Source organism: Sorex araneus, chromosome 6, assembly GCF_027595985.1.
Source record: "Sorex araneus isolate mSorAra2 chromosome 6, mSorAra2.pri, whole genome shotgun sequence".
NCBI classification, from domain to species: domain Eukaryota; kingdom Metazoa; phylum Chordata; class Mammalia; order Eulipotyphla; family Soricidae; genus Sorex; species Sorex araneus.
Window position 1 is genome coordinate 96,756,330 of NC_073307.1, and position 137,107 is coordinate 96,893,436.

At 48.4% G+C, this 137,107-nt stretch overlaps 4 protein-coding genes across 9 annotated transcripts; all 4 read left to right on the forward strand.

The window, feature by feature from the left end:
- Positions 1 to 24,043: 24,043 nt before the first annotated feature.
- Positions 24,044 to 93,448, forward strand: EP300 (E1A binding protein p300). Its single transcript, XM_004610535.2, has 31 exons — positions 24,044 to 24,264; positions 41,165 to 41,802; positions 47,713 to 47,889; positions 49,151 to 49,412; positions 52,960 to 53,073; positions 54,193 to 54,429; positions 58,117 to 58,210; positions 58,723 to 58,860; positions 60,707 to 60,824; positions 61,931 to 62,099; positions 63,513 to 63,590; positions 64,073 to 64,182; positions 65,773 to 65,910; positions 67,260 to 67,697; positions 69,157 to 69,336; positions 69,728 to 69,872; positions 72,606 to 72,724; positions 74,987 to 75,226; positions 75,586 to 75,674; positions 77,590 to 77,670; positions 80,049 to 80,105; positions 80,659 to 80,736; positions 82,267 to 82,334; positions 83,205 to 83,355; positions 83,460 to 83,606; positions 84,360 to 84,473; positions 85,407 to 85,572; positions 86,351 to 86,515; positions 87,649 to 87,810; positions 89,699 to 89,980; positions 90,148 to 93,448. Exons 1-31 carry the CDS (start codon positions 24,171 to 24,173, stop codon positions 92,338 to 92,340), a joined length of 7,242 nt encoding a protein of 2,413 aa, XP_004610592.2. The 5' UTR covers positions 24,044 to 24,170; the 3' UTR covers positions 92,341 to 93,448.
- An 8,317-nt stretch (positions 93,449 to 101,765) lies between these two features.
- Positions 101,766 to 109,259, forward strand: LOC129405517 (histone acetyltransferase p300-like). 2 transcript variants are annotated; one of them, XM_055141090.1, is made up of 3 exons: positions 101,766 to 101,860; positions 103,712 to 103,836; positions 106,228 to 109,259. In XM_055141090.1, exon 3 carries the CDS (start codon positions 106,278 to 106,280, stop codon positions 107,412 to 107,414), a length of 1,137 nt encoding a protein of 378 aa, XP_054997065.1. In that variant the 5' UTR covers positions 101,766 to 101,860; positions 103,712 to 103,836; positions 106,228 to 106,277; the 3' UTR covers positions 107,415 to 109,259. The 2 variants fall into 2 exon arrangements, with proteins under 2 accessions (XP_054997065.1, XP_054997066.1); XM_055141091.1 differs by lacking the exon at positions 101,766 to 101,860 and adding an exon at positions 101,972 to 101,991.
- Positions 109,260 to 110,709: 1,450 nt separating this feature from the next.
- LOC129405516 (histone acetyltransferase p300-like) lies at positions 110,710 to 118,559 on the forward strand. The gene is made up of 2 exons (XM_055141089.1): positions 110,710 to 111,003; positions 114,625 to 118,559. Exon 2 carries the CDS (start codon positions 114,676 to 114,678, stop codon positions 115,888 to 115,890), a length of 1,215 nt encoding a protein of 404 aa, XP_054997064.1. The 5' UTR covers positions 110,710 to 111,003; positions 114,625 to 114,675; the 3' UTR covers positions 115,891 to 118,559.
- Positions 118,560 to 124,579: 6,020 nt separating this feature from the next.
- Positions 124,580 to 135,359, forward strand: LOC129405518 (histone acetyltransferase p300-like). 5 transcript variants are annotated; one of them, XM_055141097.1, is made up of 2 exons: positions 124,580 to 124,820; positions 132,107 to 135,359. In XM_055141097.1, the coding sequence occupies exon 2, from the start codon at positions 132,157 to 132,159 to the stop codon at positions 133,291 to 133,293; it is 1,137 nt and encodes a 378-aa protein (XP_054997072.1). In that variant the 5' UTR covers positions 124,580 to 124,820; positions 132,107 to 132,156; the 3' UTR covers positions 133,294 to 135,359. The 5 variants fall into 5 exon arrangements, with proteins under 5 accessions (XP_054997072.1, XP_054997070.1, XP_054997068.1 ...); XM_055141095.1 differs by lacking the exon at positions 124,580 to 124,820 and adding an exon at positions 126,350 to 126,646; XM_055141093.1 differs by lacking the exon at positions 124,580 to 124,820 and adding an exon at positions 126,350 to 126,642.
- The last annotated feature ends 1,748 nt before the right edge of the window (positions 135,360 to 137,107 follow it).

Consider the following 137,107-nt stretch of genomic DNA (forward strand, 5'->3'; position numbering starts at 1 on the left):
AAGTGCCCTCCCTTGGCGATGATTGGACAGATTTGTGTCATCAACCTGATCTTGAACCAGTCACGTGTTTAGGAACACAGACTTTTCCTATTGGCCGAGGAAAAGGTCACAAACCCGCCTCTGGAAAGTGAGTGGAAGAAGTTTCACCCAACGTCTATGAGTTGTAAGTAGGGGCTCCTAAAAGCAAAACCAGAGTATAATATCCCAAGAAAGTTGATTTGAGACTGGGGATGGAGAGATCAACAAATATCTATGAAAAAGTTCTTCCTGGATCTCCTCCCTCCTTCCGTCCCTCCCTCCGTCCCTTCCTCATCCCTTCCTCCTTCCATCCTTCCTATTCCTATCTTCCTTCTTTCTCCTTCCTTCCTTCCTTCCTTCCTTCCTTCCTTCCTTCCTTCCTTCCTTCCTTCCTTCCTTCCTTCCTTCCTCCAATCTTTTTTGGCCACACCCTCAGGAATCGTTCCTAGTGGACTCAAGAGTCCATACAGGATGCTGGGGATCTAACTGGGATCAGCCTCATACAAGGCAAGATCCCTCCCCACTGTACTGTTGCTCCAGCTCCTCTTACCTGCTTAATTTTATCTTTCCCGTCTTTCTTTTAGTTCTTTCTTTTCTTTCTCTCTTTCTTCCTTTACGTTCCCCTTTCTCCCTCCCTCCTTCCTTTCTTCTCTCTCTTCTTTCTTTCCTGACAAGTACCTCGGCCCTGTACCATCTCTCTGCTCCCAAGGTTGTTTGTACTCAGCACAACTCAGACAAAGCTGAGAGCCACCGTCATTTGAATCCTTTCACTCATTTATTTTCATTTTTGTTTTGTTTGGGGCCCACACCTGTCGATGCCCAGAGCTTACTCGTGGCTCTGTGCTCAGGAATTCGTCTTGGTGGTACTTGGTGGGCCATACAGGGTGCCAGGGAACGAAGCCAGGTTGTCTGAGTTCAAGGCAAGGGACCGCCCTCCTGCCGTGCTAGCTCTCTGGGGCTTCTGCTCATTTCTCCCCAGATGACTGTGACTACACTCCCCCCCACCCCCGCCACCATGGTGATGTTCTTCCTGCTGTCCCTGCCTGTCACCCAGACTCAGCCCAGTCTCTACATTGCAGGGTGAGGCTCCTTCTAAAGAGCAAGTCATGGGCTGGTCAATCATAAAGCTGGTAATGTGCTGCCTTGCACACAGATGACCTGGGTTCGATCCCCGGCATCCCATAGGGACCCCCAAGCACTGCCAGGAGTGATTCCTGAATGCAGAGCTAGGAGTCAGCCCAGAGCATCATGGCGTGTGACCCCTCCCTCCCTCAGGCAGCACCATCAGGTGTGGCCTCCAAATAAAAATAAAAATCCAAACTAATTTTTATTTTTCTTTATTTATTTGGGCTAGAGCGATAGCACAAGCAGGTAGGGCATTTGCTTTGCACGCCCCCCCCCATAAACACTCGCGAACACACACACACACACACACACACACACACACACACACACACATCATTGCATGTGTAGCTAATACTTGCTTGTCACAATCTATGGACAGGGTCAGAAAGACAATGCAGGGGTTAAGGCACTAACTTCGCACACAGCCAACCCTGATTCAGTCCCCCGCACCACTGTGGAGTGTGGCCCAAATACCCACCCTCAACAAAGAGCCTGCTCCAGCCACATGTGTGGATCCCCACTCTGGTAGCACCTGGCTCACTGGCCCTGGCTCCGTGAAATCGAGGCTGAAGATGCTTTGCCTGCATCCGGATCTGGTGGGCCTAGGAAGCTCTCACTGATACTAAAAGAGGCCGCGGAGAAATTGAGTGAGTGAATTCAGTCACCTCCCTGGCTGAAGAGGATGGAAGTTGTGTTAGTGTCAGTGATTCTCACCTTGACTTCAAAGGAAAAAACTAGGAATGGCAAAACCATGTATCCTCGAGAAGACTTCAAATAAACTTTCAAGAGGCTCAGGTGGATGCAGGCCTTGCACTTGGCCAACCTGGTTTCTGTCCCTGGTGTCCCATATTGTCCCCTGAGCACTTGGCAGGAGTCATTCCTGAGCACAGAGCCAGGAGTAACCCCTGCACATCTCCCCGTTCCTCCAAGCCAGCCTGTCTTCCAAGCTGCCTCCCGCTGGCTTCCTACAAACTGGCACCACTCGGGCACGCCCTACTCTGGCTCCTCTTTGCTTTTCTACGTGTTTGTCAGGCTAGTTCATGGACTCCCTTCACCCCGGGCGCTACTAACATCGGAATGACGCCCACATTTCCAGCCCGGAGCTCTCCTGGCTGTGTATCTAAACTACCGGCAGCTGCCGAGTGCTGCTCTTACCTGCTTGGGAGTCTTCCAGGGACCTTAAGCTCAAGGTTTCAGAGGCTGTTTTCTTCTTCGTTCCTGACTTTGTGTTTTTTATCTCCACAAATAGCATCAACAGCTTCCCAGTGCCCACACCGACCACAGGAGTCCCTCGTAAGAGGGTCACGCTCGCTCTTCAAGCCCGTGTTCCCCCTCGCTTGTTCTATGTTTCTTCACTTGCCCATTTCCCCTCTGGAGAAGCCTTGGACACATATTTCCTCTCTTCCTCTCCTTTCACATCTTTCTAAGCAAGTTTCATTCAATAAAGGCTATCTTGCTACACACACACGCACACACACACACACACACACACATAAACTGTGTGTTGTGTGGGAGGGTGTGTGTAAGAACTTGGCAGTAGAGCATTTGCCTTGCCTTACATGTGTGAGGACCTGGGTTTGATCTCTCGCAGAAAGAAAAGGGAAATGGGAAAAAAGGAAAGGAAGAAAGAAAGAAAGAAAGAAAGAAAGAAAGAAAGAAAGAAAGAAAGAAAGAAAGAAAGAAAGAAAGAAAGAAAGAAAGAAAGAAAGAAAGAAAGAAAGAAAGAGAGAGAAAGAGAGAGAGAAAGAGAGAGAGAAAGGAAGGAAGGAAGGAAGGAAGAGAAAGAAAGAAAGAAAGAAAGAAAGAAAGAAAGAAAGAAAGAAAGAAAGAAAGAAAGAAAGAAAGAAAGAAAGAAAGAGAGAGAAAGAGAGAGAGAAGGAGAGAAAGAGGGGCTGGAGTGATAGCACAGTGGGTAGGGCATTTGCCTTGCACGCAGCCGACCCGGGTTCGAATCCCAGTATCCCATATGGTCCCTTGAGCATCGCCAGGAGTAATTTTTTTTTTTTTCTTTTTGGGTCACACCCGGCGATGCACAGGGGTTGCTCCTGGCTCTGCACTCAGGAATTACCCCTGGCGGTGCTCAGGGGACCATATTGGATTAAGAGCCAGATAAATGGTTTTGAATATTTGCTCTGCCCCACAGGCATTAGAAGATGTCAAGCAAGTTTCTTAGCCTCTGAAGGCTTAAGTCCTGAGACCTCCTTCCATCAGCACCTCCTTACCTCCCTCCCCACGCCGCCCCCGCCCTGCTCAGTCTGTGTAAGGCTCAAATAATTCAAGTCAAATATGAAGTGGGTGCCGGTTTCCTTCTCCTAGGCCAGCTCCCACTGCCGTCTGGGACCAGCGAGGCTCCACCTCGGGGCTCCTCCACTGGTCCCTGCCATCTCCACGTTCTTCTCTCTGTTTTATGTTTCTCTTTTCCTCTTTTTCTCTTGGCAGCCCTGGGAACCGAACCCAGGGCCTCATATGTGCTAGCCAAGCACTTTCTTGCTAAGCTACGCCCCCAGTGCCTCCTACCTTAAAAAAACAAGCAAAGGAAAAAATGGTGATTTCAAAATTTTTACCAAATATTGGCCTTTGTTCTTCTGCTAATTTTTTCTCTGCTTTTCCCTGACTCGAGCACTTCAGGGCAGATTCTCCATCTCCATAGCCCTTGGTGCCTCTGTCCCAGTCTTTCTGTCCCCTTGTTGTCTGATGACGTCAGAAGCGTCCTACCCAATCTTCTTAAGGCTGCTCTGAGTCCCTTTCAATTACTTTTTTTTTTTTTTTTTTTTTGCTTTTTTGGTCACACCCAGCAATGCACAGGGGTTACTCCTGGCTCATGTACTCAGTAATCACCCCTGGCGGTGCTCAGGGGACCCTATGGGATGCTGGGATTTGAACCCGGGTCGGCCGCATGCAAGGCAAACGCCCTTACTCGCTGTGCTATCACTCCAGCCCCTCAATTACTTTTTTTTTTTTTTTTTTGCTTTTTGGGTCACACCCGGTGATGCACAGGGGTTCCTCCTGGCTCTGCACTCAGGAATTACTCCTGGCGGTGCTCAGGGGACCACATGGGATTCTGGGAATTGAACCCGGGTTGGCTGCGTGCAAACGCCCTCCCCGCTGTGCTATTGCTCCAGCCCCACCCCCATATTTCTAAGTGTGACTTTTTCTTTTTTTCTTAAACCAACCAGGTTCACGTCAGCTTCCGGCTGAACTTCTTTCAGTTCCTCAAATGCCCAGGGTTGCGTTCTCCCTCCACAAACACTGTTTCCTCTGCCGGGGCCTCTGGCCTCTGCCAGCCCCCACCTCAGGCTGGCTGGGCTTCCTGCCCCCCCCCTGGAAAACTCAGCTGCTGCCACCTTCAAGACTCTGTGTCACTTGCCTCCAGTGTGTCTCGGTATCCCTGAGAGAACATGTGTCGACGATGTCCCAAAGCAGTGATTGGCTCCCTGGCTAGAACAGGGGCTCCAGAAGACAGCAACGTTTTCTGTTCAGGGTAGGAGCTCTAGATATTTTATTTTTTTTGGGGGGTCACACCTGGCGGCGATGCACAGGGGTTACTCCTGGCTCTTCACTCAGGAATTACCCCTGGCGGTGCTCAGGGGACCATATGGGATGTTGGGATTAGAACCCGGGTCGGCCGAGTGCAAGGCAAACGCCCTACCCGCTGTGCTATCACTCCAGCCCCCGGAGCTCTAGATTTTTTATTTGTGTATTTAATTTGCTTTTGGGGGTCACACCCAGCGATGCTCAGGAGTATACTCCTGGCTCTGCACTCAGGAATTACTTTACTCCTGGCCGGTGCTGGGGGGACCCTATGGGACACCGGGGAGGAAACCTGGGTCAGTTGTGTGCAAGGCAAACGCCCTCCCCGCTGTGCTACCGTTCTAGCCCCTGGAGCTCTAGACTTGAGCATAGTCCTGGTCCATAAGAGGTACCCAATACATTGAAAAATTACTTAATATACAAGAGCCAAAAAATGGAAACAATTCAAGTTTCCAAGAACAGATGACTGGATAAAAAAAACTGGGGCTGGAACCATAGCACAGCAGATAGAGCATTTGTCTTGCACGTGGCCGACTCGAGTTCAATTCCCAGCATCCCATATGGTCCCCTGAGCACCGCCAGGAGTAATTCCGGAGTGCAGAGCCAGGAGTAACCCCTGTACATTGCCAGGTGTGACCCAAAAAGCAAAAAAAAAAAAAAAAAAAAGAAAGAAACTGTGGTTCATATGTACGTATTGGAATACTACTTGGCTATAAGAAAAGTAAAAAATCTGGAGCCAGAGAATTAGCACAGCACTTAGAGTGCTTACTTTGCACGTGGCTGAGCTGAGTTCAGTCCCTGACATCCCATATGGTCCAAGACCTGCCAGGAGTGATTCCTGAGTATAGAGCCAGGAGTAAGCCCTGAGCACTGCTGGATGTGGCCTAAAAATTTAAAAATTAAAAATAATTTAAAAAATAAAAAAAGACAAAGTCATGCAATTTGATGCAACATGGAAAAATCTGAAGAAGACCGTTCTGGTTGGAGCGCATGCTGGCTGAAGGAGAGGAACAGATGCAGAATAATCTCTCTCGTATGAGGGTGAGAAAGAAACGTAGAATGAGCCAGAATGATGGTCCCTTGGGAGGGCACTTGCCTTGCACACAGCTGGCCTGGGTTCAATCCCTGACATCTCATATATTCTCTGGAGCCCTGCCAGGAGAGACCCCTGAGCACAAAGCCAGGAGTCAGCCCTGGATACCACCGGGTATGACACCCAAAGCAAAACAAAACAAAACAAAACAAAGGAACATCGGAAGAGACTAATAATTGGCCAGAGACAATGGAGGCTGAGAATTTGTCCTCAGAACTGAGCTAACCGTGGCGGGGACAAACTTCGAGCCGCAGTATTTTGGGGGCAGGACCCTGGGGGAGGGCGTGGTGTTGGGACACGGTGTTTATGAAGTCATATCAACAGTGGTGGAAATCACTCTGCCTAAAATTAAACAAGCAATGCATTAATAATAATTACTGATTTACTTTTTTATTTTATTTCCCTTTTATTTTCTATTTGCTTTTAGGCCACACCTGGCAATGCTTTGGGCTTCTTCCGGGCTCTGAACTCAGGAATCACTGCTGGACCAATCCCAGGACAACCGAGTACAAGGCAAACACTGGGCCCACTCGACTATCTCTCTGGCCCCTTAATTTACTTTGTTTTTATTTATCTATTTATTTATTTATTTATTTTTCTTTTTGGGTCACACCCGGCGATGCACAGGGATTACTCCTGGCTCTGCACTCAGGAAATTACCCCTGGCGGTGCTCAAGGGACCATATGGGATGCTGGGAATTGAACCCAGGTCAGCCGCATTCGAGGCAAACGCACTACCCGCTGTGCTATTGTTTCAGCCCCCCCCCCTTAATTTACTTTAAGGGGCTTAAACTTAATTTACTTTATGGGTAACGCACACCCATAGTAGAAAATCCATAAGGTACGGGGAAAATACACTATAAAATCAGTTTCTCTCCCTTTTGATTCCCCAACAATTTGCCTAGGATCCTTCTAAAGTATTTTCTGTGGCTTCAAGTCCAGGTGCACAAACTGTGAATCTGGTAGTGACTCCCGGCGCTCTGGGCTGGCCCCCTGCCACTTCCCAGGGCACCCCAGGGGCTGGCGAGACAGTTCAGGGGTTAAGGTGTTTTACTGGCATTGTGGCCAGTTCTAGTTCTATCGACAGCAAGGCTTGGTCCCCAGACACTGCTGGGAGTGACGCTGAGCGCACGGTGGGCTGGGGTGGGGGGGTGGGGGAAGCAGAATCCAAAAAGCATATATTGGAAAATACTCTTTTTTTTTTTTTTTTTTTTTTTTTTTTTTTTTTTTTGCTTTTTGGGTCACACCTGGCGATGCACAAGGGTCACTCCTGGCTCTGCACTCAGGAATTACCCCTGGCGGTGCTCAGGGGACCATATGGGATGCTGGGAATCGAACCCGGGTCGGCCGCGTGCAAGGCAAACGCCCTACCCGCTGTGCTATCACTCCAGCCCCTGGAAAATACTCTTAAAAACAATTTTGTGGGGGCTGGAGCGATAGCACAGTGGGTAGGGCGTTTGCCTTGCACGCGGCCGACCCGGGTTCGAATCCCAGCATCCCATATGGTCCCCTGAGCACCGCCAGGGGTGGTTCCTGAGTGCATGAGCCAGGAGTCACCCCTGTGCATTGCCGGGTGTGACCCAAAAAGCAAAAAAAAAAAAAAAAAAAAAACCAATTTTGTGGCGGGGGGGGGGGGCTGGAGCGATAGTACAGTGGGGAGGGCGTTTGCCTTGCACGCGGCCGACCCGGGTTTTAATCCCAGCATTCCATATGGTCCCCTGAGCACTGCCAGGGGTGATTCCTGAGTGCATGAGCCAGGAGTGACCCCTGTGCATCGCCGGGTGTGACCCAAAAAGCAAAAAAAACAAACAAACAAACAAACAAAAAACAATTTTGTGGCGGGGGGGGGGGGGGCGGCTGGAGCGATAGCACAGTGGGTAGGGCGTTTGCCTTGCACGCGGCCAACCCCCGGTTTTCATCCCAGCATCCCATATGGCCATATGGTCCCCTGAGCACTGCCAGGGGTGATTCCTGAGTGAAGGGCCAGGAGTAACCCCTGTGCATCCCCGGGTGTGACCCCAAAACCAAAAAAAAAATAAACAATTTTGTGGGGCTGCAGCAACAGCACAGCGGGGAGGCTGTTTGCCTTGACGCGGCCAACCAGGTTTGATTTCCAGCATCCCCTGATGCCAGGGGTAGTTCCTGAGTGCAGAGCCAGGAGTGACCCCTGTGCATCGCTGGTGTGATCCAAAAAGCAAAAAATAAAACAAAAAAAGCACAATTTTGTTCATTTTGGGGCCATGTCCAGGTGGTGCTTAGGGCTTAATTCCTGGCTCTGCCTTCAGAGATCACTCCCAGATTTGGGGAACATACGGGGTGCCAGGGGTAGAACCTAGATGGGTTGCAAGCACCCTACTTTCTGTGCTATCTCTCCAGCTCCCACTGCCTTGACGTCTATGGAAAGCAGGTCTTTTTTTTTTTTTTATGCTTTTTGGGTCACACCCGACGATGCTCAGGGGTCACTCCTGGCTCTGCACTCAGAAATCACCCCTGGCGGTGCTCAGGGGACCATATGGGATGCTTGGAATCGAACCCAGGTCGGCCTTGTGCAAGGCAAACGCCCTACCCGCTGTGCTATCGCTCCAGCCCCAGAAAGCAGGTCTTTTATCTTATATTCTATTTATTTTGGAATGGGGGTTGAGCCATCCTGGCTGTGCTCACGGGTCATCCGTGGCAGTGGTCAGGGGACCATATGGGATGCCGGGGGCCAGCCGTGTGCAAGGCAAATACCCTACCCCTACTATTGCTCCAGCTCCTCAATCTTCTGCTCTTTTATTTTACTTTGTTTTTTGCTTTTTGGGTCACACCCGGACATGCACAGGGGTTACTCCTGGCTCATCCACTCAGGAATTACTCCTGGCAGTGCTCGGGGGACTATATATGGAATGCTGGGAATTGAACCCAGGTCTGCCACATGCAAGGCAAATGCCCTACCCACTGTGCTATCACTCCAGCCCCTCTTCTGCTCTTTTTTTTTTAATTAAATTTTTAAAAATTTTATAAGTTAGTTCACAGTATTTGATTACATTTAATATTCAAACACCAATCTCACCACCATATTCTGCTCTTTTAACTTTTTTTTTTTTTGCTTTTTGGGTCACACCCAGCAATGCTCAGGGGTCACTCCTGGCTCTGCACTCAGGAATTACCCCTGGCCGTGCTCAGGGGACCGTATGGGATGCTGGGAATCGAACCCAGGTTGGCTGAGTGCAAGGCAAACGCCCTACCCACTGTGCTATCACTCCAGCCCCATATTCTGCTCTTTTAAACCACATCACCTTGACTGTCCTTGAGCGCGTCACGTCCCACACCGGTGCACCTAACTGTAGGATCAATTCCTCGCAATAGAACATCAGCAGCCGTGGTGCATTCAACATGCCAACCACTGTCAGGACCTGTTCTCCCCTCCACACCCCTCCGCGCTATCCTCCTGCACCAACTCGGTAGGCTGGCAGCCCAGTGCCATCCGCTCTTTGATCTGTGGCCAATCTGATAGTGCCACAAGAGTGCCATCTTAGCTTTTCATCTCTTTCTCGAATTGAGAATAAGCATCTTATCACAGACTTACAATGCAGCTGCAGATTAGAGGACGCGTGACGGGGACCGGAGGACCGGAGTGATATCGCAGCGGGGAAGGCTTTTACCTTCAAGGCAGACAACCCTGGTTTGACCCCTGGCATCCCCTGTGGTTCTCTGAGCCCCGCCAGGAGAGATCCCTGAGCACAGAGTCAGGAGAAAGCCCTAAACACAGCAGGCTTTAGGCCCCAAACCAACCAACCACCAGCCCCAGGTCCCTGCTTGGACTGGCCCTTCGTAATAGAAGACCTTCAAGTGTGCATCCAGGGAGATGCCGTTAAAATCTCATGACACCATCGCATGCGCAATGAGTGCTGAAAGTGAAGCTGATGCATGAGACCGAATACTGCACATGCGTGGAGCACTGGCACCTGCTCTCTGCGGGCTCCGTGTACACCAGTGAACTGCCTGCAAAACACGGAGGTTTGAACACTCGCAGCCCAAAACGCCACTCCTCGCCTCTTCCCTTCGCAGGAACGCCTTGCCCTGTGCACCAGGAGTTACCAAACAGAGTGATCAGAGCAGAACTGTTTTTGGTAGAACAAAAAAGGAAAAATTTTAAAAGCCCATCCCAGAGTGAATACGTACAGCAAGAGAAGGGACAAAACCAGGCGTGATGCAGCGACATAGCTGGGTTGCAAAACAAGGCTCAGTTAAGTCAGCAAGTCACAAAGGGTGGGATTTTCTTATTTATCTATCTATTTATTTATTTATTTAAAATATTTTGTAATGCGGCCCCCCTGCTTTTTTTTTTTTTTTTTTTTGCTTTTTGGGTTATAACCAGCAATACTCAGGGGATCCTTCTGGCTCTGGACTCAGGAATTACTTCTGGGGGTGCTCAGGAGACCATATGAGATGCTGGAAATTGAACCTGGGTCAGCCATGTGCAAGGCAAACACCCTACCCACTGTGCAATTGCTCCACTCCCTTATTTATTTATATTTGAAATGTACCATTTTTATTTGAAAGTCTTGAGAAAAGAGAGAGAGAGAGAGAGAGAGAGAGAGAGAGAGATAAGAGAGTACATGAGCTTCTCCAAAGGCAAAGAGAGACCATTATTATTATTATTATTATTTGTTGTTGTTGTTGTTGTTGTTGTTAGGACTGGTTTTAGCATAAATCTCAGGGCTAGGATGAATGGAGATGTTACTAAGACCGCTTGAGAAAATCGACGATCAATGAGATGATGATGATGATGATGATGATGATGATGATGATGATGATGATGATGATGATGATGTTAGGACTGAAGCCATAACTCAGCGGGTAGGGCATTTGCCTCATTTGCCTTGCATGTGGCTGACCTGGGTTCGATTCCTCTGTCCCTCTCGGAGAGCCCGGCAAGCTATCGAGAATATCTAGCCCGCATGGCAGAACCTGGCAAGCTACCAGTGGTGTATTCGGTATGCCAAAAACAGTAACAAGTCTCACAATGGAGACGTTACTGGTGCCCGCTCGAGCAAATCGATGAACAATGGGATGACCGTGCCCCAGTGCTATAGTTGTTGTTGTTGTTGTTGCTTGGAATACACCTGCAGGTGCTCAGCCTGACTCCAGGCTCTGCTCTCAGGGTACCTACCATAAGAGGTGCCGGGGGTTGATGCCAGGTTGGCTGTGTGCAAGGCAATCGCCCTACCTACTCCCACTCCTGATTGTCTTTAGAGAAATTCCACAGCAGGTGAAGCAGAACTACTGGACCATGTCCGAAGATGCAGGCGTATGAGAGACAGAAGGCTGGGGCATCTGGAGAGATGCACAGCAGGGAAAGTGCTCTCTTTGCACACAGCCAACCCAGGTTGCATCCCTGGCACCCTAGGTGGTCCATTGAGTCCCACCAGGAGTGATCCCTGAGCACAGAACCAGGAGTAAACCCTGGGCACTACTGGGTGTGCCACGAAAACAGAAACAAAAAGGAGAAAAAAAAGCTGGTAAGTCACTAAGGCAGGGCACTGGGTGGGACAGGGAGGAGCAGAGGGAAAAGAAACTTAAAGTGTTAAGGGGAAGAATGAGAGTGATAGTATAGAGTTTGCCTCGAATGCAGCTGACCCGGATTTGACTCTGTGGGTTCCCCTAGAGCACCACCAGGAGGGATTCTTGAGTGCAGAGCCCAGAGTGACCCCTGAGTATCCTGGGTGTGGCGCAGAAAGCAAAATAAATAAATAAATAAATAAATAAATAAATAAATAAAGTGTGAGGGTGGAGAGCTGAAGATAGCAAATCAGATGCACAATTTGCGGTTTGCAGGCCTGGATTTTATCCCCAACAAAGAATAGAGTATACATAGGGAGTAACCCAGAGCAGCCCTCCCCCCCCCATAAAAACAAGCTAAGCAGGCCAAAACCTTTGAAAGTGAGGAGCTGGAGCAATAGCACAGCAGGTAGGGCATTTGCCTTGCACGCGGCTCACCTGGGTTCGATTCCCAGCATCCCATATGGTCCCCTGAGCACCGCCAGGAGTAATTCCTGAGTGCAGAGCCAGGAGGAACCCCTGAGCTTTGCCAGGTGTGACCTCAAAAGAAAAAAAAGGAAAGAAAAAAAAAAGAATTAAAAAAAAAAACTTCTCAGGAATTTATGGGGATCAAAGCAGGGAGCGTGCAAGGCTGGTACCCATCACCTGGCCTCATGTTTACTTTTTTGGTTTGGGGGCCACACCTGGCTCTTTGCTCTGGGGGCTTTCGTGCTGGGGAATCATTGTTCTGGAGGATTCAAACCAGGTTTGGGGCCGCAGACACGGGAGGCAAGTGCCTTCACCGTTGTGCTATCTCCCCAGCTCACATCTGCATTATTTTTTAGTAATAGAATCATTTTCATTTTATTTATTTATCTATTTATTGGTTTGGTGGCCACACCTGGCAATGCTCAGGGGTTCCTCCTGGCTCTGCACTCAGGAATTACTCCTGGCGGTGCTCAGGGGATCCTATGCAATGCCAGGGATCAAACTTGAGTAGGCCACATACAAGATAAGGCCCTACCCACTGTACTATCACTCCAGCCCCTAATATTTATTTGTTTGTTTGTTTGTTTGTTTGTTTTTGGGTTACAACCGGCTATGCACAGGGGTTACTCCTGGCTTTTCACTCAGGAATTATCCCCGGTGCTCAGGGGACCATATGGGATGCTGGGAATCGAACCGGGTCGGCCGTGTGTAAGGCAAATGCCCTACCCGTTGTGCTATTGCCCCAGCCCCTTATTATTTTTTTAATATTCATTTTGCAAGAGCTCTAAGAGTTAAAGAAATGAACCATTTACTTGCCACATGGGCTGTATACTATTCAACACATGCTGGGTCAATTAAAAAATGACTTCGTGAGTCTCTCACCAGTTGTCCACCCTTCTGACTGTAGTGACAGGAACTCCGTTGAGCCCATGTGGTGTCTCTTTTCCCTTCCCTGGGAAGCTGAACTGAGCCAACGCACAAAACTGAATGGGGATTCAAGGTGAGACTATTAGAGTGGAGTTGTCTTGAGATGCTTTCACTGTGTCTTACACAAGAAGAGTGGAAGAAATGGTGCCAAGACTAGGCCTGCAGGGAGTCTGCAGGTCAGCGGGCAGACAGGTAACCCACCCATATCTCAAGAAGTTTGTGGAAAAAGGCTTTTGACTATTGATTGGTTTGTTTTGGGGCCATAGCTGCTATTATTCAGGTCTTAATGCTGGCTCTGAGCTCAGTATCCTGGCTTTTCTTAGTTTGTTTTAGTTTTGTTTGTTTGTTTTCATGCCACACCCAGAAAAGCTCAGGGATTACTCCCGGCTCTGCACTCAGGAATCACTGCTGGAGGTGTTCAAAGCACCCTGAGGGATGCAGAGGCTCAACCTAGATCTGCCACGTGTAAGACAAACGCCTCTCCTGCTATGTTATTGCTCCAGTACCCTGGCGGTGCTTGGGGGCCATGTGGTGCCAGGATCAGACCCAAGTCACCTTCATGTAAGGCACAGTCTTACCCCTGGCCCCAGGAATGCCATTTTTTTGGTGATTAGCTGGGTATGGAAAGATGGGTTTGCTGGCTCACATGCCTATGGCAACCCTGATATCCCAAAACATTTGCAGTCATTACGTGAGGTCAGACCCTCAACTCCCCAGGGAGCTTTGGGGTGTCTGAAGACTGGGGTGCGATCTGCTCCCCCACTTACCTGTACCAGGATGATAGTCCACTTGACTAGCTGTTTCAAGGAGGAATCCCTTCTTTCCCTTTCCCTTTTCTTTCTTCTTTTTTTTTTTTTTTTTTGCTTTTTGGGTCATACCCAGCAATGCACAGGGGTTCTTCCTGGCTCTGCATTCAAGAATCACTCCTGGTGGTGCTCAGGGGACCCTATGGGATGCCGGGGATCAAACCCAGGTTGGCTGCATGCAAGGCAAATGCCTTACCCGCTGTACCATCACTCCAGCTCCTACCTTTTTTTCCTTTGAACTAGGATAACCATCCCAAATCATTCAAGACCCAGCTTCCACACTCTGCTAGAGGGACCCCCAAACTTCCCAGCCTCAGTGCTAGTACTCATTAGAAGCAACCTCGGGGCAGGGCCATAGTTCAGCGGGTGGGGTGTTTGCCTCGCATGCCCCAGCCCAGATCCCGGACCTCAGATGATCCCCTGGGCACCTCCCAGGAGTAATTCCTGAATGCAGAGCCAGGAGGAAGCCCTGAGCATCTGAGTATGGCCCCCGAACAAAAAAATAAGCAAACAAAAGAGCCATTTCTTTTTTTTATTATTTGTTTTTGGGTCACCCTCTGGGGTTACTCCAGGCTCTGCACTCAGAAATCACTCCTCAGGGTGCTAGGGGTGGGGTGGGGCGGGGAGGAGCCTTATGGGGTGCGAGGGATGTAATCCTGTTGGTTTTCTGCAAGGCAAGTGCCTTAGCCACTACCCAGTGTTGACTCACTTGGCCCCCAAAGAACCATCTCTCGTGTTCAGGCCTCTAACTCATTTAAAGCACGATGACTGAGTCCCTGATTTCCTCTAGAGACTTGTGTGTCCTGCTCTCCGAGGGACAGCCTCACCAGGGTTCCCACGGACCAGTGGCCTGGCCCAAAGTTGTGTTCCTCTGACCCCCACCGCCCCGCTCTTGCACCCTCACACCCGGTACCTGCAAGGGCCTTTTGATGACAGGACCATGCCTCAGGAGTCAGAGCTGAAGGCAGAAATCCTGTGAACTGTCTTACTGTCTTTATCTGGGGGAGGGCTGCTTTCCCAGGGGATACTCATCGGAGGTTGTTTTTTTGGTTTTTTGGTTTTTTTTTGCTTTTTTTGGGGGGGTCACACCCAGCAGTGCACAGGGGTTACCCTGGCTCTGCACTCAGGAATTACTCCTGACAGTGCTGGGGGACCATATGGGTTGCTGGGAATCGAACCTGGGTCGGCCGCGTGCAAGGCAAACGCCCTACCCGCTGTGCTATCGCTCCAGCCCCTCATCGGAGGTTTAATGCAAGAGTCCTAGGGTGTGTTGTTGCTCTGGCCCTGCGGTGTTGAGGATTCCCGCCACCCCCATCTGGGGCACTGGGGTCCTCGCAGGCTGCTGGTGAGGGAGGAGCTCCAGGGATGCACCCAGCAACACTTGAGCGACCAGGTGGTGTCAGGAATCAAACCCTGGTGTCTAACTCACTGCTGTCCCCTCGCCCGGCCGGGTCAAGCTTCCTGCTTTGCATCTTGGGAGCCCCACACAGAGGGGCTGAGTCAGGTCTCTGGTCTCTGGCTGTCTGCATCTTCACGGTGCAGGCATCCCGAGGGGTCCTAGGAGATGCTCCTCTTGTTGTCACAGCCATTCTGGGGACAGTGTTGCTCGCAAAGCCCTCTGCCCACCCTCCTCGGACAGGCTTGGATTAACAGGCAGAGCCAATAGTCTGTCACATAGCAACAGCAGCAAAGAATGAGCGAGGGCAGAGGACGGCTGGCCCTTGCCAGCCGCTGAGGAGAGCAGAGAACAGCGCTACTCTGAGGCCCCTCAGGTAGAGCCCAGGAAGGCCAGACCCCACACTCGGGGCACTAATAGTTGCCACAGGCACTAGCGTGGAGATACACGGCATTGAAAACATTTGCTCTGCGTATCTTATCCCCCTCTTGGGGCACCCTGTTAGAATACAATGGACTGGATGTTTAGGTCCTGGTGTTATTATTTTGAAGCCCATCAGATTTTTAAAAAAATTTATTTATTTTTTAATTAGTGAATCACCGTGAGGGTACAGTTACAGATTTATACATTTTTGTGCTCATGTTTCCCTCATACAATGTTCGAGAACCCATCCCTTCACCAGTGCCCATTCTCCACCACAAATAAACCCAGCATCCCTCCCCCACCCCCGAATCCCATCAGATTTTTATTTATGACACGCCCGGCTGATTTTCGTTGTTTTTTTTTTTTTGCTTTTTTGGTCACACCCAGCAAAGCTCAGGGGTTACTCCTGGCTTTGCACTCAGGAATTACTCCTGGCAGTGCTTGGGGGACCATATGGGATGCCGGGGATCGAACCCGGGTTGGCCGCGTGCAAGGCAAACGCCCTACCCACTGTGCTATCGCTCCAGCCCCGACGCCCGGCTGATTTTCATCTCCAGCCGAACTCCTGGGCTGTGTGCTCGTTGACAGAGCAGAGGACTGTATCTTCCAACCAAAAACCAGAAGGGCCAGATCTCAGCCCAAACCTTCCTGCAGGGCACACACGCCCCCATGCTCTCGGCCCACCTGTCTCCTCTGTCTCTGGCCACTCACATTAGCATCAGGAGCTCCTTGGGGAGCGGCAGCTGGCGGTGCCACCTGTGCAGGAGCCCGACAGGCATGGGGTCGCCTTCCTTGAAGCCACAGATCCACTGCCCACAGAGGAAGCCGCCCTTCTTGCTTGCTTGGTAGTTGCAGTTTGGGTCTGGGGAGTCGGCGCGGGGGCTGGAGCATGTGCAAGGCAGGTGTTAAGGCCCTGGGTTTGATCCCTGGCACCACCTGGCCTCTGAGCACTGCCAGTGTGGCATGAGTAGCCCCCAGCACCCCCGGGCCTGAGCAGCGCCATATTCCTGGGCCAAGCACTGATCTCTAGGGAGTGCCCCCCTAGGGCCTGATGCAGACCACCCCCATCCAACCTGATGGCAGGAGCACTTGCCTGTGGATGCGGCCGATGAGACATTCTGTGACTGCTTTTGTGGCCGCAGCCCTCTGTGCACTATTTCTTGTTTGTTCAAATAAATAAATAAATGCCCCCTTGAAGATACGGATAGTGTCAGTGGGGGAGCCACGTCCGGCAGGGCCCGGGGGTTCCTCCTGGCTCTGTGCTGGGGGATCATATGTGGTGCCAGAGACTGAACCTGGGCTCCGCGATATAAATACATACACAACTCACTGAGTGCTCTCTCCAGCTTGCTGCTCATCCTCTCAAGCTGAAACTTTGGGACATTAAACGCCTCTCTATTCCTCTCAGACTCTGGCACCAACCATTTTACTTACATTTTTCTGTTTGTGGTGCCAGGGATCAAACCCAGGGCCTCACGTATTTGACCCAGGTGCTCTATCCTACATTCCTTTTTTTTTTTTCTTTTTGGGTCACACCCAGTGATGCACAGGGGTTACTCCTGGCTCATGCACTCAGGAATTACTCCTGGCAGTGCTCGGGGGACCATATGGGATGCTGGGAAAAGAACCCAGGTCAGCCACGTGCAAGGCAAACGCCCTCCTCGCTGTGTTATCGATCCAGCCCCTGACCTACGTTCCTGAACACCTTTTTAGGTTTTACTTTTCTTCTTTTCTTTTCTTTTTTTTTTTGGGGGGGGGAGAGAGCCACATCCAGCATTGCTCAGGGCTTACTCCTGACTCTGTGCTCAGCGATCACTCATGTGGTACCCAGGAGACCATATGTGGTTCTGGGGATAAAGTGGGGTCAACTGTGTGCAAGGCAAGTGACATAACCTCTGCTATCTCTCCCCCCCATGCAGTTTTTAAAATTTGTTTTGTTTGGGGGGTCATACTTGGTGGTGCTCAAAGTATGTTCTTGGCTCAGTGCTCAAGGGTGCCTGCTGGTGCTCAGGGACCCACGCAATGTCAGGATTGAAACCCAGGAATTCCACATATAAAGTATGTGCTCCAACTATTGGATAGCATTGGTTTGTCCTTGCTTCTCCCAAAGGGAGCTTAGGTTTACTGAGTTACTCCCGCCACAGTGCTCCCGAGGCACACCAAATTTCATCAGGCACTCCTACTCCTATACTGCTTTTCTCTTTCCTTTATATCTTTTGCATGGTTTAGCAATGTTCTTTTTGTATAGATACAGAAAGACAGTTGACACTATGCTTTTATAACACAGGAGTTAATTGACTCCAAATAATGTTTATCCTGGGCACTGGAGCAATAGCACAGCAGGTAGAGCGTTTGCTTTGCATGCGGACAACCCGGGTTTGATTCCCAGCATCCCATATGGTCCCCTGAGCGCCACCAGGGGTGATTCCTGAGTGCATGAGCCAGGAGTAACCCCTGTGCATCGCTGGGTGTGACCCCCCAAAAAAATAGTAAAAAAATAAAAAATTTAAAAAAATAACGTTTATCCTGGGCTGTATTCCCACCCTTCAGATTTCTCTCTAACTAACGCCGTGAGACTAGAATAAACGGAGACTGATTCCCAACCAGCCTGTAGCCCCATTCCTTTGTCCATCATTTATTGGATGGCTCTAGTCCTCCAAACGTACCCACACTCACCCACACTTTGTTTTTTTTTTTTTCTTTTTGGGTCACACCCAGCGATGCTCAGGGGTTACTCCTGGCTTTGCACTCAGGAATTACTCCTGGCGGTGCTTGGGGGACCATATGGGATGCCGGGGATCGAACCTGGGTCGGCCACGTGCAAGGTAAACGCCCTACCCGCTGTGCTATCGCTCCGGCCCCTCACCCACACTTTGAACTCACACAAATCCTTGAGCTCATTGTCCCTCTCTGGCCTGAATTTGGGAAGTTTCCATTTTTTTCTTTTTTTCAATTTTGGGCAACAGCTGGCTGTGCCCAGGGCTTACTCCTGGCTCTGCACTCAGAGCTTATTCTTACCAGTGCTCAGGAAATCTTATGAGGTGTTGAGATTGAACCCAGGTCAGCGGCATGCAAGAAAAGCTCCTTGCTTACTGTACTCTCTCTCCAGCCGCTGAGTCTTGACTTTAAAGCTTATAAACAGTGCTGGAGCGACAGTACAGTGGGGAGGGCATTTGCCTTGTATGCAGCCGACCAGGGTTCAATCCCCAGCATTTCATAAGGTCCCCTGAGCACTGCCAGGAGTAATTCCTGAGTACAAAGCCAGGAGCAACCCCTGTGTATGGCATGGTGTGACCTAAAAAGCCTAAATAGGGGCTGGAGCGATAGCACAGCAGGTAGGGCGTTTTCCTTGCCTGCAGCCGACCCAGGTTCGATCCCCAGCATCTCATAAGGTCCCCCGAGCACCGCCAGGAGTGATTCCTGAGTGCAGAGCCAGGAGTGACCCCTGAGCATTGCCAGGTGTGACCCCAAAAAAGAAAAAAAAAACCTATATAAATAAATAAAATTAAAAAAAAACCTTATAAACATTTACTATGGACCTAAAAGCTTGAACCATCTATATTCCCATTCATAGCGCAACAGAAGCACTTTCTTCACCTCCCTGTCTATATTGTTATTGATTTTATTTTTCAGGAGTAGATTTTAGCAAATGTGTGACGTAAATAAAAACATGTGCTAGTGTACTCTTGACATTTTAGAAGTGTATAAATTAGTATATTTCGTGGAACAGACGTGTAACCCGTTTCACAACCCAGTCTTATATTAACGTTTGCAGGAATGCTTTGAGTTTGTAAAAGATGGTTGGTGCCATGCTTCCAAGAGCTCTTTCTGATTTAATTTATGTTAATGCATATATATGGCTCAATATCCAGTTGATTTGGAAGATAATTCAATCCAGGAAGTAGAAACCATCCGAATTGACTGGGGGTGTGGGGGAGGGCATGCAGTGGACTATATGAATTTGTGGGTCGTGCCCAGGTGTCCAGCTGGACAGGAGAGGGGTTGTTCAGAGGGTTAAGGAGGAGGTAGGGGTCCCGAGGCCAGAGGGATGTCCTAAGGCCACGGTGCTGTGAAGCCAATGGGCTGTCTCTGGTCAGGTGCCACTGATGAATTCACCCTGGGATAACCGTTTCTCCTCCTGTCCTTTTCCTCTCGGGCGGATGAGATCATGCTCGCTGGTGTGGACAGACCGTGTGGTTCCTCTTTGAGTTTGCATGAGCTCCTGCCTTTGAGTTCTTTTCCCAGCCCTCACCCCTAGCAAGAGGCTTCCTCTGTGGCAATCAGTGCCCATGCAAAACTGGGTAAGTCATCAGGAAGACTTCAAGGTCATCAAGGAACCCCTTAAAGGGAGTTGGGAGACTCCCGAGGGGTCACCCCAAGAGCCTCCAGCCTCCAGGCACTTTCTCAACACCTTCATTGTGAAGTCTCCCTGCCCTTCCCTGAGCAGCTCTGGCTAGCGAAAGGCCTTTTCCTGTTGGAAGGAAAGATAGAAGAAGCCCCGGTGCAAGAAGTGTTTGCCACAGGCAGCCCTGAAATAAGCTCTATTCAGAAACATGTCTTACCTCGTGACAGGTAAGCCGCTCTAATCAAGAAGCCAGGGTTGCTCATGATGATTCTGTGCAAGTTCACAGCTGCCAAGGGCCTCACGGAACTGAAACCCAGGTCCTGGTCACTTCAGAGCTTTTGCTTTCCGTTTCTTTCTCTCCTCCTTCCTTCCTTTCTTTCTGTTCTTTCGTTTCTTTTTCTTTCTTTTCTTTCTCTTTCTTTCTTTCCTTCCTTCCTTTTCTTTCTTTCATTTAAAATTTTCTTTCTTTTCTTTCCTTTTCCTGAAGATGGCAGGGATCAAACCTGGAGCCTCATAAATCCAAGGGAAGTGTTCTGCCACTCAGCCTTATCTCAGGCATGGACACGCTTGCTCTCTTACCTGAACAATCTATTTTAGTGTGTGTGTGTGTGTGTGTGTGTGTGTGTGTGTGTGTGTGTGTGTGTTGGGGGTGGCTAGGGGAGCCTTTTGGGTCACCCTGCGGAGCTCTGGGTTCCCTCACAGCTGTGCTCAGGGGACCAAGCAGTGATGGTGATCAAACAGGGGTAGAAGGAGGCAAAGCAGACACCTTCACCCCTGGAGTGTCTCTCCGACCCCTCGACCCCTCTGCTTTTGTGTCTATTCCGCCCCCCTCCCAACCGTTTCCCTAGCCCCAGCTCCTGGCAAGTGATTTCTTCTGAGGATGCCAGCCTTTTATAATTCAAATCACAGCAGGCTGTACTCGGGGGTACTCCTGGTTATGTACTCAGGGATCACTCCTGGCGAGTCTGAGAGAGACCATTAGGGAGGCCAGGGGGTCAAACGCGGGCCAGTTACACGCAAGGCAAGTGTCTTCACTGCTGTGCTACGTTTCCAGCCCTGCCCATGCCACTCTGAATTGGAAAGCAGCACAGCTGACGAGGTTACACGCAGTCCAAGCTGATTCTGCTGTTTTCCGGAACGCTCCGCCATCTCATCTTGATTGCATTTGTGTGAGGTAGACTTGTGCAGTTACTTCCAAGGTCTCCAGGTAGCCGACACCTTACCAGCGAGGATCCTGGGGGATGAGCTGGAGGAGTGACTCTGTGGGCAGTGCTCTTCCCGTCAGGCAGGCACTGATTCCTGATTTCTCTTTGCAGTTTTCTGAAGATGTTCCTCAGGTCTTCTGCTATAGGCTTCTCGAACCCTTCTTCCATGATATTTTCGTCTGGAAGGTTCAGGTATATTCAACACGGCATATTAAAGCTGGATACCCTGCCAAATTAGACATTCCTTCCCCCAAACTCAGAAACTCGTTTAAAACTCAGGTGGGCAGGCACCATGCAAGTTTCCAGTTGTTGTCCATGTTAATTTCCTCTTTTCTGTGAATATGGGTATCAACCATCAGAAAAAAAATCGCTGAATCAGGAATGACTGAAGGCTTATTTATTTTTTGGGGGGAGCAAGGTGGCACCCTGAGGTGCTCAAGGGCTTACTCCTGGCTCTGTGCTCAGGGATCACTCCTGGCTGGCTCAGAGGACCATCTGGGGCACTGAGGAATAAACCCAGGTAGGCTGTGCAAAGCAAATGCCTCCCTGCTGTACTATCATTAGGGCCCAAGAAGCAGATTTTGATTTTTCAGGGCTGCGTGTTGAATAAATTCTGTAACACTGTAACGGTTTTGATATAAGAAAGTACTGTTCTTCTTAATTTACCTGCTTTTCTGCCCCAGTTGGGCGAATTCCTCCTCCTTAGCCTCTTGAGTTTATTTATTGCGATTTTGCACGCCTAGGTTATTATTTGTTCTCATCTCTCAAGAAAACTAACAACAGTTACAGTAACAAAGTAAACTCCACAATAAGCAAACACAGAGGAAGGAGTCTGAGGTTTGAAAAGTGTTTTGTTTAATCATTTTGCTATCTTCATAGATACTGGTTTGGAGATTTCCTTGGGGAGTGCTTCCAACCTTGCCACCCCCAGAAGCCCGTTACCCGAGGCCAAACAGCAGGAGTCCTATACTGTGAAGGCACGTGAAAGCTTGCTCGCCAGTCCTCTGCTGCAATTCTCTCTCTCCCTCCCTCTCTCTCTCTCTCTCTCTCTCTCTCTCTCACACACACACACACACACAACACACCCTGTGTGTATCCTCAAGCTATATTTTGCCTCTCCATCCTTTCATCTTTTCCTTACCTTTCTTTAACACATTTCCCCAATACTTTTTTTTTTTTTTCATACCTACATCTTGGAGGTACAGCCCAAGACCAAAAGGTGGCCTTTTATTAAGTGACTCTGCTAGGGGTGGGTGAAAAAAAAAAAAATACTCTCCAGTGTCCTTGGGTCCCAGACCAGTTCAGAACATTCAGTGAAGGTTCTTCTGAACAGGAAGACCCTCTTCCTGTTACGGATGCGTGGACACGGGGTGGGCATGAAACGAATTTAGGCCTGTCGTAAAATGTCTTTTTCCACGGTGGTAATTTGTTTTCTGATGGTCAAAATAATAAGATATTCATTGTCCAACACTGTAGAAGTCAGAGAAGATGGAAACAACTCGTAAACTGAGAGATTTGGGGATGTGAACCTTTCGGTGGAGAGAGACGCTCTAGGGCTCCGGCCCAGAACACTGGGCGGCGGGGTACCCCCTGCCTGGTGGATTCAACCGGGGTCGGGGTGGGGGGGGGACCGTCATCCCGAGGGCCGGCTGGGTAGGGGGCCTCCCCACCGCACGGCGCTCCTCCGCGGCCACCTCGCGCGGGGACTTGCGCCTTTCCCCGCCGTAGTCCCGGGGCTCCGTCACCCCGGTTCCCACCGGCTCCCTACGCAGCGAGAGACCCAGCCCAGGCACCTTCCCCCGTAAGTGTCCACCGACCGAAAATAGATCCCGAGCCCGCCCCCTCGCCCCGAAATCCTCCCCTTTAAAGGGAGCCACCGGGTGACGCCGGGGGAGTTTGCGGAAGCGCCAACCGCGTTGAGGCATTGGGCGGATCCCGTGATCGGGGCTGGCCCCGCCCCCGGCCCCGCTTCCCCCATTGTGTGAGCCGCTCGGCCCCAGGCCCCGCCCCCTCGCCGCCTCCCTCCGGAGGCCCAACCCCTCCCCTTTTTTTCACCCCCCCCCCCTTGGCTCATTTCCGGCCGCCGCTGCTACCGCTAGCCTGTAAGGAGGATTCGGCAGAGGGAAGAAACAACAGCCGCCATCTTGTTTGTGTGCTAGGCTTGGGGGGGAGAGAGGGCGAGAGGGAGCAGGCGAGAGTGGGCGAGCGGGACGCCGGGCTTGAGTGCGAACTGCGGGAGCGAGCGTGCGGCGGGGAGCCAGGCCGGAGAGCGGCGGCCGGGGCCGAGACAGTGACAGGGGGCCGGGGGCGCACGGGCTCAGGCGACCCCCAGCCCCCCTTCTCGCCCGCACACACCCCCACCGCTGCTCGGCAGCCGGGCCGGCGTCGACGCCTAGAGGGGACCATTACATAACCCCGCGTCCCGCGGCGCCTTCGCCCGCCGTCGAGGGCGGCCCCGAGCGGAGCCCCGGGGGGCGGGCGCTCCCGGCACCTGGCGGCCGGGGGTGGGGGGCCCCGGCGGCGGCCCGTATTTATTTCTTTTCCGCGGGAGACGCGGGCGGAGGAGGAGCGCGCGGCGCGAGCAGCGGAGGCCGCCTGCGCCGCCCGTCGGAGCGGGGCCTCCTCGGTGGGGTCGGCGCGGGCGGCGCGGCTCGGCCCGGCCCCCTCGGCCCTGCGAGCTCGGCGCCCGGCGCGCGATGTGAGGCGGCGGCGCCCGCCTGGCTCTGGGCTCCGGCGAGCTGTGCGCGGCCATTAGGGGGCCGGTGCGGCGGCGGGAGGAGGGTTCGCAGGGTGGGGGCGCAGGTCCGGGAGGGGGCACCGGGGAGGAGGTGAGTGTCTCTCGTCGCCTCCTCCTCTCCCCCCTTTTCGCCCCCGCCTCCTGGTGGCGATGAGAAGGAGGAGGACAGCGCCGAGGAGGAAGAGGCTGATGGCGGCGGCGGAGCTCCGGGCGACCTCGGCTGGGCCGGCGCCGGCCGCGGCGGGCCGGGGACCGCGCCTCTAGAGCCGCGAGATCTCGGCGAGCCGCCGCAGCGGACGCGCTCGGCCTCCCGCGGGCCGCGGCCCAGGCCCGGCCCCTCGCTCTCGCCCCGACCCGGGCTGTCGCGCCCGCATCCCTCTCCGGCCCCGCGGAGCCGGCGCCCCGAAAAGGGAACTTGCCCCCCCCCACAGCCCCCGGCCCCGCCGCGGGCGCCGCCGCAGCCCCCCCGGCCCGCCGCGGGGCGCCCGGGCCCGACGAGCGACCTGCCGACGACTCGCCGCTCCCTCGCCCGGATCTCCGAAAGAATTAAAAATGGCCGAGAATGTGGTGGAACCCGGGCCGCCGTCGGCCAAGCGGCCCAAACTCTCTTCTCCGGCCCTCTCGGCGTCGGCCAGCGACGGCACAGGTCAGTGTCGGGGCCCCCCGGCTCCCCCGCGGGCGGCGCTGCCCGCGCACCCCGCTCCCCGGCCCCGCTCCCCGGCCCCCCTCGGCCCCCCTCGGCCCGCGCCCCGGCCCGGGCCGCGGCTCCCAGGTGTTTGAATGAGCGGCCACCGGCCCGACCATTTTTTTTTCCTCTTTCCCTCTCTCCCTCCCTCTCTCGCCTCCCCGGGTACATTTCGTTGCAACACGATGTCATATCGCGGTGTGTTCTGGAATTAGAGCTCTCGAGTTGAGTGCTCGGGAAACGGGCTGTATTGTGGGGGCCCCCCCCACCCCCATGCAGTTTGATTTTTTTTGGGGGGGTGGGTGGGAGTGGGGTTTGGTGGGGGGGGCTGAATGCCGGTGCCCGAGTGCGGACGGGTCTGCTCCGCAATTTGCCTCGGGAATTTTTCGGTTGAGACTGGTGGGGGGGGGGGGGAATGGCGAGTCCATTTTCCTTGATGGCACATAGTTCGCTTTTCACTCATTTCGACACCCTTTGACAAGCCTTTCTCTCTAAGGCAAAGGGGTGATAAGTCTAGGCGTATATTTATGTTCAGTCTGTGTGTGGGGGGGGGTGTGAGATTCAGGATTTCGGATTTTAATATCAAACCTGGAATTGGGTTTGAATTAATTTACCCACCATTACTAGGGGCTTTCTCCCCCCCCCCGTATTTCACTTATTTTTTTCCCCCTTTTTTCACTTATTTGCTTTAAGAATCAATATGGAGCGCAGTTCATTTCGCATCTGCATCGCTTTGGTATGGAGACCGAAATGTCTGAAAACTAGAGGTTTTTAGAGAGCAGAGGCTTTCTGCCGTCGCCCCCCGCCCCCCGTTTGCAGTCATTTTCCCTTAAGCGGGGTAGAGAAGAAGGTAAAGCGATTTTTGTGGGGCTCTGTACCTGAAAATCAAGATTAGAGGTTCAGAGAGTTCCAGTCATGAACAGCAGACATGGACAGATCATACGAAAGTTTAAAATGCGCATTAGGTTTTGTATTAGGGATTTGTTTTGTTTTTTTTTTTTTTTCCCTTTTATGCTTTAAGTTCAAGACTGCTTTAGTTGTGAACTAGGCTTTCTGTGGAGAAATTTCAAGGACACTTATTTCTATCACCCGTTTCTTAGAATTAGTTTAATGGTGCCATCGTGGTGGCCGCCATCCTTTCTTTTTTTTATTTTTTTATTTTGCGGTGGTAGTTGTTTGAGGTGCCCGGGTAGTGGAGAGGGAGAGTGGCTGGCCGTCTGACAGTCCCTGGGATGCTCCCCTTACTACGAGCATCTCTGACTCGGGGAGCCGACTCAGCGTCATCCCTCCATCTGCCAGCGAGAGTGCATAATGGAGTTCCAGGCTCCTTTGAGTTTGTGGAGAACTTCTGGGGCTGGCTCCTAAGCAGGCTTCAGCTCGAGGGTGAAGACATAGGGGCCCCGCGAGCGCCCTGCATTCTTTTTCAAAAGTTGAAGGCAACAGGCAAAAATTGAGAAGTGGGAGTCTTGGAGACTTCCTCCCGGGCCTTGAACATTGGCAGTGAGTGGACTTTGATCCGCGCTTATTCCTTGAAGTTTCATTCCTCCTTGGGGATTTTTTTTTTTTTAATTTAAAGGTGTCTTTGCTCAAAAATACCTACATTTTCACATTAAATCTTGTATTCTTTGCTCCCCTAAAATGCCGGTTAGGAGGATTTTTGGGTCACCTTCAAACATTTGTACCTATAGATCATTGTGTTCTTTAGTGTTTGTTTTGTGTGCTTTTCATGTAATGTGAAAAACGATTTTACATTTGAATTATTTAGTGACTTGGAATATGGTAGAGAAAACATTTTTTTATATCTTATTTTTGAGTGGTGTTGATTTGAGCGCAGTTCAGTGTTGAGTGCTGCAGCGCCTGGACGGAGGGTTATACCATCTTCAATCACTAGTTCAGGTGCGCTGCTGCATTCTCCAGGCTTGATCTGTGTACTTGGTTACTTTAGCTAACTCATTTTGATAGTGTCTCACTCTTCCAATACATAGAAACTGTTTTGCAACTGGAAATATCTTTGAATAATGATGTCCTTAAATGTATCCAGTGGTCTTTATAATAAAGTAAGTCTCTTTTTTTTTTTTTTGGTTTGTTTTTGGGCCACACCCCAAGTGCTCAGGGCTAACTCCTGGAGGGGCTCTGAGGGACGGGATGGGGCGGCAGGGAGTGAACCCTGTTCGGCCGGCCAGGTACAAGGCAAACACCTACCTTTACTCTCTCCAGTCCCTAGAAGATAGCCTTTTCATCTAGAACGTTTGTTTCCAAATCTAGAACTAGTCAGAATCATCCTGGTATTTCTAGACTCCAAGAAACTTTAGTTTTAAGTGATGAGAAGTTTAGTTGTAAGCATCTATCAAAAGTTTGTACGTGCCTTTTATAGAGAAGGAGAAAGGGACTCAATTTAGTTGGTTTGCTAAAAACTTAAATTATGGTGTAAATCCTGATTTGTATGATTCAAAGGTTTGGCAATGGTAAAGAATAAATATAATTTAATACTCAGATTCTACTGAAAAATTTCCAAATGGGTTGAAATACATTAAATTATGGATTTAAGATTCTTTTTTTTTTTTGCATTAGGATGAGGAAGAGACTCAGTTCTATGATGCTGCTTTAGTTTTGCAATGTTTCACTGAAATTTTTAATTAACTTGGTTATGATTGTCTCAGTGAGTCCTCTTCACTCCATCCCCCCAATTAAAAAAAATTTTTTTAGTTGGGTAAAACCATTGAAAGTTAACAGGTAAGTTCTGGAAGTATTTCTTTTTAGGACCATATCTGGCTGTGCTCGCCTGGCTCCGTTCTCAGTCACCCTCTGGTGCTGGTGACCCCAGTCTGGTATTGAACCCGGGTTGGCTGTGTGCAAGGCAAGTGCCCTGCCCACTGTAGTCCAGTGCCGGGGCTGTTTCTTGGGCCTATTTAGGATAGTAACCCGAGTAAAGGGAGTAATGCGGAGGATAGCTGCCTTCATTGCTCCCAGCCTGTCTCGTTGTTTTGTGACCACTTAATACTGTCTGGAACGGTGAGTGACCAGTAGGATCTGGCATATTAAGTACAGGTTAAAGATCTTCTCTGTTCCAGGCCCTGCTGTGTGGCATTGTGCAAAATAGGTGGTTTTTTTTTTGTGGGGGAGGGTATTTGTGTTTGGAGCCATACGTGGCTGCACTCAGGGCTTACTCCTGACTCTGCTCGGGAAATCATTCCTGGTGGGGCACAGAGTACCATATGGGTGCTGGGGATCAAAACTGAGTTGTCCTTGTGCAAGGCAAGTGCACTATCCACTGTACTATCTCTCCAACTTGTACTTTTTTTTTTTTTTAAAGGGGAAAGGGCAGATGGCATTTAATATATGCCTATATTTTGACCACTGGAGATTAATGAACATAATATAGAAGTGGCAAGAATTTTTTTAAGTACCAGTTTTATTTCAGTGATATTTATGATAATCCAGATATTTGAGGCTATTCCTCTTTTTTCAATTTAATTTTTTTAGATACCTGTATTTACATTAGAGTCTGTTTCTGAGGTTTTTCAGACTTGAATCCTTGATCCAGTGAGGTTTGACTGATCTCTGTTAAATCAGGAAACTTTTTCACCAGGTTCTGTGAACTCAGGCTATTGCTTATTCTCAGGACTTTTTTATAGGCTTCAAGAAAGCTAACTGGGGCCACAGTGATGGTACAGTGGGGATGATGTTTGTTTTGCATATGTCTGACCTGGGTTTGATCCTTGGCACCTGTTGTTCCCTGAGCACAGAGCCAGGAGTAAGCTCTGAGCACTGCACTGCTGGGTGTGGCTTCAACCGCCCCCCCCCCCCAAATACACACATAAAAAGGAAAGGAAAAAAATCTGTGACTGATAGTGGGAATAGTGATTTTGAGTTGTAGATCTCGAGTGTATTACCATATAGATTCTCCTTTCCAGCAGTTCATGTTCTAGTGCAGAAGCAAGAAATGTGTTGATGGTCCATTGAATGGACGGGAAGGGAGGAAAGAAAGGGTTTTTTCTTGTTTTTGTGGTTTGGGCCACACTTGCCTGTGCTCAGGGCTTAGTCTTGGTATTTCTGTGCACAAGGATCATTCCTGACAGTGCTTAGGGTATGTGGTGCCAGGGATCAAACTTGGGTTGGTTCTGTGCAAGGCAAGTGCCTACGTGCTGTACCATCTCTCCAGCCCTTAGTCTGTTTTAATACCTTTACTTCCATAAAAAGAAAAATTTTAAACAAGATCTTGAAAGTCAGTACACGGTGGTGTTTACAGCGTAAGTCAGAAAGGAAAAAGAGTAGGAAGAAGAAAAAGATTTAAAAAAGGAGTAGGAAGAATGTTGCAGATACAAGTGGGAGTGTAAAATATTTCTCCTTGGTATATTTACAAAAACAATTTAGGAGTTATTTTGCCAATTCATAACCCCACAATTAAAATAATAGTCTTGCTCTGTGTTTGTAATATTTGTTGTGCTCTGTATATGTGTAAAGTTTTTAGGGATTTCTGAATTTAAGTATGACGAACATTAGTGGATTGTCAAAACTTGAATTATACTAAGTGGAAAGTTTTGGGTTATTTTCTTGAGAGGGTCCCACGGAGTTGTTGCTCAGGGCTTACTCCTGGCTCTGCACTCGGGAATCACTCTTGGAGGTGCTTGATGACCATGTGGGATGCTGGGGATGGAACCTGGGTTGGTTGTGTGAAAGGCAACCGCCCCATCCTGCTGTACTTAACTCTCTGGCTCCTGGAAAACTTTTTTAAAATTTTTGTTTTGTTTTGGGGCCACACCCATTGGTGCTCCTAGCTTACTCCCAGCTCTTTACTTAGGGATCACTCCTGGTGGGGTTTGGAGGACCATAAGAGAAGCCAGGGATCGAGCCGGATACAGCGCCTGCACACTGCTATCTCTGCAGCCCTGGGGTCAGGTTTTGAAAGTTCAGATCCTGATCTGTTTTTATGAACGTCATTACTTGGAGTAGTAGAAATAAATAACAATTTGTTTTGTCAAATGCTCGGGCTCTGGCATCATTCATGGTGGGCATAAGGCGACTATATGGGGCGCCAGGGATCTAACCCTGGTTGGCCATGTGCAAGGCAAACACCCTACCTGCTGTACTATTGCTCCTCCACCCCCCCCTTTTTTCCCCCTTAAATCCTGGTTGTGACATCTGTTACACTGATTCCATGATTCATTATTGACTTGTCCACAATTTGAAAGGTAACTGGCTTTGACGGGCTGGCTCGGAAGTCAGTTGTATTGGGGTAACATTCTCTATTTGCTAGGCGTTTATCCTCCCTACAGGGATGACTGCTAAGCCAGACAGACACAACAGCCTTCTTCCTGAAGTTAGCATAAGGGGTGGAGAGTGACAGAAGACTAATGTGACCATTGTGTTTGGGAAGTACAGTGTTCAGTAGGCAATAATGGGGGGGCAAACCTAACCTATAACTACTTTTTCATTGAGGAATTAGCATCTGATTTGGGGTTATTAGAGATAGGTAGGAGTTAGATTGAGCTCAGGCTAAGATTAAGACTGTAGGCCCTGTTCAGGGAACTTATATTTTCCCTCTGTTTAGCCGGGTAGGCAGTTGTAAGATTTATGGCTGTAGCAAGGGGCAGATCACGCAGGGCTCCTATAGTCCGTATAGGAGTTTCAACTTCATGTTTTAGCTCTTTTTTTAAATGGATGGAACAGAACTATGTCTTGATTGACAAAAATGAAGGATGGTTTGAAAAGCAACAGGGCAAGCCTGTGAGATGACTGTTTTAGGATTCTGTCTGTGATGTTGTCGGATTGAATTAGTAGATAGTAGTGAAAAAGATTTATGGGAAGGAAGGTGAGCGAGGAAGCAGAACTTGGCATGATGCCTTAGCAGGCAGAGAGTGCAGTGGAAGACTCAAGGATAATTCACAAGTTTCAGGTTTGTGCAGCCTGATTGGTGAGGGTGCCGTTCAGTTAAACAGTATTAGAAGTGTTTGGGGGTGGGGAGGTATTAAATTTTGGACTTTTTGATATGTGATGCTCCTGAATTGAATAGTCTTTGGTTTTATTTGGTGTGACTTTCATATCAGCCAACAAATATTGGCTGAAACATACATACTTGTGTGTGTGTCTGTGTCTGTGTGTCGTTAGGGGAAATGGAGGCGCAGACCAGGACCTCATACGTTAGGTAGGAGTACTACCACCACTGAGCTATATTCATGGGCTCAGCCAAAAAACACTGAACACCAACCAAGATTGAGGCATCTGGGGTATAGAATTGCATCAAGGTGAAGTTCTTCGCTCAAGGCCTTCAGGATTTGGTGAGGTTGATATACATAGAGAATTTAAAAAAGACAAAACTTTCATGCTTTTGAAATGTGGATAAGTCGGGAGGGGAGTGATTCTGACAGGGCATGTGGGGTGTTGTGAGAAAATTCCATAGAGAAAATGAATTTGAACAGGAATGGGACAGCAAGGTAACTTACCTGTTTGTTTGCTTTTCCTCTTACTAAGGAAAAGTTTCCTGGGTCAAATTAGTACTGTAGGTTTTTTTTTTTCTTTCTTTTTGGGTCACACCCAGCGATGCACAGGGGTTACTCCTGGCTCCTGCACTTAGGAACTAGTCCTGGCGGTGCTTGGGGACCATATGGAATCCTGGGAATCAACCTGGGTCAGCAGCGTGCAAGGCAAACGCCCTACCCGCTGTGCTATTGCTCCAGCCACAGTACTTGTAGTTCTGATGTACTAGAAGAAAGCGTGGTGGAGGCTTTTCATGAGAGACAGATTAGAAAGTAGATTGGGGTTCAATTAGTAGAGGTAGAATAGTATGCTTAAGAATTTATCTTAAGGGGTTGGGGAGATAACACAGTGGCTATCTTGCACACCGCTGACGTGGGTTCAATTCCCCGAATCCCATATGGTCCCCCCAGCACCCCAGGACTAATTCCTGAGTGCAGAGCCAGGAATGGCCCCTGTGCATCACCGGGTGTGACCCAAAAATTAAAAAAATTACAAAAAAGAATTTAGATACTGATAGAGTTTTTAGGAGTAGGAAAGTGATTTTGACAGAAAGGACAATTAATTTTGGTATTAATTTGAATTACCAAAGTGGGAAAAATTGTTTTGAAGATCCAAATTTTTACTTAATTATTTTTTTTAATTATTTATTTTTTTTTAAAGAAGTGAGACGACCATTTTTTCTTGATGGGGGCAGGGGTGCCACACCTCCTGGTGCTCAGATATCAGTTCTTTTTTTTTTTTAATTTTAAAAAATTTTTCATAAAGTTGTTCACAGTACTTGATTACATACATACAATATTTCAACACCAGTCCCACCACCTTTACACCTCCGCACACCATGATTTCGAATGTTCCCACCACCACTCAAGCCTGCTCCTCAGGCAGACGCAGTAACTTAGTTTGTATTGCGCGCTATGGATAGCATGAGAGGTCATGCTACAGAATTTAAAAATTTTAAGAAATAGGGGTCCGGAGACATCTCTGTAGTGAGCTGATCCTTCCGAGATTCATTTTTAAGTCTCTGGATCATAGTCATTGAGCACCTGGAAGCACCTCGTGGGTGTGACAGCCAGGACCCTGTACAGGCAGGGAGATGGGCAGGAGTGATCAGTCCCCATCCCTTGAGGCCTGGAGTTCGCAGTCACTGGTCCCGCATACCTGGGGTTTTCATTGGGTTCTGGAGGTTTGTGGCCCCCGGGATTCATATGGGGCAGATGGAGGGTCGACATCTCCTGTCTGAGGCACCCTGCTGAAATCGGTTAGGCATCAGTTCTACCTGTGCTGGGGACCACGTGCCAGGGATCAAACCAGGGTAGGCTGCTAGGGCAAGGCCTTAACATACCAATCCCACCGTCTCTCTGGCCTGATACTTTCTTCCTTGGGGGGCAGGAGGCACATCCAGCATTGCTGCGGGATTACACTTGGCTGTGCACTCAGAAACCACTCTTAGCCTCTCAGGGTCCATCAAACCTGGGTCAGCTACCTGCAAGGCAAGTACCTTCTCCGCTTTACTCTTTCCAGCCCCATCGTCCTTTCATTACTGTAGTAAGCACTGTAGCATTGTCGTCCTGTTCATTAATTTGCTCGAGCGGGTACCAGTAACGTCTCCATGTGAGACTTGTTACTGTTTTTGGCATATCAAATATGCCATGGGGTAGCTTGCCAGGCTCTCCGAGAGAGACAGAGGAATCGAACCCGGCTCAGCCTCGTGCAAGGCAAATGCCCTACCCGCTGTGCTATCACTCCAGTCCGTTATAGTAAGAATTAAAACAATTTTTTCCTTCCCTATTTTTTTCCTTTTTGTGTTTCGGCCACAGCCTGCAGTGCCCGGGGCTTGCTCCTGGCTCTGCTCTCAGGAATTGCTCTTCGCAGTGCGCAGGAGCTCATGGGATGCTCGGGATCAAAAACAGGCTGGCCACATGCTAAGCAAGCACCCTCCTGTCTTTCTGACCCCCTTGAAAGCCATTTAATTCAAGTATTACTGGTTTATAACAGATACAGCTTTTAGGTATACAAAATTGTTAATATGAATTATAACTACTAGAAGTTATGAGGCTGATTTTTTAAAAATGAGGATGAAAAGGATTTATTTGGGGTAAAGGCCCATCAAGAAAATAATATTTCTAGCAGTTTACATCACCTTAAGTGGCACTAAAAATCAAGAAATGATCAGTTAGAGACTGGAGCCATAGTAGAGAGGGTAGGGGCATTGCAGCTGACCTGATCAGGGTTTAAGCCTTGGGATCCCGTGTGGTCTCCTCAGTAAGTCCCGAGCACCCCCATCAATTAAATATGCATAAAGTTTAGGGTTAATATAAATGTCATTGATTTGATTCTGAAAATGTGATTAATAAACCATAATTTCTAATTCCAATACCAAGAAGTTGAATTATATTAATAAATTTATAAGAAATAAAACATAATCCATGTAAAACAACTAGCAATGGACCCCAGATCACATCCATAACAAGTTATAGCACCTCTTGGTTTAAACTTCCAAGCAGACTAAGATGGCTCGGTAGGTTGTGAGCTCAGGCTTTGCAAGGGGGAAGCTCAGATCTGAGCTCTGGCCTCTAATGGCTCTGAGCACCACTGGAGGTGACCAAGCACAGAGCTGGGAGTGGCCTCTTATCCCTGTCAGGTGGAGCCCTGAGAGCCCCTAGCCCCTTAAAGAAAGTAATTGAAACCAAGCTTGATTTTTGTTGGAGTTAATGGCTTGGAATGTATTTAAGTGATAGAGCACTTGCCTTGTTCATTTGTGAGACCTTGGGTTTTATCCCTTGCATCACACAAGAAAAATTTTAGAAGAATCAATTTAAAATTCATCCTTTTTCCAAAGTATAGATCTGTTTCAAGATCTATGTCAAGAAATCTCAGGAAATAGTGTAAAGAGTGCATGTTTGGGGGGCTGGAGAAGATAATGCAGTGGGTAGGGTGCTTGCCGTGCACTCAGCTGATCCAGGTTCAATTCCCGGTATCCCGTAGGATACCCTGAGCACCACCAGGAGTAATTAATCCCTGAACACTGCCAGGTGTGCCACTGGGCTCCCCTCTCCCCCAAAAGAGAATACACGTCTTTGAGGGCCAGAGTGATAGTTCAGTGGGTAGGGTGCTTGGTTTTCACATGGCTGAGCCGATTCCATCACTGGCACTTTATATTGTCGTTGAGCCAGCCAGCAGTGATCCCTGAGTACCACCAGGTGTGCGCCCTTAGCCTCCCAAAAAAGCTGATTGTTTTGAAATTTGCATGTACTTTTGTCCTTGAACTAAATTGTATTTCAAAACTCAATTGTCATCATGCATAGCTTTCTAATATAGTATAACTTTACTTATTTTATATTCAAGATTGTATGTAACTTAAAGATTGTATTAGGTTTTGAAAAAGTATTGAAAGTTTTGCCTGTATTCTAGCATAGAATTTAGTTTTCTTAGTGTTTCTTTAACTTCCGTTTCCATTCTTAATTTAAAATCTCATATCCCTTAAAGTCTTAGAACTCTTCACACCTCTGCAGGTATTTTTTCACCCCATGCTGTTTTTTCAATTTTTGAATTACTGGACTATAAGTGGATCGCTTTCTTTTCCTCTATTCTTCACCTGGTCCTACATTATTCTCCAGCATCATAACTGGCTTAGACGAAAGACAAGTTTTTAGTTCTAAGGGATTTTTAAAAAAAAAAAAGTATTTTTAAAATTTTATTTATTTATTTATTTAAAGTTTTGGGCCACACCGTCTGGTATCTTGTGATATTTCGGTGCCAGTAGTGGTGGAATGTTTGAAACCACTGCTGGCTGTGTTCAGTGGACATACAATGTTGGTATCAAACAAAGCCCGGACTCCAGCCCTTTCAGCTACCTCCCCAGCCCTGACGTGGTCATTAGTACCACAAAGAAGACTAAACGAATAATGAGTAGATACTAATAATTACTGTGGGTATTGTTTAATGTACATGTTCTAAAAACTAAACTGGATATTTGAGTTATTTGCCTTAAGTACATAAGCTTATTTATGCAGCATTTACTATTTGAACCTTTTGTTTTGGGGCCATACCCAGTGGTTCTATGGGATTGCTTTTGGCTCTGCACTGTGGAATCACTTCTGGCAGGCTTGTTGGGAGGGGAAAAGGGGGTGTAGGGGGTGCGTATGGGATCAAACCCAGGTTGGCCACATGCAAGGCAAATGCCCTTCCCTCTATACTCCCCACAGCCCTGAATCCCTGAATCCTTTTTTTTTTTTTTTTGCTGTTTTTTGGGTCACACCTGGTGATGCACAGGGGTTATTCCTGGCGGTGCTCAGGGGACCCTATGGGATGCTGGGAATCGAACCTGGGTCGGCCGCGTGCACAGCAAACGCCCTACCCGATGTGCTGTCGCTCCAGCCCCCCTGAATCCTTTTAAGGGGAAAGAAAGCTTATAATTACAAGGGATATTATGTAGTTGAATTAAATTTTGAGATAAAATCATTTCAATTTTAAGATTTTTTTTTTTTTTTTTTTTCTTTTTGGGTCACACCTGGCGATGCACAGGGGTTACTCCTGGCTCTGCACTCAGGAATTACCCCTGGCCGTGCTCAGGGGACCATATGGGATGCTGGGATTTGAACCCGGGTCGGCCGCGTGCAAGGCAAACGCCCTACCCGCTGTGCTATCTCTCCAGCCCCAATTTTAAGATATTTTACGATTGTCCTTAGTAAAAGAACATCTTATGCTCACATATAGTACAACCACAGGTTGTGGCCCCAAGACAAGAAAAGAAAAAATGCTTGGGAAATTGTTTAACAATTTGGCTTAAGTTGCCAGTGATGTTCATAGGTTGTTAGGAAGCAGGAGATGGCTTACTGGATTTTGGTGCTTATTGATTTCAATTTGGTCATTGCAGTCCGGTCTGTTGAATGTACAGGATTGCCACTTGGTGGGAGAGGAAGTAGGAAATGGGGTCAGGCAGTACAGCGCATGCTCTGTGATGCTCTGGTTTTGTCACCCAGGGGTTTGGGGGGCTGGCCCCTACTCTTTGTTTATTTTGGGGGGTTCACACCCAGTGGCCCTCAAGGATCACTCATGGTGGGCTGGCCCCTACTTTTTTTTTTTTTTTTTTTTTTTTTGCTTTTTTTCCGTCACACCTGGCGATTCACAGGGGTTGCTCCTGGCTCTGCATTCAGGAATTACTCCTGGTGGTGCTCAGGGCTGGCCCCTACTTTTAAAAGAAAACATAATCTTGGGCAAGTACTGTGGGTATTTAATTGCCTTGCGTGTGGCTGATCAGGGTTCAGTCCCTGCTACCCCATATGGTCCCAGGACTGAACTAGGAGTAAGCTCTGCGCACTCTGGGGTAAGACACACAAAACAAAACAAAACACAAGACCTAACCATTATTTTCGAGGTCTCCTATGGTAAACCTTCCTGTCTGTTTCACAGTGTAATTGGACATTGTAATGTGATCTTAATGTTTTTATAGACAGAAAAATAGTAAACTGCTATTGCAGATTTGACTGAAGAACAGGTTAGACTCCAGAACCTAAAGTGTAAGATTTCTGTGTTACTAAAGCACAAATGTAGTGTCTATATGTGGTCATTACCTAATTTTGGGATTACTAAGAGTATAAATGAGAATAGTTAATTACTAAGGTGCCACGAACAGTAAAACACACCGAAAGTGCCTGATAAATGGGGCTGGAAGATGGTGGAGCAGATAGGCGGGCACTTGCCTACACACTGCCAACCCGAGTTCAATCCCTGGAACCCCAGATGGTCCCCTGCCACCCCCCCACCCCCTCCCCAGTGATTGCTGAGCTCAGAGTCAGCCCTGAACATCACTGGGTTTTGTCCCCTTAACCCAAATGTGCCTTAATGATAAATGTGTTTTCTGGATATTATTAGTTGTGTCTCTCAGGTGATGACCATTGAATAATTAAAATAGCATTTTCATTTGTATCAGGCCTGTTCTATATATATATATTTCAGCTGTTAATCATCAGAAATACGTCACAATGTAGATACTTTCCCCTTTTGCGGGGTGGGGAGGGGGCACACATCCAGCGTTGCATGCAGCCAGTCCCAGTTTGATCCCCAGCACTGCATATGGTAGACTGGGCACCGCCAGCTGTGGAGAAAATCTTAAGTAAAATTTATATATTTATATATAAAAAATTATTTAGAAGTAGAAATTAGACTTCTGTATAAGTTAGAGTTACCCCTCTGATGCCATGAAAAGCTATTATTGTAATTAGTTTGGGGGTCACACCTGACTATCACCTGGCTATGGTCAAGGGCTGAACTCCTGGCGCGCTGGGGCCTTCCAGCCTGCACCCACTAATGCTCTGCAGACTCCTGTCAAGGATTGAATCCGGGTTGGCTGCCTGGAAGATGTGTACCTTATTCTTGAACTATTTCTCGGGCTCCTGACTTTATAGTAACTTGCCAGGTACTTTGTTTTTCCTTGTGTTATAAATTATTATGAACATAGAATGTGTTACTTGGTGTGGGGGTGAGCACACCCAGTGATGGTCAGTTTGTTTTTGTTTGCTTGGGTTTTTTGGCTTTTTGGATCACACCCAGCGATGTTCAGGGATTACTCCTGGCTCTGCACTCAGGATTTACCGCTGGCGGTGCTCAGGGGACCATATGGGATGTTGGGAATCGAACCGAGTTGGCCGCGTGCAAGGCAAACGCCCTACCCACTGTGCTATTGCTCCAGCCCTTGCCTGTAAAAGTTTAGATTGGGGTGCTTACCTTGCATGTGGTCAACCCAGTTTGATCCCCAGCACCCCAGATCCCCTGAGTCCTGCCAGGAGTGATCCCTTACATGCAGAGCTGTGGCCTCAAACAAAACCAAAAAAATTACTTTTTTTAATTAAAAATCAGTAATCCCTTTAATCATATAGGATTGCTTAAGCTTTCTGAATCTCCCTTTAAAGTTGTTTAAGTGGAGGCATTTAATTACGTAGAAGTAGTAGCGCCTGTGTCTGTTTCTAGTAACCACTACTAGTGTTTTTTGCAGGGCGAGGGCTGAGTGGAGCAGTGTGGAACTAAGGGCTTCACATTCTGAGGATGGGTCAATTCTAAGCCTGATGATTTTGAGTTTTGTTTTTACTTTTTTGGGTCACACCCAGCATTGCACGGAGTCACTCCTGGCTCATGCACTCAGGAATTACTCCTGGCAGTGCTCAGGGACCATATGGGATGCTGGGAATCAAACCTGGGTTGGCCATGTGCAAGGCAAATGCCCTACCCGCTGTGCTATTGCTCCAGCCCCCAGTCCTGAGCCTGTTGGGGGTGGCACACCTAGCTTTTTTTTTTTTTTTTTTTTTTTTTTAGGGGCTACTGCTGGCCTGTACAGGAGTGACCATGGCAGGGCTCAGAGGATCATTTAGTGCTGGGGATTAGAACCAGGCCTGGCTTTATGCAAGGTCTGTACCTTACTTCCTGTACCATCTCTCTTGGCATCTGCTGGGAATCTTTCCTCCCTCTCCCTCTCCCTCCCTCCCCTCTTTCTTTCTCTTTCTCTCTTCTTTCCTTCCTTTCTTCCTTTAGCAGTGGGTGGGGGGAGGTTGTTGTAACATTCAGCCGTGCTGAGGGCTTACTCCTGGCTCTGCACACCCGTGGTATGTGGTATGCTGGGGATCCAATCTGCATCTTCCGTGTGCAAGTCAAGTGCCCTGCCCATGGGACTATCTTTCCGGCCCCTTTCTTGAGTAAGACTTTAGCTTTTGAGATTCATATCTTGACTGTTGCATGGTTTCTTTTGTGATTTGCACTTTTATCTGTTACATACCCATTCAAATTTTTTAATGGGTAGAAGTTTTTTCTAAATATTGTGAGTACTAAAAATAGACTGATTCATGAAAAAAAATTGGGGCAGTAGAGAGTCACACCTGGCAATGCTCAGGGGTTACTCCTGACTTTGTAATCCGGAATTACTCCTGGGATGTTTGTACTCTCTCCCCCGCCCCTTGTGAAATATTTTTTTACAAAGTGCAGGAGAAAGTAGCGTGCTGAATTGCTTATTAAAGTGTGTATGATCTCAGTTTTGTGAATTCTTTAAAATGGAAGGTATTGATGAAGGAAATGGATCAGGTACTCTATCATCGTATTAATGAATTAAGCATTTGTCTTTGAGTAGTGATGGCAGATAAGTTTTACTTGAAACTTTATATTTCCAAAGTGTCTGAAAGACATACTTGCTGTTTGATTTCGCTGTTTGCACTTAACTGGTACTTAGGAGACCATGCGGTGTTGGGGTTCACTCCCAGGCTTCCTGTAAGTCCTGTGATCTATCTCTCCTGCCAACTCAGGTGCTTTATTTTTAGGATGGAGCTATCCATACAATTTTGCAAAAAAGAAAGAAAACTCTTTAAAATCTGGATTCCTGATCATTTTCACAATCCTGGCAAATTAATCAGTCTGATTAAAATGTGACCCGTAGCTTAACTGTGTTGGGCATTTGGTGTCAGTAATGTTGGGATCGTTTTGGCGGTTGGGAAGCAATGGCAGGGAAGAGCAGAGAAACCGTTTCAACACCAGGCAGAGTGCTATAAGAGAACTTGGGGGGAGGTTGGCTGAGTAATATAGGGAGAAGGGCACTTGACTTGCACACAGCCGACCCAGATTTGATCACTGGCACCCTATATGGTCCCCTGAATACCACCAGGACTAACCCTTGAGCACTGGGTGTGGCCCTCCCCCCCCAACAAACAAAAATAATTTAGTTACGGGTTTAACTTTGCATGTGGCCAACCCTGTTTCAATCCCCTGCTCCTCACGTGGTTTCCTGAGCCTCAGCCAGGAGTGATCTCCAAGTACAGAACCAGAAGTCAGCCCTGAGTGCTGCTGGATGTGACAGACAAGACAGAATGAAAACGGAAGGGCACGCAGAGGAAGAGTTGGACCAGGAGAGTCCAGTGATGGCATATTGGGGCCAGAGAGAGAACACAGCAGGGAGGGCATTTGCCTTGCCTGCTGCTGACCAGGGTTCAATCTCCCCCATCCCACATGGTTCCTGGAGCACCATCAGGAGCACTTGGGTGCGGAGCTAGGAGTCCTGAGCACTGCTGGGTCTGGTGGAGTGTGCTGTGCCTCCCGCCCCCCAGTGATAGCAGTAGGTCTTCAATTCAGCTGCGTTTCATTATTAATACCTACCACATTTGTTGTTTTGGACCACACTGGGTGGTTCTTAGGGGTTGCTCCTGTCTCTGTCCTCAGAAATTAACTCTTGGTGGTCAGGCAGATTCCCTACCTGCTGGTCAGGCAGATTCCCTACCTGCTGTTATCTGGCCGCCCTACCTACTAAATTTCTTTTCAGTGTGAGAACTCGAACAATTGGAAGAAAATACCTCAATCAGTCCAGTATGCTAATACAATCCGAACGCCAATCAGAGCATTTTGTGCCTTCCAAAGGCATTCTTTCATCATGTCTAGAGGCAGTGTTGTTCCCACTAGCAGAGTGGAGGGCTGCGTCGTCTTAACGCCCAGCGCAGGTCAAGTTACCCAGGGCCACTGGAGTACGTGCTTGGTATGTGGGAGCCTCAGAACCTTGAGTACCACAGTGGGAGCACTACCACGTGTGTCCTCTAAAACAAAATAAGGGAAGAAAACTATCCTGCCCAAAATGTTAAATATTGTCAAGGTTGAGAATCCCTCCACTAACATAATTTTGTATTCTATTTCTAGCGGGGTGGAATGAGTATGGTTTAGAAGTTGGGGAAGTGAGAATTGGTTTTTGTGTATGTGGGGGGGGGGGTTGGGGCCACAACAGTCGTTGCTTTGGCTGTGCTCGGGGATCACTCCTGGTGAGATTTGGGGTTCCCTGGGGGGTGCCAGGGATTGAATTCTGTTCAGCCATTTGCAAGACAAGTGCTCCACCTGCTTTACTGTATATCTGACTCACAGGCTTGATTTGTATCCTATGTGGCTAAATTTTAGTCTTTTTTTTTTTTCCTTGGGTCACACCCAGCCATGATCAGGGGTTACTCCTGGCTCTGCACTCAAGAATTACTCCTGGCAAACTTGGGGGACCATATGGGATGCCAGGGCTCAAACCTGGGTCGGCCTTGTGCAAGGCAAACGCCCTACCCCGTGTATTATCACTCCAGCCCCATATTTAGGCTTTTGTTGTATATGGGTAGCCTCAGTCTTCATTGCATTTGCACTAAATATTCTACTGAAATCTTGACTATTATAAAGCTTAATTACATTCACTTATGATTTTCAATGCTCATATCATGTGAACTGCTCTATTAAATTCTATTAAGAATTTTAGCCTGACAAGTAGCTAATATATCGCATAGCTTGAAGTTTTGGCTTAACTTAATTCAAATCAAGAATGAAATACAGAGTGATCTCTTGTTTTGATTTCTGTTAAAACTTCAACCTCTGTCTTTTCTCCTTTTAGATTTTGGCTCTCTGTTCGACTTGGAGCATGATTTACCAGATGAATTAATCAACTCTACAGACCTGGGACTAACCAATGGTGGTGATATTAATCAGCTTCAGACAAGTCTTGGCATAGTACAAGATGCAGCCTCTAAACATAAACAGCTGTCAGAATTGCTGCGGTCTGGTAGCTCCCCTAACCTCAATATGGGGGTTGGTGGGCCAGGCCAAGGGATGGCCAGCCAGGCCCAACAGAACAGTCCTGGATTAAGTCTGATCAATAGCATGGTCAAAAGCCCAATGACACAGGCAAGCTTGACTTCTCCCAACATAGGGATGGGCACAAGCGGACCCAACCAGGGTCCCGCACCTTCTGCAACAGGCATGATGAACAACCCAGTAAATCAGCCTGCCATGGGAATGAACACGGGGATGAATGCTGGCATGAATCCGGGAATGTTGGCTGCAGGCAATGGACAGGGGATGATGCCGAATCAAGTCATGAACGGTTCAATTGGTGCGGGCCGGGGGCGACCGAACATGCAGTATCCCAACCCAGGCATGGGAAATGCTGGCAGCTTAATGACGGAGCCACTGCAGCAAGGCTCCCCGCAGATGGGAGGACAGACGGGCCTGAGGGGCCCCCAGCCTCTGAAGGTAGGCACACTTGGGGTTCTCCGCACTGTTGGCGCACTTGGAGGCATACGGGGTTCGGGGGCTGGAGGTTTGGGCAGGCGTTGGTTTGTTACTGTTCTTTCTGTTGACGTGTGGGGTTGGGGGCATCTCACCTGTGTTGCTGGGGGATTCGCCGTTCAGCTGGCAGTGTGGTGAGCATCTGTACTGAGGCTGGGCCTCGCTCATGCCAGGCATGTGCCTCAAACCCTGTCACATGGTCTTACTCGTCTATTCTGTTTGTGTATTCTTACGCCATGTTCTGTCTTACCATTTACCACATGTTAATGCCATGGATGTACCTTGTAAAATGTCACAGGAATGTTCCCGTAATAGATTTGAGTGAAACGTGAATTTTACAACTGACCAGTATTTGTATACATTTGAAGCTTGTTCTAGATGGTTCCGACTGTGTGGGGTGTCCTCTTTTGGTTTTGCACCACACTCCTGATGCCCAGGGGTTCCTCCTGGCCTGTGCTTAGGAAATAGTCCTCTCGCGGCGCGCAGGGAGTGTCCAAGATGGAATTTGGGTTGGCTGCCTACAAGGCAGAGGCCTTACCCTCTGTAATGTCGCTCCAGCCCCTGGCATGGCCTCCTTTTGGTTTGGGGGAATGCAGTGCAGGCTCCTGGGTGGGCCCTCAGCCTCCTGCACGTACTGCACTGCTCTGAGCTATCATCAGCCATGAGGTGTAAATTTTTTTGATCTTGTTCTGGGGCCATACCTGTTGAAGCTCAGGGGTCACTCCTGGCTCTGCACTCAGGAGTAACTCCTGTTGGTGCTTTGGGGACCATAAGGGACACTGGTGATAAAACCCAGGTGGGCCGCATGTAAGACAAGCACCTTCCCTACTGTTCTCTTTCCCCCCATCTCTCTCCTCCTCTGTTCCCCTCTCCCCCCACATCCATAGTTCTTTTTATGGATAAGTCTTTAGTTCAAATTCATAAGATTATGACATTATTATAGTCTTTCAAATAATTGGTATTTTTGGCTATTTTGGCTATGCTAGGCGATGTTCAGGGGTTACTTCTGACTCTGCACTCAGACATTTTTCCGGGGGCAGGGGTAGGACAGGATGGGAGACAGGATTTGGGGGATGACCGGGACCAGGAAGGGCACCATATGGGATGCCGGGAACCCAAGCCAGCTTGGCCTATGCAAGACAGGTACCCTGTGAGTGTGCTGTCACTTCAGCCTTGCTCGCTAGTTCTTGTTTTTTCTATTGTTATTGTTGTGTATTTTGTTTTGGGGCCACACTTGGTAATGCTCAGGCCTTACTCCCAGCTCTGTGCTCAGGGATCTAGAGGGACCGTTTGGGGTCCTGGGGGTCGAACCCAGATCAGCTGCATACAAAGCAGAAGGCTTACTTGCAAGCCCCTGAGCTAGGAGTTTCTAGGTAATAATGTATTGCTGCCGAAGGAGTCAACTCGGTTGGGGGCAGACAACAGTGTCTCTGTGAACTAATATGGGAACCAGATTCTTCAGGAATATATTTAAATGAGGGCTTATGTTTATTAAAGAGGCTTCAAGGCAGCTTACAAACCCCACATTTTATTTATACAAATAATGTGCTTTTAAAATATGTTGTCTAGGGGCTGGAGCGATAGCACAGCGGGAGGGTATTTGCTTTGGCTCACGGCCGGCCCGGGTTCAATCCCCGTCATCCCATATGGTCCCCCAAGCACCGCCAGGAGTAATTCCTGAGTGCAGAGCCAGGAGAAGCCCCTGAGCATTGCTGAGTGCGACCCAAAAAGCAAAAATATAAAATATGTTGTCTAGGGGCCAGAGAGAGATAATAAAGCAGGTAAAGTGCTGGTGTTGCACGTTGCTGACCCGGGTTTGATTCTCAGCACCCATTTGATCCCCTGAGCACTGTGAGGAGGAATTCCTGAGTGCAGAGCCAGAAGTAATCCCTAACATTGGTAGGTACGGCCCAAAAACCAAAATAAATAATAGTATTTTCTGTTGGCCTTTTATAACCTGACAGGTGGGTTCTGTGATAGAATGGCTTTTGTATTTGAACTGTGCTGGACTTTCACTCCAGTAGAAAACACAGTTCTGTGAAATACAGCTTCCCCAGGTAGGAGCACATGATATCAGATCATAGTAGTAGAAGCGTTAAGACTCAAAGCTCCAGGGTAGCAGCAGCACTTGGCAACCACGTTTTATTTTTTTTGTATTTCAAATTTTATTTATATTTTTGCTTTATGGGCCACACCCGGCAGTACTCGGGGTTTCTCCTGGCTCTGCACTTAGGAATTACTCCTGGTTGTGCTCAGGGAACCATATTGGATGCCAGGGGTTGAACCCAGGTAAGCTGCGTGCAAGACCAACACATTCCCTGCTGTACTATCACTCTGGCTTCAACCATGTTTTATTTTGTTTCGGGACCACACCTGCCGATGCTTAAGGGTTACTTGTGGCTCTGTTCAGGAGACCATAGAGGATTTGAACCCAGGTTGGCTGCATGTGCAAGGCAAGCGCTTTCCTGCTGTACTCTCTCTCTGGCCCTGGTAGCCATTTCTTTAGGAAGGCATGGTGGGTAGGCTCCCACCAGAACCTCTGGGCCTCTCTGAGTAATATTGGACCCAACAGTCCAGATGGTCCTAGAGTACCTACTTTGCATGTGAAGCTCTAGGCTCTCTCCCTGGTGCTCTGGGTGACCCCTGAATACAGTATATAATAGTAGCAGAAGGAAATGTGAAACTCCCTTTAAGCCCTTTTAATTATCCCTATAATCTTGGATTCACTTAGGAAACTTCAGTTAATGGAGACTGAATCAACATTTTGATAATTCCCGGTTAAGCTGGCACACTCTCTGCATACATTGAAGCCAAAGAAAACTTGAGTTTTATTCACTGTCATTAGAGCACTCAGCAAGATCCTTAACTCCTGGTCTCTTATCTCATCTGGAGAAAGCATTCTTTATTTAGCTTTTGCTAAAAAGTTTATAAGAGAACTCATGTAGCTGATAAAGGTAGTCATACTCATAAATTCCTGTAGTATAAGTGCTTCGTTTAATTTAAAGAGCTGAATTTGGCTTTTGAGCTTTTTGGTTTTTGTTTTGGGGATACACCAGCATTGCTTGGGGGTTTTCCATGCAGTGCCTGGAATCAGACCCTTAGTGCCTCCTGAATGCAAAGCATTTGCTCAGCCCTTCAAGCAATTTCCTTTGCCCAAAAACCTTGAGTTTTAGTCATTGTCTGTTTTCCTGGGTCTGTGAGTTGTGTTGCCAATCAAGTTTAAGGTTATAGAGCTACAAAGATAAGTAATTTCCTTCTTATGTATCACCCTGTCCATAGAAAGTCCTACATTTTAGCAGATTATTATGTCATTCATGTTATAGAGACGTGAGCATACTTTGTATTTAGATCAAAGAAAACTACTTAAGTCTTTTTTATTTTCATTAGAACACTAATGATATTAGAGCTTTGTGGCAGGTTTAGAAAAGAAATAACAATCCAGGACTGCAGACAAATCCTTCATAGAACTCACAACCTTTTTTTTTTTTTGCTTTTTTGGGTCACACCCGGCGATGCTCAGGGGTCATTCCTGGCGGTGCTCAAGAGACCATATGGGATGCTGGGAATCAACCCCGGTCGGCCGTGTGCAAGGCAAACGCCCTACCCGCTGTGCTATCGCTCCAGCCCCAGAACTCACAACTTTTGAAAGGTTTCTTAATGATAGAATTTGCAGGCACTTTTAATTTTAGTTGTACATACTAACTACTACTATTTACTTAGTTGTACTAGTACTAAGAAACAAAAAATGAAACTAGGATTGCCTCATTGTGAACGTTTATGATTTTTTTTACCAATTGATCGGAACGGAAAGGAGTATGTGCCATTCACTCCTTTCGATATGCAGTAGGTTTAAGAATATATTGTTGGGGGGCTGGAGCCATAGCACAGCGGGTAGGGCGTTTGCCTTGCACGCAGCCGACCAGGGTTCAAATCCCAGCATCCCATATGGTCCCCTGAGCACCGCCAGGAGTAATTCCTGAGTGCAGAGCCAGGAGTAACCCCTCTGCATAGTCAGGTGTGACCCAAAAAGCAAAAAAAAATAAATAAAGAAAGAATATATTGTTGGGGGCCGGAGTAATAGTACAGCTGGTAGGGTGTTTGCTTTGCACATGGCTGACCTGGGTTCGATCCCCAGTATCCCATATGGTCCTCCAAGCACTGCCAGGAGTAATTCCTGTGTGCAAAGCCAGGAGTAACCCCTGAGCATCTCTGGGTGTGACCCAAAAAGCAAAAAAAAATGTTGTCTCCAAATATGAAAATGAAAATTAGTGGGAATATAATATAATTAAGATGCCAGTGAGATTTCCTCAGACTTCAGGAAGATCATAAGGGTTCTGATACACTTTATATTTTTAGATATATATGGATAGAAATAAATTAGGATAGAAGGCAAGAAAACTGTTTGGGCGCAGTTTATGTAAGCTATAATGAAGCTAAAGATTCATCCTTTATTGGAGATATTGGAAGGATTTAAGGGAGATGGTTAATGACACGATTTTTTTTTAATTGAGTGGTATCTGTAGGGTCTTTCTGTTTTTGAGTACCTGATGTATATTTCTAGAAGCTGAGGGCTGTTAAGATTTTATGCGAAATAAAACATTTGGCCTTTCAGTAATAAATACTGTTCTTTCGGTTAATCGTTATACAGTATGATGGTTCAGATGTACTTAAATACTGAAACACTCTTTTTTTTTGTTGTTTGTTTGTTTGGGTCCTCTTGGCTCTGCACTCAGGAATTCGTCCTGGTCTTGCTTAGGAGATTATATGGGATGCCAGGGGATCGAACCCTGGTCAGTCACAATAAGGCAAATGCCTTACTTGCTGACTATCACCCCGTCCCCAACACTCTACTTTTTAAAATACATAAGGGCCACAAAGAATTAAATTAGAATCCAATCAAGTAATTAAAAAATCAAGCAGTTAGGTTTACTATAATAGGAAGTGTTTTGGATGCTGTTAACTGATTTCTATAAATGATTTCTATTCAAAAAGTTTAACGATCACCATGCTACCATATTCCTAAATTAGAAGGGATATAGCCTCAAATCACTATATTTTTGCCCTTCGTAAAAAGAAAGTACTGGAATAAACATTCAAATACCCTGGAATAGAAAGTTTTGTAATACATTAAGGGATTTAGATGACTTGCAGTTAAATTCAGCGATGATGTTTAGCAGCCATAGTTTATTAAAATTCACACAGGGCAGTTAAAAAGTGGAGGTAGGGGCTGGAGCAATAGCACAGCGGGTAGGGCGTTTGCCTTGCACACGGCCGACCCGGGTTCAAATCCCAGCATCCCATATGGTCCCCTGAGCACCGCCAGGGGTGATTACTGAGTGCATGAGCCAGGAGTGACCCCTGTGCATCGCTGGGTGTGACCCAAAAAGCAAAAAAAAAAAAAAAAAAAAAAAAAAGTGGAGGTAAATCGCAGCTCTTAAGATGTTTTTCTGAAACGCATTAACCTCAGATATGTACAAAAACAGCATTGCAGGAGGGAAACTTGGGGACATTTGTGTTGGGAAATGTGAACTGGTGGGTATGGGTGTTAGAATATTATCACTGAAAACCCAACCATGAACAACTTTGTAATGGTGATTCAATTAAAAAATAAAAGATTGATACTTAGAGAAAACAAATAGAAAATAGCAGAGTAAAAAATATATATAGCATTATGGATTTATTATACCTAAGACTCCATGAATATTATAATCGTGAAAGTATATTTTCACAAACATAATTTTCTTTCATTCTTTGTATATGCATAGTATTTCCTTGAAACTTATCTTTGTAAATTAAAACTAGGAAAGGAAAAATGATAGAAATGTTTTGTTAAGTTAATGGGAATAACTTTTAATTTTTTCCTGTTTCGTTTAGATGGGAATGATGAACAACCCGAATCCTTACGGTTCACCATACACTCAGAATTCTGGACAGCAGATTGGAGCCGGTGGCCTTGGTCTTCAGATTCAGACAAAGCCTGTACTACCAAATAGCTTGTCTCCGTTTGCAATGGACAAAAAAGCAGTTCCTGGTGGAGGGATGCCCAACATGGTGGGTAATGATCTATGAATTTGTCATCACAGTGACTTTATGAAAGAATGATGTTTATACACACTAGGATGTAACAAGTGGCTTCTTGGAGTCAGTAGGCCTGCCTTCCCACTCACGGGTGTTCTGTTACTCATGATACTGAGTGGTAAGGATGCTGGTGTACATCTGGGCAAATGAAGCTGCTACAAGGAAAGTTTTCAGAGCGCGTATTATTTTGCAGCTTCAGTTTGTGAACTTTACGATAGGATAGGAAAGTTGAACTTTTCTCCTTGAGGACAACTCTGATAAAGTTCGAACTTTAAATGGCCAGATCTACTGGTTTGTATTTGTACTTTCAAGCAAAAGAATCTTTTTCAGGGTCACATGTGGTGTTAAACAGTGATTTATAACTATGTTAGTCCACATTCGTCATTGGGAAAAATTAATCTCCGTAGAATTTTCTCTCTTAGATGTGGCAGTAAATTATTTTTTTCATGTATTCATTGTCTATATTTCAGAAACACTGCTATGTACTGGAGGTAAAAAAGAGAAAACATGGCATCTCAGAAATTTTAACTATTATTTCATCCACTTAAAAGATCCTTGCTGAGTGTCCTAAGAAGCTACTCATTACTTTTAAAAACCTAACTGTATATATATGTATTTTTTTTAATTTAAATTTTTATTTTTTTAAGGCATCGTGATATATAGTTATTCATGATTGAGTTTCAGGTATACAATGTTTCAACACCAACTCCACCACCAGTGTCAGCTTCCCTCCACCAGTGTCCCTAGTTTTCTTTCCACCCCACCCGCCTGTCTTTATAAGACAGACACTTCTTTAAAAAAAGCACTGTGATTTACAGTACTGTTACCAATCGGGTTTCATGCCTGACACATTCCAGCCTCACACCCTCCCCCAGTGTGACCGCGTCCTTCCTCTTTTGTCTCGGTGTCCCCCTTCTAACAAGAGCATATTCTTCACTACAGACCCCTTGCCTTTCCACTTGCAGTATAATTTACCCAGCCTTTTTCTTTCGCTCTGTGTACATATTTCAGTTATATCATGTGATAATATAGTCATTTGTTTCTTACTAAATTAAGATGCTTTATGTTGGGAGCCATCAGTGGTTTATCTTGCAGTTCCCTTTACCAGAAGGTTGCGTTGGGCACATAGTCCGTTGTCCATTAAGGCCTTGAATGGAGATGCCCAAGCTCATAGTCATCGGACGGGCAGGACACGCAACATCCAACATAAGTCTCTCGGTCGTTTCTCCCTCAGGGCCAGCAGCAGGCCCCGCAGGTCCAGCAGCCAGGCCTTGTGGCTCCTGTCGCCCAAGGGATGGGCTCCGGCGCACACACAGCCGATCCCGAGAAGCGGAAGCTCATCCAGCAGCAGCTCGTCCTCCTCCTGCACGCGCACAAGTGTCAGCGTCGAGAGCAGGCTAATGGGGAGGTGAGGCAGTGCAACCTCCCGCACTGCCGCACCATGAAGAATGTCCTGAACCATATGACGCACTGCCAGTCCGGCAAGTCCTGCCAAGGTGAGTGGGCACCCGTGGTTTGTGTGCTCAGCCATTTCTGTTTTCATGATCAGAGCAAAGAGTCCAGTCGACTCCTTGTCTGAAAAGTCTTAGTCTGTACTAGGATTTGAGGAAATTCAGTTTCACTTTGAGACATTGAGTAGGAGAGGAAATTTTATTGATAAGCTGCTGGGTCTTTTCACCAGAAGTTTCCCCCATTTGGGGGGGAGTTCTCCCAAGGGCCCTGCTGTCCATTCTCCATGCCCTGCCAGCAGGTCACTGTGTGGGCCTGAGCAAGCCGTGCTGCTTGGACCACATGGTGCAGGGCATTTCGGCTGGACCCAATAGTGCTTGGTGGGGCACTTGGGTGCCAGGCATTGAACCCGAGTTCAGTATGTGCTAGGCATGCACCCTAGCTACTGCGTCATCTCTTGGCCCAAATTTCCTCTTTCCTTTACTTCTTGGATTGAATCTAGAGTCCCTAACATTTAAGACAACTACTCTGTAAGTGAACTTATTCCCAGACCCTGGACCTGCGCCCCGCCCGTGCCCCCCCCCCCGCCCCCCTCCTCCTCCTTCCCCGTTTTCTCTGCACACACATTCAGATTTTTTTTTTCTTTTTGAGTCCCACCCAGCAGTGCACAGGGGTTACTCCTGGCTCATGCACTCAGGAATTAACTCCTGGCAGTGCTCAGGGGACCATATGGGATGCTGGGAATTGAACTTGGGTAGGCCGTGTGCAAAGCAGTCGCCCTACCAGCTGTGCTATCGCTCCAGCCCCTAGAATGAGAACATTCTTAAAAACATTTTAGTTCTGTTGACAAAGCTGGGGGGTGGAGTTTTTTTTTTTTTAATCAGTATAGATGTTAAGTCCTGATGCAGCCAACTTTTTTTTTGGGGGGGGAGCAGGTTTACACCTGGCATTGCACAGGGGTTACTCCTGGCATTGCTCAGGGGACCATATGGGATGCTGGGAATCGAACCCAGGTCGTCCGCGTGCAAGGCAAACACCATACCCGCTGTGCTATCACTCCAGCCCCTGATGCAGCCAACTTTTATTTGATCCTTGGCTCCACATACAGTGCCCCGAGAAACCAGAAACAAGCCCTGAACAAAGTTGGGTATGGCCCTAAAACAAATTGAAAAATGGGGGTTTTGTTTTGTTTTATTTTTTGCTTCTGAGCTGCGTCCAGCAATGACCAGGATTTTGTACTTGTGGGTCATACCCAGGGGCGCTGGGGTACTGAGGTACAGAGGATCAAAACCTGACTGCGTGCAAGGCAAGCACTTTTTTTTTTTTTTTTGCTTTTTGGGTCACACCCGGCGATGCACAGGGGTCACTCCTGGCTCATGCACTCAGGAATCACCCCTGGCGGTGCTCAGGGGACCATATGGGATGCTGGGATTCGAACCCGGGTCGGCCGCGTGCAAGGCAAACGCCCTACCCGCTGTGCTATCACTCCAGCTCCCTAAGGCAAGCACTTTTATTGCACTGGTATCTCTCTTGTCCCTTCAAAATATTTTGTGATTTCCTCCCCATCTCATCACACTGAAAATGTACGTTATCACTGAGTTAATGCTTTCAAACTATGCAGCTTCAGGTTTGTCAAGTCTTGGTGTATGATGAGCGTTAGAGGGGGCTAGGGAACTTTTTGCTGTATTTATGAATAAATCCTATAGCTTTTTCTTAAGCTTTGATTGCAGCATCTTCACAGTTACTCTTGCTTCTTGCGTGTATAGTATAAATTTCACACATTCTAACACTGAGATGTGGGGATTAACCTTGTCTGCAGCATACACGGCCATATTAGCTCTCCACCCCCTGCCCATATCTTTCTTCATTAAGTTTATAAACATTTCTTTTCCACTGCTTTACCCCTAGCCCCTTCCTCCTAAGACATATCCCCATGCTTCATGGTGTCTAGCTAAAGGCTACAGAAGCAGGGGCCTGCTGGTAGTATCAAATTGATGGGCAGACAAAGAAAAAAACCTGTGGACTTGATAATGGAACTAAGATTCCCTGAGGAGAAAGGATCTCCTTAGTGCGGAGGTGCCGTGGTGTCTTCCAATAGGGTTGCACTCATTAAGTTCCCAAGGAGAGGTCCTTTCCCGCAGTCCCTGTCGCAGTCATCCTTACTGACTTGGATTTGCCCTTGGTTCATATACTCCTTTTTGCTGGGCAAATTCTAGAGTAGTGCTACCGAACAGTATAATTTGTGTATTAATAGTCATTAGAAATCATGTGTGTTTTTCTATCATGTAGGTTTTTATTGAATGAAATTTGCTTAGAAAATGTGAGAGAAAGGAGAGGAAATATCTGGCTTTGGAAATAAGCAAATGGAAATAAGCAAAGAAACACAAGAGATTAGCAAGTGAGATACGTGTTCAAGAAAGAACATGGGCTTGAGAAAAGGGGAAACAGAAGAACTCGATTGAAGAGCTCGCTCACGCCTATGGATTTTTTTTTTTTTCAATAAACGAAATCATTCTTTTGGTGGAAAATACTGGCTCTGAACCCAGATTTCTTGAATCTGAGTTCCACTGAGGATATTTTGTGACTTTCTAAGCACTTATTACCAATTTCTGAAAAATCTCAAATACTCAATTTTTCACTTATTATATTGGATTGTTGTGATAGTGGTTATATTGGATTGTTTTGATGACAAATGAACATTTTTACGATTAGTTATGTGATAATTAGAGAGTACTTAAAAGTGCAATCTGCATTTGGTGAAAAATAGGTTACTTTCCTTTTTTTCCAGGACTTTTTTTTTTTTTAATTGAATCACCATGTGGAAAATTACAGTGCTTTCAGGCTTAAGTCTGTTATACAGTGCTGAAACAACCATCCCTTCACCAGTGCCCATATTCCACCACCAAAAAAGAAAAAACCAGTATACCGCACATACCCCCCCACCCATAACTGACAAATTTCACTTTACTTTCTCTTTACTTTGGTTACATTCAACATTTCAACAAAAAACTCACTATTGTTAGGAGTTCCCCATTAGAGTCAGACCTGTGGTGAAGAGATAATGAGGTCTTTGCGGGGGTGCGGTTTTGGATTTCTGTATTTTAGCAACTAAGTCCAGGGAAGTTTCTTCCAGAAATTGGATCATTGCAAGCTTATATCTCTTATCTGTGGTCCTCATAATATGGTGGAGAGGGAGGGAAAGAGAAAAAGGGAGGGGAAGAGAGGGAGGGGAAGAAAGGAAAGGGGAAGGGAGGGAAGGAGAGAAAGGAAGAAGGCTTAAGAGCCAGATAAATGGTTTTGAAGACTTGCTCTGCCCCACAGGCACCTTTCCCCTCCTGGGCAGGCATGGGGCTGAGGCTTAGTTCTCGGTCTGGAGACATCTAGCTGGCCTCTGGAATCATGCTCGTGCAGCTGCGGTGAGGCCGAATACGTGCGGCCCCCCGGGATCACATCTCGGCAGCGAGCGGGGCTGGTGCCGCCCACCTTCCCGAGAGCACCCTCTCGTCCCTTTGCCTGCCGCTTGTACCTCTCATCTGTGGTCCTCTTAATCTCTTTTCTTTCTTTTTAATTATTTATTTATTTATTATTTTTTAGTGGCGCACTGTGCTTCTTCTCGACAAATCATTTCGCACTGGAAGAATTGTACAAGGCATGACTGTCCTGTTTGTCTTCCCCTTAAGAATGCCGGGGATAAGAGAAACCAACAGTGTAAGTAGTTAAATCTTCTGAGGCTTACATACCAAAAGTATTAGACTCTCATACAGGCAGTAAAATCAGATTTAGATTATTACATGATTGTGTGAAGTTTTGGTGACTTCTTGGGTGCTTTTGTCCTATGTAGTATTGCTCATTAATGAGATTAGAATGTGACTATTAGCTCAAATAAAGCTCAAACTCTGCATGAAGTTTCTGGAAAACTATTTAAAAACGTATTTATTCTCCATTTTGAAATTCACAAAGCCCACACATTGCTTTCTTGGTGGGTTATTATTCTTTTCGGGGATGCACTCCCAATTAGAATTTGGTGGATCATGCCTGGTATTGAACCTGGGGTTTGAGCAGTCTCCTAGAACAAAGAAGAATTTTTCTTGAATAGCGACAAGTTTTAAGAAAGAACATCAAGTGTGGCTACTGGAACTTCTTTCTTGCAGTAAAACATTAGACATTTATAATTTAAGGACAATTTGTAAATAAATGTGTAGTATTTGAGAAAAGCATTTCATAAATTTAGAGAATAAAAGTAATTAGGGTATTAGGAATAAGAAATAAATAATTCACTAGACAAAGGGAAGTACTAAAAAGTACAATGTGTTGGAAGCTAGAGCGATTCAGCAGCAGGTCTGGCACTTGCCTTGCAGCTGCTGGACCTGAGTTCAGTTCTGGCAACTCATGTAGTCTACCAAGTTCTACCAGGTATGATCCTTGAGAGCAGAGCCAGGAGTAAGCCTCTCCTCACCCCCATCCCCACCCCAAAACGCAATATAACAACATAAAGGTGATGGAAAATATTTCTCTCCTGTCACATTGGCAAAATGATCCTGGCTCTGGTGTCATATTCTCTATGGTAGTCATACACTATAGATGGGGTAATGTTGATCTTGCCTATGTGGATTGCCTTTGATATATTGGCTTAAAAGCTTTTCATGCCACATTTCCTTTGATCAAATCAGTTGTACATTTTTAAGTTTTTCAAGGAAATTATGGGAAACAAGATGCACTTACTTGGATGGTTTATGGTTATATAGCAATAGTTTCATGGTTTCTTAAAGCCACTAACCCCTGTTAATTTTTTTTTTAATGTTTTCCCATTTCTTTTGTCTTTCCTAGCAATTCTGACTGGAGCACCAGTTGGGCTCGGAAATGCTAGTGCGCTCGGGGTGGGTCAGCAGTCTACTCCCAGCCTCAGCACTGTTGACCCCAGCTCTATAGAGAGAGCCTACGCAGCCCTTGGACTCCCCTATCAGGTTAATCAGATGCAGACACAGCCCCAGGTACAAGCCAAGAGCCAGCAGAATCAGCAGTCGGGGCAGTCTCCCCAAGGCATGCGGCCCATGAGCAACATCAGTAAGTCACTTTCGAGTGCTAGATACCATAATGACTGTTCAGTTTTTTATTGTGTGATTGATTTTTTTAATATAGTTAGTTGTAAGGTTGCGGTGTGCTTTTGCATAATTATCTTGCTTTAAATTCTTTGGGTTCTTGGGCCAGAGAACTAGTTTATGAACAAACAGGTCACCTGCTCAGCTATGACCACCAGGTTTGATTGCCAGCACCCCAGGTCGTCCCTCAATCCAGTGCAGAACCCATCTCTGAGTGCAGAGTCAGAAGTAAGCCCTGAACATCGACTGTGGCCCAAGAGCAAGCAAAATTTTGGATCCTTACATATATATATGAATTTCTAGAAATGGAATTTTTTGTGTTACCTTGCTGTTGATTTGGGGGGGGGGTTGCAGTGTTAGGCAGAGTGCATCTGATTTCTAAGATTTAGCCCTAAAAATTTGTTTGCGCTTTCTTGCATTTTATTTTAGCTTTTTGGGTCACACCTGGCAATGCACAGGGGTTACTCCTGGCTCTGCACTCAGGAATTACTCCTGGTAGTGCTCAGGGGACCATATGGGATGCTGGGAATCAAACTCGGGTTTGCCGCGTGCAAGGCAAATGCCCTATCCGCTGTGCTATCGTTCCAGCCCAGTTGGTTTCTTTTTTAGTAATTCTCTTAAACCAAAACCTGTAGACTTCTGCCGTTTTTTGCTTTTTGAGATTTTTGGGCCAACTCTTGGCAATGCTCAGGAGACCATATGGGGTACTGGGGATCAAATCCATATTGACCGTGTGCAAAGCAAGAACCCCGCCTGGGTTACTCTGGTTACTCCTGGCTCATGCACTCAGGATCTCTCTAGGCACGTCATTCATTTCTTTTGTTTCTTTAGATTTTGTATTGGAAAAAACTAAAAAACAAACCTTTCAGTGTTTAGTATTCTCCTTTTTGTTCATCAGCCACAAACCAGATAGACAAAGGCCTCTGTGGAAAGTGCTTTGCTCTTGCATTCAGATCCTTATGTTTGTTTCTGTGTTTTGTTTGCTTTGGGGGTGGTTTTTTTTTTTCCCCTTTAAGTTAAAATACTGTGATTTTTTTTTTTCTTTTGGGGTCACACCCAGTGATGCTCTCAGGGGTTACTCTTGGCTCATGTGCTCAGGAATTACTCCTAGCTGTGCTTGGGGGACCGTATGGGATGCTGGGGATCAAACCCAGGTTGGCGTATTAAGTTGTTAAATACTCTAAATGTTAATGATTGTTTTCTTGCTCTTTTGATTTTTATATTAAAAATCTAAAATCCTAGGGCTGGAATCCATGCTCTCACTCGAGGAGCAGGTTTGGCCTCAAATACTGCATTGTCCCCTGAGTACTACCGCTGCTCAGTTGTGATTCCCAGCCCCCCAAAATAATAAATATTAGCCCAATCCCTCATCACTGGTGTTGTCCTCCGGGGCTCTTGGGCACACACCTCGAGTTGTGATCACTTCTCCAGAAGTGGTTCACAGCAACCCAGAGAGCAGTATAGCAGTAAGCTGTTTGACTTGAATGCAGTAGGTGACCCACATTTGATCTCTGACACCTCAAATGGTCCCTGGAGCCATTCCAGGAGTGATCTTTGGGCACAGAGCCAGCAGTAAGCCCCAGGTACCGCCCGGGATGTTACCAATCGGCAGTGCCATTGTCAGTTCACCCCACTGCATTGTACCCTTTCAGATGCCTCCCTTGAACCCTGGAGCCCAAAGGGGAGTTTCTTTTTCTCCCCTGGGGTGGGTGGTAAAAACATTTGGAGGGGCTCAGGGGCTATTACTTATTTTGTGCTCAGTAGTGACCCCTGGTGGTGTTGGGGATCACACCAGCGTTGACTGCAGTGCAATTGCATTAACCTCTGTCCTGTTTGCTGACTTCCCATAAGTGAGAGATTTTTGACTCTAAATCTCTCTGACTACATTGGACTACATCTTCCATCTTCTAGCTCCTATTGAGTTGCCTTGTATAAAGATTTTATTAGTATGGGATTTTTCCTGTGGTTCAGAACAAAAATGTAGTCTAGTTGATCATTAGGTGCATGCTTACGCTCTGTTCATTGTTTTGGTTTGGTTGCTAGGCCACACACTCACAGTGTTCTGGCTTCATCCTGGCTCTGGGCTCAGGGATCACTTTGGGTGGGGCTTGGAACCATAAGTGGTACTTGGGATCTCCTGGGTTCGGCTGTGTAAAGGCAGGTTGCCAAGGGAATTCACTCTCAAGGGTCTTGATTACTTCCCCTTGTCACTTTTTTTTTTTTTTTTTGGCTTTTTGGGTCACACCTGGCGATGCACAGGGGTTACTCCTGGCTCTGCACTCAGGAATTACCCCTGGCGGTTCTCAGGGGACCATATGGGATGCTGGGATTTGAAGCCGTGTCGGCCGCGTGCAAGGCAAACACCCTACCCGCTGTGCTATCTCTCCAGCCCTCCCTTATCACTTTTCATGTTATGATTGAATCATTACTTGTAACTGGAGTCCAGTGCAAAATGGATCTGGAAACTTTCTGCATTAAGGAATTAACTCCTGGCAATGCTCAGGGGACCATATGGGATGCCAGGGATTGAACCCACGTTGGCCGAATGCAAGGCAAACACTGTCCTGACTGTAGTATCTCCAACCCTGCATTTATAACAGTGTTTACATGCAAGTGTTACAATAATACACAGTGTAGACAGAATTATCTACAGTGCATCTCTATTCCAAAAGGCTGCTTTCACCTACAGTTCAAAGCTGACTGATGCTGTCACAGGCAAAACTCAGGGAACGTTATAGAAGATAACATCTTTCTTCAAGCATTGATTGTTATTCTAGCCACTAATTTTGTAGAGACATACCCACTACTGCTGAGACGCAACTCTTGGTCCATTGCTCAGGCCGAGAGTTGTTTCTAGTAGTGCTCCGGGCTCATGTGCTGGCAGTAGCACCCATGCCTCTGATGGGAAGCACGCATACCAGCCCTTGGAGCGATTTCTCCAGCCCCAGCACGTGGATTTATAAAGTAAAAGTCATTAAAGTTGATTGAAGAAGAAATGAACTCACAGTTATTCAAGCCAGTTTTAAGAAGTAGTAAAAGGGCCCAGGAGATGGTGCAAATAGTTGGTAAATGCTTTGCATGCAGGAGGCCTGGGTATCATCCTGCCAGGTATGTGCCAGGAACCAAAAATAAAATGTTTAGCTCTAGCCCAAACACTGCCCTGTTTCCCCCTTTCTGGTCATCTCTGCCCTAAGCATTCCTTATGTCTTAAGTGAATTGTGCTAATGCCTGTAACATCATTCGATTTCCTGTGGATTCTACTGGGGGCATAGCGGTGGCAGTTAAAGTGTTTTGTTTTTGGGATCACACCTGCAGTTCTTTGGGGACCATATGGGATTTGGGTTCAAACCCAGGTGGGCCTTGCTCAAGGAAAGAGCCCCACCAACTGCCATATTTCTCCAACCCCTAATTCTTTATTCCTTTAATGTTGTTACATGTTATATTTCATCTGTTTATGCATTCATGCATACCTTGCTTTTTGCACTTTGCCTTGCTCTTGGCGACCCTGGTTTGGCCCCCAGCACTCCTTAGCGCTGCTTAGAGAATAAAGGAGAAATCCTAGGCAGGTCACCGGAGTTTCTGTGTTCCTTTGACGGCTTGCCCCTTCTGTCATCTTCGCTTTTTTCACATTCGTTGCTTATTTCAACCTTAGGTGCAAGTCCAATGGGAGTGAATGGAGGTGTAAGCGTCCAACCCTCTACTCTTCTCTCTGATCCAATGCTGCATTCAGCCATAAATTCTCAAAAGTAAGTTGGGCTTTGTGTTCTGCTGTCTTTTCAAACACTTGATAGGGTTTGTTGAACAGTTTCCTTGATTTCAAAGCATGATTGTTGATTAATAAGACGAATATTATGTTTGAGTTTGTACTTTAGACTGTCAATAAACATTTGACATCTATCTTATATAAAGTGCACTTTCCCAAGTAGTAGAAAGTTGCAAGTTTGGTAACTGCTTTAGTACTTAAGAGTTCACTACTGGGTTCCTGAGGATGTCAAAGTTATAACTTTGACTCTGTTAGACTAACAGAGTGCTTAGTCTTCTCAACCCAGAATTTCATCCTCCCCTCTACAAAGTGAAATGTCTGGCATCTCTCTTCCTCACAAAAGTAGCAATAGAGAGAGATTTACTTCTTCATATACTTTATGTAAACTGCAATTAATTAGACATGCTGCTGTCATCACTCTCAGCTGTATTTGTATAAGGCGCGCCCCCCTTCCCCATGCCCTTCACTAAAATGATTTCATCCTTTCTTGTAAAGCCCAATGATGAATGAAAATGCCAGTGTGGCCTCCCTGGGTCCAATGCCAACAGCAGCTCAGCCATCCAGTACTGGAATCCGGAAGCAGTGGCATGAAGATATAACCCAGGATCTCCGAAATCATCTTGTTCATAAACTGTAAGAAAGAAGGCATGCCTTAGAAAGACTTTCCAAGGCCACATCACATTTATCTGCCAGCACTTAACCATAAGACAATACTGTTGGTGCTGGAAGCGAGTAACAGTATAAGTATAAAATAAGGCACTCGTCTTGCATGTGGCCACTTAACACTGGTCCTGCTTCGATTCCTAGCACTCTGCATGATCCTCAGAACACTTACAGGGATACTTCCCGAGCATGGAGCCAGGAGTAGCCACCTAGCACTAGCAGGGCTGGCCCAAGCCCATTCGCTGCAAAATAAAATGGGCAGTACTGATTTTCCTGTACCCTGGCTGTTACTCCTGATACTTCTATTTATGTAACATTATTATCCTTGTAACTTTCATCATTATAATAGCTGCTTTTTTTTCTAGCTTGAAAAATGTTTGGATTATTCAGCCTAATGCTGTCAGTATATTAATTTAAAATGACTGTTTTAGGACTGGAGAAATAGTCAAGGCTAAAGTACTTGCTTGTGTGCTTCCAGCCTTGGTTCAAATCCCTGACACTGCATGTGATTTCCTCAGCAATAGCGGGTGTAGGCCCTGCTTTTTCCCTGCCACAATCAAATCAAATTTCTCCGTTTTAAAATGTGTCATTTGATAACTCAGATTTTTATTCGGGGGAGGGGGGACTACTCCATGATGCTCAGGAGTTACTCCTGGTTCTGCACGGAGGAAATAATCCTGGTGGTGCTCCAGGGGCAGAGGCCGGGCATCAGAACCAGCTCAGCTACGTGCAAGGCAAATGCCCTTCCCAACTATACTGTTGCTCTGGTTCCTTTTTTAATCATTTTTTTGTTTTTGGGGTTGCACTCACTTCCCAATTTTATTATTTATTAATTTGGGACAATATCCAATTGAGTGCAGGGTCTCCTGTGGGTGCTCGGGATGATGTGGCAGGGATAACCCTAGGTCTGCGCGTACAGCGTGCTCTCCAGCCTCGAAACTCAAATTTCAAAACGAAAAATTCTACTCATTAGAATATAGCTAAAGCAGTGTTTCATGTTGATATTTGTAAAGCTTTTATTGTGATTGTTTTGGTAGGGTTTTCTAGTCTTTAGAATTAGACCTGAAGCTTTTTGCATGCAACCGCTTTCATCCAAGGAATGCAGCGCAGGCAAGCACTGCCAGAAACACTGGATTTTATTTCGTGGTTGACACCAAATTAACTTCTGGTGGATGTACACTCAGGAATCACACTGTTGATCCGATAATAATACTTGCTAGTCTGAAAATATGGACTTTAGCAGCTTCCTCATCAGTTTTCACTCCATTTCTAGTTATAAGTTACGTAAATCATGTTATCTGAAAGGACCTAAAACCACTCAACAAAGGTCATTTTCTCTTCTTTATTTTTTTGTTCCACATTTAGGGAGATGGAGGCCAGAATTTTGGTTTTTGGCTATACAGGGTGTTATCATATAACATCGAACCCAGGGATTTGAAATTGCAAAAACACATCCTCCCTCCCCCACAGCCCTGACCTAGAGAATATTTTTGTGAAATCACTTAATATTTTGAATAGGGTAAACCCTTTGACCACAAGACATTCTCACATTGATTAGTGTTATTTTTGGTTTGAGTATATCCCACCCTCATTTGTAATTTCTTTTGTTCACTGGCCAAAAATAATAATGTACCATCAAGAAAGTGTTTAAAAGCATTATACCTGATCAGGGAGATGGTACAGTTGATAACGGTGTGTGCATTGCATGCTGCTGCTCAACTGGGTTTGATCCCTGGCACGAAATAGTGTTCCTCAGTCCCGTCAACTGTGAACCATTAGCACAGAGCTAGGAATAATACAATCTTTTCTTTCCTAGAGTTCAAGCCATATTTCCTACTCCCGATCCTGCTGCTTTGAAAGATAGAAGGATGGAAAACCTTGTTGCATATGCCCGGAAAGTGGAAGGAGATATGTATGAATCTGCAAATAATCGAGTGAGCATTTTATTTTCTCCCTATGAAATTTTTCTACTTAAAGGCTCAAATGAACTTATTCTGGATGTGTAGCAAATAATAGTGTAATTAAGAAATTACCTGGGGCTGGAGCAATAGCACGGTGGGTAGGGCATTTGCCTTGCACGCCGACCCGGGTTCAATTCCCAGCATCCTGTATGGTCCCCTGAGCACTGCCAGGAGTAATTTTTGAATGCATGAGCCAGAAGTAACCCCTGTGCATCGCCAGGTGTGACCCCAAAACAAAAACAAACAAACAAAAAACAAGAAATTACCCTTTATGGGAGTTGGAACATTGAAGCCCATTCGTGAACAGCTTGGTAACTGTTAAAATTTAAATTAATAAAGCTAATTAGACTTTTTTAAAAAATAGAATTTAACCTTTAGGAGCCAGAGAGAAAGTACAGCAATTAAGGCATTTGCCTTGCACTCAGCTAACCTGGGTTTGAGCTCACGTTCCCTGTATGGTCCCCTGAGCACTACTGGTATAGCCCAAGAAACAAAAACCAAAGTACCTTTCAGCTATTCCTTTATATCTCACCATATGAAGTAGAGATAATGAAGCAGTTTTCCTTAATAATGTAATGTTTTTCCTCTAACCATAGTGCACTCTAGTGGCACTTGGTCACTGTTCCTCCGGAAACCTCAGAGAGTGGTTAAGCTGTTCACAACCTAGAATGTGGTGAATCAGCAGCTTGTTTTCATCTCCACGCAAATTCCAGTTTCTGTATCAGTTAAACTTGCTTTCTAAATTAGCACATCTTAAGGATGTAGCAGTCTTTCTGTGTGTTCTGTAACTTAAAGTAGATGTTTTGCGAAGCTGCATTGAAAGGTCTTGTTCTGTCTTCAGTGCATCGCTTCATAATACAACTGCTTTGCACTTGATCATTCCCAAAGCATGAACTTTGATTTGGAATGATCTAAGAAAGTATGAATTCTTCCCACTTTCTATTTCTGCCTTTTTATATGAAGTTAATATCTATTTTAAGTTAATATCTAATAACTAATATGTGTTTTTTTTCCTGCTTACTTAATAATGATTGTTTCTTTTTCCTTCATTCTTTTTTCACTTCCAAAATTCAAAAAAGGCGGAATACTACCATCTGCTAGCTGAGAAGATCTATAAGATCCAGAAAGAACTAGAAGAAAAACGAAGGACACGATTACAAAAACAGAATATGCTACCAAATGCTGCGGGCATGGTTTCCATGAATCCTGGCCCTAACATGGGGCAGCCGCAGCCAGGAATGACAACTAGTAAGTCCCCTTTGTTCTGTTGTGTGAGGGAGAAATAGGTAATGTCTCTTATTTGTATTTGCTTGTTGGGAGTAAGGGTTTTCAAGTAATCCATTCGTGCAAAGGAAATAGTTCATCCAGTAAAAGCAGCTGCACTCTATCTTTTACGAGTTTTGTGACTGCAAAGCTGAGTCGGGGGTAGAGCAGCACACACAATACACACAGTTGATCCAGTTGGGACCCCGGGATAAGCCTATGGTTCCTTCAGCACTCCAAGGAGTGGCTCAGGTCCCAAGACAAACGAAAAAAGCAAGTCATTCCCAAGCATTGTGACAGGAGTAGCCTGCCAACACTGCCAGTGTGACTCAGTGACACAACACTTCTGGGCAGAGTCGGGATACATAGCTCAGTGGTACTGTGCTCATATCGTGTGTTACATCTTGTGTCCATTTCCTAGCGTGCACCCCCCCCCACCTCCACGCACACACACTCAAGGGGATAATTCTTTCCTTGGTACTTAATATGTTCATCATATGCCATTTTTAGAGACCACTGTTAAAATAGTAACATCTAGGAAACAGTAATCCACTTATTCACTGGCCTCCTCCAAATGGCAGGCAGCTAAGAGCTGTACACTAAGCAAGTTAGGCACCTCCCATCAATTTTTATACATCCTAATCGCACAATATGTCTGCGTTATTTATTTCCTGACATAGGATATTAGACTGCTGAGTATTGTTACTCTTGTAACTATTCTTTTTATGTTGACTAAATAGCTCAAATTTGTACTAAAAGGTATTTTGTTGTTATTTTGCTCAAGAGTTGTCCTTGCTCTGCACTCAGGAATCACTCATGATAGTCTGGGGACCACATGGGATGCCAGGGATCAAACCCTGGTCGCCCACATGCAAAGCACATGCCCTGCCCCTCTGAACTATGGGTCTGGCCCCATATTAAAGATTTTTTTTTTTAATTTTTTATTGAGTCACCATGTGGAAAGTTACAAAGTTTTCAGGTTTAAATCTCAGTTATACAATGCTCGAATACCCATCCCTTCACCAGTGCTCATATTCCACCACCAAGAATCCCAGTATAGCTCCACCCCGCCCCCTCACACCCCAAACACCCCCACGCCCCTAGCCCCCCCACCCTAAGTCCCCCCACCATATTAAAGATTTTTGAGGGGCTAGAGTAAGAGCACAGGGGGTAGGGCATTTGCCTTGCACGCGGCCAATCCCGGTTCGATTCCCAGCATCCCATATGGTCCCCTGAGTACCGCCAGGAGCAATTCCTGAGTGTGTGAACCAGGAATAACCCCTGTGCATCGCCGGGTGTGACCCAAAAGTCTAAAAAATAAATTAAAAATGAGGGTATTTTTTTTTCTCCCAGCTTTATAAACTGCTTTTCTAACCTTTTTTTTTCCCCTGCCTGTAGATGGTCCTCTACCTGATCCATCTATGATCCGTGGCAGTGTGCCAAACCAGATGATGCCTCGGATGCCTCCGCAGTCTGGTAAGTCAGGAGAGAAATCGGGGCCTGGCCACTCAAGCTGAGACTTGCCAGCTCCGCGTCCTATCTCTGGGCAATGGCAGGTGTCCTGATTTTCTGTGTGAGGAGTCAGAAACCTTCTCGGGGCAGAGCTCAGTGAGGACAAGTTGTTCAGCAAGTCAAGAGCTGAGTGGCATTGAATATTCAACGCCGCTGACCAAGGGCTGGGGAGTATAGAGTGGGGGGTACTTACCTTGCACGAAACCATGGTCTTCGAGCATCGCTGGGGGTGAATTTTGCGCACAGACCCTCAAGTAACTTACCCAGTACCACTAGGTGTGACCAGCCTCCCCCAAATCAAAATAAATCAGACTATTATCCTTTTCCTGCTGTTCCGGATGAAGAGAACTATAATGACCTATTTGAAAAGGTTCAAATAAAATTTTGTTCTTTATTCTTTGACTTCATGAAGATACTCCAATGTAAAATCTTATATGTTTTTGCAGGTTTGAATCAATTTGGCCAAATGAGTATGCCCCAGCCGGCTCTCGGCGCCAGGCAGACCTCTCCTCTTCAGCACCATGGACAGTTGGCGCAGCCCGGCGCACTCAACCCAGTAAGTTGGACCCCTCTTTGCAGTCCTTGACCTTTGCCTGACATATTAAAATTCCCTTTCCTTTTTTTTTTATCTCCTTCAGAAACAGAATTCTCACACTTCTGTAGACATTTCATTTTCATTGGCCCTTGATACAAACATGATGAAATGACTTTATTTTTCAGTAATGTGTCAATTGTTTTGACAGTAGAGAGGAAGTCCAGAAAAGTAAGCTCTTGGGTAGTGCTGTGTTGAATGCAGGGAGCCCTCGTGCTCTCTGAGCACAGAGGCCTGTTAGTCTCAGCCCTACCTGATAGGATCCCAAAGCAAGGAAAACTAAAGAAAATAGAGTGTAGAAAATTAATTTATGGCTGGAGCGATCGTACAGAGGGGGAGGGTGTTTGCCTTTCACACAACTGACCTGGGTTGATTCCCAGCATCCCATGTGGTTCCCTGTGCACTACCAGGAGTAATTCCTGGGTGCAGAGCCAGCAGTAACCCCTATGTATCGTCAGTGTGACCCAAAAAGTCATAAACAACAAAAAAAAATTCATTCGCCATACATGACCAAAGAGTTCGGTGTAGTTGTTTAAAAAACAACCAAGAAAAAAACAAGAAAAAATGATAGACTGCTATTGGACTTGAACCACTGAAATCCTTAATTTTTACTTTTCTCTTGTTTACAAATTCATTTTAGAGTTTCATCAAGAATTAACCACAATACTAGAGAATATAATTTGAAGAAATTTTATGTTAGAGGATTCATGTTGGGTTAAATTATGGTCTGTAATTGTAATTCTTTGTAAGCAGTGATTGCAAATCTTACATAGTAATGACATGAAATCTCTTTATAGATTTAAATGGGAAAACAAATTTCCAAGGGATCTTAATGTAAATAGGTACTCCTGGATTATAACATACACAAAATAAACACTAAGATATTTGCTTCCAAGTATTCTTCTCAGCCATATGACAGCTGCTGAGCCAAGTTTCTGCTCTTTTTACTTTTTTCATCCCTTTTATCAAAGGCCTGGATTTGTTCAGGTTAGTTTCACAATTGAATTGTAAGTGCCGGAGCTATAATACAGCACGCAAGGAGCTTGCCTTGCACACAGCCAACCTGGATATCTGTCCCTGAGCACTGTCCTTCCCCCACAGAAGTAGAAGGGGAAAGAAGTGTGGCTGAGTGCTGTTGGGCGTGGCTGTTCATTTCTTCTGCCATAAGCTGTGACATATTACTTGCTTTGTTGTCCATATTGGAGTCTCAGGGTCTGTGAGACAGAGTCCTCACGAGCAAGGACCCTAGGAAATGTCCCTGCTCTCTTGGAACAGCAGTCTCAGCGCCTTATTCAGCATCTGGGAATCCTTGTGTCGAAGAGAGTTCCTTAAACTCTTTAGTACAGACTAAGTTTTGGGGAGACTACATTCTGATTTCCTGCCCAGGAAGTTGGACAAGTCTGCCATTCCATCACGTTTTGTTCTGCCTGTGACCCTCCACCGTCAGGCAAGCGGATAGGTCGTTCCAGCTGCACTAGGGTAACTTTAAGAAAGTCATTTGGCACTGTGTGTGATTTTGCTTGTTTTTAATTCATTCATTCATTTATTTTTCAGCCTATGGGCTATGGACCTCGAATGCAGCAGCCTCCAAACCAGAGCCAGTTCCTTTCCCAGCCTCAGTTCTCTGCGCAGGGAATGAATGTAACAAATATGCCTTTGGCTCCCTCTGGAGGTCAAGCACCAGTGTCGCAAGTATGTCCCACACTCTTGTATGTTGGTTTCTAATTAAACTTCATGTACAATTCTTTTAAAAGTCCTCTTAGTGGGTCCAGAAAGAGTCCAGCAGGGGTATGGCTTTAATCTGATCAATTCCCAGGATTGTATATGGTTCCCCCAGCATCGCCACCACCCCTCTCAACCACCTCCCTCCCCCCAAATTTTTTTTTCTCCTCTGGTTTGGAGAGAGATAGTATAGATACTTGCCTTGCACCAGGCTGGCTTCAGTTCTGTTCTTGGCACCAAATATGGTCCCCTGAGCATCAGCAATAATGACTCAAACACAGGAGTGACCCCTGTGTGCCGCGGGTACATGGCCCATCACGCAACAACAGAACCTTGACTAGCTTTGTTTTGGTGGGGGACACATTTCACATTTTCAAATCATGGACTGAAGAGATAGTGTAAGTTAACAGCGACTTGCTTTAGGCCAACTCGAGTTTTATGCTGCCACTGCATATGGCTCCCTGAACCAGAGCCAAAAAAATAAATAGTAGGGTCAAGGAGGTGTGCGATGCTTATCTTCCAGCAAGAAACCCGAGTTTCCTAGTATAATATGGACACTTGAGCAACAATAGATAGGCGGATGCACTCTGCCAAAATAGCAATGTTGGGCAACACTGAGTACTATCAGGTGTGGCACTCAGAGGTTCCCCCCAATACCAAACCATACCACTAATTGTCACCAGGAGGTGCCCAGCCCCCAAGTACCACTGTTATAGGTGTATGGCCCCTATAAAATAATTTAGAAAATGTAAACTTTGGTTTGTGTTGTGGTTTAGTGTGCACGGTCCTGGGTACCATCCCTGTAACCTAGGGGAGGAGAAAGGCAACCTGCAGACCCTCTGAGCTGTGAAATCAAGTGGTCTGCTCCTGCCTGGTACTTGACCGGGTAGATCTGTATGTTTCTCGTTGGCTTTCTGGACCCTGTCTTACCTGTATTATATGCATAAATGATGTTAGAAAAATCCTTACAGCCATTGGCAGAAAAAAGGTTCCCCTCCCCTACTGTAACTACATTACACGGTGTTTCAACCCTTTCTCCCTCAGTAGGAAATCTTAGTTATGAGAGGAATGGAAGGACTCTGATTTTCGGCCCGCAAACACTACTCAGTTGTCTCAGCACTGCAACTAAGTGCATTCTGCTGAATTTTCTAAGAACTGTGATTTTTCCCATCATCCAAATATATGTCTTCCATTTAGAGGATTTTTGGAATGTTTATTGCCAGTTTGTTTTTAACCAGTTTCTGTCCTAAGTTCCTATAGCCTACCTGTGTAAATATTTCTATTCTGAATTACCATCTTGTTGTGTTCTCGTTTAACAGGCACAAATGTCCAGTTCTTCCTGTCCTGTGAACTCTCCCATAATGCCTCCTGGGTCTCAAGGGAGCCACATTCACTGTCCGCCTCTCCCTCAGTCAGCTCTCCATCAGAACTCCCCGTCTCCTGTACCTAGTCGCACCCCGACGCCTCACCACACTCCCCCGAGCATCGGGGCTCAGCAGGCACCAGCAGCATCCATCCCCGCCCCGGTTCCCACGCCGCCAGCCCTCCCGCCTGGACCACAGGCCCAGGCGCTCCACCCACCTCCGAGACAGACGCCGACCCCACCCACAGTGCAGCTTCCTCCTCCAGTGCAGCCTTCGCTCCCCGCCGTGGCCCCGGCCGAGCCGCCCCCACAGCAGCCCCTCTCCCAGCAGAGTGCAGCCGCTTCCGTCCCCACCCCCACGGCGCCGCTCCTGCCTCCGCAGCCCACGACTCCAGTAAGCAGCCTCGGCCCAGCCCAAGTGCGGTTGTCTGTCACCGTCGAGTGAGGGTGTTGCCAGAATGTACTACAGGGCTAGCTTGTGTTTGTTTCATTTTAAGAGCTTAGATTATTCCAGTCACTTTGGTGCTGTTTCATTACAGTAATCAGCTGTAGTCTCACGTACATTGGACCTGTCTTCTTTGTAAGCCAGTCTGAGTTCGAGAAGTTCAGAGTCAGTGAGCAAAACATGAATTCAGCCTAGGTTACGAAATTGTGACCTAAGTTGACACAAAAGTATCAGCTTAGAGAAACCCATAGCAAAGCTTAATTGTAGTTTAGTATCTTCTGTTTTTTTAACCAGTGCCAATACAGCTTGTATTAAAACTTAAAACTCTCCATTCCTGATAAATAAGTGAACTGAGAATTGCCATTGATCATGTCACAGCTACATCAAAAACTAATTGTTCCTTGGTATTTGTTTTCATCCTGATCCCTCTTAGGGAAATGCAGTGTAAGAAGAGAAAATTTATTTATTTATTTTTCTTTTTGGGTCACACCCGGCGATGCACAGGGGTCACTCCTGGCTCATGCACTCAGGAATCACCCCTGGCGGTGCTCAGGGGACCATATGAGATGCTGGGATTCGAACCTGGGTCGGCCGCGTGCAAGGCAAACGCCCTACCCGCTGTGCTATCACTCCAGCCCCAGAGAAAATTTATTTTTATCTTTCTGTAGGTAGCTATCGAAAAATATTTCTTGGGCCAGAGCAGTAGTCAAGTAGGGAGGGTACCCTGCCACATAGCTGTCTGACCTGGATTTGATTCCCGGCACCCCATATGGAGCCAGAGTCCACAGGAGTGATCCCTGAGTACAGAGACAGCAGGAACCCCTGAGCTCTGACCCAAAAACAAAATAGTAACTTGTTACTGTAAGAAATACCAGTAGGTTTAGGGGGAAAGAGCTAATTATTTAATTACTGTGAGTTGGCATAGGCACACTCCGTATGTGTTCATTTTGATTTAATAAGGTTGTTGTGTGTGTTTGTTTTTTGCTTTGGGGCCACATAAACCTGGCTATACTCGGCTTATTCCGGGCTCTGTGCTCGGGAATCACTCTTGGCAGGATTGGGGGTCCTGTATGGATGCCGGAGATGATCCCCATGTTGGCTGTTTGCAAGACAAACATCCTGCCTAGTAAACTGTCGCTCCGGCCTACAATCTTTTGCTCCAAATCAAAATTGACTTCAAGGGAGTAAGAGGCGGGATGTGCTGTATAGCTTACGTTCTGCCTTGTTGTTGGCTGGAGGGACAGTACAATGGCTATCGCCTTTAGCCCTGCCTGCACCCAGCCAGGATTCTATCCCCGGCACTGTGGACGGGTGCCCCCAGCCCCACCAGGAGTCAGCCCCAGAGCTCAGCCAGGTGTGGCCTGGTTGTCTAATCAGCCAATTTCTCTTGCCTCTCTTTGTTGGCCAGCTTTCCCAGGCCGCGGTGAGTCTCGAGGGGCAGGCATCCAACCCGCCGTCCACTAGCAGCGCGGAAGTGAGTTCCCAGACTGTTCCTGACAAGCAGCCTTCACAGGAAGTGAAAATAGAGGCAAAGATGGAAGTGGATCAGCCGGAACCTGCAGATTCTCGGCCGGAGGATATTTCTGAGGTAAGAATAAGGCTATTACCTGGGGCCGGAGCGATAGCACAGCGGGTAGGGCGTTTGCCTTGCACGCGGACGACCTGGGTTCAATCCCCGGCATCCCATATGGTCCCCCAAGCACTGCCAGGAGTAATTCCTGAGTGCAAAGCCAGGAGTAACCCCTGAGCATCGCTGGGTGTGACCCTAAAAGCAAAAAAAAAAAAAAAAAAGAATAAGGCTGTTACCTGATGAGCATCTCCATGTAGGAACCATTTTGAGTAGGAAATGACTCTGATGATTAGATCTTATTGTCCTGATTTCCTTGTGAGAAAATCCCCTCAGATAGCAGAGTAAATAAGGTGATTTTACTGCTTCCCTGTTTCATTCATCTTCCGAATCCTGAAATTCTGCCTTTTAGGCTAAAGCAGAAGACTGTAAATTGGAAGCTACCGAAGCAGAAGTGAGGAACACCGAACTCAAAACGGAGACAAAAGAGGAAGAAGACCACCCGAGCACTTCGGCTCCCCAGTCCTCTCCGGCCCCGGGACAGTCAAAGAAGAAGAGTAAGGCTCTTGGGCTCCGTCCCCTAGACACGGGAAACGCTTCTCAGAGAGCTCAGAAATTCACTGCTGAGTGCTTTCATTAAGTTTGGGGTCATTGCTCTGGTCTCTTAATTACTACTCATGTTGCTACTGTTGGGAAAAAAATGTTTGCTTTTCTGTAGATAATTGAGGTCTTTTTTGGTTTGGGTTTTTGGGCCTCATCCACCCAAAAACCAAAGTGCTCATGGGTTACTCCTGACTCTTTGCTCAGGGGTCACTTCTGGTGGTCTTGTGGAACCATGTGGTTTGCCAGGAATTAAACCCAGGTCGGAGTTTGCCTGCAAAGCAAACACTGTCCCAGCTATACTTAGGTGTTTTTTTTTTTTTTTTTTTTTTTGCATCCTGCAGTCAATGGATTGATACTTTTTTTTTTTTTTAATGAATTGTTAAGTTTCTCAGAACTCTTTCACAGGAAGAAAATTCTTAACCTTGACTAATGGAAGTAACAAGATGCAAGAGAAATCTGCCACTTACTGTCATTGCTCTGTGAACCAGACTTTATTCATCTACCTGTAATTTTATCTGATACCTTCACAACAGTTTTCACATTCAGGTTCCCTGATCTAAAGGCAGTTTGCAAAAGCAGAGCTCATTACAGCCAACTAACTTGTCCCAGCTTAGACAGCTGGTCACTGAAACACTCTTATGGTCATCAGTAAGTGCAGTCACCAAGCATGGCTGCCTCGTACAGCGGTGCACTCCATTCCTCACTCGTCTAGTTCCTGGACCTTATTTCCGGGCCACAGCTCTGGCTCCTCGTGATTCTCTCCCATGACTGCTTCAGTGTCACAGATAACATGAAGGAATCCATGATGTATATTAAGGCCGGAGAGAGCGCTCACACAGCTAGCATAAAGGCGAGGAGGGGCGGGGATGGGACGGGTTGTTTTGGGTTGTTTGGGGTTTTGTGTGCCACACTCATGCTCAGGAGTCTCCTGGGAGAGCTCAGGACCATGTATGATTACAGGGATCATACCTGGGTCAGACGTGTTCCAGCAAGCGCCCTGCCTTCTGTATTGTCCCTCTGGCCCCAGAAGCCCAGCTTTCATCCTCAGCACTCCTGGGTGTGGCCCTGGAACCAGAACAAAAGACAGAATAGTAAGGACAGCCACCTGGGTTCTGTTCCTAGCACCCATATGGTCCCCTGGGCCCCACCAAGGGTTAGGTCTGAGCACCACTGGGTATGGTTCCTTCCACCCCAGTGTTTCGTTAGAGCTTGGGGCAGACATAGCTTGTTGATAAAGCTTGCGTGTATGGCTACATGTATGTGTGATGTCGGGGTTTAATCTCAGACACCACCAAAACACAGCAGAGAGAGTTGTATTAGTGTAAAAGGAGGCTTCCTGATACTCTTATTAAAAGTGAGATTTGGTGGCCTGGAGCAGTAGCACAGCGGGGAGGGCATTTGCCTTGCAAGCGGCCAACCTGGGTTCAATCCCCGCATCCCATATGGTCCCCCAAGCACCGCCAGGAGTGATTCCTGAGTGCAGAGCCAGAAGTAACCCCTAAGCAGCGCTTGGGTGTAACCCAGAAAGCCAAAAAAAAAAAAAGTGAGATCTGGGATTGGAGTATTGGACTAAAGGCACTTGCCTCACAGGTTGCCTATCCTGGTTTGACCCCAGCCCCCTGTATATGGGCCTGAGAGAGGAAACAATATACTGAGCTCAGAGGCCCCTCTCCTACCCGTATCTTGGAGGGGGGTGACTGTTCTTTTTAACCCCAAAATAACAAAAATATTTAAAAATACGCTTTTATGGCATGTATAGTACAAAGCTTAAAACACTTGCCAACCCAAAGTGGATCCCTGGAGTTCACGTGGTCCTGTGAGTTCAGACGAAGGATTGACCACGGAGCTTGCTGGCTGTGGCCTGGGCTCCTGTTTGTGGTTTCATATATTATAGTGTTATTTAAGCTAAAGTAAACCCAAACTGTTACTAGAAATTATTCTTGTTTGTTTTGTGGCCACACCCAGCAGTGTTTAGGGGTTAATCCTGGCTCTGCACTACTTTTAGACGTATCTCCACCCCTTTCAGTGCAATCCCTACCCTTAAAAATATGAAAAAGTACTTACCACATCCACCCAGAGGCAAAATTGATTTGTAAATAGAAAAAATAATAAAGCATTTGCTCAGAATATATTTAAAGTTAAGACCTGACCACTTATAGCTTATAGTAATTCCATTTGGGAAATACCAGCAGATCTTCCCTGATTGTTGGGAAACATCAAAAGAACACAGAAGTATTTCTTCCTCCTTTAGGAAGTTTCTTCACTGGTTCTGATGTTTGGTCCCCTGAGTTACACTGTGTTACACTGGGTCTGATTTCTGGCTTTTCAGGTTCTGTATCACAGATGTGCTTGTTTGTATTTCTGCTGAGAGAATCTCTCTGTCAACACTGTGTTTTGAAATACTACTTTGTCACTTCTTGATAAATTTTCAGAGCTTGCTGATTGTTTTTTACTTGATGGAGACCTAGCTCCTTCTGACTGAGTACACGAGTCAATGAGGGTGTTTATATAAGATGTTATTTTGCAGTTATTCCCTAAAGGAGACCAGTAGTTAGAAACAGGGAAGCTTCCTGAGGACAATGCAGGCTATTTTTTGTGAATTAAATACTTTTATAACTTCAAATCCAGTGTCTTTTTCCCTTTACTGTTTGTTTAATAACTAATTTCAAATGCACTTATTTTCAAAGTTTTCAAACCGGAAGAATTACGACAGGCATTGATGCCGACATTGGAGGCACTTTATCGACAGGATCCTGAATCGCTTCCCTTTCGTCAACCTGTGGACCCTCAGCTTCTGGGAATCCCTGTAAGTATATGTGGTGGTACTTGGCCTTGGTTTTATCTTCTGATTTTTTAAAAAATGAATAATTTTATTTTGACAATTTTTGTATTACACATTTAACCCACTTAAGTGTATGGGTCAGTGTTTTTTTGTGTGTAGTCACAGAACTGTGCACAGATATTAGTGTCGTCAATTTTGGGTAGTTTATTGACATAAAAAGTTAACAGTGTATTTGTAGTTGATTTTATAGCCACCCCACCCACAACTATTATTTCTGTAGATTTTCCAACTCTAAATATTTTCCTGAAATGGAATTTTTCAGTAACCAGGGTTCTTGGTGACTGGCTCGTCCCAGACAGAGTGTAGGACCAGATGGAAAGCTCAGTGGGCTGAGTGTCGCGGGAAGGCATGTCCCCTCCCTGGGTCCCCTCACACCAGACTCTGGTAGTAGCTGCTGAATGCCACCAGGTCTAGCCACAAAACATTTTTTAACAGGGGAGCAATAAATCCTTTAAGTATTATTTTATCCCATTTTTTCTTTTCTGCTTCCTTTTTTCTCCTATATTTTTCCCTTTGGGGTAATTTTGTTGTTGCCATTATTTTAAACACTGTGATTTACAGAGTTAAAACTCCTAATACAGTTGCTTCGGGCATCCAGTGTTCCAACACCACTCCCACCCTCACTGAGACCTTTTCTTTACCAATATCCCCACCCTCCAAAACCTGCTCTCTTAGCAGGCACAAGCAAATTTACTTCATATTGCTGTGGGAAGGGGGAATTACAGCTGGCGATGCTCAGGGTTACTCCTAGCTCATGAACTCAGGAATTACTCCTGGCAGTTCTCACGGGCCCATATTGGATGCTGGGAATCGAACCTGGGTCGGCCACGTGTAAGGCTAATGCCCTACCCACGTGCAAGTGGATGGTGCTTTTGCTCCATCTATTAACTTTTAAAATAGATCAATGAAAGTGAGGTTGTGGTAATTGTATCTCACAGTGGTGTTACTGAGGTCCTCAAGGGTCTGTTGAGCTGAAATGTTTCTAGCTGAGCCTTTTTGTTAATTCTTTTTGTTTTTTTGAGTGGGGGTCACACCTGGCGATGCACATGGGTTACTCCTGACTCTGAACTCAGGAATTACTCCTGGCAGTGCTCAGGGGACCATCTGGGATTCTGGGAATCAACCCAGGTCTGCCACGTGCAAGGCAAACGCCCTACCCGCTGTGCTATTACTCCAGTCCCTGTTGATTCTTTCACTCACTGGCTTTAATGTCCTCAGTAACATTCCCATCAGGTGTGCTGTGAGATAATGGAGGTGTGCCCGCCAAGGCGCTGTGTTGCTGGGATGAGGCTTGGCAGCTGGCCAAGGACAGTGTCAGATGTGAAGCCATTTATATGCCAGGGGGTCTGGGTGGGGTTGCCAAGACCTTCCAGTAGGGAAATTTACTCTTTTTCTCTCCCAACCGTGGATGGGTCATGGAATTTCTCTGGGCTGGTTTTCCTCATCTCTAATTACCTTCTAGTGCTGAAATGTTTGGTTTAAAGACCCTCTGGTATTTAAACTGATCCGGCTTGCTTGGTGGTAAGCATCTGGTGTCTGGCAGGCACATCAGCCTGCTCTCTGCAAGTCTATTAGCTCTGTTTCTCAGACCTCTGAGCTTTTGCTTATCTGTTGAATGATTTCAAGAAGTGAGGACAGGTTTTGTATGCAGGCATTCTAGATAGGATTGGTCCCCAGGCACTGCTTGGGGTTTCCTCCCCTCCTCAAAAAAAAGGTTTTGTGGGGTTTTTTAGGGTGTTTTTTGTTGTTATTTTGGTTTTTTTAATTGTTTTAAGAAGTAATGGGCATTTGGGCCAGGGCTATAGTTGAAGCAGGTAGGGCATTTGCATAGGACCAGTTCGGGATTCCCAAAAGTCCCCTGAGTACCACTTGGAGCAATTCCTGAGTGCTGAACCAGGAGTGAGCCCTGAGCATTACCAGGTGTGATCCCAAAATGAACCAAAACCAAAAAAGTCATGGGTATCAGTGGATTCTTTGGAAATAAATGGAGGATGTTGATAATACTAAGTAAGTCAGCCCATCCCTCAGATACACTGAAACTTTGGTCTTGAGCCTCACCTTGCTGTGCTCAGAGCTTAACTGCTGGCTCTGCACTATGGGGTCCCGCCTTATATGTTCAGGACCACATGGGGTGTCAGGGATTGATCCTGGCTTGATCTTGTTCAAGGCAAACACCCTACTTTCCTTCTAGCCCCATGGAACTTCTTTCTAATGTTTATTTTCCAGGATTACTTTGATATTGTGAAGAGCCCTATGGATCTTTCTACTATAAAGAGGAAGCTAGACACTGGACAGTATCAGGAGCCTTGGCAGTATGTGGATGACATTTGGCTGATGTTCAACAATGCCTGGTTATATAACAGGAAAACATCTCGGGTATATAAATACTGCTCCAAACTGTCTGAGGTCTTTGAACAAGAAATTGACCCAGTTATGCAGAGCCTTGGATATTGTTGTGGCAGAAAGGTAAGGGATTTTTGCACATAATATATTAAAATTGTAACCAGTTTGAATCTTGACTCATCAGATTACATGGGGTCATCTGAAGCAGGGACTTGATCACGTTTTCCTGGCTTTCCTTTACTTGCTAGTTTCCTTTACTTTGCTAGTGAGCTCCATTTGATCTGTTGAATCATTGGTAAGTGGTGAAAGAGGTGTCTGTTATTAAGCCTACATCAGGGTAGTGGGATAATAAACAAAAATGCTTTTAGTTTTATGAACTACCTTGGTGGCTTAAATAGCCAGTATGAAAAGTGACTTGGTCCTAGCGGCACGCGCTTGCCCTTCAGGCCTCTGTACTTTATAACAAATGGTTTCTTTTGCAGTTGGAGTTCTCTCCACAGACACTCTGTTGTTATGGCAAACAATTATGCACAATTCCTCGTGATGCCACTTACTACAGCTACCAGAACAGGTAAGCTTGGCCATGTGTAGGTCATGGTCCCTGCGGCCATGTCTGAAGAGTGCATGCAGACGGACCAGCACACATTGTTGTGGTTTATGTGGAACTTGCTTGAAAACAACTGTACAGCACAAGTTCTAGTCTTTGAATTCTACCTTGTTCGCAGGATTTTGTAGAATGATCTAGCAAAATGTAGCTTCACTTTGTTGTTTAAAAAGTTTACTGGCCTGCTAAATATGTATCTTTTGGGGGAATTATTCCTTGTTACAGAGTTTTTGCTTTTTGACTATCAGAAGGAGAACCACCAATTTAAGAGATTTTGGTGTAATAGTAGGGTTCTGTATAACGCATTAGGTATTTCTATTTTATTTTCTCCTATCTAGTGGTATAGTCATGCAAATTGCATTCAGTTGTCTGTTATGACCATGATTTGTCTCCGTTTTTCAGTAATTATTATAACTCACTTGGGACTCTGAGATAGTAGTGGCAAAACTGCTTATGTAATAATCATTTATAAAACCAAGCCCTCAGTGGTGTGGGGTTTTATTGCTGAACTTGTGTGCTACAGATGCATTTCTAGCATTGGAAAAGGCACAAACTTTTTGTTTTACTTGCAAAAAGTTAGGTGCACTCTCCTAATGCTTTGTAGTCCTTAGAATCCAGTCTTGGGGCCGGAGCGATAGCACAGCGGGTAGGGCGTTTGCCTTGCACGCGGCCGACCCGGGTTCGATCCCCGGCATCCCATATGGTCCCCCGAGCACTGCCAGGGGTGATTCCTGAGTGCAAAGCCAGGAGTAACCCCTGAGCATTGCTGGGTGTGACCCAAAAAAGCAAAAAAAAAAAAAAAAGAATCCAGTCTTTTGCTTATTAAAACAAAGAGAAAATGAACTGGAATTGTTAAAGCATCTTAATATGTTCAAAAAAAGCAAGTAACTGGCATAAAACTTCCATGCTACTTTTTTTGTTTGTATTTTTGGTGTTTGCTTTGGGGGGCTAGTTTTTGGCTATACTCAGCAGTGCCCAGGACTTACTCATGGTTCTGCACCCAAGGATCACTTCAGAAGTCTCCGACACCATATGGGGTGCCTGGTATTGAATCTGGGCCCTGCATAGGCAGCATGGAAGGCAAATGTCCTGCCCGCTGTTGTCTGGCTCTTTTCTTTACTCTGGCTGCTCAGATGGTGGCACAGCGGTTAAGGCGCTTCCCTTGCATGCAGCCAAGCACTGCCAGGCACTGCACACTCCCCCCGCCCACCCCCTAAATAAAGTAAGAGATTCTGTGATTTTCAACCAATTGCTGATTCTAACTGCTTGTTTACAGGTGACTATTTGTAGTAGATTATGCCTGTTTCCCCCCCACCTGCCTGCCCACTAGTGGGGAGGAGTATATAAAGTTTGTGGTGACTTATGTTTAGGTAATAGAAGAGCAATTTCTCTCCCTGTTATTTTTATCAGTAGTCTTCTTTTTGAGTATATGCATCAGTAATTACTAAAATGAATAAAAGGTAGAGATGTAAGTGAAACATTTTTGTTTCATTTGCTGTAATCATTTGCTACTTGTGATCCCATTTGAGATATTTAATGCTAATCTGTGCTTTGCCTTGGCTTTCTGCTTTGTGTTGTCTTGTCTTGCTTATGTTTTTTGTTGTCTTGCAATCCCTCATTTCTTCGTTTGTTTTGTGTTTTTTTTTTCTCCCTCATGCTTGTCGTTGTCTGCACTTGGCTTTGATTGCAAAACAAAACAAAAAAAAACCCAAAACTGTGGTGCCCATAAATCTGCATCATTGAATGTCCTTGTCGCCGTTGATGACCTGCTCTCTGCTCCCGTCCCCCTCCTTGGCCTGCTGTGATTGGTGCTTCGTTGCTTGGCTTGGGCTGTGTTGTGTGAACGGAACAGTTCACCCCAGTATGGCCTTCTTGCCGACAGGTATCATTTCTGTGAGAAGTGTTTCAATGAGATCCAAGGGGAGAGCGTTTCTTTGGGGGATGACCCTTCCCAGCCTCAAACGTAAGTACCTGCGTTATTTTGGAGACTCATTTGCTTTCTCAGTTTGCTCTCAGGTGATTATGCTCAGATTTCTTGGGTTATGCTGTTAAGGATGGTTGTTACTTTCAGTCTCAGGTGGCTAACTTGATACCAAGTGATTAAATGTCAGTACAGCCAAAACTCGTCTGTGGCTAATAGCTTGAGTTTTGGTCATCCCAGTAGACGCTATTAACTGTTTGAGTTTTGAACAAAATGGATCCGTAATCACAGTAGTCTCTCAGTGCTACAACAGTTGGGGAGGGTGTTGGGGCTGGTTAACCCTCAGGCCGTGCCTGGCTGTTGCAGGCGCACCCACTCTTTGGTGATTTGGAGACTGCCTGCCCAGCCTGATGTGCTTTTCATTTTTAGTCTTTATGACTAAAAAGGCATGAAATTTCAAATTCTGCTTTTGGTAGAAAGTGCTGCTTAAGTTATTTTTCATCTTATTTTTCTGCTTTAACATGGAACTAACAACTTAATTCAGAAACTACTCAATAGGGAATTATTACTTTAATAGTAAAAACAAGACTTCTGAGAAACTATTTTTTTCCAAATAGGGTTTTACAGTTACTTTTCAGTTACAATTAGAATACAATATAGAAAGGTTTATTGGTGCTAGTCTCTAAACACCCCTTGCCCTCTTAATCCTTAAGGTTTTCAAAATGGCCCTTTGGATTTTTTTTTTCCCCATACACGGTGGTGCTTAGGTTTCTATGCTCATGGATCATCCCATGGGGACTCAAGGGGTGCCAGGGAGCAAGCCCAGGTATGCCTAATCCAAGGCAAGCCCTTAACGACTTACTATCTATCATTCTTCCTCGCTGGGTGAGCCGCACACAACCCCACCTTAGTTCTTACTCCTATTGCAGTTCAGGGTCAGACAGTGCCAGATACTTATGCAGGCCTCGTGCTCATGGCATTACTGCACTGATAGCTCTCAACCCTCCCCTAATATTCCAGCCCTAGTGTAAGTCGGGAAATTCCATTTCAGCTACATTTTTGAAATGCAGAAAGGGACAGCAACCACTTTGTATCCTTGAATGATTTGCGACAGGCATCCCTAGCGGTATATAGAGGAAACCCCGCTAGTCTGGGGTAGGCCTTCCACGTCCTGCGCTCGGGAGCAGAGCGCAGATCAAGGCGTCATCGTTTACTCTTTGGGTAGCTGTAGCTGTAAATAGCTCAGTAACTCAAGTGTGTTCTTCATGTTAAATTCTTTACTACTATAGTTGATTAGATTCTTGTTAAGTCAGTGTTGTTAAGAACCAATAGAATAGTGGGTAGGGTGTTTGTCTAGCTCGTGACCAACCCGGGTTCAGTCCTCAGCATCTCATGGTCCCCTGGACACTGCCAGGAGTTAATTCCTGAGTGCAGAGTCAAGAATAACCCCTGTAATTAACCCCAAAAGCCAAAAACATGTGTCAGTGCCACTAGGTTTCATAGTTCTTACTAGGGAAGCTAAATTCTTAAAAATGTCTGGGCCAGGGCTGGAGCAATAGTACAGCGGGGAGGGCGTTTGCCTTGCACATGGCCAACCTGGGTTCGAGTTCCAGCATCCCATATGGTCCTCTGAGCACTGCCAGGGGTGATTCCTGAGTGCAGAGCCAGGAGTAACCCCTGTGCATTGCCAGGTGTGACCCAAAAAAAAAAAGGCAAAAAAAAATGTCTGGGCCAATCATGAATAACATTAATAACTATATACTATATATCTCATGTTGAAATGGGTTTTTTTTTGTTGTTTTTATTTAAGGGAAAAAGTGGGTCAGGCAGGGAGATAAGAGTAGTGTGCTTGCTTGCCTCGCACAGGGCTCACCTGAGTTCATTCCCCAGCACTCCATAGGGTCCACCAGACCTGCCACGAGAAAGCTCTGAACTTACTCATATGTGGGCCAGAATTAAAATAATATTTAAGAGTGTAGGTAATTTCTCTTTTCTTTGATCAGTGTCCTGGGGTGTGACTTTAGTACAATGTATGCTCTGCATGTCACCCCTGCTCCCATGGGGGCCTCCACCCACCACGCTGAGTGTGTTCCCACTGACACTGGCAGCCCCCTCCCCAGAATGAGAACACTAATAATAAACAGAAGTAAGCTCTTGTTTCTGGGCTCATGAATCTCTCCGTTTCCTACCTGGGGAACTATTCTTTATAAAGTATTTCATAAAAATGCAAGCAATTATCTATGAAGATGCATGTTTTTTTTTTTTTTAAGCAAGAATGTACCTGTCTAATTTGTCCTCAGTATATATTCTTAAATGATTTAAGCAGTTGAACTACAAAGTTTTGTTCTTTAATAGTAGAAGTGTGTTCAGATTATCTTTCTATGTAAGATTTTCTCACTGTTTCCCTCTTTTCTCCTTAGTACAATAAATAAAGAACAATTTTCCAAGAGAAAAAATGACACACTGGATCCTGAACTGTAAGTGTATTTCTTCTGTCCCACCCCCACCACCTCCACTCAATACAGTTTGCTTTTAACTTGACCTTCATCCTTTGGAATTGTATGGACGGAGAGCTGGTTAGATTTGGAGGTTGAGTCAACATACATGTCCGACATAGTGGTAAAACATTCTAGTCGACATTATATAATAGCATTTCATTAATTCTATGTAATCCAGTCTCAACATCTTTTATATTTTTATCTTTTATATTTTTAGAGAACATTTTCGAGATTTTGTGAGGCTTCCCAGAATTTGGAGATTGCAGTTCTTAATATTCCAGAATGGGTCCATTTTCTGTACACCTAGAATTGGTTTCTTTTATGTGTGTGGTGCTCAGGAGTAAGCCCGGGGCTTCATGCCCGTGAGGCCTGACCAAAGCTTTCAAATCATCTTTCTGCTCTTTGCATTCCTTGGTGTGAACATGATTGGATTTTGTTGTAGTTTCTGTTGTTTTTGATTGTCAAAAATCAGAACTATTGGAAGTTCTAATGTTTTGAATATACTTATGAAAGTTTTGCCTTGTCTCTCCAGGTTTGTTGAATGTACAGAGTGTGGGAGAAAGATGCATCAGATATGTGTCCTTCACCATGAAATCATCTGGCCGTCTGGGTGAGACTTAAGTTGATTATCCTTTATCATGACCATTAACTATTTGGAGTGAGGTCTAATTGGGATAACATCACCCTCCCTGCTGTACTCTCAGCCCTGAGCACAAGAGTTGTTTATTTTTTCCTCTTTTTAATTGTGGAGGTAGGTAGGTGTTTTTGTTTGGGGGCCACACCCAGCAGTGCTCGGGTCTTCCAGGCTCTCTGCGAGGTAGGTAGGTTGTGGGAACTCTGTCCGGTGCGAGGGAATGGATCCCAGTTGGTTATAAGTAAGGCAAGCACCCTAGCAGGTATGCTCTCTCAGCCCTAACAGGCTTCTCAGTGGCCTGGGGATCCGGCTCAGCTGGAGTGTGCCTTTGAGTAGGAGAGCCCTGGGATTTTGATTAAAAAGTGGACGGGCCAGAGCACAGCAAGTTAGGGTACTCTGGCACACAGCCAATCCAGGGTCTATCTCCAGTTCTGAGCCTGGAGAAAGTCCTCAGCACCTCTGGGTGTAACCCAACCCCGGCACACAAGCGCCCCCCCCCCCCAAAAAAAAAAATTCTCAGCAAGCAACCATAAGAACATTTCTGACACTTGAAAACAGCAAAAAAGACTTCCCCCTGTTGGAATGTTCATTATGCTTTCATAGAAAAATGAAGTATGAAATGAAAGAATATCTTCTGAATATCTTCTTAGGAGTAGATAGTAAGTGACAGTGAAGGGCTGGAGAGATGCTGTAGCCAGTAAGATGCTTCCTTGAACTTTGACATCCATCCGATATATAGACCCCTGCAGTGCCGGAAGTGATCGCTGACCCTGAGCATCACCAAGCTCCCCCCCCCCCCCCAAAAAAAATAGTAATAAGCAATAGTCCTGCTGTCTATTGAAAAACAGTTACGTACAAAAGACCAGTTTACAAACTGATGGATTCACTATTCTTAGGATTCCACGTTACATTTCTGAGTGTTCTTCACAAAATACCTTTCCAATTATTCGTCACAGCACATTATCGGTTACTTCAATAGCAGCTTCATACTCATTGTGCGTTTCATGCCCCCCAAAATTATACCTTGAAATCTTTTTTTTTTTTTTCACCTTAAAATCTTTTAAAATAGGAATCCATTCGGGGCCAGAGCAGTTAGTACAGGTGAGAGGGCACTTGCTTTGAACATGGCAGACCCCCAGTACCCCATGTAGTCCAAAGCCTGCCACAGAGCAATGCTGGCTATGGTCCAAAAAAATGTATAGGACTCTATTTTTTTAAAGAAGTCTTTCTGTTCATTGTTTCACGGGATATTTTTTGTTTCTTAATTTCGCCTACTTTTTCCATTCAAAATTTATCCTAAAAGATTCCCAAATGGAATGGGGCTGGAGTGATAGCACAGTGGGTAGGACATTTGCCTTGCACGCAGCCAACCCGGGTTCGATTCCCAGCATCCCATATTGTCACCTGAGCACCGCCAGGAGTGATTCTTGAGTGTAAAGCCAGGAGTAAATACATGTAAAAGAGGTTACATTAAGTTGTATAAGCATGTCTTGGTCTATGTTTCAGATTTGTCTGTGATGGCTGTTTAAAGAAAACTGCAAGGACTAGGAAAGAAAACAAGTTTTCTGCTAAAAGTAAGTTTTATTCTTTCACAGGTAAATCTTGCAAAAGTTATTGAAGGCAACATTAGACATAAATATCCTGGGCCAGACACAATAGCGCCAAGGACACGAGAAGCCCAGAGTTACCACTTAAGGAATAATAGGGCACTTGTCTCACATGTGTGAGGGCCTGGGTTTGATTCATGTTATTGTCTTCATTATGAAGTTCACAAAATACAGCAAACTATTTGATTTTTGAAAGTAGAAATTAGGGCCATGTAACAGTACAGAAGATAAGGTCCTTGCCTTGCAAAGTCAGCCTCCCTGGTGCCCCGTATGGTCTCTTAAGCACTGCCAGGAGTAAGCCTTGAGCTTCACCTAGTGTGGCCCAGAAATCATGAAAATAAAATAAGGGGCTGGATCAGTAGTATAGCAGGGATGGCGTTTGCCTCACACACGGCCGACCTGGATTCAATCCCCAGCATCCCATATGGTCCTCCGAGCACTACCAGGAGTAATTCCTGAGTGTAAAGCCAGAAGTAACCCCTATGCATCGCCAGTATGACCCAAAAAGCCAAAAAAAGAGAGAAAGAAAATAAAAGTAGGGGCCTGAGATAGTTACAGCATGTTGAGTACTTGCACTCAGTCAAACTGTGTTTGACCTTCAGCACTACCAGGAGTTATCTCTGAACACATAACCACAAATAAGGGCTGAATATTGCGGGATGTTGCCCAAAAGCAAACTGAAAAATAGTGATATAAGCTGAAAGCTTAATGAGCTGAGGCCTGATTTGTACTCAGGAAACCCAAATGGGGTTGAACTCCATTCACCACCAGGTATTGCCTACAGACAAGCTCAAGAAATTCTTTTTACATCTACTAACTCTCAGCTTTGGTTTCTAGGGTTGCCCTCTACTAGACTTGGCACTTTCCTAGAGAATCGTGTGAATGACTTTCTGAGGCGACAAAATCACCCCGAGTCAGGCGAGGTCACTGTTCGGGTAGTTCATGCTTCGGACAAAACTGTGGAAGTCAAACCAGGCATGAAAGCAAGGTCTGTGGTTGCTCTTTCTCTTCTCTGGCGAGCCAGGCGCTCTGCGACCCCATTGCCAACCGAGTCTCGCTGAAACACACCATCTTTCTGATTGAATTGTACAGGTTTGTGGATAGTGGAGAGATGGCAGAGTCCTTTCCGTATCGAACCAAAGCCCTCTTTGCCTTTGAGGAGATTGATGGCGTGGACTTGTGCTTCTTTGGGATGCACGTCCAGGAGTATGGCTCCGACTGCCCTCCTCCCAACCAGAGGTACGTCTTCCATTGACAGCTTCTCAGTGGAGTTTTGAAGTGAAAATACCACCGTCTTTTACTACACTTGATCTTAGCCAAAAGGCCGAGAAGCGATTATCACTGTCTCTTAGTAAGGGAAGAGGTTATGGATAGCAGCCTAAATTTACAAATGGAAACAAACTACTTTTCGGGAAATGGGTTTGGAGTTTATATTGTATAAAATACCCATCCCTCTCGGAGAGCCCGTCAAGCTACGAGAGTATCCCGCCCGCACGGCAGAACCTGGCAAGCTCCCCGTGGTGTATTCAATATGCAAAAAACAGTAACAAGTCTCAATGGAGATGTTACTGGTGCCCGCTCAAGCAAATCGATGAGCAATGGGACGACAGTGCTACAGTGGAATACCTTGTTGAACGACGTGGAAGAATGCCGGGTGCTAGGAAATAGGGAACTCAGTGGACAAGCCTCTGATCCTGACTTGGTGGGGAAACCCCTTCCCTTTCCCCCCCAACCAAAACTCGGCAGAACAAGCAAATGGAGGGTGTGATTGCAAATTTCTTCAGGAAATGTTATAAAGCAGTGAAAGATGTTGCCAGAGTGCCTTCGGACTCATGAGTATTGGCTGAGACGTTAAATTCTGGGTACCATGGCTCACCAAACTAGGACACGGTGATAAGCATGGGCAGGGAACGCTGGGCGGAGAATACAGGCAAGAATATGAGGCGGCCGCATGCAAATTCTGAAACTTTTTCCCCTTCCTGTTCGGTGTAGGAGAGTCTACATCTCGTACCTCGATAGTGTTCATTTCTTCCGCCCTAAATGCTTGAGGACTGCAGTCTACCATGAAATTCTAATTGGGTATTTAGAATACGTCAAGAAATTAGGGTAAGTGAATTGATAACATGCTGTTTTTAATGAAAATAATTTTGAAATTACATGAAACAGATTACCAAATGAAAATATCTTTGGCAAAATTATATTTTCAACTTTTTTGGCGAACTTCTGGGTTCTGATTTTGCCAGTAGGAAAGAAGATATTTTTACCCTTGTCACATCCACTGCAATATTTTTTTCTTCACTTACAGTTAGGAAGTTTATTCTTACGTCTGATGATTTCACTTTAAAGCCAGAACCTTGGGTTAACCCCCCTCTTTTTTTTTTTTAAACTCCTGGATATTAGAGACACAATGAAACTAGAGAATGTAATGATTCGTTGGTGGGACCCGAGAGAGGTAACTGCACTTCAGATAGTTGACTTGGGCCAGAGCGATTAATGCAGTGGTTAGAGTGCTTGCTTTTGTATGCAGCCAACCTGGGTTTGATCCCCAGCACGATCCTTCTAGTCCGCCAGGAGTGATCCCTGAGCACAGCCTGAATGCGTTAGATATACGGCATGTTCTCCAAACCCCATTTGTCTTTAAATGGAAATTTGGGATTTGTAATCCAGGTTAAGTTATTCTTCTGATTGAAATTCACCATATTCCTTAATGGTCTTCAAGAAATAACAATGCAGAATCCATTGTTGGCACTGTTAGCTGTCCCTGGTTCAGACCTAAGAATTTGGATCTTTTGCTGGCATCAACTTTGTTTTAACTTGGGTGGAATTATTGGTCTCTGTACTGATTCCTCTTTATGGTGTAGAATATATTGCTCTGGGTGGGAGCAGGAGCAGCACTGCCCTTGCGTGCAGCTGACCCAGGTTTGATCCCTAGCACCTCATACGGTCCCCAGGTCTGATTCAAAAAATAAGAACAAGATGTACTGAGTTCTTTGTAGAGTGGTGACTTTCCCTCACTGTTCTTCCCCTTTGTATTGCTAGATACACCACGGGGCATATTTGGGCCTGTCCCCCGAGTGAAGGAGACGACTATATTTTCCATTGCCACCCTCCAGACCAGAAGATACCCAAGCCTAAACGCCTCCAGGAATGGTACAAAAAGATGCTTGACAAGGCCGCGTCTGAGCGGATTGTTCATGACTACAAGGTCAGCGGGAGAGGGAGAATATTCGAGTGTATTTGCTGATTGGGGCCAGGGCTGGAGTAGAGCATGAGGGTGCTCACCGTGCCCGTGCTCACAGCAGGCCCGGCTTGCGTCCCCAGCACTTAATCCCACCAGGAGTGACCACTGAGTGCAGACCTAGGTGTAAGCCCTGAGGACTTCTGGCTGTGGCCAAAAAAGGAAACAAAAAATATAATTCTTTGCTTGTCTCTGGCACTACCTAGAGCACAACAGGAGTGACCCAGAGCCAAAGCAAAACCAAGAATTAGTACTATTGTGAAACCAGAGGCATCTCATGCAGCCCCTGGCACAGTCCCAAGGGGAAATTACTAATTCAATTACTGATTACTAAAGTTCTTGATTTCTCTCCCCCCCTCCCCCCGCCCCCATGGGATGGAAAAATACCAACTGGGATATTCTCCCAAGTACAGCAAATCATCACATAGCCATGGAGTTCTCAGTATTTGACTTTTGCGTTGTTTAATGAGTTTGTGGGTGGCTGTAAGACACACCCTTTGCTCTGGAATAGTGTGGATGACCCTCTGTCTCTGGTCCTAGAGGGGTACTTTGCGCCATGGTGTTTCTATAGAGGCAGGATTTGCCCTCTCACTGTTCATTGCTCTGTCAGACAGGGGCCTTAGCTATGACATCTCTGCCTTATAGGATGCCATTCGACCTTTTATGTTCCCTGTTTAACCCTTAGCTGTGACTATATCTCAGTCATAATTACTTTCTAAATAAACTCCTTTGAATATTTTCACAGGATATTTTCAAACAAGCTACTGAAGACCGATTGACAAGTGCAAAGGAGTTGCCTTACTTTGAGGGTGATTTCTGGCCCAACGTTCTGGAGGAGAGCATTAAGGAGCTGGAGCAGGAGGAGGAGGAGAGGAAGCGGGAGGAAAACACCAGCAACGAGAGCACAGACGTAAGGCTCCCGGCTCTCTCCGGGTTCCATGTGTGCCTCAGACAAGAGTGGAACCTTCTAAAAACTGTTTTTGGGAGATAATTTAGGGGTTCCCCCTTGTTTAGCAGAACACAGCTGAATGTGTTGCACCCCCCCCAAAAGAACCTTCTAAATTGGAAAGTTGGAACGAAGGCTTGGCTCGCTTTGAAGGTCTAAGCTGTTCCACCATCAGATTATGAATGTTGCCTCTAGATTCCTGCTTTTTTTTTAACCCTTCTGGTTATCAATACAGAACGAGTCTAGCAGAACTTGGCTTTGGAGAAGAGATTGTCCTCCTGGCTAGCATTTTCACATATCATGTAGCTTTACTTGTCCTCAGTGGACGCTCACTCACCACCCTTAGAGTCTGTACGACTCTACCACTGTGACGGCGACAGGCAGCGACTCCAGAGTGGCATCCAGTTCTTGCATCACTGACTCCCCACTTCCATGCAGTCTTCTCTGTCCCACACTGTCCCTTGTGCCCTTTCCTCAAATCTAGGATAGGCTGGACAAATCTAGGGATCTGGGAGACATTGTATAAAAATGTGAGGGGCCGGAGCGATAGCACAGCGGGTAGGGCGTTTGCCTTGCACGCGGCCGACCCAGGTTCGATCCCCGGCATCCCATATGGTCCCCCAAGCACCGCCAGGAGTAACCCCTGAGCATCGCTGGGTGTGATGCCAAAAAGCAAAAAAAAAAATAAAAAAATGTAAGTGAAATTGGCAACTAAAACAAGAGGGGCTGGAGCGTAGCCAGTAGGGCTTTTGCCTTGCACGGAGCCAGCCCAGGTTTGATCCCCAGCATCCCATATGGTCCCCCAAGCACCGCCAGGAGTAATCCCAGTGCATCGCCGGGTGTGACCCAAAAGTAAATAAAATGAGAGAAGAAAGCAGCTAATGGCTGCACAGGGGGCCCCAGGCTCGATTCTAGGCACGGCATGATCTGCCCCGCTCCTCGCACGAGGACTGTGACACTCAGTCATCTTCCAAAATGGTGATTGTTTATTGCAGAAAAAGGAATGTCTCTTGAGCCCTTGCTAGTTGTTCTCTGGAGGTCTCTTTTCAACAAAAACGTAACTTTCTTTATTCTCCTTTGCTAATTTTAATTTGTAGGTGACAAAGGGAGACAGCAAAAATGCTAAGAAGAAGAATAATAAGAAAACCAGCAAGAACAAAAGTAGCCTGAGTCGAGGCAACAAGAAGAAGCCTGGCATGCCCAATGTGTCCAATGATCTCTCCCAGAAATTGTACGCGACCATGGAGAAACACAAAGAGGTTAGTAAGTCACATACAGCAAAAAAAGATGCTGAAATGAATAGCACAGGGATTGGTCGTTTGCCTTGCACATGGCCACTCTGGGTTCAATTCCCAGCATTCCATATGGCCATATGGTCCCCCGAGCACCGCTCAGGCATAATTCCTGAGTGTAGAGCCAGGAGTAGCCCCTGTGCATTGCCAGGTGTTACCCAAAAAGCGAAGGGGGAAAAAAAAAAGGCGAGAAAGGGAGGGAAAGAAATACCTACTGTCCATTTATGATTTGAGCACCAGGTCATTTGAAACTCAGAATGAAGAAATTATTTCAGCAGTAAGAGGGAAGAGTGTTTTGCAAAGAACAGGAAATGCTGAGCTTCCTGAGATTGATTCTAAGTCCTGTTTCAAGTATAGGTGATGGATGGATCGGGTCCCTTAACTATGTCTATTTCTACCTTTTAATCTTATTTGAGGTTGGGTTGTTTTGGGAGGGTTGGGTGTTTTAAGCTTATTGGACCACATCTGGTGATGCTCAGGGCTTACTCCTGGAAAGCTGGGGGAATCATGGGAGGTGCTGGGGATCAGACCCAGGTTGGCCATGGACAAGGCGAGTACCCTACATGCTGTACTATCTCTCCAGCCCCATTTCCTTGATAACTAGACTCATTGTTGAGAAAAGGCTTGTTGACTATTAGTTGTTTCAATCTACAGTCCTGTTGACTATTCGTTGTTTTAAACAACAGTCCTAAAAACTTCCATTGACCACTCCACTTGGCCTGTAGCAGAACTAGAAAAATAAAAATACTGGTCTGTAGGAAGCAGCTCAGTACAGCTCGTGGGCCGGAGAGGTCCCGGACAGCAGGTTTGCGCGTGCCTGACGCATGTCCACCTGGGTTCCTTCCCCGCAGCCTGTGTGGCCCCAGAAGCCGCACTGGGAGTGCGGCCCATAGACCAGAATAGGGGAGGGAGAGTCCTGCCTCAAAAGTGCAGTCCCCAGACACTACATGCTACATCACTGGGCGGAGCCTCTGTCAGCAAACATCATAGAGGCTGAGTAATGATCCTTTGTCTTCCTTCTTCAAAGTAAATTGGGAAAATCGTGTGTTATTGTAACACATTCTCCGGAAAGTTACAACTTTGAACTGTAACTTTCTATTGTTATTTGGAGTATAAATAGATGTGACCTTAGTCAGGGCTGGTTGTCTGAGGTTAGGGAATGATAGATTGAGCATTCTCTCAGGGATATTCAAAGCATCTCGTGTCATGTACCATCACTCTTCTTCCAGTTTTTCTTTTCAGTCTTAATGCTTTTGACTTCAACCATCCAGGCTTTTTGAAATTCTGTATGCTACATTTGTAAACATTTAGCTGTAAGGGACAGAGGGTTAGTATTTAATGTCACAATAACCAAAAAGAAGTAGAAGTAATCACCTGTTAGCAAGGAATTAAGATATAAGGTTGTAGATTTAGAATAAAGATGTGTATTGGTACCCAGCGGATTTATCGGGATGGTGGCTCTCAGCATAACGTTGAAGACTGTCCTGGGAGGCACCAGCTAGCCAGCTTTGTTCCTTCCCCCTGAATGGCCGGTCACAGTCCCCTTTGCAGGTTTGTCTTCCTTCATTACTTCTTTGAGCCCCAGTATTGCTAACTCATGTCATAGTCCTTTGTTGATCAAAAAGACTCTGGTGGCCAGCGCAACAGTATGGCGGATAGGGTGCTCTCCTTGCACATGGCCGTGATTAATGAGTGCTGAAAATGACTGAGTAGGCAAGAAAACAAGATCTTGCTACAGATTGCTGCCAGAGGGGCTGTGCTGTGTGCCCTGCCTTGTGTCCAGAAGTCTCAGCCTCCGCCGTCTGCTGTCTTGTGACCTTCCTGTCCAGAGTCCGTCACACTGTGTTTTTTGCAGGTCTTCTTTGTGATCCGGCTAACGTCCAGCCCGAATGCCAACTCCCTGCCTCCCATCGTCGATCCTGACCCGCTCATTCCCTGTGACCTGATGGACGGGCGTGACGCCTTCCTCACCCTCGCCCGGGACAAGCACCTAGAGTTCTCGTCCCTCCGGAGGGCTCAGTGGTCCACCATGTGCATGCTGGTGGAGCTGCACACACAGAGCCAGGACCGCTTTGTCTACACCTGCAATGAGTGCAAGCACCACGTGGAGACGCGCTGGCACTGCACGGTGTGCGAGGTGAGGCATAATTCCCAGGGACTTTCTGGGAGGCCAGTCCCTTTGGAAAGTTCTAGAACAAGGGGATGGGGCACTACCTCCTGAGTGCGAGCACTACAGAAGCAGGTTCTGGTGGAATGACTTAGACCTGGAGGGTTGACCACACCCCTTGTGTTTCTGCTCCTCAGGACTATGACCTGTGTATCACCTGCTATAACACTAAAAACCACGACCACAAAATGGAGAAGCTCGGCCTAGGCCTTGATGACGAGAGCAACAACCAGCAGGCCGTGGCCACGCAGAGCCCAGGAGACTCGCGCCGCCTGAGCATCCAGCGCTGCATCCAGTCCCTGGTGCACGCCTGCCAGTGCCGCAATGCCAACTGCTCTCTGCCGTCCTGCCAGAAGATGAAACGGGTAGTGCAGCACACCAAGGGCTGCAAGCGGAAAACCAACGGCGGGTGCCCCATCTGCAAACAGCTCATCGCTCTCTGCTGCTATCATGCCAAGCACTGCCAGGAGAACAAGTGCCCCGTGCCCTTCTGCTTAAACATCAAGCAAAAGCTCCGGCAGCAGCAGCTGCAGCACCGGCTCCAGCAGGCCCAGATGCTCCGCAGGAGGATGGCCAGCATGCAGCGGACTGGGGCGGTGGGGCAGCAGCAGGGACTGCCCTCCCCGACTCCTGCCACCCCAACCACGCCAACGGGTCAGCAGCCAAGCACCCCGCAGACACCCCAGCCCCAGCCCCCCTCGCAGCCTCAGCCCACCCCTCCCAACAGCATGCCACCCTACATGCCCAGGACTCAAACGGCTGGCCCTGTGTCCCAGGGTAAGGCAGCGGGCCAGGTGACCCCCCCAACCCCTCCTCAGACTGCTCAGCCACCCCTTCCTGGGCCCCCACCAGCAGCGGTAGAAATGGCCATGCAGATTCAGAGGGCGGCCGAGACACAACGCCAGATGGCACATGTGCAAATCTTCCAAAGGCCAATCCAACACCAGATGCCCCAGATGGCTCCCATGCCTCCCATGGGTATGAACCCGCCCCCCATGGCCAGAGGTCCCAGTGGGCATTTGGAGGCAGGGATGGGGCCCACGGGCATGCAGCAGCAGCCGCCATGGGCCCAAGGAGGATTGCCTCAGACCCAGCCACTCCAGTCTGGAATGCCAAGGCCGGCCATGATGTCCGTGGCCCAGCATGGTCAGCCTTTGAACATGGCTCCCCAGCCAGGACTGGGCCAGGTGGGCGTGAGCCCTCTCAAGCCGGGCACTGTGTCTCAACAAGCCTTACAGAACCTCCTGCGGACTCTCAGGTCTCCCAGCTCTCCCCTGCAGCAGCAGCAGGTGCTTAGTATCCTTCATGCCAACCCCCAGCTGTTGGCTGCGTTCATCAAGCAGCGGGCTGCCAAGTATGCCAACTCGAATGCACAGCCTCTTCCTGGGCAGCCGGGCATGCCCCAGGGCCAGCCTGGGCTGCAGCCTCCTGCCATGCCCGGTCAGCAGGGTGTCCACTCCAATCCCGCCATGCAGAACATGAACCCCATGCAGGCAGGCGTCCCACGGTCTGGCCTGCCACCACAGCAGCCGCAGCAACAGCTGCAGCCGCCGCTGGGCGGGCTGAGCCCCCAGGCGCAGCAGATGAACATGAACCACAGCGCCATGCCTTCGCAGTTCCGAGACATCCTGAGACGCCAGCAGATGGTACAGCAGGGGGGCGCGGGGCCAGGCCTCGGCCCCGGGATAGCCAACCACAACCAGTTTCAGCAGCCCCAAGGCGTTGGCTACTCCCCACAGCAGCAGCAGCAGCAGCAGCAGCAGCAGCGGCTGCAGCATCACATGCAGCAGATGCAGCAGGGGAACATGGGACAGATGGGCCAGATCCCACAGGCCTTGGCAGGAGACGCAGGCAGTCTGCAGGCCTATCAGCAGCGGCTCCTTCAGCAGCAGATGGGGTCTCCTGCTCAGCCCAACCCCATGAGCCCCCAGCAGCACATGCTCCCAAATCAGGCTCAGTCACCACATCTACAAGGCCAGCAGATCCCTTCTCTCTCCAATCAAGTGCGTTCTCCTCAGCCTGTCCCTTCACCACGGCCGCAGTCCCAGCCCCCCCACTCTAGCCCTTCCCCGAGGATGCAGCCTCAGCCTTCTCCTCACCACGTGTCCCCACAGACCAGTTCACCACATCCCGGACTGGTAGCTGCCCAGGCCAACCCCATGGAACAAGGGCATTTTGCCAGCCCGGACCAGAATTCGATGCTTTCCCAGCTTGCTAACAATCCAGGCATGGCAAACCTCCATGGTGCGAGTGCCACGGACCTGGGACTCGGCACCGAGAACTCAGACTTGAATCCAAGCCTCTCACAGAGTACACTAGACATACACTAGAGACACCTTGTAGTATTTTGGGAGCAAAAAAATTATTTTCTCTTAACAAGACTTTTTGTACTGAAAACAATTTTTTGAATCTTTCTTAGCCTAAATGACAATTTTCCTTGCAACACATAAGAACTGCAGTAGCCTGTTTGTGGTTAAAGCAAACATGCAAGATGAACCTGAGGGATGATAGAATACAAAGAATATATTTTTGTTATGGCTGGTTCGTGCCAGCCTTTTTTTTTTCCTTGTGTGTGTGGTTCAAGTGTGCACTGGGAGGAGGCTGAGGTCTGTGACGCCAACCACATGCTCCTGCCTTGCACCTCCAATAGGTTTTATTATTTTTTTTAAATTAATGAAAATATGTAATATTAATAGTTATTATTTACTGGTGCAGATGGTTGACATTTTTCCCTATTTTCCTCACTTTATGGAAGAGTTAAAAAAAGAACATTTCTAAAACCAGAGGACAAAAGGGGTTAATGTTACTTTAAAATTACATTCTATATATATAAATATATATAAATATATATTAAAATACCAATTTTTTTCTCTGGGTGCAAAGATGTTCGTTCTTTTTAAAATTAAATAATTAAAAAAAGGAAAAAAAATTCCCCTTTCCTCCCCTCAAGTCAACTTTTGTGCTCCAGAAAATTTTCTATTCCTTAAGTCTGAGCGTAAAACCTCCCAAGTATTAAAATAATTTGTACATGGATGGAAAGTGAAACATGATCTTTTTCAAAACATGCAGGGGCAGCTGCCAAATTGATGTATTATATATTGTGGTTCTGTTCTTGAAAGAATTTTTTTTTCGTTATTTTTACATCTAACAGAAAAAAAAAATTAAAAAGAGGGTAAGAAACAATTCCAGTGGGACAATTTTAACATGCAAAATGTCCCTGGAGTTTCTACTTTGCTTGCTTTCTTCTTCCTTACTCTGCCCCCACCCTACACACACACACACTTTCTGTAAAACTTGAAAATAGAAAGCAAAAACCCTCAACTGTTGTAAATCATGCAATTAAAGTTGATTACTTATAAATATGAACTTTGGATCACTGTATAGACTGTTAAATTTGATTTCTTATTACCTATTGTTAAATAAACTGTGTGAGACAGATACAGGCCTCTTTCATTTTTTTGCCATCATGCTGGATTCAGAAGAAACAAAAGGGTCAGTCATAGCCTCTCCATTTGGAAAAATGAATTAATGAGTCACAGGTCATTGATTCATTTGTCCGATTGCCCAGAATCCAAACTGAAACCCTCCTAGTTACGGGCGGGGGTTGGTGCACTCCCAAGCACTGGAAATACAGACGCTAATATGGTTTGCTGTAGGTAACTTGATGGTCTTCCTCTTACCTCAAGTCACAGGAATGAGAATGAGCAAGTCCTGGAGGGATCCGCTCTGGGACCAGGTGGAGAGCTTCTGGGGTTAGCACATGCTTTCCAAATGGGAGGCCCCGTCCCAGGCCTAGCACCGCCACAAATGATCCCCCAGCACAACCTGGCGTGGCCCCATCTCCCAACAAAAAAAGGATCAGATCTAAGACATTTTTGACAGTCATTGACAAGTACCTACCTTCCTTGTTAGAGTGTTGGTGACTGAAACAGGTTACACGGAAATGCAGAAAGGATTGGTTGAAATCTGAAATAAGTGATTTGTTAATTCCAGGATTCAAGTAATCTGAGTTTACTAGTACTTCCAACTGAGGATCACACAGGCTATGACAAGTTCTGATACTCAGTGGCTGGAGAGAGCATAGTGGGGAGGTGGCCTGTCGTGGATTCAGTCCCCTGCACCCCAGGAGTAAGCCCTGAGCACCACAAGGTATGACTCAAAAATAATGCAGAAAACAGCTCAGGTGAAGTGACGTGCTCAGGCGCTCACGGCGCTTAGGCACACCACCAGTGCAAGTTGAACTCCAAATTCTTTCCTCTTACTGCAGAGGCAAAAGGATGGCTGCAAATTGGTTATTTTGGGGGTGGGCTACCGGGGAAAAGGGCCACACCCAATGGTGCTAAGGATCAAGCCTGGGTCCATGGCAGGAGCCTTAACCCCTTTATTATGTCTGCCTGGCCAAACTTGAGAAAGTAAGTTCGGACTATTTGGGTGGCAAATTCATATTTGCCAATGCTCAGGGTTAACTCCTGCCCTGTACTAATGAATTTTTACCTGGCGATGCTTAAGGCACCATGTAGAATGCTGGGGATAGGGTCTGGAGCAATAGTTCAGCAAGTAGGGGCGTTTATCTTGATACAGTTGACCTGAATTCAATCATCAGCATCCCACAGGGTCCCCCACGCACCGGAAGGAGTGATCCCTGAGCATCACCGTGTGTGACCCAAAAACCAAAATAAATGACCTATCATAAAACATTTTGCCAGGTTTCTAACCAACTACATGCATGGTCAGCCACATGTAGGCAAGCATCCTATGGACCATAATACCACTCTATTACCATACTTCCTGGTTTTCAAACATTAGCTACAAAATACCAGGTGTTAGCTCAAGACTGGTGGGAGGGGTACAGGCCACACATGTGTGAGAGCCCGGATTAGATCCCAGCCTGCATGAGCCCTGACCACACCTGTGCTAGGCATGCAAGAAGCCCCATAAATAATAATAATAAAAAAAAATACAAGCCAGGGGGCTGGAGCGATGGTACAGCAGGTAGGGCGTTTGCCTTGCATGTGGCCGACCCAGGTTCGATTCCTATAGTGGGATTGCTTGGAGCACATAGACTAGAGACTAGAGACCAGCGTGGGACAATGAACTTTGTATGACCTGCACTGGGGGCTTGGGAGAGTCCTGTGCAGAGGGCCTCTTGAAAGAGGGGCCTTGAAGGTAAAACCTACCAGCAAGATAAGCAGGACACATCCTGCACGTACATACTCCTCGTGCTCTAAGTAACCTTGGGAATAATCTGACTTGGTATTTTTTAATGAGAACATCCTGAGACAAACACAAAATATGTCTGTTTGGTGTATAACTCATGAGAACATCTTTTGGCTATGTGCCTGGGCAGATGTATGTTAAGAATATAAAAACTGCTTGCTTGAGAATAAACCTTGCCTTCAGCCTCGATAGCTGCTGGTCAATGCTTCATCCCTGAGTCAGTGGTCTTCATTCCGGAGCCGGACTCCGACAGATTCCCAGCATCCCATATGGTCCCCTGAGCACCGCCAGCGGTAACTCCTGAGTGCAGAGTCAGGAGGAACCCCTGTGCATCGCTGGCTGTGACCCAAAAAGAAAAAATACAAAATACAAGCCAGGGCAGACATAGGTCAATAGAATAGGATCCATATTCCAGAATTAAATCCTGTGGCCAACTGATTGGGGGAAGGGGGTGGGACTGCCACATTTGACAGTGCTCAAGGACCACTGGCTCCATACCCAGGGGTTACTGCTGCTGGTTCTCGGGAAACCAACCATGTGTGCTGCTGGGGAGCTGGGGACTGAACTGGAGTCTGGCGCCAGTACTGAACCTTCGTACTACCATTTTGGCCTCTGTACTTCTTTTTGATCAAGCATGCCAAGACAAGAGGGAAAGAGAACAAAATTAAAACAGTGCTGGTATTAGTAAAGCTTGCCATTCAATAGAATAAAGATGAGGGCCAGAGTGATACTATAGCCGGTAAGGCTTTGCTTGTTTTGTTTTGTTTTTTTGCTTCTTGGGTCACACCCAGTGAGATGATGCACAGGGAGTTACTCCTGGCTCGTGCACTCAGGAACTACTCTGGCGGTGCTCGGGGGGACCATATGGGATGCTGGGAATCAAACCCAGGTGGGCCAAGTGCACTACCTACTGTGCTATCACTCCAGCCCCCAATTTTTATTATTATTATTTTTTTAATCCTTGACCTTGGTTGTTCGACGAGACACTCCAGCAGGTAGGGCACTGGCCTTGCGCTGGGCTTCAATCCCGGGCACGCTTGAAGCCTCCGATGGCCTGGGACTCAGTCTCTATTACCAAGAGGTCCGAGGAATTCGCTTACCTGAGCTCGGATGGATCTGGAGACTATCGTGTTGAGTGAAGTTAATCAGAGGAGAGGAACAAACTCAGGAGAATCGCTCTCAGACCCGGATATAAAGAAACTTCCCAATGGAACACTAAATGTCCAACAGTGACAAAATGGAGACCAGAGCTTCAGTCGCTGGGATGGGCTGGCAGGGGAGGGAACGGGACACTCACAAAGGACATAAGGACACGGGCGAAAATCACAAAAGTCTAACTTTTTCATCCACAGTGATTCCAATAAAAAATTTTAAATAATTTTTAAAAATAATTAAAACGTTGGGGCTGAAGGTTGGGAAATCAGGCTGTAAGGTGTCATTTAGCCCACCAGAACAGACACACAGCACAGGCCTACATGAGACTGAGGCAAAGGGCATTTGCGGGGCACATGCGTGTCCCAGAGGTGCCACAGTCTCCATGTACGTCCAGACACTCAGAAGCACCTGCCAAGTGGCCAGCCTCATCCACCTGGAAAAGGCCCACTCTAAATTAACTGCCGGTATTCTATAAACAAGCTACCTGCCCTCCAACTGCTGCTCCAAAATCCCAACTTCCATTTCTCATGGTCGTGCCAATATCTATCTAGCAGGTGGTTCTGTCAATACAAAAGACAAAAGTCATTAATCATCACTGCCCTCACAACACTAGCTACTCAGGAAACTCAAAACAGAATTTTTAAAATTGCCAACCCCCTCCAACTACTTCAGAGTTTTGGCTTGGCCTGAAGGACCCTCAGGGCTGGTTCAGCTCAAACCACCACAGACAATAACGATAATACAACAACTATCATTTCCCACTGGGTCCTGGGCATCTGAGTCGCTGGCATCCTGGTTCCCGCGGTGGGGGTGCCCAGGCCACCTCGCAGCTCACCAGCCAAGGCACGGTTTTAAAAACAGCTCAGAGGGATGCTTCGGTTGTAGGAACTTGGCGGAAACACCCTCTCCTTCTGCAGGAAATGCTCTCCCTGGCCTCTGAACTAAACAGAGGCGGCTAATAAAACGCACTGGCCCGTAATCAACGGTGAGACATTGTGACGCGGGGACCGATGGTGCGTCGCACGTTGCACAGCACTGCCCTGGGTTGGCAGCGCAGCGCAGCCGTTTGGACCGGGGAGGGGAGAGCGGCTCAGGGGTCCCCAAAGTCAAACGTCTCCCCGGTTCTGGCAGCCGGCGGGGAGGCAGCCGGGGCGGGGCGGGTCGCAGCCGTCCCCGCTTTCCACACCTGGTCCAGGACACGTCTGCCTCAGCCCGGGGGCGCAGGGCGCGTGTCCCAGGTCCCTCTCGCCGCTCGGGCCCCTCCCGCTGACCGCCGCGGCGGGAGTCGGGGTGGACGCCTGGCAGTCGGCCCCGGTCCGCCCACCCCCCTTTGCTGTTTCCTCCCGGCCCTGCGGTTGCAAACAGGCCGGGCGCCTTCGACAGCGTCGCTCCCGGCCGGCACCGCGCCAATGGCTCTGCCCCTCCCCAGGACAGGGTCGCTCCACCCCCCGAGCTGGGCACCAAGCCGGGGGCAGTACCGCCGCCCGCAGCCCCCGCTCAGGGTCGTCGGATCTCGCCGGCTGCCCCCACGCCCCGTCAGGGCCTCCCTCCCCCACGGCGCCCGCTGCCCAGCAGCCCCGGCGAGCCCGCGCCGCACCCCTGCCAGCTCGGGTCGGGCTCGCCCCGCGGGGCTGCCGCCTTCCAACGGGGGGCGGGGCCCGGGTGCGCAGGGGGCGGGGCGGCCTGCGGGGCGGGGCGGCCGGCGGTTGGCGCTGGGAACGGGCGCGCGGCGCGGGGCCACGTGACCCTAGGCCCCGCCCCCATTGCCAGGAGTTGGGCGGGAGGGCGGGGCTTGGGGTCGAGTCCGCCCACGCCCCTCCCCGTTCCGCCCTGCCCCTGGCATCCCCGGGGCTCAGAGCCCGTTGCCCACGGGACGTACTGGGGCCGCCCAGCCTCGCGGGGGTCTGAGTTGGCACGTGCCCTGTTTGGACGCCAGAGAGCGTTGGTTGCCTTTTCTCAGGATCAGACTGCAATGCCAGGGGTGCCTGTGCCATCTCGCTATTCACCGGACTTAGAGCCGTGGAGACATCAAAAATTATTGGAAGCAATAACTCTAATCTTACCTGGAGTCCCCCGGTCTTTCTTAAGGGTCTTATAAAATTACTGGGGGCAGGTCAAACGGAGTGAGTGATCAGAGAGAGTGGGAAGGTAGGGCCTTTGCCTGCACGTGGTGGACCCAGTTCTATCTGTCCCACTCTACATGTGATCCCTGAGCAAAGAGCCAGGAGTAAGGACCTGAGCATCGCCGAGTGTGGCACGAAAACCAAAAATAAATTATTTTTACGATAATAATATTATTATATTATAATATGTTATATTATAACATATGTTATGTTATAATATATTATTATAATAACAGTACTCGAGTAAGGAGAGGCTGCTAAAATCTCAGGGATGGAACGAATGGAGACGTTACTGGCGCCCACTAGAGTAAATAGATGAAAAATGGGATGACAGTGATACAGTGACAATGAATAATAAGAGATGTGGGTAATCAGGTATGGAACAGGGCAGACAACTGGCAAATTGCTGGTATCCTCCTGGATCCAGCCCATGACTTAGGATGAAAGAGGAGACCAGCACGGAGGTTTCATTGGAATCTAGAGAAAGGATGATGGTCTGGATTTGGGGTGGTAGCACAGTACTGTAGCACTGTCATCCCATTGTTCATCAACTTGCTCAAGTGGGCACCAGTAATGTCTCCATTGTGAGACTTCTTCTTACTGTTTTTGGCATATCAAATACACAATGGGTAGCTTGCCAGGCTGCCATGCAGGCCGGGGTCTCCAAGAGGGATGGAGGAATCGAACCAGGGTCGGCCACATGCAAGGCAAATGTTCTACCCACTGTGCTATCGCTCCAGGAACAAATGGAAGTAAAAATACTTCACATAGGTTTGGAGAGTCCTAGGGATCGGTTACTGAATTGAATCTGAGGGATGGAGAGGGAGAGATCCTGTGGTTGGTTGGTTCCTAAATGGCTGCTTGTGCCCTGTCATTAGCAAACACTAGAGGTTCAGGCTTGTTTGTTGGCTTTGTAGCGATGGTACATGAGAGGAGCTTGGAGCGCAAACAAGAACTGCAGTTTGGGACATCAGTGATCCTCGAAGCACTGAGCGTGGATGCATCACTTACAGTGAAAGGGCAAATCCTGGGCAGAACCTGAGCACTGGAGAACACCAGAATCTGTGCATCCACAGAGAAGCGGGGAGTCCTGCAAAAGGGGAGACTATCTGCAGAAAGGCAGGAACGGCAAGGGGGGGAGAGAACGGACAGTGTTCGAGGAAGGAAGCCCTCTGCAGACTCCTCAAAGCCCTGGAGATGAGGTTTGGCTCTGTCTCAGGGAAGATGGACATGAACTTGAAGCAATATTTCAAGTAATTGGTGGATTGTATGGCACAGTAACAATCCCGTGTTACCTTTTACCATGTCACAGAACTGAACTCAGGCATCTATTTGTTTGGAGTTGGTGACACAGGACCACACTTGTGTTTCTTGTTGTGTTTTTTTTTTGGGGGGTCACACCTGGCGATGCACAGAGGTTCCTCCTGGCTCTGCATTCAGGAATTACTCCTGGCAGTGCTCAGGGGACCATATGGGATGCTGGGACAGTACAAGGCAAACGCCCTACCTGCTGTGCTATTGCTCCAGCCCCACACATTGTGTTTCTTTTGAAAATGATCCCATAGGGAAGGAGAGACCAAGAGCCCAGAGGAGGGACATCTCTCAAGAACAACCTCTGAAAGGGATGGTGTTGGAACATTGTTTGACTGAAACCAAATCCTGAGCAACTTTGTATCTCTGTCATCTCAGGGCAATTTCATTAAGAATAAAAAGTCTGTGAGTCTCTGTGTAGCTGTATGGGCCCTCCCAGTCAAAAAGAGGACGCTTGCTACACCTGGAGACCACAGAGTGAGAAGCTCTGAGCTAGACACTACTGGGGACACACTGCACATTCTGGGTGGCCACAGTTGCTTAGCAACCCATTTAACAGAATGTTTCAACTGAATTCCTCAATAACTGCCACTTCAACTTCCATTTACAGTTCCAGTCATAAGACTGGAACTGCCCACAATAACACTCTCAAAAAAAATTACAAGGAGAAGAAGCTCTTCTCTCCTTCCCCCAAAGAATGCTACTTCAACTCTCTGTGCTTGACAGGCTATGAAACAGATTGCTCACTTCTTATTCTTTCGTATATCTGATAATCCCCCATGGCAGAGCCTGGCTACCCGTGGAGTACTCGATATGGCAAAAACAGTAACAATGATGATCCTCATTCCCCTGACCCTGAAAGAACCCCCAATACACCATTGGGTTACACTAGCACGCGACAGGGACGAAGGGAGACGTTACTGGTGCCCACTCGAGGAAATCCATGTACAATGGGATGACAGTGACATAGTGATATCTGATGCACTGAGATATGACATAGAAGATGGGACTCTAATTTGGTCTTGTAATTTTTTTTTGAGAGTGCGTGTTATTGTGGGCAGTTGGGATAATACCTGGAGATGCTCAGGGTTAATTTCCTGCTCTGTGCTCAGGGGTAGGGCTCAGACACTGGGCAGGGGCTTGGAACCAAACCACCGCATTGAAAGGCAAGTGCATTAACCACTATACTGTCTTTTTTTTTTTTTTTTTGCTTTTTGGGTCACACCCGGCGATGCACAGGGGTTACTCCTGGCTTTGCACTCAAAAATTACTCCTGGCGGTGCTCAGGGGACCATATGGGATGCTGGGATTTGAACCCGGGTCGGCCGCGTGCAAGGCAAACGCCCTACCCGCTGTGCTATCGCTCCGGCCCCTATACTGTCTTTCTGTTATTGTTTTGGGGTTTGGGGTCACACTTGGAGATAGGTACCCTGGGGCTACTGGGTCTGTGCTGGGGTTGTTTGTAGCAGGGCTCAGAGGACCAAGTGGCACTAGGGATTAAATTTGGATCAAAGGATACAACACGTGTACTGTCTCTCCACCTCTTGTGCCTTTTTCTTTCTTTTCCCTCTTGTGCTTTTTTTCTTTCTTTTCATAATTTGAGTAACACCCAGTGATGCTCAGGTGGCGCTCCCCAACTAAGGAATTATTCCTGGTTATGTCGGGGACTGAACCTCAGTCACACGCGCACAAGGCATCGCCCTTCACGCTATACTATAGCTCCGACCCTTGGTGCTTTGCTTTTACTGGGTAGTGGGGCCCGGGTTAGGGCCACACTTTAACGGGTCACAGGTAACGGCCACCCGCACCTCTCGACGAACTGCAAGTTCCACAACCGCCCGCGGCATCCGGGTCTCCCAGCGAAGGCGAGGAGGGCGGGCGCAGCACCAGCGCGATCGCTTTCCTCCAGCGTGATTGGCCCGCGCCTCCAGCAGGCAGCCAATGAGCGCGCCCTGTCAGCTACCAGCCGCCATCACGGCTTCTTGCACTTGGTGACGATGTAGAAATTGTATCAGTTCTGAGGGAGGAGGCCTCGGCCGTGGAGGTGAGAGCGAGAGGGCTCCTGGCTGCGGCAGAGGCAGCCCCGAGAGTATTTTCATCCCCCGCGACCCTTCCTTGGTCTCCGGGCGCTGCCTGGGGTTGGCGGGGGGAGGGACGAGGATGGAGAAACTGAGGGTAACGGAACGGAGCCTGGCGGCGGGGGTCGGCGTCGCTGTTCGCTTCCCTGTGGGGGCGCGGGTGGGGGCGGCACCGCGAGGCGTTTCGGGGTGACAGGCTCCAGTCGGGGTCCGACAGCGCCCGGGAGGCCTTTGTCTCGGGCCTGGGCGCGCTGGGGAGGGGTGTGGGGCGTGTCCCCGCGGGCCGGGGCGGGGGGCTGCGGGTGACCGCGCGAGCCCCTCGGGCGCGGCTGTCCACGGCCCCGGCCACTGTTCGCACGTCCTGGTCGGCGCCGCCGCGGTCAGGGAGGGGTCGCAGCTGCGAGGCGCTTCCAGAAAGCTCCCAGGTTCGCCCCCGCCCCCACCCCCGTGTCTGTCTCCCCACCAGGTCCGTACCCCCCCAAACCCCGCAGGCGTCTGGCAGCTGGGCACCTGGTCTTCGGACTCGGCCTCCCTCCTGGCACCTTGGCAGCCAGAGACGCACATAGAAACTGGGGGGTCGGGGAGTGAGGACGGCGCCGCCCCGCCCCCTGCGGCGCTGTCAGGGGCCGCTGTGGGCAGAGCTGGGCGCCCCTGGCCGCTGCCGGGAACTTCCAGGGGCGACCTGGTGTGGGGGCGGGGGAGGAGGGGAGAGCGGGGAGCTGCTGGTGCCAACGCCATCGGCTGTCCTGGTAATTTATGAACGACTCCCGCTAGGGCCAGGGTGCGAGGCCTCCTGTTGATCTGGTGATGCTCGGGGCATTAAGCACGGTGGGCAGCACCGCTCTCCTACCCGTTGTTCCTCTCTCCAGCCCAGAGCCCATGCTTGTAGCTGGTAATAATGTTGACATTTGCCGACCACAGACTATATGTGAGGCACCGGCCCAAGATCCTTTCTGGGTGCGGTCGAAAGGGAAGTTTGGGGGGGGGGGGCTGGAGCGATAGCACAGCGGGGAGGGTGTTTGCCTTGCACGCAGCCGACCTGGGTTTGATTCTCAGCATCCCATATGGTCCCCTGAGCACGGCCAGGGGTAATTCCTGAGTGCAGAGCCAGGAGAGACCCCTGTGCATCGCCAGGTGTGACCCCAAAAAGCAAAAAAAAAAAAAAAGAAAGGGAAATTTGGGGCCATAACCAGGAATGCAAGCAAGTGCCATAGTCCTGAATTATCTCTCTGGCCCCAAATTTCTGTTTTGGTTTGGGGTCGCCACACCCAGTCGTCCTCAGGGAAAATGCGTGGCTGGGTGTTGAGTGGATTGTTCAGGTCCCCTTGATGTGTTTGGGGAACCCTGTGTGGTACTAGGGATTGAATCGGGCTTGGCTGCACTGAGGGCAAACACCTTTTCTCCTGTTGCAGCCTCTGCTGCTCATTTCAAGTGAATGCCTCCTGGGACATCAGGTCACAGGATTATATTCTGCTTCAGTCATGCTAAAACTGTATCACTTAGCAGCTGGGTGAATTCCTAATGCATGTTTTCTTGTCAGGTTTTTGGGCCACACCCAGCTGTGCTCAGGGCTTCCTCAAGGCTCTGCACTCAGAGATCACTCCTGGTGGGCTCAGGCAGTCATGTGGGGGCTAGGGTCAAACCTGGTTTCGCCGCATTCAAGGCAAGAGCCTGAGCTGGTGGACTGACTCTTTGGCCCCGTGGTGCATGTTTTCTATCTGTTCATCTATACTTGAGTGGCAGCTGAGAAATGTCTGATCATCCTTGTGTCTTCAAAAGGAGTGTTTCATCTTGCTTCTCATTTTGGCTCTGTACAGAGTGCTCCACTCCTGCTGAATCTGCTCCTGTGTGGCTGCTTTCCTTCCAGGCCCCTGTGGGGCTCAGCACTGGCTCCTGGCTGGGCTCAGGGCTCTTTGGTGCCTCCAGGGAGCAAAGGGGCCAGGTGAGTGCAAGGCAGGTGCCTCAAGCCCTGGGCTCTCCGGCCCTGCTGATTCGTCCTTCGATTCATCCTCTCCCTCCCTTTCTCGCCTTTCATTTTCCCCCTTCTGTCTGCCAAGTGTTTTCTTAGAATCTCAGAACATTACAACTAGCTGGACCATTAGAGACCATCGAATTCAGGGGTTCTCTATCCAGGCTGGACATCAGTCTGATCAAGTGAGAGACTTTATTTGGGTACTGCCCAAACAGTGCTCAGAGACTGTATCTGCTGACACCTGGCCTGATATTGCAGTTCTGTCTGGGCCCAGTTGGTGGCCACCAGGGCCATCCCCAGAGGCGCTCTGGCCCATAGGGTAGCAGGGATTGAACTCAGGCCTTCATAAGCAGGACTCGCACCCACCCTCTGAGCTTCCCCCAGCCCCTCGGAAGCTTTGTAACAAGCTACAGGTAGCATCTGCCCGCTCTAGACCCACTAGACTCAAGCTTGGGCCTTCCCAGGGTTTGGTTTGGTTTTGGAGTCACTCAGGTTCTGCTCAGGGCTACTCCCAGCTCTGTGCTTGGGGGTCACTCCAGGAAGAGCTTGGGGTGTGTGGGGCACTGGGGTGAAACCTGGGCTTTCCATGTGCAGCACATGTATGCATCCCATGGAGCCAGCCCTCCTGGATCACTCCTGGTGGACTCGGGCGACCATACGGGATGATGGAGATCAAACCCAGATCGGTCACATGCAAGGGAAGCAGCCTACCTGCTGTACTGTCTCTTCGGCTCCAGTGTTATTATCAGTGTTGGGTTTATTTTTGTTTTTCAGAGTTGTTCACAGTAATTGATTACATTCAATATTTCAACACCAGTCCCACTATCATTACAGTTTCCCACCTCCATTATTTTGAATTTTACCACCACCTCCCAAGCCTGCCCCAAAGGCAGATGCTAAGTAATTTATTTTGTATTGCTTGTTATGAATAAATATAAATGATCAAAAAATATTTCCTTAAAGGAAAGTGTGTGAAAATTGTTATATCTCATCATGGAGCCATTAAGCCCCATATTAGAGATCACTAACACGTTGGATCGTGATTTTGGGGTCCAGAGGCACCTCTGAATCATGTTGCTCTCTTTCAAGATTCATTTGTGAGTCTCTGGATCGTGGCCATTAATGCACTTCAATGATGCTGAGAGATGGTTCGTGGGCATGACTGCCAGGAAACCGGAAGCACAGGGAGATTGGAGGAAGGACCCGTTCCTGACTCCTAAGGAGCCTGGAGTTTTCAGTCACAAGTCCCAAATAACTGAGTTTTTAGCAGATTAAATCTCATATCTGGGGGGCTTGGGGCAACCCCTGTGAAGGTCGGCCATGATCATGGTGGCAATTAAGTTTTGGAGATCTGTGGTTCCTGGTGTTCTTTTGGGGCATAGGATGGACACATCTGCCCCCCTCTAAGGTCCCCAGATGAAATCAGACTGGCATGGGGTGGGGAGACATCTCTGCAGCGTGATGTTCTTTTCTGAGATTTTTTTTTTTTTTGATTTTTGGGTCACATCCGGCAAAACACAGGGGTTACTCCTGGCTCATGCACTCAGAATTACTCCTGGCGGTGCTCAGGGGACCATATGTTGGGCTTGGACTCAAACCCGGGTTGACCGAGTGCAAGGCAAACGCCCTACCCACTGTACTACAGTTCCGGCCCTCTTCTGAGATTCGTTGTGAGTCTTCATTGTTTTGAGGCCACACCTCATGGTGCTAAGCGCTTAATCCTGGCTCTCAGGGATCCCTCTTGCTGACTTTGGGGGAACCACATGGGATGCCAGGGATCTAACCCTGGGTAAGTGCATGACAAGTGCCCTACCTGATTAGTAGAGGTATCAGAGCAATAGTACTGGGGGTAGATATTTGACCTGCATGCAGCAATTGTAGGTTTGATCTTGGGCACCACATATGGTCCCCTAATACCACGAGGTGTAGGTGGCAACCCGTCCCCCCAAAAAAAAAAGAACAACTAATCAGCAGTTTGAAAGGAATTAGGGTCTAAGATTATAATTTAAGGAAAATGAGGTGTATTGGCACCCAGCAGATTCATCAGGATGGTGGCTTTCAGCAGTTGGCAATTCGACAGGCACCAGCTAACTGGCATTGTACCTTTCCCCTGAGTGGTCAGATCACAGGCACCTGCTCTTTGTCAGAGCAGCACCTTTTCAGTTTTGGCAAACGGTCAGCCATGTGGATGGTGAGACATCGACCCCAGAGACTTTCTGGGAAGCCAGTCCCTTTGGCAAGTTCTAGAATGAGGGATGGGTGGGTGCCCACCATTCAAGTTCGAGCACTACAGAAGTTGATTCTCTTTGAATGACTTAGACCTTGAGGGTTGGCCACACCCCTTGTGTTTCTGCTCCTCAGGACTAGGGCCTGTGTATCACCTGCTGTAGCGTAAAAACCACGACCACAAAATGGAGAAGGTCGGCGCCGGCCAAGAGGAAGAGAGCAACAACCAGCAGGCCGTGGCCGCGCAGAGCCCAGGAGACTTGCACCACCTGAGCATCCAGCGCTGCATCGAGTCCCTGGTGCACGCCTGCCAGTGCCACAACGCCAGCTGCTCGCTGCCGTCCTGCCAGAAGATGAAGCGGGTCATGCGACACACCCAGGATTGCAGGCAGAAGAACAACGGCGGGTGCCCCATCTGCAAGCAGCTCATCGCCCTCTGCTGCTACCATGCCAAGCAGTGCCAGGAGAACAAGTGCCCCATGCCCTTCTGCTTAAACATCAAGCAAAAGCTCCGGCGGCAGCAGCTGCTGGAGCGGCTCCAGCGGGCACAGCTGCTCCGGCGCAGGATGGCCAGCATGCAGTGGGCCGGAGCAGCGTCCCAGCAGCAGGGCCTGCCCTCCCCGACTGCTGCCGCCCCACAGGCACCCCAGCCCCCCTCGCAGCCTCAGCCCACCCCTCCCAACAGCCAGGTGATCCCCCCAACTGGCCCTGAGACTGCGCAGCCACCCCTTCCCGGGCCCCCAGCAGCAGGGGTGGAAGTGGCCGTGCAGCCCGGTGGGCATTTGGAGGCCAGGATGGGGCCCACGGGCATGCAGCAGCAGCCGCCATGGGCCCAAGGAGGATCACCTCAGGCCCCACCTGTCCAGTCTGGGATGCCAGGGCCGGCCATGATGGCCCAGCATGGCCAGCCTTTGAACATGGCTCCCCAGCCGGGACTGGGCCAGGCGGGCGTGAGCCCTCTCAGGCCGGTCACTGTGTCTCAGCAGGCCCTGAGGGAGCTCCTGCGGGTCCTGAGGTCTCCCAGCTCTCCCCTGCAGCAGCAGCAGGTGCTCAGTATGCTTCACGCCAACCCCATGCTGTTGTGTGCGTTCATCAAGAACCGGTCTGCCACGTGTGCCCGCGCTAACGCACAGCCCGTCCCTGGGCAGCCGGGCATGCCCCAGGGCCAGCCTGGGCAGCAGCCTCTTGCCAGGCCAGGTCAGCAGGATGTCCGCAACAATCCCGCCGCGCAGAACGTGAACCCCATTCAGGCAGGCGCCCCCCAGCAGGCCTGGCGCCGCAGAGGCGGCAGCAGCAGCTGCAGCCGCCGCTGGGCGGGCTAAGCCCCCAGGCGCAGCAGATGAACATGAACCACGGCGCCATGCCTTCGCGGTTCCGAGACGTCCATTGACTCCAGCGGATACTCCGGGGGGGTGGGGGGGTGGGGGAGCACTGGGATGGCCAACTGAAACCCCTTCCAGCAGACCCCTCCCTCCCAGCCCTTCCCTGAGGATGCATCCTGAACCTTCTCACCACGTGTCCCCACAGACCAGTTCACCACATCCCGGACTGGTCGCTGCCCAGGCCAACCCCATGGAACAAGGGCATTTTGCCAGCCCGGACCAGAATTCGATGCTTTCCCAGCTTGCTAACAATCCATGCATGGCAAACCTCCATGGTGCGAGTGCTACGGACCTGGGACTCGGCACCGAGAACTCAGACTTGAATCCAAGCTTCTCACAGAGTACGCTAGACATACACTAGAGACACGTCATAGTATTTGGGGACCAAACAGTTATTTCTCTTTAACAAGACTGTGTACTGAAAACAATTTTTGAATCTTTCTTATCCTAAGTGACTGTTTCCTTGCAGCATGTAAGAACTGCAGTAGTTGGGGGCCGGAGCGATAGCACAGTGGGTAGGGCGTTTGCCTTGCACGCGGCCGACCTGGGTTCTATCCCCGGCATCCCATATGGTCCCCCAAGCACCGCCAGGAGTAATTCCTGAGTGCAAAGCCGGAATAACCCCTGAGCATCGCTGGGTGTGACCCAAAAAAGCAAAAAAAAAAAAAGAACTGCAGTAGCCTGTTTGTGGTTAAAGCAAACATGCAAGATGACCCTGAGGCATGACGGAATACAAAGAATTTATCTTTGTATGACTGGTTCCTTTTTTTTCTTTGTGTGTGATTCAAGTGTGCACTGGGAGAGGCTGAGGTCTGTGGCACCACCTTGCTCCTGTCTTGCACCTCTAATATTTTTTTAATTAATGAATATATGTCATATTAATAGTTACATATCTACTGGTGTGGATGGTTGACATTTTTCCCTATTTCTTCACTTTACGTAAGAATTAAAAAGAGTTTATAAAACCAGAAGACAAAGGGGTTAATGTTACTTAAAATTACATTTTATATAGGGGCTGGACCGATAGCACAGTGGGTATGGCGTTTGCCTTGCACACGGCCGACCTGGGTTCGATTTCCAGCATCCCATATGATCTGAGCACTGCCAGGTAAGTAATTCTTGAGTGCAAAGCCAGGAGTAACCCCTATGCATTGCCAGGTGTGACCCAAAAAAGAAAAAAAAAATTCTCTTTCTCTCTCTCTCTCTCTCTATACATATATGTATATATACATATATACACACATACATATATATGTTAAAATTTTTTTTCTGGGTGCAAAGATGTTCATTTTACAGTTAAAAGAGGGCAAAAAACAGTTCCCTTCCCTTCACATCAGCTTTTGTGCTCCAGAAAATTTTCTGTAAGTGTTGAGCATAAAACTTGTATATGTAGAGAGAATTATGACTTTTTTTAAATATACGGAGGCAGCTGCTAAATATATGTATTATATATTGTGGCTTTCTGTTTCTTGAAAGAATTTTTCCGTTATTTTTAATTCTAAAAGGAAAATATAAGTAGAGGGTAAGAAATAGTTCAGTGAAACAATTTTAACGTTCAAAATGTCCTTGGGGTTTCTTCTTTGCATGCTTGCATCTTTCTTACTCTGCCTCCACCCTACAAACACACACAATCTGTAAAATGTGAAAATAGAAAGCAAAAACCGTCAACTATTGTAAATCATGCAATTAAAGTTGATTACGTGTAAATATGAACATGATCATTGTAGAGAATGCTAAATTTGATTTACCTATGCTTCAATAAAATTTAATAAACTGTGAGACAGCTACATGCCTCTTTCATTGTTTTTTTGTATCACATGTTGGCTTCAGAAGATGAAACAAGGGGCTAGAGCGATAGCACAGCGGGTAGGGCGTTTGCCTTGCACACGGCCAACCCGGGTTCGATTCCCAGCATCCCATATGGTCCCCTAAGCACCGCCAGGGGTAATTCCTGAGTGCAGAGCCAGGAGCAACCCCTGTGCATTGCCGGGTGTGACCCAAAAAGCAAAAAAAAGATGAAACAAAAGGCTCTAGCTCACAGCCTCCCTGTTTGATAACATTGATTCACAGATAATTTGTGTCAGCGACACATAAGCAGATTTGTGTTGCTTTTGAGAGTGAGCCCATAGAGAAGGAGAAAAAAAGGGCCCAGAGGAGGGACAAGTGTGCAAGAAGAGCCTCTGAAAGGGAGTGTGTTGGAACATTAAAATGAAACCAAATCCTGGTTTCAGGATTACAAATTATCTTTGTAATCTCAGGGTGATTCCAGTGATTCCAGTAAGAATAAAAAGTCTATAAATCTGTGTATACGGTGTGGCCTCACCCAGTCTAATAAGGAAGTTTGCTGCACCAGGAGACCCAGAGTCAGGAGCTCTGAGCTAGAAGGAAGTGGGGGCACTCAGTTTTGAGGCTGCCACGGTTGCTAAGCAACCCATTTACCAGGATGTTTCAACTGAATTCCTTATTAACGGCCATTTCAACTTCCATTAACAGTTCATCATTGAGATCCTAACTCCTTTCCTTCCCCCAAAGAACACCACTTCCACGCCTCTGCTTGACACGCTATTAAACAGCCTGCTCGCTTTTTATTTCTTTTCATGTTATACAGCTGATGGCGTGGGCGCTGAGATACGAATAGGAAGATGGGACTTTGGGGCTGGAGCGATAGCATAGCGGGCAGGACGTTTGCCTTGCAGGCGGCTGACCCAGGTTCGATACCCCGGGGTAATTCCTGAGTGCAGAGCCAGGAGTGACCCCTGTGCATCGCTGGGTGTGACGCAAAAAGCAAAAAAAAAAAAAAAAAAAAGGAAGGAAGATGGGACTCTGATTTCTTTTCGGTCAGTTCCAGGGACCGACTATATTAAATGTTGGGGATGGGGGGCCGGAGCGATAGCACAGTGGGTAGGGCATTGTGAGACTTGTTACTGTTTTTGGCATATCGAATACACCATGGGTAGCTAACTCAAGGGTAGTTGAATAAGATAGTAAACATGTAGGGCTGGAGCGATAGCACAGCGGGGAGGGCATTTGCCTTGCACGCGGCCGACCAGGGTTCGATCTTCGGCATCCCATATGGTCCTCCAAGCACCGCCAGGAGTAATTCCTGAGTGCAAAGCCAGGAGGAACCCCTGAGCATCGCTGGGTGTGACCCAAAAAGCAAAAAAAAAAAAAAAAATGTTCGGGATGGGCCCAACGGGCACCTTCACCGCTGTACTATGGCTCCGGCCCGCGGTGCTTCGCTTTTATTGGAAAGTGGGGGTGAGGGGACAGGGCCATACCTTAACCAGTCGCGAGGAAAAGCCCAACCCACAGCGTCCAGCGAGCCCCTCGGCCAGCTGCGAGTCCCACAGCCGCGTGCGACGTTGACCCGGAGGACGGGCGCAGCGCTTTCCGCAGACGTGATTGGCCCGCGCCCCCGGCAGGCAGCCAATGAGCGCGCCCTGCCAGAGCCGCGACCGCATCCTTGCTTCCTGCACCCCAAGTTTGAGGAAGTTGTATCCGCTCTGAGGGAGGAGGCCCCGGCGTGGAGGTGAGAGCGAGAGGGCCCCTTGCGGCGGCAGAGGCAGCCCCCAGAGTCTTCTCATCCCCCGCGACCCTGTGGGGGCGCGGGTGGGGGCGGCACCGCGAGGCGTTTCGGGGTGACAGGCTCCCGTCGGGGTCGGACAGCGCCCGGGAGGCCTTTGTCTCGGGCCCGGGAGCGCTGGGGAGGGGTGTGGGGCGTGTCCCCGCGGGCCGGGGCGGGGGGCTGCGGGTGACCGCGCGAGCCCCTCGGGCGCGGCTGTCCACGGCCCCGGTCACTGTTCGCACGTCCTGGTCGGCGCCGCCGCGGTCAGGGAGGGGTCGCAGCTGCGAGGCGCTTCCAGAAAGCTCCCAGGTTCGCCCCCGCCCCCACCCTCACCCCCGTGTCTGTCTCCCCACCAGGTCCGTAGCCCCCCCACCCCCCGCAGGCGTCTGGCAGCTGGGCACCTGGTCTTTGGACTCGGCCTCCCTCCTGGCACCTTGGCAGCCAGAGACGTACATAGAAACTGGGGGGTCGGGGAGTGAGGACGGCACCGCCCCGCCCCCTGCGGCGCTGTCAGGGGCCGCTGTGGGCAGAGCTGGGCGCCCCTGGCCGCTGCCGGGAACTTCCAGGGGCGACCTGGTGTGGGGGCGGGGGAGGAGGGGAGAGCGGGGAGCTGCTGGTGCCAAGTCGGCCACTGTGGTGGGAATCCGTAAGTCAGTCCCGCTAGAGCCATTCGTTGGTCTGGTGATGCTCAGGGCCTGAAATCAGGTGGGCAGCAGGCAACGCATAGCCTCTGTTCTTCCTCTGCGGCCCAGGGCCCGTGCTTTTAGCTGGTAATAATGCTGATATTTACTGAGCATGACAATGTGAAGCACTGACCCGAGTTCCTTTTGGGGGGCCGGAGATTGGGGAAGTTTGGGGCCATAACCAGGAGTGCATAGGGCTTACTCCTGGCTTTGTGCTCAGGGATCACTCTTGACTGTGCTTGGGGGATCTTATGTGTTACCAGGAATTGAATCCGGGTGGGCTGTGTGCAAGCAAGCGCCTGAAGACACCATCAGGCTGCTGAAGCACTCCCCCTGCAGGTACAGGTTGACCTGCTGGCAGCACCATACCCTCGAGGGACATGTTTTCTTTTTTTCTTTTTTGCTTTTTGGGTCACACCTGGCAATGCACAGGGGTCACTCCTGACTCCTGGCTCTGCACTCAGGAACTACACCTGGCGGTGCTCAGGGGACCATATGGGATGCTGGAAATCTAATCCGGGTCGGCCGCGTGCAAGGCAAATGCCCTCCCCGCTGTGCTATCGCTCCAGCCCTACATGTTTACTATCTTATTCAACTACCCTTGAGTTAGCTACCCATGGTGTATTCGATATGCCAGAAACAGTAACAAGTCTCACAATGAGAGAAGTTACTGGTGCCTGCTCAAACAAATCGATGAGGAACGGGATGATAGTGACAGTGACCCTTGAGTTGAGGTTGAGAAATGTCTGAGTATCTGTCAAAGGTGGGTTTCATTCTGCTTGTCACTCTGTCCATCCCAAAGCACTGACCCCGAGAAGGAAAGACTTCCTTGCCCAGGGCCAAAGTCAGCCCTGATTGCTTCTGCCTGTTTGTGTCACCATCTACCCCCAGACTCACACCCTCCTCGGAACCAATGTAAGAGGAAGAGGGTGAAGATGACTTGGAGTTCTTGGGCAGCTATGACAGCTTCTGGAGCTACAATAGTAGTGCAGGCAGCGAGAGCATCTCCGACTTGAAAGAGTCAAGTAAACCAGAGTCAAGAAAATACTATCGGAGGCAGAGGAGCTGCCCACCTTCCCCCCATCTGCTCAGCCCTGGGACACCCCACTCCTTGGTCAGCAGTGGTTCAGAGCCAGGTGCCTTTGGGGTGTCCCTGGAGGGCTCAGGGGCTGTGGCGGAAGGTGGGGAATGGGCCTTGTGGCCAGAGCCCTGCAGGGATAAAGGACAGTTGCAGGTGGTTTCTGGGGACTGAGAGAGGCGGAAGTGCTCATGTAACCTACAGCATCAGTTCCGCTGTGGCAGTACTTTCAAATTTGTTTTTTTGGGGGGTCACATATGTTTGTGCTCTGGGCTTGGCTTTGCTCTATGCTCAGGTCACTACTGGCAAGCTCAAAAGACGATATTCTGGGCCAGAGATTGAACCCAGGTTGGCAGCATGCAAGGCAACCACCCTACCCTCCATATTATCTCTCCAGTCCTTGGATTTTCATTTCATTCACTTTGATTTGGTGAGTGCATCAACTTAATGGGGTGTGATGGGTGTGTCAGCGGAGCTGGTTGTCTGAGGTTAGGGAATGACAGATTGAGCACTCTTTTAGGGATACTCAACCATCTGTGTCATGTACCATCACTCTGTTCCCATTACTTTTTTTTTGCACCTAAAGGAAATCTGTCACTGTCACTGTCATCCCATTGCTCATCGATTTGCTCGAGCGGGCACCGGTAACGTCTCCATTGTGAGACTTGTTACTGTTTTTGGCATATTGAATACGCCATGGGTAGCTTGCCAGGCTTTGCCGCATGTAAGGCAAAAGCCCTACCCACTGGGCTCCAGCCCTTAATAATCCTTTTGACTTCAACCATCCTAGAAATTCTGAAATCCTGTGTTACATTTGTAACTGCTCAGCAGTCAGGGCCAGAGGGATAGTATTTAAGCTCACCTAACCCTAGGGGCTCATGGAGTAGGTGCTTCATGTGTGAGGCCCTGCCTTCAATCTCAGGAGGCATAGGCTCAGGCAACAAAAAGTGACAATGTTAACGATAATAGCCATTGGGAAGATCTTGAATTTTGTAGGTTTTGGTATAAATCATGGGTGTACTCTATGACGGACGTTACTCAAAAGGATAAAAAAAAGATTAGTAGGAAGACCAGAACAGTAGTACTGGGAGTAGAGCATTTGTCTTGCACACAGACAATGCAAGTTTGCTCTCAGGAACCACAAATGGTCCACAGAGCACCACAAGGTGTGGGCGGCACCCCTGAACACAGAGTAGTAGTAATCCCCTGTGAGGGAGGAATTAGGATCGACAGTTGTAGATATAGGAGAAGGAGGTGTATTAGCACCCAGCGGATTCATCTTGATGGTGGGTCTCCGAAGGTGGCAGTTAGGCTGCCCAGTAGGCACCAGCTAGCCGAATTTGTTTTTTGTTTTTTATTTTTTTTAAAGATTTTTTTTTTTTTTTTTTTGCTTTTTGGGTCACACCCGGCGATGCACAGGGGTCACTCCTGGCTCATGCACTCAGGAATCACCCCTGGCGGTGCTCAGGGGACCATATGGGATGCTGGGTTTCGAACCCGGGTCGGCCATGTGCAAGGCAAACGCCCTACCCGCTGTGCTATCGCTCCAGCCCCAGCTAGCCGAATTTGTTCTTCCACCTGAATGGCCGGACCACAGGCACCTGCTCTTTGTCAGGACAGCACTTTTGCAGTGTTGGCAAACAGGGTGAGCCGTGTGGATGGTGACACATCATCCCCAAGGACTTCCTGGGAAGTGGGTCCTTTGGCAAGTTCTAGAACAAGGGGGCAGATGGCTGCTGCCCAGTGAAAGCATTACGGAAGCCGGTTCTATTGGGATGTCTTAGACCTTGAGGGTTGACCAGCCTTTGTGTTTCTGCCACTCAGGGTTAAGGCCTGTTTATCACCTGCTGTAACAGTAAAATCCACGACCACAAAATGGAGAAGCTCGGCCTAGGCCTAGATGACGAGACCAACAACCAGCAGGCCGTGGCCACGCAGAGCCCAGGAGACTCGCACCGCCTGAGCATCCTGCGCTGCATCGAGTCCCTGATGCACGCCTGCCAGTGCCGCAATGCCAACTGCTCCCTGCCATCCTGCAAGAAAATGAAACGGGCAGTTCAGCACACCAAGGGCTGCAAGCAGAAAACCAACGGCGGGTGCCACGTCTGCAAACAGCTCGTCGCCCTCTGCTGCTACCATGCCAAGCACTGCCAGGAGAACAAGTGCCCCGTGTCCTTCTGCTTAAACATCAAGCAACAGCTCCTGCAGCAGCAGCTGCAGCACCGACGCCAGCAGGCCCAGATTCTCCGGCGCAGGATGGCCAGCATGCAGCGGACTGGGGCGGTGGGGCAGCAGCAGGGACTGCCCTCCCCGACTCCTGCCACCCCAACCACGCCAACGGGTCAGCAGCCAAGCACCCCGCAGACACCCCAGCCCCAGCCCCCCTCGCAGCCTCAGCCCACCCCTCCCAACAGCCAGGTGACCTCCCCAACTGGCCCTGAGACTGCGCAGCCACCCCTTCCCGGGCCCCCAGCAGCAGGGGTGGAAGTGGCCGTGCAGCCCGGTGGGCATTTGGAGGCCAGGATGGGGCCCACGGGCATGCAGCAGCAGCCGCCATGGGCCCAAGGAGGATCGCCTCAGACCCCATCCGTCCAGTCTGGGATGCCAAGGCCGGCCATGATGGCCCAGCATGGCCAGCCTTTGAGCATGGCTCCCCAGCCGGGACTGGGCCAGGCGGGCGTGAGCCCTCTCAGGCCGGTCACTGTGTCTCAGCAGGCCCTGAGGGAGCTCCTGCGGGTCCTGAGGTCTCCCAGCTCTCCCCTGCAGCAGCAGCAGCAGGTGCTCAGTATGCTTCACGCCAACCCCCAGCTGTTGGCTGCATTCATCAAGCAGCGGGCTGCCAAGTATGTCAACTCTAATGCACAGCCTCTCCCTGGGCAGCCGGGCATGCCCCAGGGCCAGCCTGGGCTGCAGGCACCTGCCACGCCAGGTCAGCAGGGTGTCCACTCCAATCCCGCCATGCAGAACATGAACCCCATGCAGGCAGGCGTCCTGCCCCCTGGGCCAGCAGCCACAGTAGAAGATACAGCCGCGCTGGGTAAGCTGAGGCACCTGGCACAGCAGATGAACATGAACCACAGTAGTTCCTAGACATCTGAAACACCAGCAGATGGTACAGCAGGAGGACTGGGGCCAGGCCTTGACCCTGGGATGGACATCCATTCCTGTTTCAGTCGCGCCCCCTCCAGTCTTTCACCGAGGATGCATCCTGAACCTTCTCACCACGTGTCCCCTCAGATCAGTTCACCACATCCCGGACTGGTAGCTGCCCAGGCCAACCCCATGGAGCAAGGGCATTTTGCCAGCCCGGACCAGAATTCGATGCTTTCCCAGCTTGCTAACAATCCACGCATGGCAAACCTCCATGGTGCGAGTGCCACGGGCCTGGGACTCGGCACCGAGAACTCGGATTTGAATCCAATCCTCTCACAGAGTACACTAGACATACACTAGAGACACCTTGTAGTATTTTGGGAGCAAAGAAATATATATATTTTCTCTTAACAAAACTTTTTGTACTGAAAACTATTTTTTGAATCTTTTTAGTCTCAATGACAGTTTTCCTTGCAACACATAAGAACTGCAGTAGCCTGTTTGTGGTTAAAGCAAACATGCAAGATGAACCTGAGGCATGATAGGATACAAAGAATTTACTTTTGTTATGGCTGGTTCCTGCCAACCTTTTTTTTTTCCTTGTGTGTGTGGTTCAAGCGTGCACTGGGAGGAGGCTGAGGTCTGTGACGCCAACCACATGTTCCTGCCTTTCACCTCCAAAAGGTTTTTTTTTTAGTTAATTAAAATATGTAATATTCATAGTTACATATTTACTGGTGCGGATGGTTGGCATTTTTTCCCTTTTTTTTTTTTTTTTTTTGCTTTTTGGGTCACACCCAGCGATGCTCAGGGGTTCCTCCTGGCTTTGCACTCAGGAATTACTCCTGGCAGTGCTTGGGGGACCATATGGGATGCCGGGGATTGAACCCAGGTCGGCCACGTGCAAGGCAAACGCCCTACCCGTTGTGCTATCGCTCCAGCCCCTTTTTTCCCTATTTTCATCACTTTATTAAAAATTTAAGAAAAATTGTTTTAAAAATATTTCTAAAACCAGAGAACAAAAGGGGTTAATTTACTTTATTTGGGTTTTTTTGGTTTGTTTTTTTTAACTTTTTGAGTCATACCTAGCAATGCCCGTGAGTTACTCCTGGCTCTGCGCTAGGGAATTACTCCTGGTGGTGCATGGGGGACCATATGGGATGCTGGGGATTGAACCCAGGTCAGCAGAGTGCAAGGCAAACACCCTACCCACTGTACTATTGCCTTGGCCCAAAAAAAGGGTTAATTTACTTTAAAATTACATTCTTTAATACAAATATATATTAAAATACCAGTTTTTATCTCTGGGTACAAAGATGTTTATTCTTTTAAACTTAAATAATAAAAAGAAAAATAAATCCCCTTTCCTCCCCTCATGTCAACTTTCATGCTCCAGTAAATTTTTTTTTTTTTTTGCTTTTTGGGTCACACCCAGCGATGCTCAGAGGTTCCTCCTGGCTTTGCACTCAGGAATTACTCCTGGCAGTGCTTGGGGGACCATATGGGATGCCAGGGATCGAACCCGGGTCAGCCGCGTGCAAGGCAAACGCCCTACCCGCTGTGCTATCGCTCCGGCCCCATCCAGTAAATTTTCTATTCCATAAGTCTATCTCAGCATAAGACCTCCAAGTATTAAAATCATTTGTACATGTACAGTGAAACAACTCCTATGGACTTCTGTTTTGGGTGGCAGGGGCAGGGGCTATGCTCAGGGGTTACTCCTGGCTCCGCACTCAAGAATCACTCCTGGTGGTGCTCATGGGCTGCCAGGGGTCAAACCGTGTGCAAGGCAAGCGCACTGCCCATATACTATCACTCGGGCCCCTCCCTTCTGGGATTTTAAGACATTTTTTTTAATTTAGAGAAAAAAGTAGGTGTGGATTCAACAATAAGAAATTGAGAGAAGAAAAGTAGGAACCATGCATGAACTTCACAGGGAATTTTCCTTCCCTCTTCTCTAGAACTCAGTGTAAATACAAATATATGTTGGTTTGTAATTATCTATTTTCCTGGTATACCTGACTTTATTTTGTTTTTGAGGGCTACACTCAGACAGTTGGCATAGCCTGGCAAGCTACTACCGGTGGTGTATTTGATATGCCAAAAACAGTAACAAGTCTCACAATGAAGATGCTACTGGTGCCCGCTAGAGCAAATTGATGAACAATGGGACGACAGTTCTACAGTGTGACAGAGGAAACAAGACTTTTTCTAAATATATGAGGCAGCTGCCAAATTGATTTATTGTGGTTCTGTTTCTAGAATTTTTTCATTATTTTTTTTCTAAAAGGAAAAAAGTAAAAAAGAGGGTAAGAAGCAATTCCAGTGAAACAAGTTTAAATGTTTTTTTTTTTTTTTGGTTACACCTGGCTCTGCACTGAGGAATTACCCCTGGCGGTGCTCAGGAGACCATATGGGGTGCTGGGAATCGAACCCGGGTCGGTCCCATGCAAGGTAAACGCCCTACCCGCTGTGCTATCGCTCCAGCCCCCCCAGTGAAACAATTTTAACATGGAAAATGTTCTTAAGGTTCTTCTTGCATGCTGCTTCTACCTTACAATGCCCCATCCGACACAGACACACTTACTGTAAGATGTAAAAATAGAAAGCAAAAACCCCTCAACTGTTGTAAATCATGCAATTAAAGTTGATTACTTATAAATATGAACTGGATCACTGTAGACTGTTAAATTTATTACCTATGCTTCAATAAGCTTTAATAAACTGTGACACAGATATGCACCTCTTTTTTTTTTTTTGCATCACATGTTGGATTCAGAAGATGAAACATAGGCTCTACCTCAGAGTCTCCCTGTTTGAAAAACTGAATTAATGATTCACAGATGATTCATTTGTCCAATTGCAATTTAATTAATGATTCACAGATTGCCGATTACCCAGAATCCAAACTGAAACCCTCCTGGTCGCGGGCGGGGGTTGGTGCACTCCCGAGCACTGGAAATACAGACGCTAATATAGTTTGCTGTAGGTAACTTGATGGTCTTCCTCTTACCCCCATTTCGATCCCCAACCTACCACATGGTCGGTAGCCCCTGAGCACAGAGCCAGGCATCCCTGAGCACTGCCAAATGTGGCAGTTACACCCCATCCCCATCAGTCGGCCATCTGGATTTAATCCAGAATATGATCCTATTCTGTTGATCTGTATGTCTGACTTTAGCTCGTATTTTATTATTCATGGGGCTTCTTGGGTGTATGAGCACAGGGGTGGTCAGAGGCCATGTCGGGCTGGGATCTAAGCCGGGCCCTCCCACATGTGTGGTGTGTACCCCTTCCTCCACCCCTGAGCTAACTCCTGGCTTTTGTAGCTTAAGTTTGGAAATCAGGAACTATGGGACTAGAGCGCTATTATGGTCGGTAGGGTGCTTGCCCTGGGTTTGATCCCCAGCATTCTGTGTTTTTCTTTATTTTTCTTCTTTTTTTAGGGGTGAGGGTCCACACCCAGCGATGCTCAGGGTTCCTCCTGGCTCTGCACTCAGGAATTACTCCTGGCGGTGCTTGGGGGGACCATATGAGATGCTGGGAATCGAACCCGGGTCGGCTGCGTGCAAGGCAAACTACCCAGTGTGCTATCGCTCCAGCCCCTGATCCCCAGCATTTTGTGTGGTCCCTCAAGCACTGCTGGGTAAAAAATTCCTGAGCACAGGGCCAGGAGTAAACCCTGAGCACTGCCAACTACAGCCCCCCCACCAAAATAAAGTCACCAAGTACGACTCGTCGAGATTGTTTGGCCGGCCAGAGAGTGTGCAGGGATTAAGGCCCTTGCTGGGTACCCAGGCTTGATCCTCAGCACCCCAGGCTCTGCCAGGCATGAACCCTGAGCGAGCCAGAAGCAAGCCTTGAGCACCACCAGGTGTGGCCCTTCTTCCCACAGCACCCCACCCTCGAACAACCAATTTGCAGCCATCCTCTGGGCTTCTCTGCAGTAAGAGAAAGGCTTTGCAGGACTTGGTGGTGAATCTCTCGAGGCTGTGAGCTCCTGAGCAGGTCACTTCACCCGAGCTGTCTTCTCCACTGTTTTTGGGTCAGCTCTGGGACCAGGCGGAGAGCTTCCAGGGTTAGCACATGCTTTCCGCATGGGAGGCCCCGTCCCAGGCCTAGCACCGCCACAAATGATCCCCCAGCACAGCCTGGCATGGCCCCACCTGCCCCATCTCTCAACAATAAAAGAATCAGATCTAAGACATTTTTGGTTTTTGTGTGGGGGGGTCACACTTGGCGATGCACAGGGGTTACTCCTGGCACTGCACTCAGGAATAACTCCTGGCGGTGCTCAGGGGACCATGTGGGATGCTGGGAATCGAACCCGGATCAGCTGCGTCCTACTTGCTGCACTCTTGCTCCAGCCCCTCTAAGCCCATTTTTGACAACCATCACTGACACCAGTGCCTGCCTTTCTTCTGTTAGTATTGTTGACTAAAACAGGTAACCGGAGGTGAAAATGCAGAAAGGATTGGTTGAAAGCTGAAATAAAAGCGACGTGTTAAATAATTCCAGGATACAAGTGATCTGAGAGGTGGCTAGCGCCGCCGACTGAGGATCACTAGAGCTATGACAAGTCCAGAGTTCAACAGCTGAGAGGTCGTACAGTGGGGAGGCTGGCTGCCTGGATTCAATCCCCTGCGCCCCAGGACTGAGCCCTGAGCACCACCAGGTGTGACCCAAAAACAATGGAAAAGACAGCTCGGGTGAAGTGACCTGCTCAGGAGCTCACAGCCTCGAGAGATTCACCACCAAGTCCTGCAAAGCCTTTCTCTTACTGCAGAGAAGCCCAGAGGATGGCTGCAAATTGGTTGTTCGAGGGCGGGGTGCTGTGGCGAGAGGGGCCACACCTGGTGGCGCTCAAGGCTTGCTTCTGGCTCGCTCAGGGTTCATGCCTGGCAGAGCCTGGGGTGCTGAGGATCAAGCCTGGGTACCCAGCAAGGGCCTTAATCCCTGCACACTCTCTGGCCGGCCAAACAAACTCGACGAGTCATACTTGGTGACTTTATTTTGGTGGGGGGGCCGTAGTTGGCAGTGCTCAGGGTTTACTCCTGGCCCTGTGCTCAGGAATTTTTTACCCAGCAGTGCTTGAGGGACCATACAGAATGCTGGGGATCAGGGGTGGGAGTGATAGCACACTGGGTACTTTGCCTTGCACGCGGCCGACCCGGGTTCGATTCCCAGCATCTCATATGGTCCCCTCCCCGAGCACCACCAGGAGTAATTCCTGAGTGCAGAGCCAGGAGGAACCCTGAGCATCGCTGGGTGTGGACCCTCACCCCTAAAAAAAAAAAAGAAAAAGAAAAACAGAATGCTGGGGATCAAACCCAGGGCAAGCACCCTACCGGCCATAATAGCGCTCTAGTCCCATAGTTCCTGATTTCCAAACTTAAGCTACAAAAGCCAGGAGTTAGCTCAGGGGTGGAGGAAGGGGTACACACCACACATGTGGGAGGGCCCGGCTTAGATCCCAGCCCGACATGGCCTCTGACCACCCCTGTGCTCATACACCCAAGAAGCCCCATGAATAATAAAATACGAGCTAAAGTCAGACATACAGATCAACAGAATAGGATCATATTCTGGATTAAATCCAGATGGCCGACTGATGGGGATGGGGTGTAACTGCCACATTTGGCAGTGCTCAGGGATGCCTGGCTCTGTGCTCAGGGGCTACCGACCATGTGGTAGGTTGGGGATCTAAACGGGGGTCTGGCCACAGTACTGAACCTTCGTACTACCATTCTGGCCCCTTATTGAGTTTTGATTAAGCATGCCACGACATGCGGATCTCCTGGCTGCAGATCATCTTCAGGAGAGCTTCCCCGGAAGGAAGGGCCTTTATATATATATATTTTTTTAATTGAATCACCATGTGGAAGGTTATATAGTTCTCAGGATTATGTCAGTTATACAATACTCAAATACCCTTCCCTTCACCAGTGCCCATATTCCATCACCAACCCCCCCAGTATACCTCCTGCCCCCTCCTGCCCCCCCAGTCCCCGCCCTTGTAAGTGATGAGTTTCACTTCATTTACGCTTTATCTTGATTACATTCCATGTTTCAACACATAACTCACTATTGTTGCTGGGGTTTCCCCCAAAAAAGAAAAAGACAGTCCTACTGCCAAGGAAGCATTTGATAGTTCTCCATTGCTGAGAATGTAGAGATATTAAGTCCCGCTATTTGTTACATAACTTTTCTTTTTTTCCCCCCTCGTCCCGCGCCACCGAGTTCATGCCTGTTTAGTAATCACCACGCTGCCTGATAAAGGGAAAAAAAACTAAAAAGATGGTTATTTCCCATCATCAGCCGGCGTGGGGCTCTGGCTTAGTTGATAGTCTAGTAGAATGTCTGCAAGCAGTTTCTGGAACCAAAAATAGTGGGCTGGTATCGGCCCCGGCTCGAGATTCCACCAGCGTCCCGCTGTTCCATGTACATAATAATTTTTTCCCCTTATATCCCATTCCCACACCACCAGTTCCCTGTCTGCTTAATGGACATCATACTATGGTTAACGAAGGGCCTTTATATATGTTGAATGTGCTGCCTCACCTGTGTGGTTGCGACCCTCAGTGCTTGGAGGCTGTGAAATGGAACCCGGAGAGACTAGCATGGGGGACAGGAGGAGACGGGAACAAGGGGCAGAGTGTGACTGGGATGGGGAGCTTAGTGAGACTGGAACGGGCGCATTTGGAAAATGGAATAAACGGCAACTGATTACCAACCTGCCTGGTGGCCCTGTTCCCTCCTTTATGCTCTCAAACATGGGATAAAAAGAAACTTCCCAGTGGAACAGGAAATGTCCAATGGCAGCAAAACGGAGAGCAGAGCTGACCTTCAGTCGAAAGCTTGCCGCCTCTGCCAGACTGCCAGGGGATTTAAATTAGGGAGGGGAACGGGCAGGGAACACGGGCAAAGGAGATGGTGTGAGACATGGTACACGTAAAGCTCAATCACAAAAATCTTTCTAACGTTGTAATTCAGTGATTCAAAACAAAAATTTTTTTTGCTTTTTTTTTGGGGGGGTCACACCCAGTAATGCATAGGGGTTATTCCAGGCTCTGCACTCAGGAATTACTCCTGGCAGTATTCGGGGACCATATGGGATGCTGGGAATTGAACCCGGGTCACCTGTGTGCAAGGCAACAAGTGCCCTACCCACTGTTCTCTAGCTCCAGCCCCTCAAAAAAATTTTTATTTTTATTATTTATTTATTTATTTATTTTTTGCTTTTTGGGTCTCACCTGGCGATGCACAGGGGTTACTCCTGGCTTTGCACTCAGGAGTTACTCCTGGCGGTGCTCAGGGGACCATATGGGATGCTGGGGATCGAACCCGGGTTGGCCGCGTGCAAGGCAAACGCCCTACCTGCTGTGCTATCGCTCCAGCCCTCAAATTTTTAATTAATATTTTAAATAATTTTAAAATAATTAAAAGTTGGTGCTTACACCTTGGAAAATCAGGCAAGTAGGGGGGTGCAGAGGTGAAGACATTTAGCCCACAGGAAAATGCACACACAGCACAGACCTACATGGGACTGGTGCAGCGGGCACATACATGTGCCAGAGGTGCTGCAATGTCCATGCACGTCCACGCACGTCCAGACACTCAGAGAAGCACCTGACAAGTGGCCAGCCTCATCCTACAAAAAGGCTTTTGCCAAATTAGCTGCCAGTATTCTATAAACAATCTACCTGGTTCAAAATCCCAACTGCATTTCTCATGGTCTTGCCAATAGCTTTCTAGTAGGTGTTCTGTCAACACAAAGGACAAGAGTCATTAATTGCCACTGCCCTCACTATAGTAGCTACTGAGAAAACCCAAAAGACTCGGTTGGAATTTTCAGAATCTGTGAACCCCATCCAACTACCTCCGAGTTGGGGTTTGGCCTGTATGACTCTCAGTGCAGCCATTTGGACCGGGGAGGGGAGAGCGGCTTAGGGGTCCCCAAAGTCAAACGTCTCCCCGGTTCTGGCAGCCGGCGGGGGGATGCCAGGGCGGGGCGGGTCGCAGTCGTCCCCGCTTTCCACACCTGGTCCAGGACACGTCTGCCTCAGCCCGGGGGCGCAGGTCGCGTGTCCCAGGTCCCTCTCGCAGCTCGGGCCCCTCCCGCTGACCGCGACGGCGGGAGTCGGGGTGGACGCCTGGCAGTCGGCCCCGGCCCGCCCACCCCCCTTTGCTGTTTCCTCCCGGCCCTGCGGTTGCAAACAGGCCGGGCGCCTTCGACAGCGTCGCTCCCGGCCGGCACCGCGCCAATGGCTCTGCCCCACCCCAGGACAGTGTCGCCCCCATCCCCCGAACTGGGCACCAAGCTGGGGGCAGTACCGCCGCCCGCTGCCCAGCAGCCCGGGCGAGCTCTTCCAGCAGGGGGCGGGGCCCGGGAGCGCAGGGGGCGGAGTCCGGGCGCGCAGGGGGCGGGGCGACCGGCCGGGCGGAGCGGCCGGCGGTTGGCGCTGGGAACCGACGTGCGGCGCGCGGCCACGTGACCTCAGGCCCCGCCCATAGTGCCAGGAGTTGGGCGGGGGGCAGGGGGGGTCGAGCCCGCCCCTCCCACGCCGTGCCACGCACACGCCGGTGCACCCGCACAGCGCTCACTGGTGCGGAGCCCGTGGTCTTCGGGGGCGTACTTGGCCGGCCAGTCTTGACTCGCCGGGTCTGAGGCTAGCACGTGCCCTGTTTGGACGCCAGAGAGCAGCATTGGTCGCCTTTTCTCCGGATCAGACTGCAGTGCCAGGGCTGCCTGTGCCATCTCGCCGTTCACCGGGCTGAGCGCTGCGGAGACATCATCATCATCATCATCATCCCGTTGATCGTGGGTTTTCTCGGAAATTATCGGAAGAAATAACTCTAATCTTATGTGGAGACCCTCTGGCCCTTCTTAAGGGTCTTATAAAATTACTCGGGGCAGGCCAGACGAAGTAAGTGATCAGAGAGTGGGGCAGGTAGGGCCTTTGTGTGCCTGGGGTCAATCCAGTTCCCGTCTCCTGTTATCACATGTGGTCCCTGAGCACAGAGCCAGGAGTTATTCCCTGAGTGTCGCCAAGTGTGGCCCAATAGCCAAAGATAAATTAATTTTAAAATAATAATAAGTCAAGTGGGTGGTCAGGTATGGCACAGAGCCGACAACTGGCAAATTGCTGATGTTCTCCTGGATCCAGCCCACGTGACTTAGGGTGAAAGAGGAGACCAGCAGGGAGCCTTCACTGAAATCTAGAGAAAGGATGATGGTCTGGATTTGGGGTGGTCCTAGGGACAAATCACTTATATCACCTGTCGTCCTGTTGCTCATTAATTTGCTCAAGTGGGCGCCAGTAACCTCTCCATTCATCCCTGTTGTGTGCTTTTATTACCCTCTCCTTACTCATCCTTCCCAACCAGCTGCCATATTGGGGGCTCTTTCAGGGTCAGGGAATGAGGCCCACTATTGTTACTGTTTTTGGCATATCGAATACACCATGGATAGGTTGCCAGGCTCTGCCGCGCCTAGGGATAAATAGTAGTAGAAATATTTCACATAGGTTTGGAGAGTTCTAGGGATTGGCTGATGAATTGAATGTGAGTTATCTGGAAAGGGAGGAATCCTGTGGTTGGTTAGTTCAAAATGGTTGTGTCCTGTCATTAGCAAAAACTAGAGGTGTAGGCCTGTTGGCTTTGTAGCAATGGTACACGAGAGAAGCTTGGAGCACCAAGGACTGCAGTTTGGGACATCAATGATACTGGTAGCACTGAGCGTGGATGCATCACTTACAGAGAAAGGGCAAGTCCTGGGCAGGATCTAGCACTGGAGAACACGAGTCCGTGCATCCAAGGAGAAGCGGGGAGTCCGGCAAAAGGGGAGACGGTCTGCCGAAAGGCAGGAATGACAAGCAGTAGGAGAGAGGAGAGAACGGACAGTGTTTGAGGAAGGGAGTCCTCTGCCTCCTCAAAGACCGAGAAAACAAGTTGGCTATGTCTCAAGACAGATGGACATGAGCTTGGAAACATGTTGTTCAGGCGATTTTGAGTTGGTGACACAAGAGCACATTTGTTTTGCCTCTGGAAATGATCCCATAGAGGAGCGACAGAGGGCCCAGAGGAGGGACAAGTGTCCTTTTCAGAGGGAAGGGACATCTCTTAAGGCCAGCCTCTGAGAGGGATGGGTGTTGGAACATTCTATGACTGAATTCAGATCCTGCGCAATTTTGTATCTTTGTAAATCAGTCATTCCATTAAGAAAAAAAAAAAAAAAGAAAAGCTATGAATCAGTGTATGCAGGTGTGGGCCCACCCAGACAAATGAGAAGTTTGCTACACCGGGAGACCCAGAGGGAGGCGCTCTGAGCCCGAAGGAACTGGGGCACTGCGTATTCTGCGGCAGCCACAGTTGCTTAGCAACCTGTTCCACAGGATGTTTCAACCGAATTCGTCACTAACTGCCATTTCAACTCCCACTAACAGTTCGTCCCTGAGGCCCCGGCTCCCCTCCTTTCCTTCCCCCAACGAACACCACGTCCACGCCTCTGCTTGACATGCTGCTAAACAGACTGCAGGCTTTTTATTCTTATTTTCTATAGCTGATAATGTGTGCAGCGAGATAAGACAGAGAGGACGGGACTCCTTGTGGGTTTTTTTTTTTTTTTCCTCACACGGGCAGTTGTGGGATCGCACCTGGAGATGCTCAGGGCTAATTTCCTGCTCTGTGCTCAGGGGCAGGAATTGGATATTTAGGACAGTGGATTGGAACCAGGCACGGCATTGTAAGGCAAGTGAGTTATCCATTGTACTGTCTTTCTGGCCTGTTTTTGATTTTGGGTTTTGGGTCACACATGGATATAGGTATTAGGCTACTTGGGTCTGTGCTGAGTCCCTTGTAGGGCTCAGGGGACCATGTGGTACTGGGGATTAAACTGGGGTCAATTGATACCACACGTGTGCTATATTGTGCTTTTTTGCCTCGTTGCGTAACAGCTGGCGGTGCTCAGGGCTCTGCACTCAGGACTTAGTCCTGGGGATGCTCAGGGGACGGACTGTATTAGATGTCGGCAATTGAAACTGAGTCGAACGCGCACAAGGCATCGCCCTCGGGCCTCTGGTGCTTTGTTTTTACTGGGTAGCGGGGCCCGGGTTAGGGCCACACCTTAACCGGTCACGAGTAACGGCACCCTCCTCCAGGCCAGCGCCTCTGACGAACTACAAGTCCCACAACCGCCCGCGGCATCCGGGTCTCCCAGCGAAGGCGAGGAGGGCGGGCGCAGCACCAGCGCGATCGCTTTCCTCCGGCGTGATTGGCCCGAGCCTCCAGCAGGCAGCCAATGAGCGCGCCCTGCCAGCGACGAGCCGCCATCACGGCTTCTTGCACTTGGTGACGATGTAGAAATTGTATCAGTTCTGAGGGAGGAGGCCCCGGGCGTGGAGGTGAGAGCGAGAGGCCTCCTGGCGGCGGCAGAGGCAGCCCCGAGAGTATTTTTTTATCCCCCGCGACCCTTCCTTGGTCTCCGGGCGCTGCCTGGGGTTGGCGGGGGGAGGGACGAAGATGGAGAAACTGAGGTAGCGGAACGGAGCCTGGCGGCGGGGGTCGGCGTCGCTGTTCGCTTCCCTGTGGGGGCGCGGGTGGGGGCGGCACCGCGAGGCGTTTCGGGGTGACAGGCTCCAGTCGGGGTCGGACAGCGCCCGGGAGGCCTTTGTCTCGGGCCTGGGCGCGTTGGGAGGGGTGTGGGGCGTGTCCCCGCGGGCCGGGGCGGGGGGCTGCGGGTGACCGCGCGAGCCCCTCGGGCGCGGCTGTCCACGGCCCCGGCCACTGTTCGCACGTCCTGGTCGGCGCCGCCGCGGTCAGGGAAGGGTCGAAGCTGCGAGGCGCTTCCAGAAAGCTCCCAGGTTCGCCCCCGCCCCCACCCCCGTGTCTGTCTCCCCACCTGGCCCGTACCCCCCCAAAACCCCGCAGGCGTCTGGCAGCTGGGCACCTGGTCTTTGGACTCGGCCTCCCTTCTGGCACCTTGTCAGCCAGAGACGCACATAGAAACTGGGGGGTCGGGGAGTGAGGATGGCGCCGCCCCGCCCCCTGCGGCGCTGTCAGGGGCCGCTGCCGGGAACTTCCAGGGGCGACCTGGTGTGGGGGCGGGGGAGGAGGGGAGAGCGGGGAGCTGCTGGTGCCAACGCCATCGCTGTCCTGGTAATTTATGAACGACTCCCACTAGAGCCAGGGTGCGAGGCTTCCTGTTGGTCTGGGGGCCACACCTGGTGATGGCAGGGAGGGCGTTGAACCAGGTGGGCAGCAGGCACTGCAAGTGCCCTACCCACTCTCCGACTCACTGTTCCTCCTCTCCAGCCCTGAGCCCTTGCTTTTAACTAGTAATAATGGCTGACATTTGCTGAGCACCTACTATACGTCAGGCACCGGCCCGAGTTCCTTTGGGGGGGGGGGGCTCAGAGGGAGGGGAAGTTCGGGGCCACAACCACTAGTGCTTTGGGCTTCCTCCTGGCTTTGTGCTCAGGGATCACTCTTGACGGTGCTTGGGGCACCCTATGTGTTACCAGGGATTGAATCCGGATGGGCGGGGTGCAAGGCAAGGGCCTTAGTCCAGAACTCTCTCTCTGGCCCCAAATTTCTGTTTTGGTTTGGGGTTGCCACACCCAGTCTTCCTCAGGGAAGATGCCTGGCTCTGTATTCAGGAGTGGATTACTCAGGACCCCTTGTAGTGCTTGGGGAACCCTGTGTGGTACTGGGGATTAAATCGGGCTTGGCTGCACTGAAGACATGTGCCTTACCTTCTGTTCCAGCCCTCCGCTGCTACTTTCAGATGTCCATCTTTCCTAAATGTCCTCCTGGGACACAGAGTCGCATATTATATTCACCTTGAATCATGCTCAGACACTGTCATTTATCAATACACAGGAGCTTGTGAATTCCTAATGCATGTTTTCTTGTCTGGTTTTTGGGCCACGCCCAGCTGTGCTCAGGGCTTCCTCCTGGCTCTGCACTCAGAGATCACTCCTGGTGGGCTTAGGCAGTCATGTGGGGGCTAGGTCAAACCTGGTTTCACTGCATTCAAGGCAAGAGCCTGAGCTGGTATACTGACTCTTTGGCCCCTTTGGTGCATGTTTTCTCTCTTGTTCAACTGTTCTTGAGTGGCCATTGAGAAATGTCCAATCATCCTTGTGTCTGCCAAAGGGCTGTTTCATCCTGCTTGTCGCTCTGTCCATCCCTGAGCCCTGACCTGAGAGGGAAAGGCTGTGGAAAGGCCACTGTCCTGCTCTCGGCCCCAGGCTAGCCCTGATTCTTCTGGTCGCCCCCATCTACCTGGAGACTTACCGGAACCAATGCAGGGTGAATAGGAGGAAGATACTTGGAGCTGTTCGGTGCCAACCTTCCTGGGGGTGTGTCACTCCTCCGCCAGAGAAATAATCACCCTGGAAGGTTGGGTGATGGCTCAGGTCGCAGGTTTCAACTGCAGAACCACATGGTCCACTGAGCACCAAACTAGGAGTAGCCCCCAAGTACCTTAGAGGGTCACCCCACCCCCTATAGAAGATTCCTATGTGGGAACGGTTTTAGGCATTCAGAGATGGATGCCAGGCAGCTGCTGGAGCCCTGTGGCAGCCGGATGTCGCCTGTGATGGGACACTGCCCAGGACAGCAGAGTGCTCTGCCCCATTCGCATCTGCTGCCAGGGTGGTCGCTTTCCTTGTTTTTCTGGCTACACCCAGTGGGGCTAGTGCCAGCTCCTGGCTGGGCTCAGGGCTCATTTTACTTTTGTTTTTCAGATTTGTTCACATTACATTCAGTATTTCAGTACCAATTACATTAAATTTAATATTTCAACACCAATCCCGCTACCGTTATACCTTTCTACCACCATTATTTCGAATTTTCCCACCACCACCCAAACCTTCCCCAAAGGCAGATGCTAGGTAATTTATTTTGTATTGCTTATTATGAATAATTGACTAAAAATGATCCAAAAGACTTCTTAAAGGAAAGGGTGCAAACCATTTACAATATTAGAATTTCAGAAGTATGTGGCCACTTTCACAGCCTAGTGACTGCTCATGATATTAATAATAAGCTATAGAAAATAAATTATCTAGCATCTGCCCCTGGCAGGCTGGCTTGAATGGTGGTGGGAAAATTGGAAATAATGGTGTTGGGAAGGTGTAATGGTGGTGGGATTGATGTTGAAATATTGAATGTAATCAACTAATGTTAACAATCTTATAAAAATAAAATAAAAAAATAATAGAAAAATAAAAAAAGAAAAAAAAGGAAAGGGTGAAAATTGTTGTATCTCATCTTGGAACCATTAAGTCCCTTTAATAGAGATTACCGACGTGGTGGTGATTCTCAGTTCCGAAGGCCTCTCTTCAGCATGTTGCTCTCTTCCGAGATTCATTTGTGAATTGCTGGATCATGGCCCTTAATGCACTTAAATGGTGCCCGGATGCAGTTCATGGCGTGACTGCCAGGGAACCGGAAGCACAGATTGGAGGAGAAGCATTCCCAATGCCAGACTAGCCTGGAGATTTCAGTCACAAATTCCGAGTACCACGATTTTCAGGGAATTAAACCTCATGCTTGGGAGGCTCCAGGCAAGCCTATGAATGTTGGCCGTGAGTGTGTCGGCGTTGGGTTCTGAAGGCTTGCAGCTCGGGGTTTCTTTTGGGGCAGGCGGAGGGACACAGATGCCCCCTCCAAGGTGCCCTGATGAAATTGGCCTGGAGCGGGGTGGGGGAAATGTCTTTACAGTGTTGTTGCTCTCCTCTGAGATTCATTTGAGAGTCTTCATGGTTCGTTTTGAGGCCACACCTCATGGTGCTTCATTGCATTTGATAACTAGGTTCATTGTTCAGAAAATTGGCTTCTTGACTATTAGTTGTTTTAAACCACAGTCCTAAGAACTTCATTGACCACTCTATTTTGCCTGTAGCAGAACTAGAAAAATAAAAATACTGGTCTGTAGGAAGCAGCTTAAGAGCTCATGGGCCGGAGAGATCCAGGATAGCAGGTCCCTGCAACCTGTATGGCCCCAGAAGCAGCCCAAAGACCAGAACAGGGGAGGGAGAGTCCTGCCTCAAAAGTGCAGTCCCCAGACACTAGATGCTACATCACTGGGTGGAGCCTCTGTCAGAGGAAACATCATAGCAGGGGAATAATGATAGATTGTCTTCCTTCTTCAAGGTGAATTGGGAAAAGCATGTGTTTTGTAACACATTCTCTGCAAAGTTTCAACTTTGAACTGTCACTTTCTGTTGTAGTTTATTTAGAGTGTAATGGTGTGTCTGGACTCCAACTGTTTTCAGTATGACCTTAATTGGAGCTGGTTGTCTGAGGTTAGGCACTCTCTTAGGAATATTCAACCATCTGTGTCATGTACCATCACTCTGTTCCCAATACTTTTTTCTTTGCACCTAAAGGAAATAAACCTTAATAATCCTTCTGACTTCAGCCATCCTAGGAATCTTGAAATTCTGTGTTACATTTGTAACTTCTTAGCAGTAGGGGCCAGAGGGATAGTATTTAAGCTCACCTAACCCTAGGGGCTCATGGAGTAGGTGCTTCATGTGTGAGGCCCTGCCTTCAATCTCAGGAGGCATAGGCTCAGGCAACAAAAAGTGACAATGTTAATGACAAAACTCATTGGGAAGATCTTGAATTGTGTAGGTTTGGTATAAATCATGAGTGCACTCTATGACATTATTGGAAAGGATAAAAAGATTAGTAGAAAGACCAAAACAACACTACTGGAGGTAGAGTATTTGCCTTGCACACAGCCACACAGGCTTGCTATCTGGCACTGCAGATGGTCCCCAGAGCACTACGAGGTATGGGGGCACCCCCCAAAGACAGTATTAATCCCCTGTTAGGAAAAAAATTAGAGTTTAAGGTTGTAGGTTTTGGGTAACAAGGTGTATTGGCACCCAGCGGATTCATGGGGATGGTGGCTCTGAGCAGTTGGCAGTTAGATGCCCCAGAGGCACCAGCTAACTGGGTTCCTTCCCTGAATGGCCGGGTCACAGGCACCTGCTCTTTGTCAGGGCAGCACCTTTGCAGGGTAGGCCAGCAGGGTCGACTGTGTGGGAGGAGAGACTTTCTGGGAGGCCAGTCCCTTTGGCAAGTTCTAGAACAAGGGGACGGGCGCCTGCTGCCCAGTGAAAGCCATATGGAAGCAGGTTTTATTGGAATGACTTAGACCTTGAAGGTTGACCACTCCCCTTGTGTTTCTGCTCCTCAGGACTAGGGCCTGTGTATCACCTGCTGTAGCATAAAAACCACGACCACAAAATGGAGAAGGTCGGCGCCGGCCAAGAGGGAGAGAGCAACAACCAGCAGGCCGTGGCCGCGCAGAGCCCAGGAGACTTGCACCACCTGAGCATCCAGCGCTGCATCGAGTCCCTGGTGCACGCCTGCCAGTGCCACAACGCCAGCTGCTCGCTGCCGTCCTGCCAGAAGATGAAGCGGGTCATGCGACACACCCAGGATTGCAGGCAGAAGAACAACGGCGGGTGCCCCATCTGCAAGCAGCTCATCGCCCTCTGCTGCTACCATGCCAAGCAGTGCCAGGAGAACAAGTGCCCCATGCCCTTCTGCTTAAACATCAAGCAAAAGCTCCGGCGGCAGCAGCTGCTGGAGCGGCTCCAGCGGGCACAGCTGCTCCGGCGCAGGATGGCCAGCATGCAGTGGGCCGGAGCAGCGTCCCAGCAGCAGGGCCTGCCCTCCCCGAATGCTGCCGCCCCACAGGCGCCCCAGCCCCCCTTGCAGCCTCAGCCCACCCCTCCCAACAGCCAAGTGATCCCCCCAACTGGCCCTGAGACTGCGCAGCCACCCCTTCCTGGGCCCCCAGCAGCAGGGGTGGAAGTGGCCGTGCAGCCCAGTGGGCATTTGGAGGCCAGGATGGGGCCCACGGGCATGCAGCAGCAGGCACCATGGGCCCAAGGAGGATCGCCTCAGGCCCTACCCGTCCAGTCTGGGATGCCAGGGCCGGCCATGATGGCCCAGCATGGCCAGCCTTTGAACATGGCTCCCCAGCCGGGACTGGGCCAGGCGGGCGTGAACCCTCTCAGGCCGGTCACTGTGTCTCAGCAGGCCCTGAGGGAGCTCCTGCGGGTCCTGAGGTCTCCCAGCTCTCCCCTGCAGCAGCAGCAGGTGCTCAGTATGCTTCACGCCAACCCCATGCTGTTGTGTGCGTTCATCAAGAACCGGTCTGCCACGTGTGCCCGCGCTAACGCACAGCCCGTCCCTGGGCAGCCGGGCATGCCCCAGGGCCAGCCTGGGCAGCAGCCTCTTGCCAGGCCAGGTCAGCAGGATGTCCGCAACAATCCCGCCGCGCAGAACGTGAACCCCATGCAGGCAGGCGCCCCCCAGCAGGCCTGGCGCCGCAGAGGTGGCAGCAGCAGCTGCAGCCGCCGCTGGGCGGGCTAAGCCCCCAGGCGCAGCAGATGAACATGAACCACGGCGCCATGCCTTCGCGGTTCTGAGACGTCCATTGACTCCAGCGGATACTCCGGGGGGGTGGGGGGCGGGGGGGCACTGGGATGGCCAACTGAAACCCCTTCCAGCAGACCCCTCCCTCCCAGCCCTTCCCCGAGGATGCATCCTGAACCTTCTCACCACGTGTCCCCACAGACCGGTTCACCACATCCCAGACTGGTCGCTGCCCAGGCCAACCCCATGGAACAAGGGCATTTTGCCAGCCCGGACCAGAATTCGATGCTTTCCCAGCTTGCTAATAATCCACGCATGGCAAACCTCCATGGTGCGAGTGCCACGGAACTGGGACTCGGCACCGAGAACTCGGACTTGAATCCAAGCTTCTCACAGAGTACGCTAGACATACACTAGAGACACCTTGCAGTATTTTGGGAGCAAAGAAATTTTCTCTTTAACACGACTGTGTACTGAAAACAATGTTTTCAATCTTTCTTAACCTAAATGATAATTTTCTTTGCAGCATGTAAGAACTGCAGTAGCAGAGCTGGAGCGATAGCACAAGGGGTAGGGTGTTTGCCTTGCATGCAGCCTACCTGGGTTCGATTCCCAGCTTCCCTTATGGTTCTCTGAGCACCGCCCGTGGTAATGTCTGAGTCTGACAGAGCCAGGAGTGACCCCTCCCTGTGCATTGCCAGGTGTGACTCAAAAAGAAAAAAGAAAAAGAAAACTGTAGTAGCCTGTTTGTCGTTAAAGCAAACACGCAAGAGGCATGATGGAATACAGAGAATTTATTTTTGTCATGACTGGTTCCTGCCAGCCTTTCTTTCTCTGTTGTGGTTCAAGTGTGCACTGGGAGGGGGCTGAGGTCTGTGACGCAACCACATGCTCCTGCCTTGCACCTCCAATAGGTGTTTTTTGTAAATTAATGATATATGTAATGTTAATAGTTATTTACTGTGTGCATGTTTGACATTTTTTCCTATATTCTTCACCTTATGGAAGAGTTAAGTAAAGTTAAGATTTTTAAACCAGAGAACAAAAGGGGGTTACTGTTACTTTAAAATTATATTCTATGTATTGTGAACTACTTTATGAAAATAAAATATAAAATTTAAAAAATACATTCTATATATAGTAAAATACCATTTTTTTTCTCTAGTGAAAAGACGTTTGTTCTTTTACAATAATTTTTTTAAAAAGGGAGCAATAGTACAGTGGGTAGGGCGTTTGCCTTGCACTTGGCGGACTCAGGTTCAATTCCCAGCATCCCAAAGGGTCCCCCAAGCACCTCCTGTAGTAATTCCTGAGGACAGAGCCAGGAGTAACTCCTGAGCATCACTAGGTGTGACCCAAAAAGCAAAAAAATAATTAGAAAATTTCCCTTTTGTACACATGTCAAATTTTTTTTTTTGGTTTTTTTTGGGTCACACCTGGCGTTGCACAGGGGTTACTCCTGGCTCTTCACTCAGGAATTACCCCTGGCGGTGCCCCAGGGGACCATATGGGACGCTGGGATTAGAACCCGGGTCGGCTGCATGCAAGGCAAACGCCCTACCCGCTGTGCTATTGCTCCAGCCCCTCATGTCAAATTTTGTGCTCCAGAAAATTTCTATTCCGCAAGTTTGTCAGATCATAAAGACCTCCAAATATTAAAATAATTTGTACCTGTAGAGAGAAATGACTTTTTCCAACATAGAGGCATGTGCCATATTGATGTATTAAATATTGTGTTCTGTTTTTTGAAAGAATTTTTTTCGTAATTTTTAATTCTAACAGGAAAAAAAAAGAGGATAAGAAACAATTCCAGTGTAACAATTCTAACGTCTAAAATGTCCTTGGGGTTTCTTCTTTGCATGCTTGCTTCTTCCTTATTCTACCCCTACTACACACACACCCACTCTTTCTGTAAACCGTGAAAATAGAAAGTAAAAACCCTTCACTGTTGTAAATCACACAGTTAAAATTTATTAGTATAAATACTAATTTGGATCACTGTAGATAAATAAAATGCTAAATTTTATTACCTATGCTTCAATAAACTTCAATAAACAGACAGATACTGGCCTCTTTCGTTTTTTTACTTCACATGTTAGATTCAGAAGGTAAAAGGCTCTAGCTCACAACCTCCCTGTTTGAAAAACTGAATTAATGATTCACAGATAATTCATTTGTCCAATTGCCCAGAATCCAAACTGAAACCCTCCTGGTTTCGGGCAGGGGTCGGGACGCTCCCGAGCACTGGAAATGCAGCCGCTAATATGGTTTGCTGTAGGCAACTTGATGGTCTTCCTCTTACCTCAAGTCACAGGAATGAGAACGAGCAAGTCCTGGAGGGATCAGCTCTGGGACCAGGTGAAGAGCTGCTGGGGTTAGCACATGCTTTCTGCATGGGAGGCCCCATCCCAGGCCTAGCACCGCCACAGATGATCCCCCAGCACAGCCTGGCGAGGCCCCACCTGCCCCACCTCCCAACAATAAAAGGGATCAGATCTAAGATATTTTTTGGGGGGGTTGGGTCACACCCGGTGATGCACAGGGCTTACTCCTGGCTCATGCACTCAGGAATTACTCCTGGCGGTGCTCGGGGGGACCATATGGGATGCTGGGAATCGAATCCGGGTCGGCCGTGTGCCAGGCAAATGCCCTACCCGCTGTGCTGTTACTCCAGCCCCCAGATCTAAGACATTCTGACAACCATCACTGACAACAGTAACTGCCTTTTTTCTGTTAGTGTTGTTGACTAAAACAGGTAACGAGGTGAAAATGCAGAAAGGATTGGTTGAAAGCTGAAATAAAAGCGATGTGTTAAATAATTCCAGGATATGGGGCTGGAGCAATAGTACAGCGGGTTTGCCTTGCACGCGGCCAACCCGGGTTCGGTTCCCAATATCCCATATGGTCCCCTGAACACTGCCAGGAGTAATTCCTGAGTGCAGAGCCAGAAGCAAACCCTGTGTATCACCGGATGTGACCCAAAAAAAGAAAAAAAATGATGGTCTGGATTTGGAGTGACTCTAGGGATAAATAGAAGTGGAAATATTTCACGTAGGTTTAGAGAGTTCAAGAAATTGATTGCTGAATTGAATCTGAGTTATCTGGAAAGGGAGGAATCCTGTGTTTGGTTCCTAAGTGGCTGTTTGTGCCCTGTCATTGGCAAACACTAGAGGAGTAGGTTTGTTTGTTGGCTTTGTACCGATGGTACATGAGAGGAGCTTGGAGCACAAACAAGGACTGCAGTTAGGGACATCAGTGATCCTGGTAGCACTGAGCGTGGATGCATCACTTGCAGCGAAAGGGCAAGTCCTGGGCAGGGTTGGAGCACTGGAGAATACCAGAATCTGTGGATCTCAAGGAGAAGCGGGGAGTCCTGCAGAAGGGGAGACGATCTGCCAAAAGGCAGGAACGGCAAGGGGGAGGAGAGAACGGACAGTGTTTGAGGAAGGGGAGTCCTCTGCCTCCTCAAAGCCCAAGAGAAGAGGCGCGTGGACATGACCTTGACAAAATTGTCTGAGAGCAAACATGTCCTTCAGGCGACCGATGCATGGGATAGCACAGTAACAGTCCTGCGTTTCTGTTTATCACGTGACAGAGGTGGGCTCAGGCGTCTAGTTGTTTGGAGTTGGTGACACTGGACCACATTTGTCTTTTTTTTTTTTTTCCTTTAGGGGTCACACCCAGTGATACTCAGGGCTCTGTATGCAGGAACTTCCACGGCGATGCTCAGGGGATCATATTAAATCCCCAGGATTTAACCAGGGCGGCTGTGAGCAAGGAAAGCGCCCTCCCTGCCATACTAAGGCTCCGG

Bases quoted from the DNA above. Each gene is read 5' to 3' on its own strand.
- LOC129405518 (XM_055141097.1), top strand. From the start codon at position 132,157: ATGGAGAAGGTCGGCGCCGGCCAAGAGGGAGAGAGCAACAACCAGCAG.
- LOC129405517 (XM_055141090.1), top strand. From the start codon at position 106,278: ATGGAGAAGGTCGGCGCCGGCCAAGAGGAAGAGAGCAACAACCAGCAG.
- EP300 (XM_004610535.2), top strand. From the start codon at position 24,171: ATGGCCGAGAATGTGGTGGAACCCGGGCCGCCGTCGGCCAAGCGGCCC. The intron at 58,211-58,722 runs GTAAGTTGGGCT...TTTCTTGTAAAG, and splicing joins TCAGCCATAAATTCTCAAAA to CCCAATGATGAATGAAAATG. The intron at 60,825-61,930 runs GTGAGCATTTTA...AATTCAAAAAAG, and splicing joins ATGAATCTGCAAATAATCGA to GCGGAATACTACCATCTGCT.
- LOC129405516 (XM_055141089.1), top strand. From the start codon at position 114,676: ATGGAGAAGCTCGGCCTAGGCCTAGATGACGAGACCAACAACCAGCAG.